Here is a 122,131-nt window from a genome sequence, read left to right on the forward strand (position 1 = left end):
GCATGCACGCTCGCTCTAGATAGATTACGGGATATTTTAACTAATTTGCGGTATAACTAGTCGATCACGAGTGGCTCAACAGGTAGATCTATAGATAAACTATATATTTTAGGAATTTGACCGACCGGGTTGACACTACAGCGTGAGAAATCGGGGGTGTGGCGTGAGAGCGTGAGATTTGGGTCAATTGCGTGAGAGTTGGCAGCCCTGAAAAAAAAAAATATATAGTATATATAGGCTATATATAATTTATTTATTACAGAACTGCTTTTGAAATTACGATTGGTAGCCTATTATTATACAGATGCAAAGTCGTTCTGTTGGGTACTATTTTGTGTGTAAAATGGAAATGCATGATAATTGTATTTTATTTATATAAGCAAAAAAACTGTATGGTGTAACAGAGTTTTAGAGCTAGACAAATCTAAATAAATATAAAACTTACAACAGACCAGGCTTGTGCGGGATTTGAACCCGCGTCATCTTGATGATGAACCGTAAGTTCTACCGCTCGGCTATGAATTTTCTCACTGAGAAATACCCGAACGTTTGTTTCTCACATGAGCGAGAAAACGTTTTGTCTTTAGCCTGTGAGTGTAGGCCTATACTTTAGCCTTTTACAGTTTTAAAAGATTATATCTTATCTGTATGACCAACAATTACGGAGTAGGCTATAAATGTTTGTTGTAGGCTTATTTGGAAATTACCATAACTTGTAGTATTTCATCCTTAGGCTACAGACATTAGCCCCACTTATGTTTTGCTAAATGTCCCTTTGCGCCACCTGGCGGTCGTTTCGCGAACGACTTTGAAATGCGACTGGTTTATTTTTACCGTGGTGGATGGCTAAAAATGGTATGTGGATGGCTAAAAGGTGACTAAAAATGTGCTTTTGGCTTTCATTTATATGTTGATTGTTTGTATATATATATATATATATATGTGTGTGTGTGTGTGTGTGTGTGTGTGTGTATAAATATTTATTTATTTATATATATATATATTGTCCTTGCATTCTTTCTTGTGTGACACCCCTGAATGAAAGGCTCATTAGTATGCAGTCTGCTCAGGTGAGAACTGCCTAATTATTCATGAGGGGGTTGGGTCGTTCACGCCCATCCGCATATTGCCTTTGCAAACAAAAAATGTTTTTCACAATTTAAAACAATCTATTGTTTTATGTGAATGATTAGGCAGAATGATTTTCAGATCAGTTTGAAGCAAAAACTCTAGGCAACAACATCCACTTGTCAAAAGTCTTGTGGACAGATATTTAGTATGTTATTTGTGGCCTTATATTAGAAACTTTAGTTTTTAGTTTTTTCAATAACCACGCATAAACAATATTCTCTCAAAAATACAAACATGTACATACATGTTGCTCACATATTATGGTAGCCCTGTGTGTGCTATATAGAGTGTAATTTCACCTGTGCCATTAATATGTTTATAAGCAACTGAAAAAAGCAGAAATGTCAGAGCATGCCAAAACATCTCAAGGACCCCGAAAACACCTCAGACCCCAGAGGGTTAACTGCTCCTTCATGCATCTGGTTATCTCCCTTAATCAGCAGCTGCTTCCTGGTCCCAGCCTTGGTGACTCATTGATGGGAGTTCTCCTTCGGTTCTGACGTTATACGGTTGCCATTAGTGGTGATACACGCAGCATGTTTCACCAGGTGAGACTCCTACCCAAAGACAAACCCCTGCTGGAATTATTTATTGGAGGAACATGCATAGGGAGGATCTGCCTGACGTCTACGAGTGGCAAGTGTTGCCTTTTAGGATGACCTGCAGTCCCTGCTGCGCTACCTTTGCTCTACAAACACATGTTGCAGCCAGCAGCCCAGAAATGAAGAAGTACTGCAGTCTATAGACAAAGCTTTTACGTAGACAATTGTCTACAAAGTCTTGCCACTGCTACAGAAGCTAAGCAACTGATCGACAAGATGAGACCTCTTCTAGCCTTAGGGGGCTTCGAAATAAGAGAGTGGGCTTCTAATGTACCTTCAGTCGTTCAGCATTTACAATCAACAGAGAGTTGAGAGAGCATTGAACTGTGGTTGAAACAGTATAATTTGGATCCTTTGGAACCAGCTCTGGTTTGATGTAGCGCTGTCTAGAGCAGTGTTTTGTCTGAGACCCCCCTTTTCCCAATAAAATATTTTAGGGCCCCCTTTCACATTCAATTGTATTATCGCTCTTGTAAGCTTGCAGCAAGGATGACAAAATATGTTGTTTTCAAACAAACGGTATTACTATAGCCAGATATGTTTATGCACAAATTATAGCCTATAATTTTGAAAATGCAATAAACAAAAACATCAGTTGGCCCTTTGTAATTTAAAAACGTAAGCCTAGGAGTAGCCTATAAATTGGCCCTATTTGAAATGCAAAAACAAAAATATTCACACTAGTATAGGTAAAAAAAAAAGAATATATACACTCACCGGCCACTTTATTAGGTACCCCATGCTAGTAACGGGTTGGACCCCCTTTTGCCTTCAGAACTGCCTCAATTCTTCGTGGCATAGATTCAACAAGGTGCTGGAAGCATTCCTCAGGGAGTTTGGTCCATATTGACATGATGGCATCACACAGTTGCCGCAGATTTGTCGGCTGCACATCCATGATGCGAATCTCCCGTTCCACCACATCCCAAAGATGCTCTATTGGGTTGAGATCTGGTGACTGTGGAGGCCATTTTAGTACAGTGAACTCATTGTCATGTTCAAGAAACCAATTTGAAATGATTAGAGCTTTGTGACATGGTGGAAGTAGCCATCAGAGGATGGGTACATGGTGGCCATAAAGGGATGGACATGGTCAGAAACAATGCTCAGGTAGGCCGTGGCATTTAAACGATGCCCAATTGGCACTAAGGGGCCGAAAGTGTGCCAGAAAAACATCCCCCACACCATTACACCACCACCACCAGCCTGCACAGTGGTAACAAGGCATGATGGTTCCATGTTCTCATTCTGTTTACGCCAAATTCTGACTCTAACATCTGAATGTCTCAACAGAAATCGAGACTCATCAGACCAGGCAACATTTTTCCAGTCTTCAACTGTTCAATTTTGGTGAGCTCTTGCAAATTGTAGCCTCTTTTTCCTATTTGTAGTGGAGATGAGTGGTACCCGGTGGAGTCTTCTGCTGTTGTAGCCCATCCGCCTCAAGGTTGTGCGTGTTGTGGCTTCACAAATGCTTTGCTGCATACCTCGGTTGTAACGAGTGGTTATTTCAGTCACTGTTGCCCTTCTATCAGCTCGAACCAGTCTGGCCATTCTCCTCTGACCTCTGGCATCAACAAGGCATTTCCGCCCACAGAACTGCCGCTCACTAGATGTTTTTTCTTTTTCGGACCATTCTCTGTAAACCCTAGAGATGGTTGTGCGTGAAAATCCCAGTAGATTAGCAGTTTCTGAAATACTCAGACCAGCCCTTCTTGCACCAACAATCATGCCACGTTCAAAGTCACTCAAATCACCTTTCTTCCCCATACTGATGCTCGGTTTGAACTGCAGGAGATTGTCTTGACCATGTCTACATGCCTAAATGCACTGAGTTGCCACCATGTGATTGGCTGCTTAGAAATTAAGTGTTAACGAGCAGTTGGACAGGTGTACCTAATAAAGTGGCCGGTGAGTGTATATATATATTAGTGCTGTCAAACGATTAAAACATTTAATCGCGATTAATCGCATTAATGTCATAGTTAACTCGCGATAAATCGCACACACAAAACAAGTGTGTGCGGCGTGCCTGTTGTTTTGTTTCCGGTCTAGCTAGATCCGCTTGCGCTTTCAAAACGTCCTCGCACGGCGCAAGCCATTGAAATGAATGGGTTTCATAGCGCAGCGCCGCGTCCTGTTGCAAAAGCATGTGAAAAAAACTACAAAGATTGCTTGGCCAAAAAGACCGTTAATTGGGCGATAAAAAAATTAACGCTGTTAAAATGGGTTTGCATTAACGCCGTTAATAACGCGTTTAACTGACAGCCCTAATATATATATATATATATATATACTGTATATATATATTATATATATATAAAATAACAATATATATTTACTAAATGACTGCTGTCTGGGGCCTCAAATACTTGCATGTTATTTGTGAGGTTTATCAATGTGAGGCTTTATCTTTTAAGCTTTTGGCGCTATTGCGAGCGATAATAAACTTGCGTTTATTAACAGAATAATGCGTCTTTCGGAAGAACATTGTAGCCCGAACTACTTCTCTCTGTGTACGTCTATGACGAGTCACGCAGGTACTGGGTGTAAAATAGTCCCAATGTAAACACTTATTAAAGGTGTACCATAGTGGTTCAGGATAAGACAAAAACACGGATTGGAAAATGGATTCATGATGAATTCGCTCATTATATAAATTTAGTAAATTTTGAACAGAAAAAAGTGAAGGACTTTTATTTAATGCTCATTGCTCAAAACTTTTCAAAATATGACGCGACCCCCCACAGAGCTCGCTGAGGCCCCCTTGTGGGGCACGACCCCCCTGTTGGGAACCGATGATCTAGAGCAGTGGTTCTCAATCCTGGTCCTGGGGACCCACAGCTCTGTACAGTTTGTATGTCTCCCTCATTTAACACACCTGAATCAGATCATCAGCGCTTTAGGAAAGATCTCTATGAACTGAACTGGCTGTGTCAGATAAAGGAGACATATAAAATGTGCAGAGTAGTGGGTCCCCAGGACCAGGATTGAGAACCACTGGTCTAGAGGATCAACTGGGCTACCAGCATCGTGCCATGGTAGAACACCCTCCAAAGATGAGACACATTTACAAGGTCTTGGTGAAACAATATGACTTCCTAGGGTTTATCATTCCCTTTACCACACGGGCCAAGATTCTTGTCCAGAAGCTTTGGGCCAAACCAAGGAATTCGCCTTTGACTAAGCCACACCCTAGAATGCAGATTGACCAATCACAGCGCAGCCAAGAACGAGCTCCCACAGAGGTCCGACACTTTTTCACAGCGCTCCATTGACTTTAACACAGGAGTCTCATATTTTTGGTCTCGGCAGGCTATTACCATAGTAGTTTTATCAAAAATATGGTTAAACGTTGTGCCTGGGGCATTTGTAACACAGATACGCGTTTCCCAGAGAGGTTGGAGGGGGGTGTCCGTTTTTTTTCCTTCCCAAAACCGAAGTCAAATCCTGACAAGTGTCGTCTTTGGATTAACGTTAAACTGTGTGGACGTCCTCACAGTCAGCTAAACCCCTCAACAAGCTCACTTGTGTGCTCTAAAGTAAATGTTGCTTTTAACCTTACTGTGAAGTTATACTAGTTAGACAGTGTTATGCTGTTATGATTTCGGTTCTCTACCCTAATTAATGAAGAATCAAGGTGCTAGCAAGCTTAGCGATAGTTTAGTTATCATGTAACGTTAACGTAAGTCAGGATTGTATGTTTTGAGTAGCGGCTGGATGTTAGCTAACTTTGTTATTCAAGATACAAACACCTAACGTTAATGTTACAGACACGCTGTGGTAGTTTTGAAGGTGACTAACGTACCGCCACCGTGTTGCCGCAGTCCAAAATTATTGTTTAAATTTCTTTTAAAAAATGACCAAATTTGAAAGGTGAGACTTTGTTTAATATCAAAAGTTACCGAAAGGTAACCTGGTCTGTCAGCCTGTTGTCAGTCTCCTCTCTGCTCCGCGATGTATTTTTCACTGCTTGGGAACATGGTGTGTGCGTGAGAGCGGCGTAGCTTGACGGACATAGCGACAGTAACTAAGGGGGGCGGGGCTTAGCCAAAGGTGAATTGGGATGATCCGAACCTTCTCACCGACTTGCTAGAGAAGTGGAAAATATGGGAGAAGGAGTTGCTTGACCTCAGCAAGATCAAGCTTAACAGATGCCACATCTCTTCCAACTTTGATGTGGAGCAGTGGCGATTTATTTAAGACTGCAAGGAAAGCTCGGCTTCCCCTGTAATGTAAAAAAAATTAATGGTCAAATATGTACTATTTTATTGACTAAAAATGCGTTAGAACAAGTTCTCGAAGACGAGTTAGTTTAGAATTAGCTACATATAGCAGGTCGGCTCACTCGATTTCCTTCTCATGCATTCCCATAGCGTCACAGTGCATTTCCCTGTTGAAGCCCAGCGTCCATTGACGTCAATGGGGCTGCTTTGAACAGTTTTTTTCAGTGCTTCGAAACTAGACGGTCATTGGATAAATTATGCGATTATGTCCCGCCCATGGACGCTCAGCGTCTCTGGGGGTGAGTGGAGGAGTGGGCTGGCCTGGACTCTGGGCTTCTGCGTGATGATTGGAGGGTCTGTCGAAAGACTCCATCTCCTTTTGATTGACAGCGATTTAGTACTATAAAAAGTCGCTGACACTGAAGCTATTCGAGCTCAGTCCCATCGCGGATTTTGCAAGTGTATTTGAAAGACAAACTGCTGCAACCTATTTCTTGGTATTTGCTTGGCGAAATTGCTAGCCAATTTCCATCAAACATTTCATAGTTTAACCTAATTCCCACATGTCCTCCGTCAATGTCAGGTGCCTTGTTACATGTGTGGGGCGTGGTGTTTGGATCCCGGCACATCTGTCTAGTTTGGTTTCGGTTTTGTGTCGGGATTCGGACATTCATGCTCCGCGTGTTTGTTTTCTGTTGTGAGCGCACAGGATGAGCTTTCACTAGTTATCGTGCGTCCTGTCGTGTGAGCATGCGGTTTCGAGTTCGCTCGGGCCGTACGCTCTTCTGTCCATGTGTGTTGTGTTTTGTGTAGCACGCGGTTCGTGTTTACATCGGTCACATGCTTTCATGTCATGTTTTGTCTTGTGCTGTGTAGCACACAGCTTGTGTTTTACACTAGCTGTGTGCTTTCATGTTGTCATGTTCTGTGTGAACATGTGGCTAATGAGTGTTCTCATTGTTCATCATGTCTCGTTTTGTGTGAGTACATGGCTTGTGATTTGTTTTACTGGCCATGTGCTTGTGTTTTTTGGCATGTTTGGTGTGAGCACATGGCTTTTCATGAGTTCCCTTGTGTCATGTGCTCTGCTGTCGATTGTCTAGCCTCTCCCATCTTGTTTCCTGGTTATTGGTTCATTTGCCCCACCTGTCCTCCCTCGTTACCTGCCTTTTTTGCTCCCTATTTATTCTCCTTTTGTTTGCAGACCTGTGCTGGTTCGTTGGCATTTGTATGTTATATGTACACGGTGTGTCTCCCTGCTGTCAGTTTTCCCCCTCTGGGTAGTTTTTGTTTGTATTTTGTTTTATTTTATTATTAAAATAAAGCCCATCAACTCTGCACCTAAGTCCTTGCTCTTTTCACCACCCTCACACCTGACAGTCGAGTTTAAAAAAAAAAAGAGCTTCCCTTCTTTGAAAGACAAGCAGCCGCCACTGATGTGGAGACATCAAAATTTAACTTGCATGTATTTAATGATGCATCAGAGGTAGGGGTGTAACGGTACATGTATTCGTATTGAACCGTTTCGGTTCGAGGCTTCCGGTTCGGTACGCATACAAACCGAACGATTCCTTGGACCATTTTTCTTGCCGACAAAATTCGCGCTGGCGCGATCACCACAACGTTGCGCAACATCAAATGGCAACCGTAATGAAAGCGGAACGAAACTGCGCTACTCATTATATTGTGCTTCACGGATCGTTTGACCAGCAACATCTGTGCAGCGCGAGCCGATCTCGATCAAGCGACACTGTTACAACACAGCGCTAAGAGATCCAGTAAAGAAAACATTTGAATTCGCCACTGAAGTAATAACATCGCTGCGAGATCTAGTGAGAAGCATTCACATTTCTCCGTTATTAACCGTAGATCTCTATTAGATCAAACAGCGCTGACGTGGAAACCAGGAGAAACATTGTGCCGTGAATGAACTAGTAATACTTTACGTCCACAGACCAGCAACATTCACCATGGATTTAATATAGTACAGGGCTCCAGACTAACTTTTTGCCTTGGTTGCACTGGTGCGCCTAACTTATTTATTTAGGTGCACCAGCACAAAATTTAGGTGCACTAAAATTTTTCCTCGTCTCGCGTCACCTTTAACGCCACAATTTCAAGGTCACCTTTTTATCACGCTCCATATACATTCATATATATTATGTAAATGCTTTTAAACAAGAATAATAATAATAAATTTTTTTTTGAAGCACAATTATACTGTATATAAAAATATAAATCTTTAAAAAAAATAAAACATTTAAAGTGCTGTTTTTACATTGTTCAAGTTAGGGCAGGGTATTGACACAAATTTCACAATTCGATTCAATATTGATTATTTTGGATATCAGGTACAATACATGGCAAATTTTCTCAAGGAAAACAAATCTCTTAACTAATGCTGTAAATTGGGAGTCAGTTATAGCCCACTATGCTTCATTAGCCTACTATAATATTGAAGGTACCTGATTTGTACACAAACACTTAAATTACACTTTTATTTATTTTTATAATAAAAGTTATATGAAATATAAACATTTAAATGGTGGCTGCATAAAAACTTGCCAGATTTTTTCAAACAACATGCATTAAATATTGAAAAACATAAAAAAAAATTATAATGAATATGCAATATGGTGCATATATTTGGCAAAATGCTCCTCCCTAGAGTTAATTTTTCTAGCTAGCTAACGAGTTTATGGTCACTGGATATGTTTTTTTTCTGAGGTAAATGTGACGTTACATTACATTGTTTACAAGCGTTTTACTGACGTCTTTCCACGGTTGAAACACTGATTGAGCGATTCCATGTGAAAGATACGGATTTCGATAAGTTGTACTCTATCTTTTAGCACACTTTCAGATGCTCGTTCATGTTTATTTGGCGCTGTAACTGGTATTATTAAGGCAGAAGAGGAGATCATGTGCGCTCCGCGCTGCTGCTTCTCTTGAGCTGAGCTGAGTCAGAGCGATCTCACGCCACAGCGTCAACAACACACTATTTATGTTTTTGAATTTCATAAGAAAATGGACCTAATTTGAAATCTGAGACTTTGTTTCATATCAATAGTAACAAAGCACAAAGATTATTGCGATTTATTGGATGGGATGCGCGCTACAATGTTCCATTCATTCATCAACTGAAAACAGCATAGCCCAACGGTTCGTAAAAATGAGAATCGATTAAAATCGAGAAATCAATATTTTTCACCTAGCCCTAGTTCAAGTAGCATACATTTTTAAAAGTTTCTTCGTCGTCTGTTTTCTTGCGTTTATTTAGCTGATGCTGCTGATTGCCGTAACTGATTCTCTGGTGCTCAGGTGACAGGTCGCAATTTATTTCAATCACACAGAACGGAGCATTTTAGTCCTACAGGAATATCTGAACCACAGCCAATCAGAGGCAAAGACCTGCCCAATCTCTATCTATGATTGGTTTAGACCACGATATGATCCAACCATGCGTGCAAGGAGAACAAAAGACGCGTTTGTTGAGAGGCAGCGGATGCAATCATGCGAGAACGTAGGTGCACTGGTGCGACCTAGGAAAAAAGTTTAGTCGCACCCTTACAAATTTTGGTCGCACTCTAGAGCCCTGTAGTAGGCTAACACTAACTGTAACCAGTTTGGCTGGAATAGTGAACTGCTTTCAAGTACTTCACACATCTTTTTCCAGCTCTTCAAAACTCAAATAATATATAAATAAATATATATATATATATATTTAAATGTTATTTTTAATGTGATGACCAAAACATTATTTGTTCATCCTTCAAAGATGACCCCCATTTATAAACCTGAAAGTTTCAAGATGTAGGAAAACTCAGTTATTTAAAAATATTTTTTCTTTTAACAAATAAGAAATTTCTCTGGCATTTCTTTCTTTTTGCTGTATCGAAAACGTACCGAACCGTGACTTTAAAACCGAGGTACGTACCGAACCGTGATTTTTGTGTACCGTTACACCCCTAATCAGAGGTGGCCTATGGATCAGTTGCTTACCTCCTTGTTCAGCATCACGGAGAGATTCATACCTCCTTTGTCATGGCCCGCTCTAGGGTAGCCCCCAAACGACAGCTGTCAATCCCACGTCTCAAACTCTGCGCAGCTCTGACCAGTGCCCAGCTCGCCAATTTCCTCAGCCAGGAACTGATTATGCCCATAGAGGAAGTGACATTATGGACTCACTCTATGACTGTGCTGACTTGGATGCAGTCCGAGTCTTGTCGGTATAAAGTTTTTGTTGGGACAAGAGTGGCAGAAATCCAAGAGTTGACAGCGCTTCACTCATGAAGGTATGTGGATTCCCCTAATAACCCAGCGGATGATATTACTAGAGGGAAGACACTTACAGAGCTGGCGAACCCAAGCAGGTGGAGTCAGGGTCCAAATTTCCTTTGTGAACCATCAGATCACTTGTCAGTCAAACCCTTGATAGAGGCCCAAGATGACACATCAGAGACGAGGAAAGTTGTTTTTTGTGGTCTAATTATGAATGATCAAGGTTCTGGCATTCCTGATACATCCCAGCACACTTCCTGGAAGGACTTGATTGATGCTGCTTACCAGTTTCTTCATGGGGTGGTTACCCAAGACATGAGCATGCAACACCACCCTGATTACCGGAGTGCGGAAACAATCATATTGAGTCGATGTCAGTAGGAGACTTTCTCAGAGGAACTTAAGGCCTTGAAGGCAGCAAAACCTGTGCCTGCATCCAGCAGTCTGAACACACTTGCACCAGAGTTGGATTGCACACTAGGTCTGATCCGTGTCAAACAGAGATCCACCCAGTGGTTTTACACCCGCACCATTAAGTGACTAATCTTCTCATAAAGCACTTTGATGAATGCCTTCTTCACCCAGGACCTGACAGGGTTTTCGCTGAACTCCTGGCTGACATACCTTTAGCTCGCCTGTGACTGTACCAACCGCCTTTTTTCTCAACTGGAGTTGACTGCTTTGAGCCCTTCCTTGTGAAGATTGGCCGTCGCGCTGAAAAGCGATGGGGAGTCATCTTCAAGTACTTGACGACCAGATGCATTCACCTCGACCTCCTCAACAGCATTGATACGGATGCAGTTTTGTTGGCACTCAGAGGCCTCCCATCCGAAATCCTCTCGGATCAGGGGACCAAGTTCCGTGGAGCTGAGACCGAGCTAAGGGAAGCCTTCAAAGTAATGGAACCTAAACTGCAAGAGTTATTGGCTAGTCATCAGATCAACTTTAAAATGAATCCTCCTGCCGCACCACATTTTGGAGGTGCATGGGAAAGGGAGATTAGATCAGTAAAGTCTGCCCTGCGGGTAGTTATCGGGAGCCAGTCGATTCCAGAGGAAGTACTACGTATAGTACTGATTGAAGAAGAGGGCATTCTCAACAGCAAGCAATTGGGATACGTCTCATCCGATGTTGCAGACATAGATCCGGTTACCCCTAACATGCTACTTATGGGGCGGCGAGATGCCTCACTTCCCCAGGTAATCTACACTCCCCAACCGCTATCCAAGCGCTGCTGGCAACATTCTCAGACCATTGTGGATCACTTCTGGTCATACTACATCGACATTACCTTCCAAGCCTCCAGACTCACCAGAAGTGGCAGCGAGAAACGCTAAAAATCTGACATAACTGAATTTGGCTGTTCAGCAACAGAAAGAAGACCAGTTTTATATATTTCTACCTATCAAACAAGGTTAGGATACTACTAACTGCTAACACAGTTATATATATATATATGTATATAAATATGTAACATTCTGCTCATCTGATATCTCTATAAACATTTAGTAGCCTATGCTTACAAGCATTGCAAAGATATTGATTCATTTATGTTGTAAAAAATAGTCATGTATTGCCATTTTAGAATTAGTATGAAATAAAAGAAAATGTCATTTGAATTATACATTTGCTGATTGTTTATATGAGGAGATTTCCTTTCACCGATTATACATTTTTGGTGATATATAGGTATACATGCAGGTCTTCTTTTTATAGCTATTTTTCAAGATAAAGGTAAATAGTTGACAAGGAAAATTTAGGCTGTAAAAAAAATTTAAAAGGACATTTATGAGTATAATCGGTTTTAGGGTAAAAATGTTGTATCGACATTACTAAAGTTAGTCTGTGCTTTCATCAAACATAAATTCTATAAACTCAAAAATAGTAAAGATTTTTTACTTATGGATCCAAGTTCAAATATCCTGCGTTTTGAGTTAACATAATGGTGCTGTAGAACTTTCTTAGTTTGTCTAATTTGTGTATCAGTTTGTTAAGAAACTTAAAAGGTTATGTAGAATTAACTCTACAAAAAAAGTTGTATACACACTTGAAATGAAAGAAACTTCACCCGAGAGAACACTAATCACTCTTGACTTAAATCATAACACAACTTTTACAACAAAATATAATCAAAAACATTATAGAGCTAAAATAAATCTTTTCATTCTGAATAACAAATGTGTCATCATACAGTAAATCCCTGTGCTTTGAAACAAAAATTATTCAAGTGCCTCACCAGTGATCAAACTTAGCATGTCAGTTTGTTAGTTAGACCCTCACCACCAAATGTGACATTGTACGTACTAGCTATTTAATATTTTAAGTAATAAAATATTTATTTTAATTTTTTTTTTTTTTTTTATGTATAGTCAACTTTTTTTTGAATTCGATAGTTTAATCAACATAAAAAAAAAAAACGTTTTTCTGAAGAAAAAAAAGGAATTTCAATATTTATTTGTTTTTACAATGTTTAAAAATGATGGAATACAATCTGTAGCTTACCTGGTGAAATATCTTTTCATTCAAAACATGTTATTATTAGGTATTCTTCAGTACATTTGTGAACACACTGAAACAGATTGCAGATTTTAATTATTTTAATCAATTATTCAAAAACATGTATTCTGAATTTGCATACAGTATATGTTACATAAACAATATGTATATTGTATTTTGTTATTAATTCTGAGAGATTTATAGATTTTAGTAAAGTCATGAAAAAAAATTGCACAATGACTATAGAGATGGTCAACACTCAGTTGATCACTGTCATAAAAACAGCAACAATAGAGTGCCGAAGTTACGACGTCACTCTGTAGGCCAAAACGCGGAAGTGAGTCAGCATTTTAGCACTCCCGGTTCCCTCTAAAGTCTATGGGATTTTTGAATGGGTTTTTGCTAAATCGCCTGAAATAAGGTCTGTGGTGAACAAAGCCTCTAAATATTTTCACGTTTTGATCTATGACATAGAACACACAGTTATAATCTGCTTGTGGTTTTTTAAACTTTATTGTGTCTGCTTGTGTTTTTTAAAAACTTTATATAGGCTTCAAAATGTATACATTTTGGATTAACTTGTAAAGATTATCTTGATAGACAAAACGTGTAAGGGTCACAACTCTTTGTTAAACACAGATCTTATTTTTTGCGATTTTCCAAAAGTCTATGGGGAAAATGCATAGCTTTTCCATCGAGGGAACCCATGCACCGCTAGCTTCCGAGTTGTGCTACAAAGTGACGTCATCACTTCGGCACTCTATAGTGACAAACAAATAATATAAAAAAGACAGACAATTTATATTCTTGCTTTCCCTAGAAATCGAACCTATGACCATGCATTGCTATCACATGCTACTGAGCCACAGGAAGGCCATTAAGACTGCTGGAAGACCAGTTCATCATACTCTTCATCTGTGGAAAAATACAAGTAATTTGTGTAATGCAGACATAGCTGTAATTGTGCAGCACAAAATGGCCAAATTTCACGCTAGAAATACAAGATGGTATTGTTTGTCGTCTAGCCGAATTACTGTGTTTTCCAGTTGGCCTACTGTAATCTTGCATTAAAAAAAACACAACAGTTAATTTACAAGAAATCTTTTGCAGACGTACCGATACCAGAGAACTCGTCCCTCACTTCGACATAACTAAGCCATCATGGACATTGATTTACAGCATTTGCATGGAAAGTCAAGGAAATAAGGAACAAAAAATAGATAATAAGACATCAATAATCTGACATGATACATATGTAATCAATCAGAGACTGGAATATTAAAGATAGAACCGTGCAAAACTCATTCGTTAGTTCGTTCGTTCGGTCATTCATTCATTCATTCATTTTTATTTATTTTTCACTGGCTTACCAGACAACACTTTGTATTTCACCAGTACCAGCTGTATCAGGTTTGGGCATTTCTAGAATATAAATTGGTAAGAGACAAAATTTGCTCAGAACAGAAGCAAAGAGAACAAAAACACCCTATGAAATTTGAAAAGTGGAGTTTAAAGGGTTAGTTCACCCAAAAATGAAAATGATGTCATTAATGACTCACCCTCATGTCATTCCAAGCCCGTAAGACCTCCATTCATCTTCGGAACACAGTTTAGATATTTTAGATTTAGTCCGGGAGTTTTCTGTCCCTCTATTGAAAATGTATGTACGGTATACTGTCCTTGTCCAGAAAGGAAATAAAGACATCATCAAAGTAGTCCAGGTGACATCAGTGGGTTAGTTAGAATTTTTTGAAGCATCGAAAATACATTTTGGTCCAAAAATAACAAAAACTACGACTTTATTCATCATTGTATTCTCTTCCGGTTTTGTTGTCAATCCGCGTTCAGTGACGCTGCTGACGTAAGACGTTATTGGACTACTTTGATGATGTCTTTATTTCCTTTCTGGACAAGGACAGTATACCATGTATACATTTTCAATGGAGGGACAGAAAACTCTCGGACTAAATTCAAAATATCTTAAACTGTGTTCCGAAGATGAACGGAGGTCTTACGGGCTTGGAACGACATGAGGGTGAGTCAATAAAGACATAATTTTCATTTTTGGGTGAACTAACCCTTTAACAGTTTTTAGTCCATTTGTTTAGCTTTGAGGTTATTGGTATGGTAGTGGACACCTACATGCTTACAAAATTAACTTTTATCAGATAAATAAATTGTTCATATTTTAGTATGCATCTCTTGTTTCTGTGGAACACAAAATCAGAAAAAAATGGTTTTGACCATACAATTAAATTCAATGGCATTCAATATTATTTGGATCCCAGTATTATTCTGATTCCAATCATCTTTCGCATTTCACAAGTAATTCAGGGGTGGAATAACATGAGGGTGAGTAAATTATGACAGAACTGTTATTCTTGGGCAAACTACCCCTTCAAAATATATACCATTGCCACCTACATTTATGTACAGAAAAATATAAGCAAAACTTTTAAGAATGACTATGGGAAGATTACTAAGCAACAGAAGTTAATTAATATTCATGAGCTCAGTTGTTATGTATAGGGACAGCGTACCCATTTACACCCCCTCTCCTCCCCCAACTAATTCTGTCACTACTGGTCCTGTCCCAATCTCCTGTTGTTAATAGAAAATAGTTTATCAAAGCAACAAGAACCATACAATGAATACCTTTGTAGAACATGCCATTTCCTTTAAGCTCTGTCTCATTCAATGATCTGTTGATTAGAAATGCATAAAAATGTTACTGAATATTGAATATATTTTAATTTAAAAAAAAAACTCAAACAGACCTTTCCTTGTGGAATCCAAGGCATCCTATTAGAAACAAAACGTTGTGAGTGTTGGGATTTAAACAGAATTTTTCAAGAAAGTGAAACGTGTCAATGTTTGCAGTTGAGGAGAAAGTGTCACAGTACCTCTTTTGCGGATCACTGCCCAAATTCCCAGAAACAGACTGAGGAACAACACTATGGTAGAGCACATTATTATGACAATAATGATTTTGTCGAAGCCGCTGCTAGACGCCACTGTCAAAGAAATCCCAGAAACACAAAAAAATATTTTATTGTAGGTTTGATTAAATGTTGCAATGTAATACTGTAGTTAACTACCCTTGTAAAATAATATAATTAATGCATAGTTACATGTAACTAATCCTAAACCAAACCCTAATCCCAACCCTATAGTAAGTGCATGTAGTTATTTAAATATTCTTGCAGGTAATATGATATTAATGAAATAAAAGGCCACTAGACTGTACTTAGAAAGTAGCCTACACACTATTGTCTATAAGGATTTTGCTTCTTAAAGGATTTGTTTTCCTAAAATGAAAAGTCTGTCATAATTTACTCACCTTCATGTCGTTCCGAATCAGTAAGACTTTCATTCATCTTCGGAACACAAATAAAGATATCTTTAATGCAATCTGAGTGATTTCTTTCCCTCCGTTGACAGCTACACAACTACCACTTTGACACTTCAAAAAGTTCATAAAGAGATGGTAAAACTAATCCAGATGAATAGAGCAGTTTAGTCCAAATTTTCTGAAGAGACTTGGTCGCTTTGTACGCTGAGCAGATTTAATTTAGGCTTTTATTCATTTAGAAACAATCATAAACTCAATGAGGTTCATTCTCGTGTGTTATGCAGCACGTTTGAGCTTCCACAAGACGTTTATCCTCGCGCTTCAAGCAGGTTCGGTTGAGCTTCTGTTTATGTTCACTGATCAATGTTTATATGTGAATAAAACCCTAAATTCAATCTATTCACCCTATAAAACACTTGAGTCTCTTCAGAAAATGTTGACTAAAACGCTCAATTCATATGGATTAGTAATACGATCTGTTTTTGAACTTCTTGAAGCGTCAGAGTGGTAGTTTGGTAGCTGTCAACGGAGGGACATAAATCCCTCAGATTTCATCAAAAAGATCTTAATTTTTGTTCTGAAGATGAATGAAAGTCTTGCAGGTTCGGAGCGACATGACGGAGAGTAATTAATGACAGAATTTTCATGTTTGGGTGAACCAACCCTTTAAGACTGTAACCTTTAATTATGATAAAATCATTATTATTTTTTAAATGATCTTTTGTTATGCTTTAAAGATTTATTTTCATCTGTTGGCTAACATACTAAATCACATGTAAAGTTATTGGCTATCATTTTAACTGTAATGTAAAGGGCTTTTACTCCTTTTCGCCTTTAATTACCCTCTGATTTTAGAGATAGGTTATGGGCAGTGTTAGGTGTTGGGATAGGGTTAGGACTGTTTTTGGACAGGATTGTTTTTCCAGGATCAACAAGTGATCCAGGAAGATGTCTTACTTGGCAAAGTTACGGCAACATTATGAGTAATATAAATGTTTGTCACTACATTCGGTAGAACATACTACTGCACTTAAGTGGGTAAAATAATCCTCTGAATATCAACTAATTGTATTTCATATAAATTTGAACTATAAAACATTTTCATTTATTTTTTAATTAACCTGAAATGTAGTCACTGAAAACATATTTTTGCATGGAACTATTCTTTTAAAGTACTGTACATTATTTATGTAATAACAACTCTTTTCAAAGGTATGCTAAATACAATAGTACTTCTTTTCACAAAGGTATATGCTCTCACTAAACTGAGTAAATCATAATATTAAGAATGCATGGCACCCCGAACAGCCAAACACATTAACCATACAAAAGTTTGGTTTTGTTCTTACCCTCCCATTCTTACCAACTATCTGAAAGTTGACTTTATTATTTCGATCAAGTCTCATTCCATGGTAAGGGAGAATGTTTAACAAAGCACAACTGTATGTTCCAGCATCTTCCATCCGGACCTCTCTGAGGGTGAATGTTGTCATCGTTTCTTTTGTGTCCCAAATATTGACTTGAATGGGCTTTTCATTTTTGATGAGAAAAGCCAAAATCATATTATTGGACAGGTTTTTGTTCATAGGATTGGATGTTGTACAGATAAACTCAGCATCCCTTCCCACTGCCACCTCAGACTGTAGCAAATGTATCTGTGAATTAAATAAAGATTCTGTAGAGAGAAAGGGAACACTTATGGTTAAATGTTTAGCATGGCCTTTAATGCATTCCAGGACAAAGGGTCTAAAGCAAAAAGAAAAACACAATTTCAAACATTTCTCTCTCATTAAAGGCAATTTTGTACAACAGTGAGTCTATTGTGGTTAATCTGCACAAGTGTGTTATTCAACATGTCTCATCTGTGCACAGGAACCAAACACACTCTCAAATGTAAGCAGAAGTGTCGTACATCTTACCGATCACATTTATGAAGACAATATTTTTACCATATCCCATCACTTTGGTTATTTCCAAGTGCTCTTCAGAAAACAGACAGCTGTAGTTGCCCGAATGGTCCATTTCTATTCTCTCTATTTTAAAGGTGATGTCTTGTCGAGTGGGTCCGTGTTTCATATCTATAGCTTTACCATCTTTACACAGATATACATAAACTGCCTTAGCCTCTGGTTTTGTAAAACCAAATGTACTGCAAGTAATCTCCAGTCTACCACCTTCTGGTACTTCTGTATTTCCACTGAAAATCTTGGCTTTTTGAAGCTGTTTGCCTGTGAAGGAAATAAGACGTTTGTTCATCCTAAAAAAAGTACAATATTACATTAACTGCAAAGGTGTTTATTCAGTGCACTATTAAAACTTACCTTGACTTTGAAGGATTAGATTCACTGAGATATCTAAGAAATAATAATAATAATTTATCATTAAAAAAGTTTAATTTATTTAATTTATTGAATATTTAAGATTTTGTAATTTCATTACTTACATGCAAGTAGAAACACACCAACCATGGCTGCTGATCAAGATTTCTTTGACTTTTCTTCTTTTACAAGATAACTGAGTTATTCTTAGCTTGCAGTCAATACGCGGTTGCAGTGTCACTGCACTTTGAACAGAATAGGCAGTGCTTGCACTAAAGTATCTATAGCAGTCATGCTGTGAAGGCGTTCTAAAGCCGGAAACATTGTCAAATAGCACTGAAAGGTGTATTTTAAATCTATTTTGAATCTACCTCACACCTGCTTTTCTTGATGGATATTCATTACTCCTCAACATACATTTCAAGATACTATATAGTTCACATCCTTCCAACCAAATTCAACTTCACTGCCTAGCACCCTGAGGTAAACACACACACACTCTCTCTCTCTCTCTCTCTCTCTCTCTCTCTCTCTCTCTCTCTCTCTCTCTCTCTCTCTCTCTCTCTCTCTCTCTCTCTCTCTCTCTCTCTCTCTCTCTCCCATACTGTATTTACACTGTAAAAAATCTCTTGTGTCTCATGTGTCTTTACCTGTGTAATCTCCTGTGTCCTCTCCAGCAATTCCTCCAGTGTTCATCCCCAGCATTCCTCTTCAGCGATCCTCTCCAGTGTCTGTGTCCTGTGCACTCCTCTACCTTGTGTTTGCCATTTACCTGTTTGTCTGCCTGCTGTTTAATAAACTCTTTCACCTACTCTTCTGTCTCCAGGTCCCGGTTTCGTAAAAATGGTTATAATGCCACTTAGAGGTAAAAAGCAGCAAATGCATGTTCTCTCATTGTGGAGGATGAGTAACATATGTATGTTCGCTTGGGCAGTTCTTGTTAATGATCAGATTCCAAAAGGTTTACTGATTCAAGAAGGTGGCATTCCAGGTCTTTTTGTACCAGTCGACTCTTTTGAGTTAGATCTAGAATAAATCTGTCTGTTCAAAATTGAGGTTGTCTCCCAAATAATAATAATAATAATAATAATAATTAAAAAGTTATGAGTATTTTGTAGCTTGACAAATACATTTCAATGTAGTGTAACACTGATGATTGATTGATTGATGATGCCAGTGAACCATTGGGAGTGCTGTAGATGATTATCTGTCTGGATGTGAAAGAAAGAGGTAGGGGGAAAAGTTCCTCATGCTTGCTAAACGGTTCACTTGATTGTTTGATTGTCCATTTTAAGTTGCAAGCCCTACTCTTAATTGTCAACTTGGATGGTACAGTAGCTTCACCAGTGCTGTTGCAGTACATGCAAAATTTTATGTACTGATTTGCATTTAGTACGCAATAATCTATATAAACATTCAGACATAGGCCCTCCAAAGGCAAAACTCACAAACTACAAAAGATCCACAATACAAAGCAATTTGATCCTTCCAGCCCTCCTAAAGCTTGAGTCTGAAGTCTAATGCCTGGAGAGGGGTTGGTTAGCAACACGTCTTAAGTCTTTCACCATGAAGTGACAATAGAAGCACTGGGGGAAGTGAGCATGGTGTGTGTTTTCATGTCAAGCAAAAGACGGGAATGAAGAGCAGGGAAGGGGGACACAGTGGCCCTTAATATATGCAGCACTATTGTGTGGAGTCAATGCAGCATGCTAAAATGGGGCAAGTGAGGGAGAAAAAACTGTAGAGAGAGAGAGGAGAAAGAAGACAAGGAGGGAAGCACATGCCATGAGGATATGAGTCTCGTGGACATTCTTCTTAACCAGGTTGCAGGCATGTTTCTGTCTCTTTCTTAGCTTAGGAGCACCTCCAGAAATATTCACAAAAACAAGAGTCTTAAAACTTGTTATTCAGCTTCTGTTATTCAAAAGACTGCACATAATGTGGTGAGGACACAAATTGCTAACAGTCTGTTTGTAAAACCACAACATGTGCACAAGGCATTTCTGATTGCTGATTGGAGTTTGAATCTGTCAAATGGTAAAATGCACGAAAATACAAGCTGAAAAAAGCCAGACTGAGACCACAAAAGGAAAGAAGCCAGCAGAGGTAAGAAAAAATCTCTTTTGTGATTACATAATATGTGTAATGGTATCAGCACTTTGTAAAAAACTTAGAAATGTATGGTTGCATTATGACAAAAATAAATTACAATTTAATCAGCAGTTGAAGACACAGAGCAGGTGGATGAAGCCACACCCAAATCTGTCAAGAAAAAAAATCATTTAATTGTATGGTTTTATGGTGAATGTTCTGCATGGTATTAATACTGTAATAATAATAATAATAAACTTGATTTTACATTAAAAGTTGCATCTACATTAAAAGTTGCATCTCAAAGCGCTTTACAAGAACATACAAATAAAATACATTCAAATAGGGAATTTTTTTTTTTTACCTAGATCAAAACATAAAAAATAAAAAAAAACATTAGGCAAGCCAGAAAAAAATAAGACCAAATATTTGGTTTCAATCTGTTAATCAAAATAAGATAGGCCTAAATAGATTTTTTTTTTTTTTTTTGCCGTTTAAATCCTTAAGAGTCAAATAAACTGCAATTGAAAATTTTATATGATATAATATTCCTGTGTCACAACTGCTTTTATTTATTTAAATAGGCCAAAGTTTTATGTTGGCAGCTATGGATAGCTAGATAGAGTTGTGTGTGTATGGTAAAACAGCTCACCACATCCTGTAGATATCAACTGCTTGTTTGAGCCTTATGGTAAGCTCTGTCTCATCATCCTTTGCAGGTGTGATGTATCTTTCTAAAAACAGTTCAGGTGTTTTGACCGGTGTGGAATGATATGTGAAGGGATGGACTCCTCCGCTTCGACCCACCTGTGTGCCCTGGTCCTGTTCATCTATATGCCAATTTGTCAAGCCTTTCTGCCCAACTTCTGGTCACGCGTACTTACGTTGTCCTGGGATTCATACACCCATCAGTACATGACAGAACAAGCTATACTCAACATCACAATGGAAACTCTGAGCAGAATGGTGGAACATCAACAAGATTTAAATAATGAGGAGCTGGTAGGTTTTATGTGCATATGCGATTCATTTTGCACTAGGTGACTAAATAATGCATGTCGTTAGCCATTGTCTGATAAATTGGTACATTTCACACGCCAGTGACTGAGTTATAGGATGAGAATAAGTTTAGCACAGATATTTTCACTGTGTGTTGTGAATGTATATTATATTCTTTCAACAAAAAAAATGGGGGGGGGGGGGGATTATATGTTATAAATTATTTCACACATTTAAGCAAATAATTTCGAGCGAATGCAATGTGATTAAAATCCATGAGCCCAGAAGTCTGTAAGTCATTATAAGTAGAATTAGTGTTCTAATTTTTTATTTTTTATTGAAAACAATTAACATCTCAAGCACCCACAATGTTGCTACATTTTAGTTCTAATCACTAAGTTATATCATAAAAAAATTATTGATTGCCTGATGTTTCTTTCAAATTATATCACGTAAGAATTTATCTTTGTAAATGTGTCATTTTGTAAAGAGGAGCAGATATGCCATATTACATGTTTGTCCGTGTGCGACAAAAGTCTTACTAGCCAATGACGATTTTATTGACTTTGTTTGCATGGAGTATTGCATATAGTTTCACTGATCTTTTTGTTCCAGTATACTGGGCTTGGTCGGGGGTTTTGGCATGCTGTGGGTGAGGTTGCAAGCGCTAACGTTGCCATGGATTTCCTGAGCGCCACGCGGTCTGATCCAGTGTACCACTTTGACTCTGAGATGGTAGAAGGAGCCACGCAGATGCTGCGAGAGTTCTGGGGCCAGACAGTGCTGCTGACCCAGGCTAAAGAGTACCAGGGGGCTAGATGTAGTCTGGGCCAGCTTTTTCACTCATTACAGGTTGGCTAACACATTCATGTAATGCCAACACTGTTTTTGATAAAGGTGAAGTGTGTACTTCTGGGCCACCAGTGTCACCAGTTGGAATTGTAAAAATATGTACTGTTTTCAAACAGGTTTCTAGGATATTCCCACCCCAATCTCATGCCATTGGTGGAGCTAATGTTGTGTCAGGAGTTTTGTTTTAGTGCCAAAGTCACAGTATTCACACCTTTCAGGGGAAATCTACCTATAATGGTTTCCTAATAATTATATATTTTGCTTGGATAGCCGAAAGTATTTTAACATAAAAGATTATGTCTGAACTATATCCTTGAGGGCAGTGATCCAACAATTATGCAATTGTGCTTCAGGCGAGTCAACCCAAGTTCAAGTCCCTGCTCATGGTCCCATTCCCCTCTCCTATCACTTACTATCTCTGTGTCAACTGTCCTATCGTAATAAAGATCAAAATTGTAACTTAAAAAAAAAGTTATTTAAAACACATAAAAGATTACGAGGCTCAAAATGTAAAACAAGATTCTTGTTTAATCAGAATATTGTTAGCAATACAAAATATATTAAGCAAACTCTGTGCCTATGTTTGTGTGTAGGACTTCTACAGTCATAGTAACTGGGTGGAGATGGGTCATCAAGAAGTGTATCTCCACCTTCTTCACCCAGAAGAGCCTTCAGTTCCTGTAGCCTCAGGTGAGTCCTTCGTAAAATCATGAAACAGTCAACTCTTCACCTTAAATATTTTATTGTAAATAAATAAATCGCTATTGTTTTTAGTGGACACACCTACCTGTGCACAATGCTACAGATTTAGCTGTTACAGCAATCTTCTGGAGGAAATGATTCGTCAGACAGAACCGTTACTGACTACTGGCTATTTCAGCACTTACCCTGTCAAACCGCCAGGTATACATCATCATGTAATTTGAGTGACTAAAACATGTCCTGGTCGCATTTAACCTCAAAAATTTAAATTAAGCCTATTTTTAGGATAATAAGATTTTTCATTGTGACATTATTTGCTTTTCAAAACCTTGCTACTGTAATGTTACTTTTAAGATTTTATTTATGTACTTATATTTATTTTTAATTTTTTTAATTTTTTAAAAAAAAAACTTTTTTGTAATGCCAACAACAAATAGATTACTGGAATGAATTAATATGCACAATTGGATCCCCTTATTTGTAAGTCAGTTTAGAGAACCATGTCTGCTGAATTAATAAAGGTAAACTGAGTTATGATTCATTCTGATGATTTAGTAAGTTACTTATAAGAAAAGCAACATGCATTGTCTTGCTATTTAAAGGCAAGTGCAGTCACGGTGGAATTCTGGACAGTAGTCGTCACCAAGGAGCTGAGGGCGGAATCAACAAAGACAGCACATCTCCGCTGTTCTCCCCTCATCACTTCCTCCATAAAGAAGCTGCCCATCTGGCTACCACAGCAACCCTTCGAGTGCTCCAAGACCTCCACAACGAGGTGGGGCCCAAAAGCTTCCTCAGGTCAGAGGTCACTTTAATTTAACTTGAATGCTTAAAGGGATCTATATATGAGGCAAGAGAGGAATTTCTGTATTACTTTAGACACCTCATGTGTGACACAATTCAATTCAATTTACATTTGTTTGTATAACAGCTTTACAGAAAACGCATGTGTCTACATTACAATTTAGAGTGATCTGTTATCAGGTGACTGTGTCCAAGTTACGTATTTCATAAATTTACATATACAAATCACGCAGTTATCTTACAATGTATTAATTTAAACAATGTGTTAATATAAGGCAAAAACAATGAGCTAATTGAAGAAATTAATCCATGTTGTGAACAAATGATTAGGATATATAGAAAAATTTAGCATTGGTGCATGTTGATTCAGAGTTTGCTTCATCTGAAGTCCTTGCAGCAGTTCTCGCGGCACGTCTCTTCACAGTTGTTGAGGCATCAGAAGTCTTTATAAGAGGCGCGATCCAAACTGGAGCTGGCATACTCTCTTGTTACCTCGGGATGGGCATCCTGAGATAAAACAGAAAAGCAAATGGAAAATAATTATCATAGCAGTTGTTCATAACTGTGAATGCTTAGCTTAGCTAAAGAGAAGCATCTTTAATCTAGATTTAAATTGGGAGAGTGATGTTGAAAGAGAGCCCTGACCATTATTATTATCAGGAAGGCTATTCCAGAGTTCATTAAATGTGAAAATGCTTTCCCTTCTTTAGTGGACTTAGATATCCTAAATACACAGGAGTTAAACCACTTAGGGCCTTAAAGTTCCGTAGCAATACTTTATAATTGATACAGACCTTAATAGGTAACCAGTAATACATTGCAGTAATCTAGTCTAGAGGTCATGCATTGCATGAACTAACTTGTCTGCAGAAACAGAAATCAGAAACAGATAGCATGTTCGTTAGCATAGTGATGTTTCTGAGATGGAAGAAGGCTGTTTTTGTAACAAGAAATATGATTCTATATGATTGAAATATGATGACACCTCTTTTTAATATTGAGTGCATGAGAGTGCATTGGTCTGTCTGTTAAGTTTTACTTTCCTGTTTCTAGTTTTGTGAAACAGAGTTGTCCAAAGATCCAAAACACAAGTAATGAATTCTGTGGAAACCTGTAGGCTTTTCAGTGTTCAGCAGCCCCCACCATTGGTCTTCGTCATTGACACCACCGGCAGCATGTTTGAGGAGATCACAGCCGCACGTCGCCGAACCCTCTCCATCATACAGGCTCGTGAAAAGAGCCAACGCACTACTCTGCCTGGCACCTTCATTCTGGTGCCTTTTCACGACCCTGGTTAGAGTGATATATTCTGCCTATTAAGCTCATTATAACACTGAACAAAACCCTAATCTGAGTTAGTAAACATTGTTGTGTCACTTCAACAATATGTGCCAATGGCATATGTAAAAGTTTGAAGAAAATTTTGATGTATTAATATTTAATTCTTTGTTGAGCACACTGATGATGAAGTCTGTTATATCTCAGGTTTCGGGCCAGTGAGGGAGACAGATGACCCTCATCAGTTCATGCAATACATGGAGGATCTGATGGCTCTTGGAGGTGGGGATGAACCAGAGATGTGTCTCTCTGCTCTTCAGGTAACCATAAAATTGAGATCTGACATTCTCTGACATTCTTAGAAAACACTGAACACAACTAAACACAATTATTTACAAGTGTGTCTCTATCTGTGTGTGTCTTATGTGTGTGAATGTGTCTGTGGATCAGTTGGCTCTGACCCATAGCCCTCCGCTGTCAGAGATATTTGTATTCACAGACGCCTCTCCTAAAGACCGTCATCTACAGAGAGCAGTCCAGGCTCTCATACAGGAGAAGCAAACAAAGGTAACTCACAAACACACAGACTGCATTAAAAGCAATATACAGTAAATGCTATAAATTATTCATTCAATAATGAAAAGTACAGTATTAATAGTTCAGGCTAAGTACAAATTTACTATCTATTCCTCCTACTTTGTGTGTTCTGTATTAAAGTGTTCTGTTGTTTTCTTAGCAGCATGCTAATGCCAAACTGTACTGTGTCTCATGGAAGGAAAGCTGTACAGTACATGTGATGCATATTCCAGATCAGTCATTTATGAAGTTCCATTTCAGCTAGGAAGCTGCCTTAGAAAGCAGTTGTCTATGTAGGAAACTATGTTCAGGACAGTATTTTCATCCATCTAATCAATACATGTGCTAGGTAAACTTCTTGCTCACTGAGGATCCAAGCTTCAGAGGAAGAGAAAGAGGGAAAAGAAAAAGAAAGAGAGAAACTTTATCTCCTGGTAGATTCTCTCTGTATTCCTCTCTTTCATCTATATCTGGAGGAATCACCATCTTCACGACAAACAAAGACATCCACAAAGTGTCAGCCATTGTAGAAGACACCACTACCTCCAGCAAGGTACAGTCAACTGGAAACACAAGAGGACCAAAAGACCATAATCTCTGCCGGTTTCAAGAATGTTATACAGTCTTGTCAGGATTCTGGATACAGGATTCTTCATAATCATGTTTCTTTCTCTGAATAGGTCACTCTGCTTCACGCAGAGAGTGAATCGGATTCATCAAACTCCTTCAGAGTGGACAAAGCTGTGACGAAAGTGATGCTGCACATCACTGGTCAGCTCACACATTGTGAGCTTGTCAGTCCCTTAGGTACTCATACTAATGCAGAGAACTAAAACAGTCAACCAAGCATAGACAACTATGCTCCCCTGAACATTACCTTAGTTCAGGGGAGCATAGTTGGGTCATCAGTGACATGCAGATAAGCCAATAACTTGCAGGTGTTTGATGACCAGATTAACTTCCTATACCAAGTCGCAAAGACCACACTGCCACACTCTGTTCTTAAAGGTTATTAAAATGACCGCCAAAAGTCAATTAACTGACTAAAATGAAGCTGGATAACTGTAAAACTCTCACTTGCAACGTTGCATGTGCTCAATGCTCAGTCTCAGGACTCCATTTGTAACTCCTCAAGTTCTACTCTGATTCGAACCGCCTTCTCAAGCAAGGGAGGTGGGCATGCTAACAAGGACCCTCAAAGAGTACAGACTCTGGTGTCAGTCACTAGTGCGCCTCTTGAGGCCAGAGCAGTGAGGTTTACTAGCGGAGCTCTTACTGCTGCCCTTCATTAAAATCACCCCCTGAACCTCATTCCCACCCAGGTCACGGCAGCAAAGTAACCCCTCCAGTTCTACTTTCACTCCTCTGAGCGGGATTCGAACAGGTGTCTACATATTCATGGGAGGCGGGCGTGCTAACAAGGACACTAAATTTCTCTAGCGTCAGTCGCTAATGTCCCACTTGAGTCCAGGGGAGTGTGTTTAATTTGTACAGCTCTTACTAGCTGGCCTCCGTTATACATGCGGCCTGAGACTGCCAAAGGAAGTGAACACCAGGGACTCAGCACATACAGATATACCAGAAACCATGCCGGATACAGTGCAAGCTGACTTCTAGGGCCCACTGCTGAATGATAGTCTGTGTTAGTCAAAACATGCATGTCAGGAGGTAGGGGGAACTCCAAAGACAAGTTTACAATAACCATACAAAAAGGGACCAATCTTTATGTTCACTGTACCTTCATTAAAACATCTAAAGACAGAAGTATGCATTGATGTATCCCTGCTGATGCACTCCGTCTTATAAAGAAAAACACTTAATTCTCTCTCTGCTTCACTCTGTATCACCTACAGTACATCTATGTACTATCTTGTACCTTTCCAAACACTTATGGAACTTCATATTTAGTTACAGTCTCCCGAGGATGATTCACTACAATCAAATTGTAGTATTCCTCATTTGTAAATTGCTCTGGATGATTTGTCTTATCTATCTTTCTCTCTCAGGTGCTCAACAATCTCTTCCTGGTACTGATGGTCCTCTAGCAATGCTAGACTCATCTAAGGGTCTATACAGAATAAGCCTGCTGCCTCCACTAGAGATAGGTATATGGCAGCTTTCAATCAAAGCCATTGGACCAACTACATTCAGTATCCTAGGTAAAGTCTTAACTTTATAGAATTAAGTGAGTAATACGACTAAGTAACAAAAAAGAGTAATGTGTTTAAGCCTTAAAACACATTTTTATTCAATTCTATTTGATGAATATGACAAAATGTGTTTTTCCACATTTTTAGAATTTTTCCAAATTGGCATTAACTGATGTTCTCTAGGTGACAGCAACTTGGACTTCCTGTACTATTTTGCAAAAGAATCTAATGAGACACATCCAGGACTAAGGAAACTTGAGGGCAGCCCTATAGCAGGTCTTTCTTATTGTTCCCTGAGCCATTTGTGTAATGCTGAATTAGGGCCCAAGCCCAAAGGGCGAAGGCCCTATTGTTTTCCTTAGGATTATTTATTATTATTATTATTATTATTATTATTATTATTATTATTATTATTATTATTTTTCTGCTACCTTTTGGACACTTTTGGAGGCCTTAACATGCTCAAAAACTCCTGAAACTTTGCACACATGTCAGAACCCGCGGCCATCAGGGCCGGGCTGAAGATGGTACCCGGGCGTGGCAGGGGGGCTCGACAGCGCCCCCTGGAACGGGGTCCGAAAACATGGTCCATAAATCAAACACGCTTGCATGTAATAATATGAAACTCGGTACACATGTAGATCTCCTCGTTTCATATATACTTCACACTCTTACTTTTTACCCCAGCCCAACAGGAAGTCGGCTATTTAGGGTTGTTGGTAAAACACACGCAATGGAATGTGAAATACTCCTCCTAGAGAATTCAAACAAACGGCACGAAACTCGGTCAGCATGAAGTCAAGACATTGAGGATGAAAGTTTGCGAGGGGATTTTTGATATCTCGAACGGTTTGGCCGTGGCGAGGAAACGAATTTATGGCGAGAAACAACAAACAAGAAGTGCGTTATAACTTCTGCATACATTAACTGATCTTGATGAAACTTCAGCAGTGTGATCGCTGTAAGAGGCCGATCACATGGATGTGACTATTGTGAGTCAAAGTTATAGCGCCACCAACTGGCAGCAGGAAGTGTGTCACTTTCTAAATGCTTTTGACAAAAGTGGGGGGGTTAGTTTTATCTACAGTAACAAAACTCGATATGTATATTGTACTCTTCGAGCCGGACAACTTTCTAATTTACCGTAATTAGCTACGACCAACAGGAAGTCAGATATTTTGGTTTGAATGTGGATTTCAGATTCTGAGTTTTTAGCTACTCCTCCTAAGTAGTTTATTTTATTCATGCCAAACTTTTTCAACATGATGAAAATACATTGAAGATGCTAAATTGTGAACAGATATTGAATATCTCAAACGGTTTTGCTATGGTTGAGGGATTCAAGTAATGTCAAAAAAAGAATCAGGGCATGTCTCATATCTTTCTAAAATGTAATTATACACCATTTATTTTTATATAAAATTATACAAATATTAGAACTAAACCCATTTTATTCCTTTTTTTCAATTTAAGAATTATTTTTAAGTTTAAAAACAGCCAGAATGGTTGTTTAGTCAAAAATAATAATAATCCAAATCATATATAGTGCTATACTGCCCTCTTGTGTTCAAAATCAGGTAGGCCTATTGAATTTATAAATATTTATATATTAGGGATGTTACTATGGGAATATTTTCCCACCGGTTAATCAACGTGTGATTGTGTAAACCAATTGTGTAAACCTCCCGCTGGGGGGTTTAAAAACACTAACTTGAAAGCGAAAGTATAATATGGACGTCCGCACAGACATTGAAATGGTGGCGCTCGAATGAATTCCTATGGAAGTAGAAATTAACTAAACGTTCGCTCTGTTCTGCTCGCTCGTCGCCATGGACGCGCACCATTATGAATGCCAGTGCAGCCGCATACTTTTTAGTGTCACTAAAATTAGTGCAATTTCGGGGGCCGATTGCTTGAATTGTGAGTTCAATAGTCTATTATTTTTCACGGAAAACACAACAATAAAAGAGTACAATGACAGATTCGCTTAAATAGGCGTTTTTACATAAAATAGCCTATTCCATCATCATCTTTTCAGTCAGCTCTTCACTCTCGTGATTAATGAAATTTGACTCCTGTTGCTGATATTTGCTGCAACTTTCGTTCAGCTCACAATTTAGTAAGCAAACACGTTTCAAATGTGTTTTTATTTTATTTTTGTGTATGTGTGTGTATATGTATGTATATATATAAATATAGCTTATGTTTCAAATATGAGTTAATTAACAATCGTTGGAAAGAATGATACTTTTAAACATAACACTAAACCGTCATTAGGTGTCGCCAGGCGACCGTCTTAATGAGCGAGTCATTGATTCATTCGTTTGAACGACTGAGTCATTCATGAATGAGATAGATGTTTATGGATTGATTGGTCATTGAATCTTTGAGTCAACCGATTCGTTCAAAATGCTGAATCATTCAGTAATGAGAACGCGTTGCTGTGAGATGCGCGATGGTTCTGCTGTGATCTTTGTTTAACTATTTTCGCTGCTGAAACAGAAAAAAAGTCAATATTGCATGTAAAATGTAAGTGATTTGACTTGTGTGTGTGTGTGTGTGTGATTGTGTGTGTGATTGTGTCTGTTACAGTGATAAGAGTTTAACCCTTGTTAAACTTTAGGCCTTGTCTTTTTGGATATATATCTTTTTATATTAAAAAATAGTCATACAACCCATATATTTTAAATGTATTGTTTGCTTTAAATTACATTAAGATTGTATGTTTGGTAATTGAACCTGAATGAATTTTAAATGAATGTGCTATATTTCAGATCATATATTTGTTTTCCTTAAAATTTGAACTAACACTAACTTTATTCTCATCTGAATGATAGATTATTTATTTCTGTAAAAAATAATAACACATTTGATTTTTCTTTTTTAATCAATGTAGAATGTGTAACTGAAAAAATAAACAGATTAGGGCTCTGTTTGATGACAAGAAATGAAAACCAATGCGATATGATGAATGTCCAAAAGATGGCTCCCACAGACTGTTTTTAAATAGGATTGTTTGATATTTTTTGCTTTTAAACTGTGTGTGTGTGTGTGTGTGTAAGAGATTTTGGTTGGGTGACAGTTGTAGTTTACAGTTTGACAAGAGTTTATAGCTTGACAAAAGCACAATGTTGTGTTTTATTGCAAGTGTACACAAATATAAGTAAACACTTTGCAGTTTGAATAATGTCCTGTATGAACAAAAGGACGGAGTATGTTTTTATGTCTACATTGTTCAATTACGCCACACACACACACACACACACAAACACACACACACACACACACACACACACACACACACACACACACACACACACACACACACACACACACACACACAAACACTATTTTTCTAATCAGATCAGGCAAGTAATATTCTGTCTTGTCTCTTAAAAAAACAATATATATATATTTATGTATATATATATATATATATATATATATATATATATATATATATGTGTGTGTGTGTGTGTGTGTGTTTGTGTGTGTATATATATAAATATAGCTGCGAGCAGCGATGAAAGGGCCAAAGCCGGCGGCACCGCCACCCCGGTTATAGCGCCACCAACTGGCAGCAGGAAGTCTGTCACTTTCAAAAAGCTTTGAAATCACCTGATTGCTTCAAACTTCACTACTATGATGTAAACACACGGCAGATGTAGACCTGGATGTAGACCTGACCTTTCAGAAGGTTGCTCTCGCATACTTTGTGGTTGATATGTGCCCTCAATGCACACTTTTGCAGAGCCCACACTGATACAAGCTCTACAGCACACTTCTTTTCGACAGTCAAAGCAGGGTTACGTTTTTGCACGTCGTGCACAATAACCCTAAAGGCACCAGGGTGGCGGTGCCACCGGCTTTATATATATATATATATATATATATATATATATATAAATATAGCTGCGAGCAGCGATGAAGGGCCAAAGCCGGTGGTACCGCCACCCCGGTGCCTTTAGGTAACTAAAGGCACCGGGGTTGCGGTGCCACCGGCTTGGGCCCGTAATCGCTGCTCGCAGCTATATTTTTCATTGTTGTTGATATCTATACGCTTCAAGTGATTATGTTCTTACCATCACATTTATTCTTAGGAGTCCCAGTGTTTTTAGTGGTTGCAGTGACAGGCCTCTCACCTAATGAGGAGGCCTCCTTCAGTCACGTGACTCTTTTGGGACCCAAAGGGGAGAGCCTGCAGAAGGTATTGCTGAACTCCTCATCTTCTTATTGGTCTGGAGAGGAGTTAGTGGGCTACATTGACTCAGTTCCGAGGATGCCATTCACCATGTGTCTCTCTGGAAAGGATGGATGGGGGAACCTGCTCGAAAGAGTTTCCACTGAGATGATTCAACCGACACACGTACAGATTCAGGTATTAGTGAATTTGAGAATAATGTGCTGGCAAAATGTATAATAGCAAAAATAAAAATTGCCCCTTGTCCCCAGGTGCTCTCTGCTCCACAACTTCTCCCAGGTCACAGCTCGACTGTGCTGTTTGAAATATTTAATCATGGACCCAAACGTCACTTCAGTCTTTCAGCAGAAGATGACCTTGGGTATCTCTCCCACCGAGACCAACAAAGGTGAGAGCGGAAGAAAGACAGAGCCAGCTAAATGACACAAATACTACAGGTTTTTACTAAAATAAGGTCTACCTAAATACTGAATGTTTATCAATGTTTATTAGTTTGGTTAAAGATGAATGTAATTTCATATTCCAGCCAGATATGTTAGATAAGTCCCTTACAATTGTTCTTTTTTTAGGCTAGTTGTCGGTATGGGGAGCTCTGTGAAGAGGGAGGTTGAGCTAAGGACCCCTCAAACTGCTCAGACAGGGAGGGCAATCACCTTGACTTTGACTGTTCATGCAGAAGACTCACCAGACTCAAACTATGCTGTGGTACACCTGATAGTGATACCGGAGGTAAGAACCATCACAATGTTTTATAATGAAGAAGGTTCCAGGTTCAAGTCCTGGCTGAGCCAGAAGTCATTTCTTTGGAGTTTTATTTTCTCCCAGTTTCTGTGTGGGTTTCTCCCAAAATCCAAAAACATGGATAAGAATTGGAGACACTATATAGTCCGTAGGGCTGAGTGAGAATGTGAATGTGTGTACCCTTTGATGGACTAGCTATCTGTTAATGGTGTTTCCCCGGCTTGTGACATTAGATGCTGGGTTAGGCTCCAGCAGTTTGTAGAATGGATGGAAGATTAATAAATGCTGTCCACATAATATCTTTAAGGGGAACTTATTCCATCCGATCACCAAAAATAACCAGTTGAGAAAAATAGTTGAGAAAAGTAAAGTTAGTTCTGATAACAGTTTTAGCAGCATTTGTTTGCAGATGTAACTTGAGATGATATTTTGACATCTAATACAATGACATTCATGCATATTTTAATGTGACTTAAGACTTACTTTTGTTGGTCTACTGTCTCATATGTGAACTAGCCTGTTATATTAAACATTGTTAATGTTTAAACATGGTCTTGTGACAATTCCAGGAGCCTGACAAAACTCCTCCGGCATGTTCTTCTCTGCAAGTGGAGTCCTCCTGCCCCTCTCTGTGCTCTCAGGGCAGCTGGAAAGTCTCACTGGTAGCAAAAGACAGAGGTCACTCTGGACTGGCATCCATACAGCTGGCACAAGGAGAAGGCACCCTCATTCTGTCTGAAGTGACTACAGAGAGACATGCACAACATTTCCCACAACTTCATGAAGAGACCATGCGAGGAGTCCATCTCCCTTTGCTACTGCCACAAAAGGACACCTCAGAAATCAGTAATCACCACCTTGGAACAGGAACTGAACATGGACATCAAAGTCTTGAGGCAGTCCAGTTAGTTAATGGGGATCATCCAGTGAACATTAGTGAATGGACTAAGGGGAAGCCTGTAATGATGCATTATTCCTCAGGCTGCTGTGCCCCTCAGGCAGAGCTAGTATTGTGGGATAGAGCGGGTAATATGATACGCTGTCATCTCATAGCCAGTCAGCAGAGGGCATTACGAGAAAACAACAGGGCTCACAGTGGGAAATTTACTTCACAGCTAGTTCTCATGTTGTGGGGTCACTCAGCATTGATTATTATCTATGATCCCAGATAAAATTTGCTTGATTTACTGTTTATTATGCAATTATATATGGACACAAAACATACTAGTTCCCTTTCGTCCTGGGAACTCCAACATGTCGTCGGGGAGTTCCCTGACGAATTGGGATCACGCTAGGGAGACCAATTGCCTTCGAGTGAATTAAAACGAGCCAATGAAAATTGGCATGCAAGATTTGCATTCAGTAAACATTGCGCAATGCTTTTAGCTTCGGAGCCGTCCGATTGTGTCCTCTCTGAGTGAGTGAGCTTTAAGAAATGTATTTTTCTTACGACTACGAGTCTGCTGTTTCGGGAGGGGATCTCTCTGTGTTGGTGAGATGGCGTTTCAGCGTCCGCGCGGTTTCCTGTCTGCCGGCTGCGTCTATATGCTGTTAATTCAAAAGCTGTTTTCACAGCTGGTAAACGTTTGAGTGCGCACAGCGGGCTTGCAGTTTCCCCGCTGTGTTGCCGCGTTGGGTCCCTGTGTGCTTCAGCACGATAGAGAGAGTACTTTCTTCCTGAAAGAGCAACACGAGTGAAGATCGCGTCCTTTTCAGGATGACGTTTCACTTGTGTGTTTCTGGATGCGATCGTTTCCTGTCCTTATTTGGCGGCCACGTTCATTGTTTCACATGCCTAATCAGTGTGTGAGACTACGTTCGTGGGTGGTTCATGTTCTCTCAGGAGTGCATGACCACGTCGGCACGTTGTCCGTCTCCCCTTTCTCGTAAAGGCTTGAGCCGCTCAGCGTGCCGTGTGCCGTCGAGCGCCGGCTGACAGCGCGGGTTGTCACGGCAACCCAGCGCGCGTCATTCGGCGCTCAAGATGCGCGGTCAAGATCAAGACTCGCGTGCCTCTATGAAGTGAGTCCCTTTGCTTATTTCCCGATCTAGTTTCTCTTCTGGTGCACCAGAAGAGGGCTGCTTTGGCGAATAACATTGGTGATCTGAGGGTTTCAGTGAGCACGAACCACTCATTCCTCTAGCGCATCGCAAACATGCTGAGACTGTGTTCGTGGGTGGTTTATGCTTTCTTATGAGAGCATGACCACGTCGGCACGTTGTTCGCCTGCCTGAAGGCTTGAGCGCCCAGCGTGCCATGTATCATTGAAGCGATGACCACGTTCACTATCTTGCATGCCTGGTTGACGGCCACGATTACGGTTTCACATGCCTAATCAGTGTGTTGAGACTGCGTTCGTGGGTGGTTCATGTTCTCTCAGGAGTGCATGACCACGTCAGCACGTTGTTCGTCTCCCCTTTCTCGTAAAGGCTGGAGCCGTTCAGCGTGCCGTATGCCGTCGAGGCTTTCGGATGGGTTTCTGGTCCTTCTCATGAGGGACCAGGCATTTCATTCGGTGCCCCAGGGAGGACAGATGTCGATCGCTACATCGGAGAGAGGGCTGTTATACTCTGAAAATGATGCTGAGTTCCTACTATAATGGGGTGTGCTCATGCTGAAGATTCAGACTTAACAGCCACACTTTCCTGGGCTGTTCTAAAGTGCCTGGATGTGTGTGAATAATTTTGGCAGTATGGAAGCATTTTGGTGCCAATATGGCAAGCCAAACATGCCTAAATCTGCAGAAGTTTTTCCTCTCTCACTACCACTGCACGTGCTTAGTTCTAACTCGGGGTTGAGCTGTGCTTAGTGACTGACCGTGATTAGTCACAGCGCTGGCCCTCGTTTAGATGATGTCCACACTGGTGGTCCAGAAGCACCTCAAAACCAGCCCGCTCGGAGTTTGTTTTCCCCCAGCAAAGGGAAGGGAAACAACCCTGAGAGGAGCGACCCAGAGTATGTGTCGATCTGCTCTTTGGGAGTGCGTGTCATCACCACTCCTTCCTCCGGGGGAGGGCCAGGTGGAGAATTTCGTTTCTGTTCCGCCGCTGGTTATCCTGTAATCAGCGGTACCCAAAGTTTGAGCAGTCCACTTCCTCTGAGTCGTTCACGGGCCCCAGTGCTCAGATGGCAGTGAGGGCTGCGGCCTTGTCACTCTCGTCTCTCGCTGGGTGAGGGGAAACCAGGACTCGATGCCCCCGGGCCTCGTTCCTCGTTTCCCCTCACGGTCGAGACTGGCAGTATAATAAGACCAGTTTCCTCCGTCCGAGAGGGTCAGAATGGCAGTGCGTGCCGCCCCCGAGCTGCACCACTCCCGTTCCCCTCTCCCCAGCTTGCAGATAGCAGTGACGCAGCCTCGGCTGCGTCGCTCCAGTCTGCAGCTGGGCCCGGAGGCGCAGAGACCAGGACACGAGGAGTCAGGGCCTCGTTCTTCGTCTCTCCCCCTCCCTTCGCCACCGGGCAGCCCGCAGCAGAAAGCCTACGAGCTCTCTCTGCCGTCTGCCCCACGGTGGACCGCCCAGACCCCGCTTCCAGTGGCTACATTGCCACTGGAGCCGGGTCCCGGCCTTCCACCTCGCTGCCCCTCCGCGGGTACGCCGGTGGTTCGGGTGGGCTTATTGGCTCGGTACCTGGAAGCCTGGCTAGCGCTTCCGGGTCCGTCTCGATGGCTCATCCGCACCATTCGGTTCGGCTATGCAATTCAGTTTGCACGCCGGCCTCCCAGGTTCAGGGGCATCCACTTCACCCGTGTGCGGTCAGTGGATGCCCCTGTCCTGCGGAAAGAGATCGATGTCCTGCTGGCGAAGGACGCGATCGAGCCGGTCCCTCCTGCCGAGATGAGGTCCGGGTTTTACAGCCCCTACTTCATTGTACCCAAGAAAGGCGGTGGGTTACGACCAATCCTGGACCTGCGAGTTTTGAATCGGGCCCTGCACAAACTCCCGTTCAAAATGCTCACGCAGAAGCGCATTTTCTAATGCATCCGTCCCCAGGATTGGTTTGCAGCGATCGACCTGAAGGACGCGTACTTTCACGTCTCGATTCTTCCTCGACACAGACCATTTCTACGGTTTGCTTTCGAGGGTCGAGCGTATCAGTACAAAGTCCTACCCTTCGAGCTGGCCCTGTCGCCCCGCGTCTTCATGAAAGTCGCGGAGGCGGCCATTGTTCCCATGAGAGAACAAGGCGTTCGCATTCTCAACTATCTCGACGACTGGCTCATTCTGGCTCACTCGCGAGATGTGTTGTGCGATCACAGGGACATGGTGCTCCAGCACCTCAGCCGGTTGGGGCTTCAGGTCAACTGGGACAAGAGCAAACTCTGCCCCATGCAGAGGATCTCTTATCTCGGTATGGAGTTGGACTCGGTCGCCCAGACCGCGCGCCTCACGGAGGAGCGCGTCCAGTCAGTGCTCACCTGCCTCAGGTCTTTTCGAGGCAGGACAGCGGTTCCATTGAAACAATTTCAGAGGCTCCTGGGGCATATGGCAGCCGCAGCCGCAGTAACGCCGCTCGGCCTGTGACATATGAGACCGCTCCAGCACTGGCTTCACGATCGAGTCCCGAGGTGGGCGTGGCAGAGCGGTACGTTCCGGGTCAAAGTAACCCCGCACTGTCGCCAAACCTTCTCCCCGTGGTCAGATCCTGCGTTTCTAAGGGCCGGAGTGCCCCTAGTCCAGGTTTCCAGGCATGCTGTGGTTTTCACAGATGCCTCTGCCATGGGGTGGGGGGCCACGTACAAAGGGCATGCAGTCTCGGGTCTGTGGACGGGGCCCCAGCTGCATTAGCATATCAACTGCCTAGAGTTGCAAGCAGTACGCTTGGCTTTGTGCCGCCTCAAGGGGCTTCTCAAAGACAAGCACGTACTGGCCCGTACGGACAGCACTGCGACCGTTGCGTACATCAACCGACAAGGTGGTCTACGCTCCCGCCGCATGTCGCGACTCGCCTCCCACCTTCTCCTATGGAGTCAGAAGCATCTGAGGTCGCTTCGCGCCACTCATGTTCCAGGGGAGCTCAACCGTGTGGCAGACAAGCTTTCACGGTTGCCTCCCCTGCCAGGAGAATGGCGACTCCATCCCCAGGCGGTTCAGCTGATCTGGAGTGTTTTCAGAGTCGCACGGGTAGACCTGTTTGCCTCTCCGGACACGACCCATTGCCAGTGGTTTTACTCCCTGTCCGAAGGGACCCTCGGCACGGACGCCCTGGCTCACAGCTGGCCCCGGGGCCTGCGCAAGTATGCGTTTCCCCCAGTGAGCCTTCTTGCACAGACACTGTGCAAGGTCAGGGAGGACGAGGAGCAGGTCCTGTTAGTGGCGCCGTATTGGCCCACCAGGACTTGGTTCACGGAACTCATGCTCCTCACGACAGCCCCTCCTTGGCCGATTCCTCTGAGGAAGGACCTCCTTTCTCAGAGACGGGGCACTCTATGGCACCCGCGTCCAGACCTCTGGAAACTCCATGTCTGGTCCCTGGACGGGCCGCGGAGGTTCTAGGTGATCTACCACAGGCAGTGGTAAACACCATCACTTCTGCTAGAGCCCCCTCTACGAGGCGCCTCTATGCATTGAAGTGGAACCTATTCGTCGAATGGTGTTCCTCCCACCAGGAGGACCCCCGAACTTGCCCGATCAGAGTCGTGCTTTCCTTTCTACAAGATGGGTTGGAGTGAAGGCTGTCTCCCTCCACCCTCAAAGTGTATGTTGCCGCAATAGCCGCACGTCACGATGTAGTAGAAGGTAAGTCCGTGGGGAAGCACGACCTGATCATCAAATTCCTCAAGGGTGCTAGGAGGTTAAATCCACCTCGTGTTTTGCACTCTGTACCCTCTTGGGACCTAGCTCTGGTACTGAGAGCTCTTCAAAGTCCTCCCTTTGAGCCCTTGCTGACAGTGGAGTTTAATATCCTGTCCATTAAGACAGCGCTCCTGTTGGCATTGGCCTCTTTTAAGAGGGTCGGGGATCTGCAGGCTTTTTCGGTCGACGAATCGTGCCTAGAGTTCGGGCCGGGCTTTTCTCGAGTGATATAGAGACCCCGGCTCGGATATGTGCCCAAGGTTCCTACCACTCCCTTCGTGGATCAGGTAGTGAGCCTGCAAGCGCTGCCCCAGGAGGAGGCAGACCCAGCTCTAGCTTTTCTCTGTCCAGTCCGCGCCCTGCGGGTTTACACTGACAGAACGCAAAGCTTCAGGACCTCAGATCAGCTCTTTGTCTGTTACGTAGGCCAGCAGAAGGGGAAGGCCGTCTCCAAGCAGAGGTTAGCTCACTGGTTAGTGGATGCTATAACCCAAGCGTATGAAGCTACGGGTGAGCCTTGTCCTCCCAGGTTGCATGCTCACTCTACGAGAGGTGTTGCCGCCTCCTGGGCGTTGGCTCAAGGCGCCTCGCTGACAGACATTTGTAGAGCTGCGGGCTGGGCGACACCGAACACGTTCGCTAGGTTCTATAGCCTACGTGTGGAACCTGTTTCCTCCCGAGTACTCGCTACGGCCAGTGGTGCGAGGGAATAGGTTGTGTCGGCTTGCTACGCCACTCCATGCCTCAGCCGGATACGCGCGTCTTTCGCTCCGTTGGCGCCCTACGTTGGTTAGCCTCGTGAGTTCCTCCATCACCCCTTCGGTGCCAGGCGTGGCGGACCGCCGGCGCCAGGTCTACTACCTCTTAGGGAGTTGTTGTGTAGACTGGGTGTTATCTCTAGTGGTCTCTGCAGTGACCCATTATGCCACGTGCAGTCCAGCCGTGTCTTCCCCTTGACAGACTCGTTCTGTCGTCCCTGTTGAGTACGCTCCCACTCCCCCTGGATGGGACTACCTCAGGGACTGCCATATGTTTCACTATCCCCCTGGGCTAGTACATATGTGTATTCCAGGCCTTCTTCAGGCTTCTGGCTTCCGCAGCGTTCCCTTCCCCTTTTTACGGGTTGGGCACGCTTTCCCAGTGTTATCCAATCCACTGTGTGGTTCTTGCGGAACAGCAGTGTGATTCCCTTGCTAGCTCCCGTAATTTGTGAAACTGCTTAGGGTAGCTTAGCTGGGCGCTGAAAGGGGCCAGCACCATGGCGTTTTGTTAGGGATCCCAATTCATCAGGGAACTCCCCGACGACACGTTGGAGTTCCCAGGACGAAAGGGAACGTCTCGGTTACGTATGTAACCCTCGTTCCCTGAGTACAGGGAACGGAGACGTGTCGTCCCTTCGCCATGTTGCTGTACCTTTGCGGAGGACTGGACACCGTTCGGCTCCTCAGCGAAAAGCATTGCGCAATGTTTACTTCCGCCTTTTATACCCGCGTTGGTAGGCGGGTCGCGGAATGCAAATCTTGCATGCCAATTTTCATTGGCTCGTTTTAATTCACTCGAAGGCAATTGGTCTCCCTAGCGTGATCCCAATTCGTCAGGGAACTCCCCGACGACACGTCTCCGTTCCCTGTACTCAGGGAACGAGGGTTACATACGTAACCGAGACGTTTTTAATACTAGTACACACGCCACATAAAATAAGAATTGTCACTCAGGGATGGTTTATTCTGGAAATTGTTAGGTCTTCACATGACATTTGTATTACTACTGTCAGGATTCTGAGCGGAACCAACATATCACACCAGTCCTCAGGTCTTTACACTGGCTCCCAGTTACATTTGGGATTGATTTTAAAGTATTATTACTGGTATATAAATCATTTAATGGGCTAGGACCTCAATATATTGCAGATATGCTCACTGAATATAAACCTAACAGATCACTCAGATCATTAGGATCACATCAGCTAGAAATACCAAGGGTTCACTCTAAGCACGGAGAGTCTGCTTTTAGCTATTATGCCAGCCGCAGCTGGAACCAGCTTCCAGAGGAGATCAGATGTGCTCCTACAGTAGTTACATTCAAATCAAGACTCAAAACACATCTGTTTAGCTATGCATTACTGAATGAGCACTGTGCCACTGTTCGTCCGACTGTTTTTACTGTACTTTATTTTATTTTTCATTCTAAACTGTTTTAATTATTCTTATTTGTTTTGATTATTTTAATTTCTTCTATATAAAGCACTTTGAATTACCATTGTGTATGAAATGTGCTATTTGAATATACTTGCCTTGCCTTGCCTTGCCTTGCCTTGCCTACTGTATGTCATTTTAGTACGAACAAAAACGTACAAGTAGGTCTAATTTAATGATTTCAAGTTTTCACAATTTATAACATGCCAAATGGAGTGGTGTGTGCAATCCACCTTTTATTTTAGCTGCAAAACAATTTTTACATATGGCATATGTTTGTTCTTACCCCCTTAGACATGATGAAACATAATGTGAAATGGCCCAGAGAGAGAAAAGAAAGACAATGCCACAATATTTTGGCTAGGAAATCCTATTGCAAATTCATTCCAAAACCAGGTAACTTTCAGGGTATGTAAGAAGTGATAGTTACTTATTCTCTGAATATAACCTGCTCCTGAGCTTATTTTTACTGGTTTATATCAGAGCTATACCCTTCTAAAAAAAATCCAGCATAAACCAGTTTTAATTCTATATTGGTCCAGGTTGGTTTATGCTAGTTAGAGCTGGAATAGTGCTGGCCTAGCTGTTTGAGCAAAGACATGCTGCTCTCAAGCACAACTGAGCTGGTGTATAACTTTTCCACCAGCACTCCAGCTTCCCATGCATAACATTATGCTGGTGACCAGCAATGCTGGATTTTTCAGCTGGGAATTTGAAGATTCCAATAAAAAAGCTGTTATAGCTATAGACAAAGTCACAGACAATTTAGCAAGAGGTAGTATTATGTCAGATTATGGCATTTCTATGGTATTCACAAACTGTGAGACAGTTGTAAAACTGCAGAAAGTGAATGGTTTATAAGGCACAAATCGTCCACACATGACCATAATGCTTCTTCTAATGGTAGAGCTGTGAAGGTTGGTATCTCCTCCTAAAATAAGAACATCTCTGGTGTTTATTCTTAGTGTCCACTCTGTCAAGAATGACATAGTGTGTTGACCATGAAATCTGAGTTTCGAACTCTGGGTTGACTGAACTAAGAAGTTTTTGGCAGCAATTACTCTGAATAAGCAATGTTTTGGTTAACCAACATGGAGTTCAGCAAGGCTATTCAATTCCGTTCATTAAGGGCCATGGCCTGTGCAGAGTTAAGTTCAATCAAATTAATCAAACACTTTTAAACAAACAATCAAACTAAACAAACCCTTTAATAATCAAGTAATCTTGAAGACCTTGATTAGTTGATTAGTTAAAACAGAATTGAAACTAAACTCTGATCTGCAGGTCATGGCCCCAGGATTGAATAGCCCTGGTTAATATGATGTAAACCGTGCTTTCTGGAATATCATCATGTGTACAGTGATCAAATCAACAGATGAGCCATGAAAATGTGTTAGTTCAACAGCACATTTCGTGATCGATCAGGCTAAATGACGTCCCACTCATTGTCATATGGGAGATTTCAGTCGGAAAAATAGAATATATAAAAAATAATATATAACATTTAAAGGACACTATGTAACTTTTGGCCCTCTAGTGGTTAAAAAACAAAACTGCATGTATTTTGTGGAAGAACATTGAACAGATGGATATGGTTCATGGCAACACATGGAAATCCGAAAAGTATGTCCTCTGAGCATGTACTGTAAGTGCAATATTTAATGCTGTCGTTTTGAATAATTGGAAACACTGATATTTTTAAATTAATTATGTTTCAGAAGTTGTTATTATGACGATTGCCAGTCTTATGGTCTAACATTGCATTTTGTTTTATATCTGATATTCTGGCCAAAGAGAGAGAGATTATCCTACTGCTCATAAAACATTCACTACTAGGATTAGGATGAATAATAGGATTTATTAGGATTACTTTTAGATGGAAAGGATCTCAAGCTGACTAGCTGAAGATGTTACTGTAGTTATACCCATTAAAAGACATGATACTTCCTTGAAAATAAATTCTGGCAAAGCGCTACAACAACCATGATGAAAGACACAATAGATAATGTTTTACAATTAACTCTGTTAGAGAGCTACATATGGTAATTCATTTGTTCAATAAAATTACTCGCCTGTTGAGTAATAAAAATGTCATCTCCACATCACTTCTACAACATTTTAAATCCCTCAGTTCTCCGAAAATCCAAGCCAATGTTGATTCTCGTTTTATTACAAGCTCTGTCACATTCTCTTATTCCAAGCAGATTATTCTGTTTGGCTTCTTTCTTTCTTTTTTTAAACAGGTGATGCCCCGGGGGTTTGAGATTTAGCATGCTCCATGTCAACCAGTCTTGCTCATTGTGACAACTAACCTATGCTATTCCAGCCCGTTCTCATCCCAAAGCGTAATATATTGACTCTTTTGACAAAGCGTCTATATCCAACGCACATGGCACCCTTTAGCGTCATATGAGACGCAGATATATGGCGCCTCCTAGTGGTCTAACCCTAACACTACCCCAGACCTAAACCTACCCAAAACCGAAGCGTGTTATATTGACGCTAAAGCAGGGGTCTCAAACTCAACTTAACTGGGGGCCGCTGGAGGTAGAGTCTGGGTCAGGCTGGGCCGCATCAAGTATTCCACAAAAAAATAGTATTCAAGTATTCAAAAAAGGAGCACAACTGATCCAATCTTCTCAATCTTTATTATTAATGTTTCTTCTGAACTGTTCCTCTGAATTTGAACATTTCTTTCTGTACATGATTGGTTCTTCATGAGCTGTCCTTCTGACAGTTGAAGTTCATTTTACAAACTTTCCTTTTCTTTTCCTTATAACACATCTTTGTGATACTTATATTTGCTCATGTCCTTTTTATTTTCTTTATACAACACATTAATGATATTGAATGTTTTTTTGTTTTTTTTTGGAAGGGACATTTCCTTTTATTATACTTAGAAAAACAATTATTGCTTTTGAAATACAAATATTTGCAGTCATGTCTGCCCGTCTTATTGAGTTCTTTTTACACATGTATAGTGTCTCAGGCAAATTACTGACTTTCCACAAATCAAAGCAAACCTTCTTATAAACCTGTTGGACACATATTAAAAGCTCAAAATGATTATTCTCACATTGTTTTAGAGCAGGGGTCTCCAACACGTCACTCGTGAGCTACCAGTAGCTCGTGGCCTGATTGGTGGTAGCTCACCAAGGGGCCGTTCACATATCGCGCTCACATATTTTGCGCGCTCATGTTCGTTATTTCAAATGTAGGCGCGCGGCAAGCGCGCTCATAATTGAAGCGACGCGCTCATTTTTTCCAGGCGCTGTATGTTTGTACTTCACGGTTGTCTATGACAACTATTGACAACAAACCTGTGCAACAAACCCACCATAAGCTGTCACGAGACTATCTATGGTAGCCCATAAAAAAATAAATAAAAAAAAAATAAAAACGCGGCACACGCAACGACGGGCCGCACTAATATTAAACTTTAATGTCAAGTAGGGGGCCAGCCCGCGGGCCGCGAGTTTGAGACCCCTGCGCTAAAGGGTGCCATGTGCGTTGGATATAGACGCTTTGTCAAAAGAGTCAATATATTACGCTTTGGGATGAGAATGCGTTGGCTATTCCCACAGCGTACACACATCAAGATAGTCAGAACAGCTTATCTCTATTTACGGATATGAAGAGACGAGCCCGTTCTCATCCCAAGGCGTCATAAACTGACGCTTTTGACATTTCATCTAAATCCAACGCACATGGCACCCTTTAGCGTCAATATGAGACGCAGATATATATGGGCCAGAAGGCGCCTCCTAGTGGTCTAACCCTAACCCTACCCCAGACCTAAACCTACCCATAACTATATTGACGCTAAAGGGTGCCATGTGCGTTGGATTTAGACGAAATGTCATAAGTGTCAGTTTATGATGCCTTGGGATGAGAATGCGTTGAGTGATATATACGCAATGTAACGAATTAACTCTATGGAATATTAATAATCAATAATATCTGGTTATAATTGATTATGAATATTTGGATCAGTTAATATAATTAACTTAATGTAGTAAAATTAATATTACAATCAACCCACCTTTTTGTCATGAACACTCAGCGTTAATTGTTTATCAATTGTAAGAAATATTCATTTCCGGGGAAGGGAAATGTCTTTCGAGCCTGTAGTCAAAATCTAAATCGTAAAGTAAACTTTGTTGCAAGCAGAGAATCAGAACCAAATACGTATTGTGCACAAGTTTTATTAACTAAATCACAAACATAACTAATCTAAACACATACATACATGCATGGGTAAAAGGGTGAGTGACAGAATGGAATCGGAAGCAAGAAATGGAACTATGGGAAAGATCCATCTAACTGTGAAAAGGACCATCAGCTTATCATTTTCAGAGCACCTTATTAAATTGATACCTGTGCAGTCGACACAATTCTTGAAGTTGTTGAAAATTAAAGTTGTTACTGGTTCCGTGAGTGTCAAATGTTGAAGTTGCAATCGTTTTCTTCTCCGTTGGATGAAGAAGATATGATGAACTTGCATGGTTAGTTCGACTCTGTTCTGGTTGAAGGTTTTCTCTCTCTCCATGAGCACATGGCTGGGAACATGTAGATTGTGACCTGCCAGTCCTGGGCCGAAGAGGCCACGAAGGCAACCAAGGAGTGAGGAAGTCGGAAGAGTAGATGGTTGCCCATTCAGTAATGGTAAAGTTGCAGTTTTCCTCTGAGTTAGATTGAAGAAAATACAGTCTGAATCTGTTGGGAGAGTGAAAGCATAACAGGATGTGGTCATACTCATAGCCTGCCCACGGACATCAACCCGAAGAAGCAGCAGTAAACGCCAGAAGCAAGAAAGAGAGTCACTGTGAATTGGTCTTTAATAAAGCCTGAGAAAGGCCCCATCTCTCCGGGTTTGGTTGACCAATGAGAAGGGTGGAGTTTCCAAGCGGGAAAATTCCTTTGTGGTTGATTTATGAATCTTTGTTTTAAGCATGCTCATTTGCATGTGCAGCTGGATTTGTTTCTGATGAAGAAACTAAGAAAGATTCTTGTAATACTATGTTGCACAGCTATCGACATATCATGTATACAATCCTTTCGATCTTCAAAGTACCAATTTATAGAGACCAAACATGGTATAGGTATCCATTGATTCATTGATTCAATGATTCCATTGAAATACACAGCATCAACAAAATAATAGTATTAAAAGACATTATAAAAGACAGTAAATCATTCGCAAAATGTTCTTCATGTTCATTTATAGATCAGTTTGTCTAAAATTAATGCAGCAAAGTCTGTATTAAAGGCTGTTACTGTCTTCCCCATCGTCTCTGTCTTGAACATGTGACCACATTTTTAACAGCAATAAAACCAACTTATCTGATCGTGGTCATGGTAACTAAGACCTTCTTGCCCTTTTGGGGGGATGGGACCACAGATCCCAGAGTGAGTTTAACTCTCTGGGGTCGGCGGTCTCGCCGGCGATACCAGCTCACTTTTTTCCTTATCAGTGCAAAAGAGACTCAAATTACTTTGTTGATTTTGATCTTACATATAAGTGTTATACATCATTCGATCCTGTTAAGTTTGTATTTTTTTTGTGGATACTCACAATAAAAACAAAATGTTGTGCTTTTCGCCAAATAAAGAAAAATAAACATGATGCGCGTTCTGCGTTCTCTCTGTCAGTGCAGTCCATTCTGAAACGCGTGCTAAGATTAACTGTAACTCCGCGATTACTTGTCATACAGGCACGAGAGATTTTTCTTTATGAAGCTTGAATTCTCTTCTTTTCAATGAAGTAATTTATATAAAAAACAAATATTCTCAGTTTATGTAATCTGTATGAAAAGAGAGTGATTTCAGTATTTTTTTCCCCAGCTCATTACACTTCATTACGCGTTAATGTGACACGCCCACGGAGGACGCGCGCTATTCAAACGCAAATGTTGAGGCAAGCCATGACAACGCCCACATCAGCCGTTCCACCGCGGCGGTAAAATGTGGGGTGTATTTTCTGCCTTTTACCGCTAAGAGGCGCTACAATCATAGACTCTGAAAAGTGTTCGTTTATTCTCTCTAATGCGTAATCTGCGGCTCATTCAGAGCGATTGAAAGCTGGTAGCAGATGAATTCAACAAGTGAAACGTAGTTAAAATAATTCATAATCACAATACTGAAATTAGGCTACTGAAATGAAATTGAATAAATAATGAAAACATAAAACATTGCAATAAAAACATTTAGGCTACATCAATGAGGCTTTACAAGAGCATAAGACATTAGTTTTGACAGCGTACAGATGGTAGCTCAGTGATCAACGCAATAACATGAGCTTCAAGGAGCTTCAAGCGACCCGAGATCGAATCTCAATGTAGCATACATGTTGTTAACCGATGTCGGCCGACAGCGTTTATATTTGACCACCTTGATGCTTAAATAGCTAACTGTTTACTTATTTAAAGTCAAGAGTTTTGTTTAATTATCATTACAACATATTTGCTACATTCCTGTAGAACCGCAGCCGCTGCACAAAGGACATAAACTGATGAAGGAAGATTGTCAGCCTATTGCATCAGAAAATGAAAATGAAGAAGCTCGTCTTTAGTCTGCTAAATTATTGTGTAATGTAAAAGAACACTAAAATTACTTAAGTTTGAAACCAAGTTCGAACATTTCAAGGTTTAAATAAAGTGTCGGGACAGTTTTTTAAAATTTAAAACAGGGTTGCATCGGGTTTAGAGTTTATTTCTTGTGCGATGCAAAATAAGAAACACTAGGCTAATCTTATTCTTGCGGCATTTTAAATTTGTATTGCCAAAGAAATGACCGCTATGTTAAACAATTAAAACAGTACAAAACGAAAATTGTCCAAAGAAACATAATTAAATTAAAAACATGCGTTTTTCTTTGCCTCTCTCGCGCTGAATTTCTTTTTAACAAGTCTATTTCTCCCTCGCTGCGCGCGCCGGCCGGGTCTCTCTCGAAATTAAGCATTTCAGGGACAGGGTAAAAACACATCAGCTGATAATACTGTATATGTCGCTGCGTTATCCGACACTCTCCATATGAAAGAGGAACATTAACACCTAGGCCTATTGTCCTGCGCGCACGATACAGCACTGAACTGTCCCTCCAACCCCCCACAGGCTATCGGAGTCTGAGGCTGACTTAACACAAAGAGAAGTCGCAATTCACACTTAAATCGCTATTCTAGACAGTGTTGATAATGAAGGAATTAAATGATTTAAGTTACATGTAGCCTAGTGATATTTCTGTCATAAAAGTTTATTACTAAATATTTCATTATTTCAATAATTGATGAAATAAAACTGGCTTGGGGCAGCTTTTTCCAAGCAAAACTAAATATAATCTGAAAAAACGCATGTTAATTTGTTGTCATGAACAAAATGTTCAACTCAATATTAAATTCTACAGGGATCTTTGGATCCTTACAACCAGGCATGCAATTTGTGAATTAAGTTTTTATTTTTATTTTTTATTATTCAAATAAATATCGAACCACGGTGCTGGTAATGCTGCTAAATTAAATAACATGTATAGAATAATTATGAACTTAAATGAAACAATATCGCAACATTCCGACAAATACATTATTTGATCTGTTTTTACATTTTAATTCAGGGCGATTTAGCCTACATTTAATTAGAGCGAGATTTTCACCCTTGTCTTGTCATTTTCTCATTGGGAAGCGCTTACATTACATGTTTGAGTAGATCCTCTGTACCTCTCGTTTTCATATGGATTACATAATCAGATAACATTTATTAGCCTGAATATTTAGACATTTAAAGGCTTTAGACATAGCCGATTTCTTATAGTGACTGAGCTGAAGTGGCTTTCGGTTCATTTTTGTGACGCGCAGTTCCCGGAGACAGAGACGACAGAGCCTACTTTTTGTTTTTGTCGTTAGCCTAATATGAATACAAGTTTACAGTTTTGAACGATGTAAGCTACTCTACTCTTATCTGTATGACCAAAAAATTACGGAGTCGCCTATTAAGTTATTTTAGCTGTAATAATGAGAAAAATAAATTAATCTAAATGAACGCGCCGACGCGTTTGTCGAACACTAACTCACCATGCCAGAATAAAACCCGACTTTAGAAAAATGCATAGGGCCACTCGGCGTACGTGGTGTGCCAAAACACTTAATTATAAACTTCAATATTTCATTCAAAATAATCTCAAAACGCTTTGGGAAATTTTAAAAGCCGTGCATGCATTAAGGCCACTGGAACTAATGAACAACTGAAACGCTGGTTTTGATTTTATTGTTTGTCGTTTAAACGTGCTTGTTGCATATCTCTATTTTATATTTGATATGGTCTATTGGTGAAGTAGCCTAGCATTGATTACTGTGGAGGGAGGGGTGTGGGGATTCAAATAATTCAGCAGAAGCAGGGATGTTTAGACCAGAAGGAAATCCCCGTCCCCCCTGGCAAATCACACTTTACTTAAAACCATGTTTTTAAAAACTCTAGGTTGTAGGGAATCAAAAAATAATAATAATAATAGGCCTAATAAAAAAAATAAAAAATAATATATATATATATATATATATATATATATATATATATATATATATATATATATATATATATATATATATATAGGCTAGCTATATATATAAAATTACTTTTTTACAGAACTGCTTTTGAAATTACGATTGGTAGCCTATTATTATACAGATGCAAAGTCGTTCTGTTGGATACTATTGTTCCTTAGTGTAAAATGGAAATGCATGGTAATTTTATTTTATAAATATAAGCAAAAACTGTATGGTGTAACAGAGTTTTAGAGCTAGACAAATCTCTCTGCATCAATAAATATAAAATTTACAGTAGACCATATTTGATCAGGATTTGAACCCGTGTCAACTTGATGATCGAACCGTAAGTTCTACCGCTCGGCTATGCATTTTCTCACTGAGAGTTGCCCAAACGTTTGTTTCTCACATGAGCGAGAAAACGTTTTCTCGTTAGCCAGAGAGTGTAGGCCTACTTTAGCCTACATGAATACAAGTAGACCTTTTACAGTTTTAAAAGACGATATCTTATCTGTATGACCAACAATTACGCAGTAAGTTCTTTTAGCTGTTATGAGAAAAATAAATTCAAATGAACGCGCCGCCGCGTTTGTCAAACTCTAATTCAACATGCCAGAATAAAGCCAGATTTTAGAATAATCAATAATGCATAGCCACTCGGCGTGGTGTGCCAAAATACCCTAATTATAAACTTCAATATTTCATTCAAAACCATCTCAAAACGCTTTTTGACGTTTTAAAAAGCCGTGAATGTATTAAGGCCACTGGAACCAGGATCGTAACTGAAACGCGCTGCATGTCTCAATACAGGAGCGCTGGTTCAGATTGTATTGTTTGTTGTTTAAACGTGCATGTTGCATATTTAAAAATATTTGTTTAAAAATAAATGTTTGTTGTAGGCTTATTTGCAAATTACCATAACTTGTAGAATTTCATCCTTACTGTTAATTGACATTAGCCCCACTTACGTTTTGATAAATGTCCCTTTGCGCCACCTGGCGGTCATTTCGCGAACGACTTTGAAATGCGACTGGTTTATTTTTATTGTATTGGTCTACTTTAAAAAATAAAACTTTATAAGACATTTATGGAAAAAGACTATTTTCTTTTCAAGATGTTTCCAACTGTAACTTTGAACCAATTCTGTAGAATGGCCCATATAGCATTTGACCAGGATTTGTTTCCAGGTATGACAAAAATGTGCTTTTGGCTTTCATTTATATTTTGATTGTATATATATATATATATATATATATATATATATATATATATATATATATATATATATATATATGTATATATGTATGTATGTATGTATGTATGTGTGTGTGTGTGTGTGTGTGTGCGTGTGTGTGTGTGTGTGTGTGTGTGCAATGACAATATATATATATATATATATATATATATATTATATATATATATATATTGTCCTTGCATTCTTTCTTGTGTGACACCCTGAAAGGCTCATTATTATGCAGGGTCACTGTCTGAGAACCACTTAATTATTCATGATAGGGGTTGGGCCGTTCCGCCCATCCGCATATTGCCTTGGCAAACAAAAAAATGTTTTTCACAATTTAAAATAATCTTTTGTTTTATATGAATGATTAGGAAGGATGATTTTCAGATCATTTTGAAGCAAAAACTCTAGGCGACAACGTCCATTAGTCAAAAATCTTGTGGACACATATTTAGTATGTTTTTTGTGTCCTTATTTCAAAAACTTTAGTTTTTAGTTTTTTCAATAACCACGCATAAACAATATTCTCTCAAAAATACAAACATGTACATACATGTTGCTCACAAATTATGGTAGTCCTGCTTGTGCTAAATAGAGTGTAATTTCACCTGTGCCATTAATATGTTTATAAGCAACTGAAAAAAACACAAATGTCAGAGCATGTCAAAACATCTCAAGGAGCCCAAAATACCTTGGACCCCAGAGGGTTAAAATATTATTTGTTAACTATAACAAATACTTGTGTCTGATTTGTCTTAGTCGTTACAGGTCTAAAATATACAGTAAACACTTAGTAGGCATACTATAGTGAATAAGGGTAAAACAAAAACATGTTTTGGAAGAAGGATTGATGATGTATTAAAATTAGGGCTGGGGTAAACGATTATTAATTAAACGATTAGTCTGTCGATTATTTTATCGATTAGTCGACTAATCTAACGACTAATTGAACGATTCTTTTTTGTAACATGGAAATTGCAGGAGTGCACATTCAATGCACAACAATTTTGATCTGGTTCTTACAGAGTATCTACACTGTAAAATGTTTGGTAGGCTACTCAAATGAGCCCTATCACACTTGGATGTGGTGCTCATTTTAATGTTTTCAGTGCTCATAAAAAACATCCGGACTGATTTTTCGGTTTTGTTGACGGGGGTGGGGTTTACATGCGCTTCATAAGGCACACACGCACATTTGCACACACACGCGCAAGGTCTCTCGCTCTCTCCCTCGCTGCGCGCGCTACACGGTTTGGAGCTTGCGAGCTCTAGATTCCGGGAGATTTTAACTAATTTGCGGTCATCAGGGAGCCGCTATCACTATGCGGGAGACTTGGGATGTCAACTCCATTTGACAAAGAGCGCAAATAACGACACCTTTACGTTTGGGACTAAATTTGAAGTATTCCCATACCTTCGATGATTTAGTGCGAGCTGGGTTTTTTTAGGACTTTTTCTTTTGTTGGGACTTGTGCATGGCTTTGTTGTGAATTCTGTGAAGAGGTTGCTGTTTCGTGCTCGATTCTGCAATGTTTCGGTCTCCCACGTGTGTGTGGCGAGCTGTACCGCCGGGAACGGTGCAAAAAAATAAATACATAAATAAATAAAGAAGCGTCGACAAAAAAATATGACGTCGACAAATTTTTGACGTCGAAGCGTCGAAGCGTCGACGTCATCGACGCGCCGCTACAGGCCTAATTAAAATGTTGTTAATTTTGAACCAAAAAACATTACATAGTGTACCTTTAAGATTAAACATGTAATAAATGGTTATTTGCATACAATAAGCAAATTAGCTCAAAGGGGAAATATAAATAATTAATCATAACTTGTTATGATTAATTATAAATATTTGGATCAGTTAATCGAATTAACTTGATGTAGCTAAATTAATATTACAATCAATTAATCAGTTTATCCTGCAAACACTTTTGATTGCTCATTGATTCTTAGAAAATGGTATTTTTTATGGCCACAGAAAAATATTTTTTCTTAGCATGTACAGCACTTAGAGCGTCACAAGATCAAAAATCGTTAAATTGACTTTGTTGTGAGCAGAGAATCAGAACCAAATACGTATTGTGCACACGTTTTATTAACTAAATAACAAACATAACTAATCTAAACACATACACACAATCATCCATACATGGGTAAAATGGTAAGTGACAGAATGAAACGGGAAATGAAACAGGGAATGAAACTATGAAAAAGATTCCTTTAACTATCAAAAGACCTATCAGTTTTCTTCTTTCTAAGCACCTCATTAAGAGGCGTCTACCGTTTATATTAAACTGCTTATTGTTAAACCGACCGTATTTTTAAACAGACAACAGACAATCACATCTGTAGCATATTTCAACCACCAAGGTGGATGCACTCCTCCAGGATTACCCCCGGTTCTTTGATGCATCAATTGGAGAGATCCACTGTGCTTGCCCCACTTGCTGCACGAGAGGCGAATATGCCTACTGAGGGAAGTACACACAGGTCTTTTATGCATTCAGGTGTGTTAGGCAGGTTTCCTACCTGTGATTGGACATGCGCTCCTGTCTGTCAAGCCCGACTTGGTGCAATTAGATGCTTCTGCAGAGATGAAGAATGGATGCCGTTCCCATAGGTGGATCTCTCCACTCGATGTTTCAGAGAAACAGTGTTACAAACAGTAATCTATTGTTATTCCTTGGTTAAACGTTAAATGGAAGCACTAGTTGGCTGCATGAATGTCTTCCTAGACTGAAGGCTGTAGGTTTTACATATGGATTAATCAAACCATGTGTTTAAAACTAGCCACTTTGCATTATTTCACTTAGTGACATTATTTTACTCATTTTAACCTACCCATTACATAAATTTATATTTTTTTATCATACTGATCTAGTAACTTTTCTGTCTTTGTTTCTAAAAGAATGTAACTGTGGTTGGCAGTTCAGCTGGGGAGGATCAGTCAATAAATAGCTTGACGCATTTGTATAAACTTTTAACTAACCAGAATTCTGAACATCAATCACCACTGCAGAATAGCCTGGACCTTCATATAAACGTGTGAAAACTGTGTGGAATGGACAGAATAGAAGGACGAATAGAGGAGAGAGGGTACTGGGGCAGTAAAGCAGAGTTTCTTCTGGCTGTGGCAGGGAATGTGGTTGGACTGGGTAATGTGTGGAGGTTTCCTTATCTCTGCTACAAGTATGGAGGAGGTATGAAACCAGCAGCGATCTAAATACATAATACACTCATGCACTTAGAATTCTTTCAGCTCTATTTAAATAATGTATTATTGTACTGGTGTGTTCTCAGGGGCGTTCCTGATACCCTACCTGGTGTTTGTTGTTACCTGTGGGGTGCCTCTGTTCCTACTAGAGACCGCAATGGGACAGTACACACGGGAAGGGGGTATCACATGTTGGCATCGCCTCTGTCCACTGGCTGAGGGTGAGAGTTGTGGAAACAAAACATCTCTTTATAAAAGATTTAAACATTTTTTAATTAAAATGCGCTAATCTTTTTGCATCCAAACACTTATAATTTCATGCAGTTGTATACACGTCACAGTGGCAAAGGCACCATGGTAACACTTTATTTTACAGTGTCATTGTTACATTAGCTTACTCCAGTAATATCGGTAAATTATGCATAATTACATCCAACTAACCCTAAACCAAGTACTATTCCTAACCCTAACCCTATAGTTAGTATAATTAATATTACTCAGACTTAAATGTATAATCATACATTTTTCATTAAATCAACAGATTTCTATTTTAGTTAAAGCTCCAGTCCGTAACTATTTTGGGTTAAATATTATCCAAAATAAATTTTTGAGCAAGTAAATAACCAGCCAGTGTTCAAAACTATCTGCTTGCCTTAGCTCGATTCAAAACGGTAAGCTTGTAATAATGTTTTTTACTCCAGTGGTACTGGTGGATTACTGCGGGAAATTCAAGCATGTCTTTGGGTCATTACGTCACATCTGTACACATAAAGAATATGTCCCAGCTAGTAGGCTATATTGCGTGTGAGAATGTTGGAGGTGGAGATATATAGACTTTTCTCACAGCACTTGCTATAATTAAACGTATTAATTTGATGGTGGATCCAGAAAGGTTCAAACGGCAATCACCAGTGACAACTAGAGATTCACCCGTTGTAAAATGCAAAAGACTTTGGACTGAGAGTTTGGAAAAAGAGACTGCAACCGGCCCATGCGAAAACAAGGATAATATCCGAAGGGCTTTAAATGTAGTCACGCAATGCTGATGTTGTTAACATGAACAATTTGAGAACAAAGTATAATTTGCTCGGTTTGACGTGATATGATAAGCGATCGTTAGATTTCATCAGCACGATTTACTGCAAAGATTTTTTTCCCTTAGTTGGTCAGAAGAACAAAAGTGGATGTTACTTGTTCAGATCAGATGACATTTTAGTGTGCAAATTCTTATGTTGGTCATACTTCCAAAAAGTAGAATCTGTGATTCTTAATGACAGTATCCACACCGCGCGGTGATTGACAGCTGCACATTCTCCTCAAAACATTGGATTCATCCGCGCTTTGCCGTGTCGAGGTGCAAGTCACGTAAAGTTGTTAATTCCGCGAATAACTGCTATTGCAGATTTTGAACAGAGATGGCGACAAAGAGGAAAAACGACTGCAGCTTTAAGTGAAGAATATGAACATATGATCCAGTAGAAAAAGACTTCAAAAGAAATCATCTGGTTTAATAAATAATCAGTAGAAAGAACCAAAACTCAAAGTGCATATAGTGTAAAAGCAACAGATATTACATTTGGATAAATCTTGGTAAATCATCCTTTAATTCTCTCATTAATTATCTCTTTTTGAGTCTCTTTTAGTCAGTGTTTCTGTTTGCTTTTTTCAGGTATTGGCTACGCAGGACAACTGATTCTTCTGTACAGCTGCATGTATTACATCGTCATTCTGGCCTGGGCGCTTTTCTACCTCTTCTTCTCTTTCAGTGCCCAACTGCCTTGGGCCAGCTGTGACAACACCTGGAACACAGGTGATAATCTAAAAATAATAAAAGTAAACTCAAAACTATAAACAATAAGTGCCATCTGCTGAATATGTTTTTTTTTTTCTGTCTTAGATGGCTGTGTAAATCTTGCTGCAAAGAATTTGACCATCAACCGGACATCTCCAATTAATTCAACACCTGCAGCTACTGAGTTCTGGGAGTAAATGAATACTAATTGTGATATTGAGTTTTGCGTGAACATTCTGCTTTAGCAAAAGTCTTTGTAATTAAGCAAACACATTTTTAACTATTAATTTGTTCAATAAAAACAAAGGAAAATGTTTGCGTCTCTCTTTACAGACACAGAGTGTTGGCTCTCTCTGGGGGTATTGAGGAGATTGGTAAGATCAACTGGGAGATTCTTCTGTGTCTCATTGCAATGTGGATCATATGTTATTTCTGTATCTGGAAAGGAGTCAAATCTACAGGCAAGGTGTGCAAGAATGTTACTTTATTTATCGATTACTTTCCATAAAGTCAATATTAGCCCTGGTTATTGTTAAGAAATTAGCATTTCGTCATATTGCTCACATTGGTTTCCTTTTAAAGGAGTAGTTCACTTTAAAAAAAACTTTTGCTGATAATTTACTCACCCCCATGTCATCCAAGATGTCCATGTCTTTCTTTCTTCAGTCGAAAAGAAATTAAGGTTTTTGATGAAAACATTCCAGGATTTTTCTCCATATACCGTAATTCCTCAAATAAAGGCCGGGGCCTTTATTTACCTGAACTGCAGATGGTAGCCGGCTTTTATTTGAAGCAGGCTTTTATTAGAGGCAGGCTTTTATTTCTAATTCGCGATCCCCGCCCGCCCGCCAGCCAAGTTTCCATGGTGACGCGTCATGCTTGGCACGTGTTCACCACAGCCAAAATAGCGCTATATGACAGATGTAGCTCTTTTATTTCTAAATATTAACAAACTTGCTTACCATGTCATCAACTATCTTCTATTCTGACTCTCAAATCCGTGTAAGTGAGTTTGTTTTGTCGTTTAAAACCCTTTATAAATGATCTTGATCTGTAACGTGAGATGGGCACCGCAGTTCGGAGATTCCTGTTGTATTTGTTAAGTTACAGCGCGTGAATTCTTCAGTTTCTCCCGAAATACATGAAAGTAAGTGGCCGGTGAACTGGGAGAAGAATAGAGTAAACTTTATAGTTACTTACACTGTGTATCTGATATGAATAAAACACGTCGCCAAATATATTTGAATGGATTGTTATTGCTGCTTCCATAGACACCATTGTGTATTTTACAAACTATAAATTTATTGTTTTGCTATAAATCATATCTATTTAAATGTCTGAAACCTAAAATAAACATGTGGTTAAAAACACTTAATAGTTGTGATATATGACAAGCGCTGAGCGCGTCCGTCTTTGAGTGTACATTTATTTAAAGTGTACCTATTCACACTATTTTTTCCCCGGCCTTAATTTGAGACCGGCCTTTATTTGTCCGCGTTGACCACGCCCCCGGCCACTATCAGAGGCCCGGCGTTTATTTGAATACCGGTCTTTATTTGAGGAATTACGGTAATGCACTTTACTGGGCACCAAACGGTCCAAGGTCCAAAAGACAGTTTCAGTGCAAACTGCAAACTGTTCAAAGGGCTTTAAACGATTCCAGACGATGAATAATGGTCTTATCAAGCGAAACGATCGGTCATTTAAAAAATAAATGACAAAGTTTAAGTTTTATAAGCTCAAATGCCCGCCTTGCTCTGTTCTGTGATGCACGTTCGTGACTCTCCTGTTCGAACTCGTTCATCAAAATGAACAAATCTTTTTTCGAGTCATTTGATTCATTTAACGACCGAAATGAACGAATTGACTCGGAAAAAGATTTGTTCATTTTGATGAACGAGTTCGAACAGGAGAGTTACACAGAACAGAGCAAGGCGAGCATGTGAGCTTATAAAACTTAAACTTTTTTTTTTTTTTTTTTTAATGAGCGATCGTTTCACTTGATAAGACCCTTATTCATCGTCTGGTGTCATTTAAAACCATTTGAACAGTTTGCAGTTTGCACTGAAACTGTCATTTGGACCTTGAACCGTTTGGTACCCAGTAAAGTGCATTATATGGAGAAAAATCCTAGAATGTTTTCATCAAAAACCTTAATTTCTTTTCGACTGAAGAAAGAAAGACATGGACATCTTGGATGACATGGGGGTGAGTAAATTATCAGCAAAAGTTTTTTTAAAAGTGAACTAATCCTTTAAGTGTATAGTAGGTGTGCAGGAGGGAACAAACATGTTTCAGCTGTGTGGCAGAAGGACAACAAACTTCATTGGTTATATCAATTGTTTCCTTTTTGGCATCAAATTTACATGTCCCTTTCTTGTATTGTGGCTGTACTGGAGGTGGTGTATTTCACAGCCACATTTCCTTATGTGATGCTACTGGTGTTGCTGATTCGTGGGTTGACTCTTCCTGGAGCTCTGCAGGGGGTTGTGTTTTACCTGTACCCCGAACCGGCCCGTCTCGCTGACCCACAGGTAATTAAACCAACTTCAATTACACTCTATTTAGCACAAACAGGGCTACCATAATATGTGAGCAACATGTATGTACATGTTTTCATTTTTGAGAGAATAATGTTTATGCATGGTTATTGAAAAAACTAAAAATCTAAGTTTCTGAAATAAGGCCACAAAACACACACTAAATATGTGTCCACAAGACTTTTGACTAATGAATGTTGTCGCCTAGAGTTTTTGCTTCAAAATGATCTGAAAATCATCCTGCCTAATCATTCACACAAAACAATACATTGATTTAAATTTCGTAAGACACTTTTTGTTTGGAAAGGCAATATGCGTGGGGGGCGTGATTCACACCTGAGAAGACAATGACCTGCATAATGACCCGTATAATGAGCTGCATAATGAGCCTTTCATTCAGGTCACTGAGCCACAAGAAAGAATGCACATGGTGACGCGTATCCGGTTTGCATGTCGCATGTGGAGTTGTGTGTACGTCGGAGGTTTTTTCTTTTCGATACAAATATATTATAAAGAACAAATCTCAAGACAAAAAAGCATTGCAGGAATGAATGATAATTTGGAGAAGATGCTTGATGAAAAAATTTGAAGTCTACATGTATCCTTGGACAAGAACTTTAATAGTAAATTTGACAGTTTCCGTGACTCGATGATAAAACTTGTAAAAGATAATCAAGATGACATAAAAATAGAAATTTAAAAAAAGGCCAGAGAAGTGCAGAACAGCCTAGACATGGAAATTGGAATTATGGCAGCTCGCATGGAACAGATTGAGCAAAATATCAAGAAAACAGCTGCAACAGATTACATCCCAGAAACCATAATAATGGTTTTTGGCCTGCCCTTCGAGGAAGGTGAACAGGTGATGGAGACAGTGTCCATTGGTGATGCAGACAATGATATACAGTGGGTTTCTCGGACCCACCATGCTCAAGATTCCATTTCTTTAGTACACTGGAACGTTAACGGATGGACTACAGGTAACTATAAATTAAGAACGGTTATTCTGAATATTTTAAATCCGTATATAATTTCGCTGAATGAGACGCATTTATTTGACGATAAAGGAATTGATTTGGAAGGTTATTCATGGTTTGGTTATAATCAAAGAAAACATGTTAAAGCAACACTATGGAACTTTTCAACCTTCATAATATATTTCCAAGACCCTTGTAATGGTACATCGACTTACAATAGGTTAAATGACACGTCTGCCATAGCCTGACGTGGTCTGTATCGCTTTTACTCGCACTATGTAACTTCGGGTTTCGGGTAGTAACTCAAGCACAAAAAGAACTACAAAACTCGACTGCTTTACGGCATACGTCACTTCCCCCACCACTTCCTCAAATTGTCTATGGCCATTGCAGACATCCCAAGTCTATAGCGTCTCCCTGATGCCCGCAAATTAGTTCAAATCTGCCAGAATCAAGAGCGTGAATGCAAGACAGAACATACTGCGCGCATAACATACATAGCGCGAGCACGGCAGAGAGGGAGAGAGCGAGAGACCTTGCGAGTGTGCCTCACGAAAGCTAGTCAACCCGCCACCCCCCCGTCAACAATCCAGTCACCAAGATATACCTCCCTGAAATGACTTCTTGCAGGTTGGGATGTCTGCCATTGTTGATTCCAAAGCCGGTGCTGGATAAACAGCGAGCGTGCGCGTGCGACAGTAGGCTGCGCTAGGCTAAATTATTTACAACAGCGGTAATGGACAATTCCGCTTCCAACCTGTAGGGCGACCGCTGAGGAAAAGTTACTTGGTGTTGCTGGAAAAGTTACACTTTAAAGCATGCACCCCGGCTCTGGCGGGGTTGGGTTTTGTGTTAAAAATAACCTGGTGAAATTATACAAAATTGATGTTGTAGACAAACAGGTGGATGGTATTCCATGTTTAAAATTTTTGCATTTGAAATCAGGTTATAGTTTTGTTGTTTTTACCTGTTACCTGCCACCCGAAACGTCAGTATGGGGAAAGGACGCCTCTTTTTTCTTTAATCATGTTTTGAGTCAGATCTATTTATGTTCAGAAGTTGAAGCAATTTTTGTTTGTGGAGATTTCAATAGTAGGATAGGTGCTTTTGATGACTACCTAAAAGAAGTTGATGCGATGCTCACTAGAGCCTTCTTAGATGGTTCCGTAAACAAACATGGAGAATCAATGATTGAATTCTTAAAAGAATCTAAGTTATGTATTGTTAATGGGAGGATATGTCCTCTAAGTGATAACTATACATCAGTATCTGTCAAGGGTAAAGCGGTGGTTGATTATATACTTGTTCCATATGACTGCTTACAAATATGTGACTCATTTGAAGTGTTAGCTCTAAATCAAGTAATGATTTGTAGACCATCAATGCCCTGATGATGGTCTTTTGACCGAAAGCTTGGTCTATTAAATTCGCTTTAAGGATTTGAGTGTGCGGACAGTTCATTTATTGAGATCTTTAGTCTTGTGTGTCTGGCACCTTGAAGATCGTGAGTGCGGTGTAACTCCTTCCAAATCAATTAATTAAAATGGCAAATTGTATGGATTTAATTGGAGAAAGAAGCAGAGTCCCAGATCATTCTTTACTGTGGTTACATTTTTTTAATAAAGACTGAGGCTCATTGTCATGTAGCTTATCAGGAGAGTTTACAAATCCCATCCATAAAAAGGAAAGTCAGCAGGATTTTACCGGCAAATTTTTTATACTCTAGTGTACAACAATCAACCCTTTTGAAAATGAAGGATGATATACAGTTATGTTCTAGAGAGCAAGAAAATTTTGATAACTGGTATGTTAGCCTTTGTAAATTGATTAAAGAAGATATAGAGTTTGAGATCAAAGCTGGAGACAACTATAACTTTACAAGAAAGCCATTAATTACGAAACCTTATTGGAACAAAGAATTAAAAGAATTGTGGCAATCTATGCGTAAACCAGAAAATATGTTTCTGAACTGCTCAAATAATTATATAGAAAATAATAAATCATTAGAAACCTTCAAGAATAATCAGAATAGGTTTGATAAAAGATACAAATTCTACAAAAGACGTTATCAAAGAGGACAGGTATTAAACTTGAAGAGAATCCAAACGTCTGACCCCAAGATATTTTGGGCAGAAATGAATAAATTAGGGCCAAGGCGTAGTTGGAAAATACCCATGGAAGTGCTGGGGTTCGATGATAATGTAATGACTGAGCTGTCTGATATAATCAATAGGTGGGAAAAAGATTTCAAAAGTCTCTTCTCTAGTGAGACTTTTGATTTTGATGGGGGTACTACGAGGACGTCAGAGGAAGAATGTAATAGAGGGCCACATTTTAAAAGGGGAATATTGGATAAATGAGGATCTTAATAAGAGTATTACAAAAGAAGTTCAAATGGACATTAATAAAGCTAAGTTGTGAAAAGCGAAGGGGGTTGAAAATATCCCAAATGAAATACTAAAATCGCCCAAACTATTCGATATTTTGTTTGATTTATTTAAATGGTGTTATGAATCCGGCAAAATACCATCTATGTGGCTTAAATCTATCATTAATCCGATACCAAAATCCAAAAATGAGGATCCGAGGGTGCCTTTGAATTATAGAGGGATTAGTTTAATGAGCACAGTTTATAAATTGTATTCTACAATACTTAATGAGAGGCTCATGTTGTACCTAGAGAAAGAAGAGCTTCTTGTTGAAGAACAAAATGGGTTTCGTAAGTCAAGATCATGTCTTGATCACATTTTTGTATTGTCTACAATTATAACTAAAAGAATAAGTGAAAATAAGCCTGCATATTTGTGCTTTATTGACTTTCAGAAAGCTTTTGATATGATCAATAGGGATCTGTTAGCATATAAACTTATTGAGTACGGGGTAAATGGAAAGTTTTATTGGGCTCTGAAGGCTGTTAATCACAAGCCCATAACATGTGTAAGATTAAATGAAGTTCACACAAACTGGTTCCCAACATCATCAGGGGTAAAACAGGGTGATGTTTTGTTCCCCACTTTATTTGCAATCTATATAAATGATTTGGCAAAGGAAATTAAATCATTGAATTGTGGAATTGTGTATTCTACTGTATGCAGATGACAGTTTTACTGTCACCCTCTGAAGATAATATGCAGCGGATGCTCTCCTATATTGATGATTGGGGTAATAAGTGGAGATTGTTTATTAATAGAAAGAAATCAGAAATAATTCATTTTAGAAAACATGAATCGCAGCATCTATGAGTTTAAAATTGGGTCACACAAGCTGAACTTTGCAGACTCATATAAATATCTAGGTTTCTATATTGATGAACATATGAATTTCAGAAAAGGTGTTATGGTTCTTGCTGATTCAGCACATAGAGCTTTGGGAGGAATTATTGATAAAAGCAAGAACCTGAAAGATATATCTAAACTTATATCTTATTCTAAACTGTTTCAAGCTTGTGTGTGCCTTACTTGATTATATTGTGGGGGTTAGAGGACTTAGAAACATATCTTATTGTGAATTAGTGCAAAATAGTGCCATAAGATATTTTCTGGGTATACACAAATATGCTCCAACATTGGCGATAGTGGGAGACATGGGATGGGAATCATGTGAGGCCCATTGGAAGATGGCCCGGTTATGGAATCGTTTATTAGATATGGACGCAAAGTAGGTTGACGAGGAAAATATTTCTCTGGAATAAACACAATCTTGGTCCTTGGTTTAAAGATATATGCAAACTGTTTTGTAAATATGGGTTTGGGGAGTTGTTTTCTAATTATGAAAAGCTGAATATTGGTTTGTTTAAAGAATCTGTGGTCGTTAAAGATAAAGAGCAGTGGGCTAACCATACAGTATATGGGCTAAGCTAAAATTGCATATTTTTGTGATGGTAAAACCAGAATATGGCACAGAGAATTATGTTGTGTTGTGGCTTTTCCTGTCCAACAAACATCATCACTGAGTAAGAAACACTCTGAGTCCAATTTAATAGTTTATAAAGTATTTATTCTCTTGCAAGAGAGATCCTCGTCACCAATACACATTCGCGAGTCAGTGAGGAGAGATAAAGAGATGCAGTGTCTTTTTTATATCTTGTGTCCTCCAAGGCCTTATTTCTGCCCTCCCCTCACAGGAGAGATATACTTTGTTTTTTCTATTTCTCCCTGTCCCTGAGAGGTAAATGCCCCCTTAACCCTTTAGGCTATAACGTACAAATGCACTCAAGATGACCCCTTGACCACCTGCTTTTCCTTACCTCCACTGACTCCCAACCACAGTAAATTATCACCCAAAGGCCCCCTCTCACTACATTCGTGAGAACAGATGAGGCCATCATTAGGAATCACTGAAATCAGAGTAATAATAGAAAAATTCCATAACAGTTGTATATAACTTGTCCAAAAGGCAAAGTTCTATGTGTGCTCAAGTGAGATCTGGTGTTTTACCTTTGAGTGTTGAAAAACAGGACGATATGTTAATTTAGAAGAGGAAAAACGAATCTGTCCCATGTGATGTTTGAATGATATAGAAAATGAGTTCCATTTTGTTTTCTACTGTCCATTTTATTGTGAACAGTGTGATTTTTTGTTTTGTAAGATAAAACCAGAGATTGATTTGGTAAATATGGATGATGCTCAAAGATTGAGATGGCTGTTCACATATGAAACATATAAATTAGCCAACTATCTTGAGAAAGCCTGGGAGAAGAGGAAAAAAGCTCTTTTTCGAGATGATTTGTAGATGAGGATTTGTTTGTATATGCTGTGTGTGTGTGTGTGTGTGTGTATACGTATTTATTTGTACTCATGTATTTCTCCGAATGATTTGTATATGCAACCAGAAGATGTTTGTAAATTAAGTTTGTGGGGTCTTGTGGGATGTGGGATAGGCCAAATGTTTGGCATGACACAGAAATAAAAAATTGAACTGAAGTGAACTATATATACATACAAAATTGGTACACAGTTGGAAACATCTCATATTTTTTTTTTTTTTTTACTTGTATTTTTGCTGAATAATGCCTACATTTGAACAAATACTATAATAACATCTTAGTTGATGACTTTATTTTTGACAAAACATAATATATATATTTAACATATGAGCAGAAATTGGCGAACAAAAGCTTATTTGATGTGGCAGTAGTCTATTTTACAGTAAAAACTTTATAATCTATCCAAAACTAGTCAACGAAATGTTGTCGTTCATATTTCGTCTGTAACATAGGCATATCGTTAACCCTCTGGGGTCTGAGGTGTTTTCAGGGTCCTTGAGATGTTTTGGCATGCTCTGACATTTCTGCTTTTTTCAGTTGCTTATAAACATATTAATGGCACAGGTTAAATTACACTCTATATAGCACACACAGGGCTACCATAATATGTGAACAACATGTTAATACATGTTTGTATTGTTGAGAGAATATTGTTTATGCGTGGTTATTGAAAAAACAAAAAAATAAAGTTTCTAATATAAGGCCACAAATAACATACTAAATATCTGTCCACAAGACTTTTGACTAGTGGATGTTGTCGCCTAGAGTTTTTGCTTCGAATTGATCTGAAAATCATTCTGCCTAATCATTCACATAAAACAATAGATTGTTTTAAATTGTGAAAAACATTTTTTTGTTTGCAAAGGCAATATGCGGATGGGCGGAACGGCCCAACCCCCTCATGAATAATTAGGCAGTTCTCACCTGAGCAGACTGCATACTAATGAGCCTTTCATTCAGTGGTGTCACACAAGAAAGAATGCAAGGACAATATATATATATAAATAAATAAATAAATATGTATACACACACACACACACACACATATATATATATATATATATATATATATATATATATACACACCGTTCAAAAGTTTGGGGTCAGTGGATAAATTATACTTTACTATATATTCACACAGAAAACAGCTGATTTACACTGGAATAATATTTAATACTATAACTGATTTTTGTTGTATTTTTAATCAAAGCGCAGCCATGGTTAGCAGAAGAGAATTCTTTTAAAAGTATTTAAAATCGTACTGACCCCAAACTTTTGAACGGTAGTGTGTATATATGTACAAACAATCAAAATATAAATGAAAGCCAAAAGCACATATTTTTTGTCACACCTTTTAGCCATCCACATACCATTTTTAGCCATCCACCGCGGTCAAAATAAACCAGTCGCATTTCAAAGTCGTTCGCGAAACGACCGCCAGGTGGCGCAAAGGGACATTTAGCAAAACGTAAGTGGGGCTAATGTCTGTAGCCTAAGGATGAAATACTACAAGTTATGGTAATTTCCAAATAAGCCTACAACAAACATTTATAGCCTACTCCGTAATTGTTGGTCATACAGATAAGATATAATCTTTTAAAACTGTAAAAGGCTAAAGTATAGGCCTACACTCACAGGCTAAATGAAAAAATCGCTCATGTGAGAAACAGACGTTTGGGTATTTCTCAGTGAGTAAATTCATAGCCGAGCGGTAGAACTTAGGGTTCATCATCAAGATGACACGGGTTCAAATCCCGCACAAACAAGGTCTGCTGTATATTTTATCTTTATTTAGATTTGTCTAGCTCTAAAACTCTGTTACACCATACAGTTTTTTTTGCTTATATTTATAAAATACAATTATCATGCATTTCCATTTTACACTAAGGAAAAAAAATAGTATCCAACAGAACGACTTTGCATCTGTATAATAATAGGCTACCAATCGTAATTTCAAAAGCAGTTATGTAAAAAAATTAATTATATATAGCCTATATATATATATATATATATATATATATACTATATATATACTATATATATATATATATTTTTTTTTTTTTTTTCAGGGCTGCCAACTCTCACGCAATTGACCCAAATCTCACGCTCTCACGCCACACCCCCGATTTCTCACGCTGAAGTGTCAACCCGGTCGGTCAAATTCCTAAAAGATATAGTTTATCTATAGATCTACCTGTTGAGCCACTTGTGATCGACTAGTTATACCGCAAATTAGTTAAAATATCCCGTAATCTATCTAGAGCGAGCGTGCATGCGAGACAGATATTGTGCTCCAAACCATGCGCGCGCATGGCAGAGAGGTCTGTTCCCTACAACCTAGAGTTTTTAAAAACATGGTTTTAAGTAAAGTGTGATTTGCCAGGGGGGACTAGGATTTCCTTCTGGTCTAAACATCCCTGCTTCTGCTGAATTATTTTAATCCCCCCCGTAATTTTTTGGTCATACAGATAAGAGTAGGCTTACATCGTTCAAAACTGTAAACTTGTATTCATATAGGCTAACGACAAAAACAGTATAGGCCTACAGAGGATCTACTCAAACATGCAATGTAAGCGCTTCCCAATGAGAAAATGACAAGACAAGGGTGAAAATCTCGCTCTATGTAGGCTAAATCGCCCTGAATTAAAATGTAAAAACAAATCAAATAATGTATTTGTCGAAATGTTGCGATATTGTTTCATTTAAGTTCATAATTATTCTATAAATGTTATTTAATTTAGCAGCATTACCACGAAGCACCGTGTTTCGATATTTAGTTGAATAATACAAAATAAAATAAAAACTTAATTCACAAATTGCATGCCTTGTAAGGATCCAAAGATCCCTGTCGAATTTAATATTGAGTTGAACATTTTGTTCATGACAACAAATTAACATGCGTTTTTTCAGATTATATTTAGTTTTGCTTGGAAAAAGCTGGCCCAAACCAGTTTTATTTCATCAATTATTGAAATAATGAAATATTTAGTAATAAACTTTTGTGACAGAAATATCACTAGGCTACATGTAACTTAAATCATTTAATTCCTTCATCATCAACACTGTCTAGAATAGCGATTTAAGTGTGAATTGCGACTTCTCTTTGTGTTAAGTCAGCCTCAGACTCCGATAGCCTGTGGGGGGTTGGAGGGACATTGCTGGACAAAGGTGTTAATGTTCCTCTTTCATATGGAGAGTGTCGGATAGCCAGCCTGATGAGCAGGCAAAATTATTGTAAGGATAAATCTGTGTCCAAATGTAGACCCCATATCTTATTAAATTATAAATATTGTAGTTTATTTATTGTAGCCTATTTAAAGTTTTTTTCACACAAAATTTCAATTGAAGTTATTGTAAGGTGAATTCAACAAGGCATGCTGTGTCTTTGAAGCAACAATTAAAGGTTAAATAATTTTTTCGTGATTTGTATGGCTGACACGCAGCGACATATAGACCATTTCAAGGACGTAAACAATAACAAACGCGTTGGAATGCTACTGCGCATGTCTGGCCCTGAATCGTTTCCGGTGGCGCCATTTTAGAACCACGGATCTGTGAAAACCATAGGTGAAAACAAGCGCGTACTTTTTAAGTCTAGCAAAAAGGCAAGTTAAAGTATTTCCAAGAAGTGAAAATAAATGATGATTAAAATAATTGATGACCCTTTTAAGACTTTGATGCGTAAACTTTTTACCTGAATAGTCTAACGGATCATCTGATTGCGTGTTGCGGCTGCTTGCGTGTACACGAGAGTCGAGAAATGCGATAAAAGCATATCGCAGTCTGGATGCTTACAATTAATTTCTTAGCGGAAAGGTTGGGAACATTTATTCGTACAATGTGGATGACACCTGTCTTGTTTGGTGCTGATGAAGCAAGTCAAAATAGCGTCAAAAACGTACTTATGGTTTGTCCGACGAGGTTACGAGTGGGCATTTCACTTGCATTGCTGGGTTTGTCAGTCTGTATATCTGCAAATATTCATATTTATCTGTACAGCGCTATTCAAAATACATATCGTTTTACAGCAGCTTTACAGAACATCCATGTATATGAATGCTAAATGTACGCTAGTAAACTAATCGCTATATGCCATTACTCATTTCATACGTTTCCAAGGGTGTGTGTTTAGTTAGGTGAAGTTGTTGCTGTGGAACGGTGTGCGAGGGTTTAAATGTCCTATCTGAGCCATTCATGTGGTCACAAATAAATAGAAGGTGAATGCAATTTAAAGCTGGCTGTCTTTATTTTCTAGTGCCCGTATTAGCCATTTAAGAGAAACATAGATACATGCAGATTAATAATTGTACAATTAAGAATAAAACACACAGAATACACTTTTTAGGTCCTTGAAGGTAAAATGTTCTTTTATGGTTTTCAAATAGTCACATACAGATTTGCTGTGTGTGTGTATGTATATAGGTGAAACTTGAAAAATTAGAATATCATGCAAAAGTTAATTTATTTCAGTAATTCAACTTAAAAGGTGAAACTAATATATTATATAGATTAATTACATGCAAAGTGAGATATTTCAAGCCTTTATTTGTTATAATTTTGATTATGGCTTATGAATTCAAAATTAGAATATTATGAAAATGTTTTCACAATATTATAGACACCTTTTAAGTTGAATTACTGAAATAAATTAACTTTTGCATGATATTCTAATGTTTTGAGTTTCATCTGTAGTAGTCAACATTTGAAGTGGATCAAAGAAGTTAATCAAAGTTGTCCTAAGACAAGAATGGGGTTTGTTCAATATTAATGTATAACTTTGATGAAAGGGTTAGGTCTCCTTCAAATGTTGACTACTGCATTTATTCATAAATACATAAACAAAAGAAACATCCTCTAAGTTTCAACAGCTTTTATTTTCAGCCAATTTCTTATTATGTGTAAATACTTGTATGAACAAAATGCTTCAACAACTGAGACAACAACATAAAACATTTCACAGAATGTTGTTTTTTTTTTTTTTTTTACAAACAGAAATGGAGTTATGAGTCTCTGAACAAAGGGGGTCAATATCAATCCTCAAGTTTTCCAAAACATCTGGGGCTTCATACAGTGTGTGCAGAATTATTAGGCAAGTTGATTTTCTGATCATATTTTTTTTATCAATTCCAAACCACATTAATCTTAATAACTACTATTCATTTTGTATTTAATCATTTACAAGTGATATATAATTGTTTATGAAGGCTGGAAATGAAAAACGCCTTATATTCAGGGTGTGCATAATTAGGCATGTTTTCTTTTACAGATAAAATAAGCCAAAAAAGAGAGGTAAAGAATCCTTAAAAATGACCCCCACTTAATAAGAATCACTAGCTGAAGTGTAGTAGAATACATGATCTTCCAGAATCTGACAGTAACTTTTGGGAGTTAATTTTTAGTCCATCTCTGCAAAACGGACTTCAGGGTAGGAGATGGACTAAAAATTAACTCCCAAAACTTACTGCCAGATTCTGGAAGATGAATTCTTCAAACAGTGGTACAAGAGGATGTGGTGCTGGTCCGTCAAGAGTCACTCTCGATCTGTCTGTCTATAGGGCCTATAAAAAAAAACAGTCTTCATGTATTTTACCAACTTCAGCTTGTGATTCTTATTAAGAGGGCATCATTTTTTAGGATTCTTTACCTACCCTAAGTCTCTGAGATCCTGATATCTTGCTCTTCTGGAGACTCCAGGTTGCAGTTCTGGAAAATGGCGGCGCTGGAGACTAAATAGTTCCTGATGGTTTCACGCTTAATTCTTCACGTTAATTATTTTACAGCTAACATGCGTCTTTTCTTCTCCACCTGTTTTCCTCTGACCCAATGAGCATTTCACTGTCCAATGGGTCAAGCCTTAACTGCAATTCCTAGTATTGCATCCTTCTCATGGGCATTTAATAATTTGTGACTTTTCAGTCTGAGTTAAATCTCTTTTTTTTTGGCTTATTTTATCTGTAAAAGAAAACATGCCTAATAATTATCCATTATTATCCACCTGAATATAAGGTGTTTTCATTTCCAGCCTTCATAAACAATTATATCACTTGTATATGATTAAATAAAAAATCAATAGTAGATATCAAGATTAATGTGGTTTGGAATTGGTAAAAATGTGTCTGGGAAAAAAAATATGATCAGAAAATCAACGTGTCTAATAATTCTGCACACACTGTATGGTCACATGTGGTTTGGCACTGCAGGACGATCAGCTGTCTTCCTGTAGCAGTGTTAAGCGTCTTAAATTACAGATGATGGCTTTCCTATTGAAGACAAAAGTAGAAACAATTATTTTACTTAATCTGGTTAATGCACAATATGTAAAAAAAAAATGCTATTATTGTGTAATACATCAGTAAATGTTGGAATTAACATTAGCCAAGCTTAATAAGTGATGACAAAATGTTTACCTTTACCTTTTGTAAACTACTGCAGTTAGCTGTTGCACACAATTCTGCAGTTGTCAACTGACTAGACAGCTTGACAACAAAAGTAAACTCCTAACTTACTTAATTACAGCCCACAGAACATTTAGAAGAAAAAAAAAGGAAATAAAAACTTGCCCCTTTTCACTACGCACGCGTCAAAATGCTAGGTGCATAATATGTAAACAATTACGGTCGGACCAACAGTGCTAGCTTAAATTATGCTGTATCATACTTAAACAGTTAAAGTAGAGAAATACAAATAATCCAATGAAAAAAAATAAGTATTTTACTTACCAGAATCGTGTACCAAATGTGTACACTGGATATTGTTGCTCAGTATCCATTCTTCTCACTGCTGCAATCCAGGAGCGAATTCATATCGAAAATCTAAACGCTTTGATTTCCGAGAGCAAGTTAGTTCCGGGCCTGAGAGAACATCCAACCACTGAACAACATGCTCCTAATTTTAATTTTGACATGTTTTATTCGCATGAATAAGAAAATTATCGCACAATTGCCGTATATAAAGAGTAAATAAAGCGCCTCCCGCTGTTTTTTCGAATGTGCGCGCTAACTAACCGGAAACTTCTGAGGGCCAAACACGTCACTTCCTTCCATCTACAAATAGCCGTTGAAATGGTCTATACAGTATTATCAGCTGTATGATGTGTTTTTACCCTGAAATGTTTAATTTCGAGAGAGAGACCCGCGCGCGCAGCGAGGGAGACTAAATAAACTTGTTAAAAAGAGATCCAGCGCGAGAGAGGCAAAGAGAAACGCATGTTTTTAATTTAATTATGTTCCTTTGGACAATTTTCGTTTTGTAGGCCTACTGTTTTAATTGTTTAATTTAGCTGTAATTTCTTTGGCAATACAAATTTAAAATGTCGCAAGAATAAGATTAGCCTAGTGTTTCTTATTTTGCATCGCAAAAGAAATAAACTCTAAACAAGATGCAACCCTGTTTTACATTAAACAATTTAAACCTTGAAATGTTCGAACTTGGTTTCAAACTTAAGTAATTTTAGTGTTCTTTTACATTACACAATAATTTAGCAGACTAAAGACGAGCTTCTTCATTTTCATTTTCTGATGCAATCGGCTGACAATCTTCCTTCATCAGTTTTTGTCGTTTGTGCAGCGGCTGCGGTTCTACAGGAATGTAGCAAATTTATGTTGTAATGATAATCAAACAAAACTCTTGACTTTAAATAAGTAAACAGATATAAACAGTTACCTATTTAAGCATCAAGGTGGGAAAATATAAACGTAGGACAACATCGGTTAACAACATGTATGCTACATTGAGATTCGATCTCGGGTCGAATGAAGTTCCTCGAAGCTCGTGTCGTTGCGTTGATCACTGAGCTGTCTTCTGTATGCTGTTAAAGTTGTAAAGCCTCATTCATGTAGCCTAAATGTTTTTATTGCAATGTTTTATGTTGAAATGTTTTCATTATTTATTCAATTACATTTCAGTAGCCTAATTTCAGTATTGTGATTATGAATTATTTTAACTACGTTTCACTTGTTGAATTCTTCTGCTACCAGCTTTCAATCGCTCTGAATCAGCGCGGTGCGGCAGCAGATTACGCATTAGAGAGAATAAACCGGAATAAACAAACACTTTTCAGAGTCTATGATTGTAGCGCCTCTTAGCGGTAAAAGGCAGCAAATACACCACACATTTTACCGCCGCGGTGGAACGGCTGATGTGGGCATTGTCATGGCTTGCCTCGACATTTGCGTTTGAATAGCGCGCGTCCTCCGTGGGCGTGTCAGATTAACGCGTAATGAAGTGTAATGAGCTGGGGAAAAAAATACTGACAGCACTCTCTTTTCATACAGATTGCATAAACTGAGAATATTTGTTTTTTATCTAAATTACTTCATTTAAAAGAAGAGAATTTAAGCTTCATAAAGAAAAACCTCTCGTGCCTGTGTGACAAGTAATCGCGGAGTTACAGTTAATCTTAGGACGCGTTTCAGAATGGACTTCACTGACAGAGAGAACGCAGAACTCGCATCATGTTTGTTTTTCTTTATTTGGTGAAAAGCACAACACTTTGTTTTTATTGTGAGTATCCACAAAAAAAAATAGAAACTTAACAGGATCTAATGATGTACAACACTTATATGTAAGATCAAAATTAACCGAGTATTTTGAGTCTCTTTTACACTGATAAGAAAAAAAGCGAGACAATCGCGCCGACGCGATAGCCGACCCCAGGGGGTTAAAACAGCCCAATCTCATGAAAGTGCATATCTATATAGATAGATATAGTACGAATTTAATTTCTCGTACCATTTATACGCCAAAAATAGTTTTTGCGTGCATATGATATGCAGTTTACGCGTGCATATGATACGCACTTTATGGCGTGTAATACACACGCACTCCACACCTCTAATCCTACCCAAGGGGTTTACAGTGCGTATCATTTGCACGCAAAAACTATTTTTGGCGTAGGCTATAAATGGTACGAGAAATTAAATTCATGCTATAGATACGCTCTTTCATGAGATCGTGTTGCTTTTATGATGTATTAGGGCATATAAATGTTAATTTGCAGTCTAATACATTGCTTATACAAAGACATTTTATTTCAACATATTTCAGTCGATTTTTACTCATCTCATTATACAGTAGCAATATAGTTTGGTAAAAGGTGTTCATTCATTCACACACAGACGGGATTCATATTTAAATTTATATTTAGTATATATTTATATTTATTCATATTTAGTAAACAACAGCACGCATCTGTGCCATTCATTCACACCAGCCCGTTCTCATCCCAAGGCGTCATAAATGTGACGCTTTTGACATTTCGTCGAAATCTTACGCACATGGCATCCTTTAGCGTCAATATGAGACGCAGAACCCAAGGCGTCATGCAGGTGACGCTTTTGACATTTCGTCTAAATCCGAAGCACATGGCATCCTTTAGCGTCAATATGAGACGCAGATCCCAAGGCGCCATAACCGCAACCCTACCCCAGACCTAAACCTACCCATAACAGTGCGTGTTAAATTGACGCTAAAGGATGCCATGTGCGTAAGATTTCGACGAAATGTCGTATGGCGTCACCTATATGACGCCAAAGGATGAGAATGTGTTGTTCACACACATACATGCGATTCATATTTAAACAGTCTTTTTCCATTTCGTGATTAGAACAAAGCACTTAATAATAAAAAAACGTACTATTAACAATCCTGAGAAGGATCCGTTGCTCCTCGAAAAAAAAAAAATCGAGCAAAACGCGCCGGCGCATTTGCCGACCCCATAGGGTTAAAAAATTTCCTGGCTCTTCCGAGCATTATAATGGCAGTGTATTGCTGTTTCTATTTTGAAGTCCATAAAAGTGCATCTATCCATCATAAAAGTGCTCCACTCAGCTCTGTGAGGTTAATAAAGGTCTTCTGAAGTGAAGAGATTGCGTTTGTGTAAGAAAAATATTCTTATTTAACACGTTACAAAGTAAAATTCTAGCTTCCGGCTAGAACCAAGATCGTCCCTTATTTTCCTTTGCTGAAGTTGGCAACCCTACCAAGAACAGAACAATATAATAGTCGAGAAATCTGGAAGCCCCCCTTCAGAGCGGCTTCTAGACGCTCCATGGCAAAAATAAATAAATACATTTTTTTTTTAAGTCCAGATGGTTGGTGGAGCAGAGGAGGACCTGGGTGAGGGATGGAGGGCCTGGGGGAGGGATGGAGGGGTAGACCTATGTGGTAGATGTAGCAAATTAGCTCTATGAAATATTAGTAATCAATCATAACTTGTTATAATTGATTATGAATATTTGGATCAGTTAATTGGGTTAACTTGATGTAGCTACATTAACATTACAACCAATTACTCGGTTCATCCCGTGAACACTCAATATTGGTTATTAATTAATTAATAGAAATGTACATTTCCGGGCCATGGGAAATGTCTTTCTTACTAAGTACTACTAAGAGCAAGTAGTCAAGATCTATGATTAGTGACTCCAGATATGAGTTTGAGACAGACAACTTTACGTGTGATATGAAAAAGACTTTATTAACTAGACTAAACATTTAAACTACTCTAACATACACATGCATACATACATACATGCATACAGTTTACCAAGGGAAAGAGAGCTGAAGCAGAATACAGGAAAGCAAGAAGTTATAGCATTGTTTGATGTTCAGCAGATCAACAGCCTGAGCAAACCATCAGTTTAGTTCTAACACGCCCTTCTTATAAAGGGGTAAGGATACTTAATGTATCAAATAATGAGACTAAGTTTGATACTTGCATGTCTCGTCCATTTGCATTAAACTGTCCTGATGCAATTTGTTGAGGCTCCAGTTGATCTTTGCTGATGTGGTCTTGATGGGAGAGAAGCAGTGGGAGTCAGAGGATATTTGGTGAATGGAAAGACAAGGCCGCAGCCTGGCGCAAGCTTGGGAGTACTTGAGGGACTTCTAGTTCAGCATCATCTTCACGTTAGGACTTCTAAGGAAGGACCGAGAGAGTAAGAGAGCCAGAGGCTAAGAGCGCAAGAGGCTAAGAGGACAAGGGGACAAGAGGACAAGAGAACAAGAGAACAAGAGAGAGCTGATCTTGATCAGTGATTTTTTAAACCGTGAAGATGTCACACCCTCTGGAGGTGCGTGAGCCAATAGGAAGCCATCCCTTTGGAGGGAGTTTTTTACGACCCTTTACGACCCTTTGTTTTCTAGCAGGTGAACGTGATTTCACCAAGGACCACATGTTCCTGGATCAACATCTTTGTTGATCCTGAAACAACTTTCCAATCAACCAATCCGATTTGAGGGACAAGTTTACAGTTTATGTCAAGTTTAGGTTTAGAACCAGGGTGAGGTACTTAAACATCAGTGTTATTCACCTATCATTACCCTCTGATTTTAGGGGAAAGTTATGGGTAGGGTTAGGTTTAGGGGTAGGGATTGGGTAAGGACTACATTTTGGGACAGAAATGTTGGTCCAGGAACATATCTTACTTGGCAAAATCAAGGTGATCTTTTCTAGCAGGGTATTTGAATGTTTAGTTTCATTGGGTGTTTACGAAAAGAATCTTCAAGATTCTTATAATACTAATGCGTCATAAAGTTAGCAAAATGTAATGTAAATTAACAAATGGGGGACGAAGATTGGATTTTATAGAGGCTAAACATGCTAGACATTTTGGTTAACCATAGTATGCAAGTCATGTCTCAAACCAAAATAGTTTAGAAGAGAGAATGAAGACATAGGCCAAACCACATAAAAGGAAAATTATGAGATGGAAAATTAGATACATGTTAATACATTTATCACATGGTTATATATATAGAATATATAGGATTAAAAGGGTTAATTTCTTCTTCTCAGCAAGAATTAGGAGACAATTCTCTGCACATTTTTTGGGGTCGTAAAACTGTGTTCTGTAACAGGACACCCAGTTCTGCCAGTATGTTGGGCTGATTTGGGGGAAGTCTCACAGACCTTTGTTGGGATAGTGAGTTGGCTGGATTATTCATTAAATATAATGAATCATTTGTGTGTGTCTGATTGGTCCAGACGCTACATAGAATTTGGTCTGGAAATTGAGGCGGAGCAAGGATCCTGTGCAGAGCCAGCAGAGTGGGGGGGCAGGGTGGAGCCAGGAACTGAGACTTCTTAGTACAACCCCAAATCAGAAAAAGTTGGTACATTTTGAAAAATGCAATAAAATCAAGAATCTGTGATTTGTTCATTCTATTTAACCTTTTATTAGCTGACAAAAGTATAAAGAAACATTTTCCAATGTTTTCACTGACCAACATAATTGTATTTTGTAAATATGAACAAATTTTGATTTTGATGGCTGCAACCAGTGTTGGTCAAGTTACTTGGATATAGTAATTAGTTACTGATTACTTCTCCAAGAAAGTAATCCAGTGTGATGAAGAGTCAGAGGCGTCCGAATCCATGTGCAATAACTTTAATGATGAACACAAACAGGCAGAAAACAGAGAAAGCACAGGGTAGAATATATACTGGGGCAGTCCAAACTCAGAGTGGTTACCAGGCAAGGGTCGAAGGCAGGCGGCAAACGTTCACAGAGTAATGGGGAAAACAGGCGAGAATCAAGGAACCAGGAATACGTAGAAATATAGGAGATTGCTCAGAGTTGCACGCCGTGGCAGTAACAAGACCTCACAGAGAACAAAGGGGAGCAAGGTCCAGATAAAGGGGAGCTGAGTGGGAACAGGTGGCTGAGATGATGGAGATGAGACCGGGATGGAAGGAGGTGATTAGTGAAGGGAGTGATGGGAAGTGAAGTCCTAGAACTCAGGAGAGAGTGATCTGGTGAGGCCAGGAGGAGGCGTCGTGGAGCGCATCGTGACAGAGCCCCCCCCCCCCCTGCGAGCGGCTCCCGAAGCGAGGACCTGAACGGCGACGGGGTCTTCCACGGGGTCTGGGAGCAGGACGATCAGGGTGATTCTGGTGGAAGGTGGTGAGAAGAGCCGGGTCAAGGATGTTTTGGGACCTTTCCCAGGAGCGCTCCTCCGGACCGCATCCCTCCCAGTCAATTAGGTACTGGAGGACCCCTCTATGGCGCCTGGAGTCCAGGATCTCTCGCACACGGTAAACCTCCTCGCCTCCGATGTCGATGGGGGGAGCATTCCTCGCCACGACCTCCTCCTGGTTATCCTCTCTCCTGGGTGCAGCAGCCGGTCTGAGAAGAGAGACATGAAAGGTGGGTGAGATGCGGTAAGTGGAAGGAAGTGCTAACCTGTAGGAGACAGGGGTGATCTGTCTCAGGATCCGGAAGGGACCAATGAAACGTGGAGATAACTTCTTGCAAGGGAGTCGGAGACGGAGATCACGAGTGGACAACCATGCCCATTGGCCCGGTCTGAAGATGGGGCCGTCTCTTCTGCGTCGGTCAGCCTGCTGCCTGAACTGACGTACCGCACGCTGGAGATGGACGTGGGCGGTGTTCCAGGTCTCCTCACTCCTCTGCAACCATGCGTCCACCGCAGGGAGATCCGTGGGCTCACCAGACCAGGGAAACAATGGAGGTTGGAACCCGAGCACGCACTGGAAGGGCGTGAGACCTGTTGACGGTTTGCGGAGAGAATTCTGGGCGTATTCTGCCCACACAAGGAAACAACTCCAGTCTTGTTGATTACGGTGGCAGTAAGTTCGGAGGAAGCGGATGAGGTCCTGGTTTAGCCTCTCCACCTGTCCGTTGGCCTGCGGGTGGTAACCAGAAGTGAGACTGACATTAATGTTCATTTTACTACAGAGAGCTCTCCATACCCGGGAGGTGAACTGGGATCCTCTATCTGAAACGATATCCTCCGGCAATCCATACAAACGGAAGACATGGTGAAGAAGAGCTTCAGCGGTTTGGAGTGCTGTGGGTAGACCAGCCAGGGGAACGAACCTGCATGCCTTGGAGAATCGGTCAACTACTGAGAGGATAGTAGTAAAACCCTGAGAGGAAGGCAGATCAGTGACGAAATCCACTGCAATATGGGACCATGGCCGTTGAGGGACGGGAAGTGGCTGAAGAAGTCCGGCCGGCCTTAAGTGGGAGGCCTTTGAGATGTTGCATGTAGGACACTGACGAATGAATTTGACTACGTCTGCATGAAGATTGGACCACCAGAAACGATTAGTGACTAGCAGAAGTGTGGCCGCAATCCCGGGGTGACCAGCGCTGGGAGTGCAATGTACCCACTGAAGAACACGAGTGCGGAGATCCTGTGGTACGAAGACTCGGTCAGGAGGACATTCCGGAGGGGTCGGATGATCCCCTTGTGTGGCAGAGATCTCAGTCATGATGTCCCACTGAACAGGGGCTACGATGAGGGTAGATGGCAAAATGTACTTGGGCTCGGGATGATCGGATTTACTGTCAAATTGGCGAGACAGGGCGTCGGCTTTGCCGTTCTTGGAACCTGGACGATACGTGATCTTAAAGTGGAACCTCGAGAAGTAGAGAGACCACCTGGCCTGACGTTTTGCTGACCTGATGTACTCGAGGTTGCGATGATCGGTGAGGACAGTAAAAGGCAGACGAGCACCCTCCAGCCAATGTCTCCATTCCTCGAAGGCGGCCTTCATGGCCAGAAGCTCCCTGTCACCCACATCGTAGTTGCGTTCAGCCGAAGTGAGCTTAAGAGAATGAAAGGCGCATGGAAACATCTTGGCTGGATTACCGTGTCGTCGGGACAGAATGGCGCCGATTCCTGAATTCGAAGCATCCACCTCCACGATGAACTCACGCTCGGGGTCCGGATGATGAAGGATGGGTGCCGTAGTGAACTTCACCTTGAGTCGTTCGAACGCGGAAGAGCATTCTGGAGACCACTTCAAATGTTGCCTCCCCCCCGTAGGAGGGATGTGAGAGGTGCCGCCGTGGTGCTGAAATTACGAATAAATCTACGATAGAAATTACCAAAGCCCAGGAAACGCTGCAATTCTTTCACGGTGGTGGGTCGAGGCCAATTGACTACTGCTCGGACCTTACTGTCGTCCATGATGACTCCTTCAGCACTGATGACATACCCCAGGAACGCAATTCAGGTCTGGTGGAACTCACACTTCTGGACCTTGGCATACAGCTGGTTGTCGATGAGGCGTTGAAGTACGGCTCGCACATCCCGGACGTGTGCTTCGAGGGTATCAGAGTAAATGAGGATGTCGTCAATGTAGACAATGACTCTCTGGTTCAGCATGTCCCGGAAGATCTCATTTACGAAGGCCTGAAAGACAGAAGGACTGTTAGAAAGCCCGAACGGCATAACCCGGTATTCGTAGTGCCCGGTGGTCGTAGAGAAGGCCGTCTTCCACTCGTCACCCTCTCGAATACGAACCAGGTTGTAGGCGTTCCGCAGGTCCAGTTTGGTGAAGAACTTGGCGGTGCGGAGCATCTCCAGTGCAGCGGGGACCAGAGGCAGAGGATAGCGGTACTTCACAGTGATCTCGTTTAGACTGCGATAGTCAATACAAGGACGGAGACCTCCATCCTTCTTCTTGACAAAGAAAAACCCAGCTGAGGCGGGAGAAGTGGAAGGAGTAATGAAGCCCTTAGCGAGTTGTTCTTCAATGTAAGACTTCATCGTGTCGGCCTCAGGTTGGGACAACGGATAGACTCTCCCACGGGGCGGGTTAGCTCCAGGAAGAAGTTCAATGGCGCAATCCCAAGGTCGATGTGGGGGAAGTTGAGAGGCCTCTCCTTCACTAAAGGCCAGAGCAAGATCATGGTATTCAGTGGGAACCCCCAACAGGTCAGGATTCTCGGAGCGGCTGGAAACAGTTTCAGGACCTAGGACAGCAGGTTGACAGTTTGTTAAACAAAAAGATGACCACTGAATTACCTTCCTCTCGGACCACGAAATGTAGGGGTTGTGCTTCTCCAGCCAGGGGAAACCGAGAATCACAGGGTGCAGCGGTGAATTTATGGTGAAAAGTTGGATGGTCTCCGAGTGCTGAGTGCCGACATTAAGGGTTAACTGTTGAGTGATATACTGTATCTTGCCTGATCCCAGGGGTCGTCCGTCTAATGCTGCCACTGACACCCGGGATTCACATGGTTTGAGAGAGAAATTATGAGTTTTAGCAAAAGTGAGGTCAATAAAATGTCCTGCTGCCCCCGAATCAATCAAAGCATTTACATTAACAATACCCTCATCTGAACAGAAAGATACCTCTAAAGTAAGAGAGTTGAGAGAACGAACACGGGAACTCACCGCAGCAGAATCTCTCGAGGTGGGTCTTACAGGACATGTTGACCTCATGTGACCAGTGCGGGCGCAGTAAAGACAGAGGTTGTTGCGCATTCTTCGCTCACGCTCCTCAGTGGATAAGCGCGTGAAGCCGATTTGCATAGGTTCAGGCTCAGAACTGACGGAAGGATTTACAACGACCCGGTGTTTGAGCGGGGAGCGCCGCGCTCGCATCAAATTATCAAGGCGAATGGTTAGATTTATCAGCTGACTGAGAGTTTTATCCTCATCCCGACAAGCCAGCTCTCCTTGTAAATCGGAATTCAGAGCCTTGCGGTAAAGCAGTTTCAGAGGATCCTCTTCCCAGCCTGTCTGTGCAGCGAGTGTGCGGAAGTTGAGGGTGTAATCCGCCGCGGAAGATCCTCCTTGATGAAGAGACAGTAACAGCTCGCCCGGTTCCTTTCCGCCGGCTGGATGCTCGAAAACCTCTCTGAATTGGGCAAGAAAGTCGTCATAAGAGGGGAAAGTAAGCTGACCACCTGCCCAAAGCGCTGTCGCCCACTCCAGTGCCTTCCCAGTCAGCAGCGAACAGATGAAAGAGACCCGGCTGTCGTCGTTTGAAAAGAGGTGGGATTGCTGGTTAATATACAGAGTGCTTTGCAGAAGAAAACCCTTGCATGTTGCTGACGAGCCGTCGTATTTGTCGGGTAATGATAAACGAGGATTATTGGAAGCTGGAATGTTACTCACACTGGAGGATGGTTGAACTGGAGGTGCAGTGGTTTGAGCAGCGTCGGCGGTTTGCGTCGTGAGGGACCGCATGGATCTCACCAGTTCTTCGGTAAGTGAAGTTAATTTCTCAAGCTGCTGTTGATGAACGACCAGTACGGAAGCTTGATTGGTGACTTCTGAGGCTAGACGATGCAAGGTTGCTGGATCCTGTATTGGTGAGGTCTTCTGTGATGAAGAGTCAGAGGCGTCCGAATCCATGTGACATAACTTTAATGATGAACACAAACAGGCAGAAAACAGAGAAAGCACAGGGTAGAATATATACTGGGGCAGTCCAAACTCAGAGTGGTTACCAGGCAAGGGTCGAAGGCAGGCGGCAAACGTTCACAGAGTAATGGGGAAAACAGGCGAGAATCAAGGAACCAGGAATACGTAGAAATATAGGAGATTGCTCAGAGTTGCACGCCGTGGCAGTAACAAGAACTCACAGAGAACAAAGGGGAGCAAGGTCCAGATAAAGGGGAGCTGAGTGGGAACAGGTGGCTGAGATGATGGAGATGAGACCGGGATGGAAGGAGGTGATTAGTGAAGGGAGTGATGGGAAGTGAAGTCCTAGAACTCAGGAGAGAGTGATCTGGTGAGGCCAGGAGGAGGCGTCGTGGAGCGCATCGTGACATCCAGTTACTTTACTGATTACTTATTTTCAAAAGTAATTAGTTACTTTACTAGTTACTTTACTAAGTTACTTTTCAAAAACATGATGCACGACCTGTATACCTTATAAAGCAATAGACCTTTCAGCCTAATTCTATTCTTTCTGCATATTCCATCATCTAAAATTTAATCAAATGAAACACTCTATTTTTTTTATTTTTTATTATTAGTTTCAATATTTTAACTTTATGCACATTGCATCAAGCAAAATTTTAATTAAATGCAACAGTCTCAGACTTGAAGAAAATTGTTGAACATTTAAACCTATTTTCTGCACATTCCACCATATTTTAATGAAATAAAGAAAGTCCTTCTTCTGTTAACTTATATTTCTGCATATTCCAGCATATAAAATAAATATATTTTTTGTAAAATCCTTCATTCAAATAGATGTAAATAAAATACAGCAATAAAATAATTAAAATGAAAGTCTCTCCTGACTGTATTCCAAATTATTAACACTTACGTCTTTTAACAGTAAAGTGCAGAGAGGAGTAAAAATGAGTTTACCAAAACAGCCATGTCATGTCAGTTGGGGGTTCAGGGTTTTTTTCAGTAAGTTTCACATTCCTGTGCCGGCTTGCTAGGTGCTTGCTCAGATTTGAGGTAGAATTGTGACATTCTCCAACGGGGGGTCCTGTTTCTAGATCAGGAGGTCTCTCGCTCGCTCTCCCTCTCTGCCGTGCGCACGCGCTACGCGGTCTCTGTCTCGCATGCACGCTCGCTCTAGATTCCGGGAGATTTTAACTAATTTGCGGTATAACTAGTTGATCACGAGTGGCTCAACAGGTAGATCTATAGATAAACTCATCTTTCAGGGATTTGACCGACCGGGTTGACACTTCAGCGTGAGAAATCGGGGGTGTGGCGTGTGAGACCAATCAAATGCATGTCTCTCTCCCGCGCTCCATGTTGTCTCTTGTTCAACACTACACATTTCGGTGTTTACCACTGACGTCGCGGCGCTCATACGTTATTGTCACTCACCCACGACTCATGGCACAAGACAGTCTCACGAAACAAAATGACGGTTAACTAACGCAGTAACGCAGCCTGCTTACAGGGAAGTAACAGTATTCTAATTACTGTTTTTGCAATTGTAATCCCTTACTTTACTCGTTACTTGAAAAAAGTAATTGGATTACAGTAACGCGTTACTTCTAACGCGTTACTGCCCATCAGTGGCTGCAACACACCCCAAAAAAGTTGGGACAGAGACCAAATAAAAGTGAAAAGATTATCCAAATTAGATTATCCAACTATTTTGAAACAGTCCACAATTAGCAGGTGAATTGGTAATAGTTGAGGGTATCATGTTTGGGTGTAAAATTGCTTCTCAGTCTTTTTAAGCAAAGATGGGTCATGGCTCATCACTTTGTCCCAAATATCTTGAGAGAATTGTCAAACAATTAAAAAATCACATTTCTCAATGCAAGATTGCAAAGCATTTATGCCTTTCATCATCTTCCATACATAATATTGTCACAAGATTCAGGGAATCCAGAGAAATCTCAGTCTGTGTTGGGTAAGGCAGTAGACCTCTGTTGAATGTGTGTGACCTTTGAGTCCTCAGATGGCATTGCACAAGATACCATCATGCTACTCTGTCAAATACAGCCACATGTGCTCAGGAGTAATTTGGAAAACCATTTTCACTGAACACAGTCTGATGCTGCATCAAGAAATGCCACTTGAATCTCTGTTATGCAAGGAGAAAGCTTTACATCAGTTCTATGTGGAGATGCCGGCGAGTTCTCTGGGCCTGAGCTCATCTCAGATGGTCTAGAAGAAAGTGGAAATGTTTGCTGTGGTCAGATGAATCCATGTTTCAGCTTGTTATGGGAGAAAATGGAATCGAGTTCTCAGTCCCAAAGACGAAAGGGACTAACCAGACTTTCACCAGCGACAGGTGCAAAAGTAAACATATGTCCTGGTATTGAGGTGCATCATTGCAACCGGTATGGGTAACTTGCATTATTGTGAAGGTACCATTGACATGGAGGCATATATTTGGATTGTACAGAGACATAAACTGCTATCAAGATGACATCTTTCCTGGGAAGCAAGACAATGCCAGGCCTCATTCTGCATGTGCTACAACTGAGTGGTTTCTAGACACTCTGCAGCATAGAAGGGATGTGCCTGCCTGTTTACTGCAGTCCAGATATGTCTCTTATGGAAAATGTATGACCCCAAGGAGAATCAGGCAATGATGACCACAGACTGTTGAGCGGCTGTCTTGTATCAGACAAGATTGGGCAAATATTCCACTAGCAAAACTCCAACAATTAGTATCCTCAACTCCCAAATGATTAAAGAGTGTAATTAAAAGGAAAGGTGATGTGACAAAGTGGTAAACATGTCTCTGTCCCAACTTTTTTGGGGTGTGTTGCAGCCATCAAAATCAAAATTTGTTCATATTTACAAAATACAACTACGTATGTTGGTCAGTGAAAACATTGGAAAACTTTTCTTTGTACTTTTGTCAGTTAAAAAAAAAAGGTTAAAAAGAATGAACAAATAACAGATTCTTGATTTTATTGAATTTTACAAAATGTCCCAACTGTTTCTGATTTGGGGTTGTAGACCTCCTTGGCCTTAACAGAGCAGACACTTGGCACAGTTCAGTAACAGCTTCCGTGGCTGTAACGAGCCGTCAGTCCGTGGAAGTGTGTGTAGTCCATACACACAAAATTGTGACTGTCATCACTGGTAAAGCCGAGGACAAGGGGAAGACCTCTGGGACCACCAGGTTTGGGAGCGCTAAGACCCCTGGGCTTGACAATGCTGAAACCAATGGCCACCAGACTTGGGACCACCGGGCTAGATAGTGCTAGGACCACTGGGCGAGAGAGCTCTGGGACCACCAGTCTTGAGAGCGCTGAGACTCATCCCATGCCAAGCTCCATGGCCATCGGAGCATGGAACGCAAAATGTTTAGGGGAACCTTGAGTGTTCACAGTGGGATCCTCCTCCACCTCTTCCACAGTGAAGGGGGATCTGCTAAGCAGAAGAGCACGCTCCACAAATTCACAAAATGTCCCTTGAGGACCAACACAGGAAAGTTGTGATCTGATAGGTTCATTCAGACCAGAACGATAAAATTAAATGAGTGAACTTTCCAGAAAGTGGGTATGGTAAGCCATGTTCAAAAACTTCAAGAGCACTCGCCCTGCAAAGGAGGATGAGACGAACCCCTGCTAGATCCATTTTTTGGTCAGTCATTCCAACGCATTCTCATCCCAAAGCGTAATATATTGACTCCTTTGACAAAGCGTCTATATCCAACGCACATGGCACCCTTTAGCGTCAATATAACACGCTTCGGTTTTGGGTAGGTTTAGGTCTGGGGTAGTGTTAGGGTTAGACCACTTGGAGGCGCCATATATCTGCGTCTCATATGACGCTAAAGAGTGCCATGTGCGTTGGATATAGACGCTTTGTCAAAAGAGTCAATATATTACGCTTTGGGATGAGAACGGGCTGGTCATTCTGTAACTCGGAGGAGCAGATGAGATAGCAGGCAGAGATATGGATCTAAATGCAAGGGTTGTTTATTAAACACAATAGCAAAACAAGAACCGGAAAACAAGGAACACAGGGAAAAGGGACATGAGACCATCTACATACATCGAACAATTGACCAAGAACAAGGGAAACGCAAGAGCTATATATACACAAGGGGTAACAAGCTTACTAGACACACCTGGAAACAATCAGGACTAATCAATGGGGACTACAAAAACTACAAAGATGGCACCAGGAGCAGGAAACAGGAACATAACAACATAAGAGTCCAGACATTACCAAGGGAACAAACCTCACCAGTATCCCACCTCAATAGCAGAAAAGGGTTTTAGGTTACACTTTATTTTACAGTATGTGTACTTACAGTGTAGGCTACTTGCCCAAGAAAGTACTGGTAATATATGGTAACTACATGGGTTAAGGTTAGGTTTAGGGGTAGGTGAAGGGTTAGTACATAGTTATAATCCAGTTACTGTAATTACTATAATAAGTACATAGTATTTGCATGCGAAACAGGACTGTCCAATAAAGTGTTACATAGTTTACAATACAACATGAACACAATAAGTTCATAAGTACATTGTACCTAACAATTGTTTTATGGAAGTTTATGGAAGTTAAAGACACCTAATTTAACATCACCAAAAAACACACATAAACATATTGGCCCTCATTTATCATTCTTGCGTAGAAACGGGCGTATATGTTGGCGTAAGTTTATGCTTACACTCCTCTCACCGCCTGATTTATGAAGCTGTGCGTACCTTTGAAATCCAGGTGTACGCAATACCTGCCCTTGATAAATCCCGCGGCTGAAAACGATCGTCATTAGAATAACACGCCCCTATATATTCAAGTCTCCGCTTCCCCCACGCCCTCATTTTACGCCATGGACACACGGAAGACGGCAAAGAAGAGAAACTTCTCTGACGTGGAGCCGAAATGACCTATCACAATGCAATATTTTACAGCACGTCTTTTGAATTAGCATTCAATTTCGAATCACGTTACATGTATTGGAGTGTACAATAGTGATGATGATGATGTGATGTGGAGTACCATTCATTCACATTAATAATTGCATGACAATTTGTAATATTCTTATTATTATTCGTATGATTTGTATTCTTATTGTTTTTTAGAAGAAGAATGTCATTATTATTATTTGTATTATTATTATTTAAAAGAAGATGAATGTATTTTTTATTATTTTGTCAGTCTGAATAATTTTTTGGTCATTGAAAGCCTTTCGTTACCGAACCCAGTCCGTGCGCACCTGCCGGGCCAAACCCTGAAACGTCAGGGTAAAGCGCACAGGCTCGCAACTGAAGGAATACATATGCTTACAAATCAAATGCTTTGGTAAAGTCACACAAATTAAACATTGAAGTCCATGTTGCACAAAAATAAACACTGAAGTTAATAATTACTATGTTGTTGTTTTTTGTTTTACAGTGGGTCGTAATATATCATATCTTTTAGTTTGTCAGTGCATTTTGTGGTGTTAGGAATTGTTTTTCTTCGCATTTCCGCTCTAACTCAAAACGTGCGTACACCACCTCCTGAGCTGCCGTAGGATTTGAGCGTGCCGTACGCCATCGTCCATATTGATAAATCTCAAAGTCACCGTGGTTTTGGGTGTACGCCAGGTGTACGCTGGAAATTTGGTGTACGCACTTGTAATAAACGAGGGCCACTATGTTATTTCTGTAACTATCTAATCTATTTTTAAAATAAAATTATTATATTGAAATTGAGGTTCTCTGTGTGTGTAGGTTTGGCTGGAAGCCGGAGCTCAGATCTTATTTTCCTACAGTGTGTCTGTTGGCACTCTCACTGTTTTTGGCAGCTACAATAAATATAACAACAACTGCTACAGGTTAGTATTAAGGCTTTCAATAAAATGACAGTACCAAAGAATAAGCAAATGAATAATTTAACAATTGAAGAATTAACTATTTGTTATGTTGTACACTATGAGCGAGATGTTTTTGAAATGTTATGATGTTATGATGCTCAGTCAGCAAATGGTAGACAATATGTGTTGTTATCTACATTTATCAGGGACTGCTTGTGGCTTTCACTTCTGAACAGCAGCACCAGTTTGGTGGCTGGCTTTGCAGTGTTCTCTGTTTTGGGATTCATGGCCCAAGAGCAGGGCGTCCCCATAGGAGACGTGGCAGAATCAGGTAATGCAGTATTTCATGAAAACACAGGAGGTATTATAAGACAATTGAAATGTTGCGAACCAAGACTATGTTAAAGTAATTACCAAGAACATGGAATGCTTAAAATAATATCTCTCTTTCTATGTCAGGTCCAGGACTAGCGTTCATAGCTTATCCACAGGCAGTAGCCATGATGCCTCTCCCTCAGTTGTGGGCTGTTTTTTTCTTCATCATGATTATTTTGCTGGGGATAGATACACAGGTGAGCTTAAACTAACACATACACAAGTTGTAATACCTTGAACTAAAAACTGCAAATGACTACAAACGTTTGTTTGAACTATTGAAAGAATAACAATAAATTGATTCATCAAACAAAAATAAATTTGAAATATAAATGTAGTGAACACTAATCTGCATTAGTGTAATTAATTTGTTTATTTGTAATTAAGAATATAATTGTGGCGAGGGGGGCGTGGTTTTGCGAAGTCTGTAGCGGGAGAGAAAGGAGGGAGCCGCGCGGTGAGAAAGTAGGAGACTCGGGACTCGTACACAACGTGTGAACTGAGAGCTGGTACAGCGGGAAGAGTGTTCAATCTAAGTGAATTGTGAGCTGAGTCAGTGGGAAGAGTGTTCTATGAACGTTGCTGTAGCCGAGGCTACGGTGAATGCGCATGTGGCGCAGCCTTTGTTTTCTTTTATATTTTGAGTTAATAAAAAGTACGAGTCCCAGCCACGCCGACCCTGTCTTCTTCCTTCCACCCACATTGAACCCTACCACACTGGTGCCGAAACCTGGGAAGGAAGAAGATCGCCGCCGCCATGCTGTCTCCGCCAGGCACGCCATTTGCGAACATCATTACATCGCTCGCCGGTCTTCACCGGGAACAACACCGAACCCTGCTGCCCGTTAAAGAGGAGCAAGGTCAACGCTTTGAGACGCTCCTCCGGGGCCCATCAAGAAGACCGCGAGCTGTTCCGGAGCTGGATAGACCGGGAGATTCGGGCCGTCCCCTCTCCAGCCACGGTCTCGGCCTCGCCCCTACCTCTCAACAAGATGGGCCTCCAGGACGATCCGGAGGTCTTCCTGGATCTGTTTGCCAATGCAGCTCATTCCCCTGCTGTCCGGAGAAGCGCAGGTGGCCGCACACCAGCTGCCAGTCCAGAATCTCCTGGTCTATGAAGACATCCTTCAGCGGGTCGGCCGGTCCCCAGAGCAACACCATCAGAGGTTCCGAACCCTGGGCCTCGAAGAGTCTGGCCGAAAGCTGTTACTGAAAATCGCGCAATGGGCCCAGTGCCACCGCCCGACGTCGCTGAGTCAGGCCATCCAGCTGGCGGAAGACCAGATGGTGGCGTGCCCCGGGGTCGGCGAACCCCTGCCATCGGCTGCTCTCTCTCTCTCTTCCCCCTCTCTAAACCTGTCCCCCCTCCTTGGTCTCGTGGGGGGGTTGTGCCCTGGCCGGCACTGAGGAGGAGAACGGGGACCCCAGCGAAGCCTGTTCCAGCGCCTAGGACCCCTTCCTGGGGGCCGGCTTCGACCTTCGGCCACTCCACCTTATCAGCCACGCCGCCGGTCTCTCCACGCCAATTACTCCAATCAGACACAGGTGTTCACTTGACCTACTTACTCACCGTTCGGCTCCCTCCTTTCTCTCCCGCTACAGACTTCGCAAAACCACGCTGCCCTCACGACAATAATAACATTTTATATTTATATTTATAGTTCCCCTTCAAGGGAACTCATGCTGTGTCGAGATTGATGCTCTGCGTGATTGCATTTTGAAGCACTTGTGAAATCAGTCCAATGGCATATAGGTGGGTGACTTCATGGCAGGAAGCTATAAAGCGCACCCAGACCAAACATTCTCAGCTTCTGTGCCTTCAGCAAGCGCTCTGTGTACAATTGTCTCTGTCTATTTATTGTTGTTTGTCCACAAGCATATTATATATTTACACAGGAGTATAATGGCGAGCAAACAGCATTTTTGATTGCGTGTTTGTCCCTGCCCTTGCCACATTATGAGTGGGGATACATGCGATTTATGTGTTGTTTGTTTGGGAGTGGAGCATGCACGTCAGCTCTAGTAAAAGGGGGCTGACAGTGTTCTTTCATAAATTCTCGACATGTAAAATATGCACTAGCTCCGCTTTTAGTTAGTTTTATCTCCGCTCCTGTTGGCTTTCTTCTCGAGAGGAGAAAGTCAATAAAGATTCTTTGGCTCGGATCTCGCGTTTGCCGAGGCTGCGCGTAGATTACGGGTCTGCAATAAAGATTCTGTGACTCTGTCTCGGGTCTTGCGTGCCCTGAGGCAGTGGGTAGATTACGGGTCTGCAATAAAGATTCTGTGACTCTGTCTCGGATCTTGCGCTTGCCGAGGCAGCGCGTAGAGTGGCTTGGATTTCGCGTTTGCCGAGGCTGTCACAATAACCACGGGGACCAGAATACTAATCAACAGACTTTATTTATACACAGAGCAAATCCAGGGCAGAAGAATAAATGTAGAAAACTCAGTAGATACTTGTAGACACATTAAACTTGAACTCAAGCACGAATTACTAAATGCTCTCATAGACAGTCCTTATGATATCACTCAGATGAGCATGGGATGTTCTAACTGACAGTCCACGGGATATCACTCACAGATGTACGGGGAATTCTCATACAGACAGTCCTTGAATTAACACTCACGTCAGTCACTGGAGATGAGCAGTCGATCCAGTATTCACGTTCATAGAAGACTGTCAGTCACTAGAGATGAGCAGTCGATCCAGTGCACACGTTCATCGAAGACTCTTGAATAAACAATCACGTAAGACATAGGAATCACCTCGAGCGTTGAGACGTAGAAACACTCCGAGGCACACTAACACTCGGATAGCCAACACGGGAATATCCCTTTTGAAATGACGATCTCTCACGTAGACACTGGAGTCATCCCGAGTGAGGGAACACAAAGCCACTCGCCGATAACCTCTGGAGCCAGTGTTTCAGAACACAGAAGTAGCACGTGGAAACAGAAACATGAAGTAACGTATAATACCCGGCAGTGAGACAATGGGAGTGAGGAGGTTATAAAGGATCAGCATAGCGAGATCATGAGGTGAAAGGGAACAGCTGCGGTGATGAGGGAAGTGAGTGCAGGTGCGGGGATCCAGGGGGAATGCTGGGAAATGTAGTGCGGGACAGGACCAGGGAAAGCCGTGACAGAGGCAGCGCATAGATTATGGGTCTGCAATAAGAATCTAGTGGCTCGGATCTCGCGTTTGCTGAGGCAGCGCGTAGAATATGGGTCTGTAATAAGAATCTAGTGGCTTGGATCTCACGTTTGCCGAGGCAACGTGTAGACTATGGGTCAGCAAAACATGCATAGGTGACTGAACAGACTGGAATTTCCCTTTCTCTTTTTTTTCCTATGATTGTGTGCAAACTAATTATCTGTGTTTGCAGACTATTTATGGGTTTTTTTGTGTTTGAGATTATAACATGAATGTTCAGCCAGTCATTCAGACCACGTATTCGTGTCTGCTTGTTTCTGGGCTGCATTTAATTTTGAGGAATTCAATTAAATATTTGTCTGGCTTTGGAAGTTAGATGTATGTATGAAAATGCTTTATTCAGCCTTTCATCCAGACCGAGCTTTTTGTCTTTTTGATTTTTGGCTGCACTTAATTTTGAGGAATGAAATGTTAAATACTCATCTGATTGTGATGTCTGTATTAATTCACCTTTTATCCAGAGCATTTTAACTTGTCTGGTTGATATGTGGCTGCATTTAACCCTCTGGGGTCTAAGGTGTTTTTGGGGTCCTTGAGATGTTTTGACATGCCCTGACATTTGTGCTTTTTTCAGTTGCTTATAAACATATTAATGGCACAGGTTTAATTACACTCTATTTAGCACAAACAGGGCTACCATAATATGTGAGCAACATGTATGTACATATTTGTATTTTTGAGAGAATATTGTTTATGCATGGTTATTGAAAAAACTAAAAATTAAAGTTTCTGAAATAAGGCAACAAAACACATATTGATTATTTTTTTCACAAGACTTTTGAAAATTGTATCACATAGCCTAGAATATTTGCTCCAAAACTATGTGAGAATCATCCTGACTACTAATTCAGATAAGTCAATAAAGTATTTTACATTTTTAATGACGTGTTTTGTGTCAGAAAGCTTTATGAGAAGGGGCATAATCTCTCATTAATATGTATGCATTTCACACCTGAGAAAGACAAACACCCTCCCATAATGGCCCTATTAGGTGTGCTATAAGGCCATATCATTATGAGGAGCCTTGCACAAAGAATGAGGAGATTTAAAAAAGAATGGCTTTTAGATTGTTTGGATTTATTTACAACACAACATAATCCAAAGATACACAACAAAGGACAAAAAAGCACATTAGTAAACACACTGATCTAAAGACAGAGGCTTGAACAGTCACACAACTTTGTGCCATTCCTGAAACATAGTAGCTACATACCTGTCATTTCCAAGGTGTTTGATTTTTCATTTTACCATGTTCATGTACAGAGACTGTTGAATGTTGAAGTCAGCAGGACTCATCAGTGGCATCTCGTCCCTGTAAAATAAAAAAAATTAACACCTTTGAACATGCTGATATCAAGAGAAACTATATGGCTGCACGACTTTGGGCATGCATTGTAGATTTTTCTGGTTAAAATTGTGATTTAATTATATATATATACACACACACACACACACACACACACACAGTGCTTAGAATAAGTGAACACACCCATGCTAAAGTTGACTACCCTTCACAATATAGACATGGTTTTATTTCAGTTAGCCTAACTGAACATTTATACATAAATAATATATTGTATTTAGACAGTATCACATATTTTACCGGAGGCTGATATATATTTTACTAAATCATTATATAACCTAAGCAGTTATTCGCAAACAAAATAAATGATGCATAAGGTAGTATTTTAGCATGATAATCAGTGTCATAAACTAATCTCAAAACTGAGTGAAATATATGTAGTAGGCTAATATCACATTTAAAAAGTTTACACGAGCGTATAGGCCTATGTATAGGGATATTGTGACTGAGGTAATCTTTCCTATGTCAAAAGCTAGCCAAAACTAGGCAAAATATAGTCTGAAAATTCATTTGAGCTCTATAATCAGAAAAGGATTTATATAACATTAAAGGGCACCTATTATGCCCCTTTTTACAAGATGTAATATTGGTCTCGGGTGTCCCCAGAATGTATTTGTGAAGTTTCAGCACAAAATACCCCACATGTAACGGGAATTTAACCCGTCTTGTAGGGGAAAATATATTAGTGCTGCCACGGAAGACTGAATAACGAAAAGATCTTAGTCCCCGCTTTCAGTGCTTTTAATCTCACTACACACTAAATGGGTGTATGTTATGTTCTACTTTATTGGGTACAGACCGACGAGAGTAGGCTTCAGCCTAAGTAATGTCACTGAAGTAAAAGTAAAATGGGTTAGACAGTCTAATATACCCCTCCCTCCTCTGGTCTAATAAAGTAGCTGAGATGCCCCTACTCCTTGACAGCTCTAAAACAAAACAAAAATACAAAGAAGTAAATATGAAATCAAACAGTATTTATTCTTTGTCTTTTTCTTCTTTCTTGTAATCAAATGTTCAATTCAGGGTTAATGACCACAAAATAAAAATAAATAAAAAATAAATAAATATTAAATGTATGGTCTTTGTGTTTTCTTTTAAACTCACTCTCAATCACTTTAAATGTAAAAGCTCTAATCTTTTTACTTGTACCAAGATAAACCTCACTCAAAAATAAAATACAAAACAAAAACCTTATATAAACACCACTTAGGATGAGTTCTTCGTTTCAAACGGACAGATTCAAATGATCAATAAATCACATTGAAAAAACAATAATATACACAATGCAATCTCACATATGGAAGAGCACTTACGTGAAATGTCCCTGAACTGTGCTCACTCAGTTCACCTTAGTTCACCTGTGATTCAACAGAATTCTCACAGTTCCTTGGATCAAAAATATATACAAAAAAAAATAATAGATAGAAAAATTGAGGGGAGTTGTCTCGACGTAGCGTGCGTTGAAATTCTCTTGAGGTTTCGTAGCAATATCACTCAAGCTCAATGAAATGTCCCACGAAAAAAAAATGAATGAATCAAAAATAAGTCAGAGATGAAATGTATCACAGGAGGGTAACAAAACTGAGATACCTCACAGAGATGTATCCACCTAAGATGTCGTTGGATGGCAGGGTAACACCAAGTGTTTTAGACTCAAATCTCCTCCGGAAACAACTATGTTCAGCACCAGCTGCGAACCGCAATTCCCATCTCACGTGCGACAACACGTGCAGAACACTTATGTATGTGCGCGTGACCAATACGGTTGAAACGTCCGTTTCAAGAGTGCTTCTCAAACAAAATGAAAGTCCAAAACTTAACAAAAATGTGAAAAATCTCTTAAATCGTCGTCAATCAAGCTAAACTTGTAATTTTAATGCACTCACAGTTCTCGTAGCCTTCACGGAACATTACTGCGTCACTCCAACAGTCCAATGCAATGCGGTTCACGGATCAAAATTCCCAAAAACTACGAAACAAGTGATACGGTTCACAAAAATCACATGATGTCGTCCTTTATCCGACCAAAGCCCAATCAACTTCTGTTTAAGTCCCTTTTTCGAACGAGCTTCTCGAACACGACACAACACTCACTTTTGTCTGATCCCCCCTCTCATACTCCGCGCTCTTCTCTTCACCAGCACACACTGAACTCCGAAAACCTGTCCACCCGCCAAAATAAAAGTCCGCCAAAAATAATTATTATTTCTAGATAATATATACCCGTTACATTCCCCCCTGCTAAACCCTGCCACTCCATCGACATCTCCAGCAGACTCATCTCTGAAACACAAAAAAACATATTAGGAATACATCACATGTACATGTATAACTCTTTCTCCTAAGACCTTAAAAGTTACAAAACTTTCTGGATCCTTATTTTAGAATGTAATCATTCCTGTATTTCACAGGCATTCTACCCTGGGTTTCCCTCTTCGAACGTCTAAGATTAGGTACCCCCCTAGTGTCAGCCTCCAAACTGTCAGAGCCTTCAGATTCCCCATCTTGACCTGTGTCTCCTCTCTCACTCCCAGCTACATTACCCTCCTCACATACCACTCCACCCTCGACTTCCCCAGGTAAACACGTGTTCGGTAAGTGTGTAGTATATGGAATGTAGACAATGTCTTGCGAATCTGAGTCTGACAATTCTTTTTCTCTTCTTGCATGTGTAACCTGCTTTGTGGGTGAGGGGAAAGTACAGTGTCTCAATTGATCTCTGTGAACGACCTTTGTGGAACCTCCCTGCTCAGGACGTACAGTAAAGACTGGTAAACCTGCATGATTTTGCTGCACTACCAAATACGGTACAGACTCCCACTTATCTTGGATTTTGTTACGTCCTCTAAACTTGTGGTTACGCAACAATACTCTGTCACCAGGTCTAATGAGCGCTCCTGAAGCCTTGCGGTCATAGACCCTCTTCCTTCTCCTGGAAGCTTCTTGAGCAGTTACCTTCGCCGTCTCCACTGCAGTTCTCAGGCGTTCATGATGATTCTTTACCCACTCATCAAGATCATCCGCCTCATCATCAGATAGGTCTTTTCCTCCTAGGACATCCATGGGCAGTCTTGCGTCCCGTCCAAACATTAAATAAAATGGGGAGTAACCGGTCGATGAATGAACGTGGCTATTGTAGGCCATCACAAGTTCAGGCAGGTGTGTTTTCCAATCCTTCTTCTTTTCCGCAGGTAACGTTCGCAGCATATCGTGCATCGTGCGATTGAACCTTTCGCACTGCGCATTCCCTTGCGGATGATAAGGACTGGTACGACTCTTGCTGATTCCATACAATTTACAAAGCTCCTTGATTACGTTTGCCTCGAAACATCTGCCTTGATCCGAGTGCAATCGGGCGGGACACCCATAGCAGACAAACCAGTGTCGTACGAGGGCTTTGGCGGTGGTAAGTGCTGTTTGATTTTTCGTTGGAACCCCCACAGTGAACCTTGTAAACATGTCTGTCAGCACTAGAACATTTTCATAACCCCCTGCTGATCTCTCAAGAATGGTGTAGTCCATGGCAAGAACTTCTAGAGGTGCAGTTACGTTGGTGCAAGTCATAGGAGCACGAATCTTAGGGAATACATCCTTAGCTAGGGTACATCTTCGACACTGGGTTACCCATGTTTGTACATCATTGGCCATTGTGGGCCAATAGTAACTCTGTCGCATCTGCTCTAATGTACTCCTGCTACCAAAATGTCCTCCATGTTCATGAACTCCCCCATACACTTTCTCTCGTAAAGACTCAGGCACTACCAACTGCCATATCTCCTCTCCGTCTCTTGGGTCCGTAATCACTCGGAACAGCACTTCATGTCTTAATTTCAAACGCTCCAACTGTCTAGCTAGCTTCTTTTGCTGGGTTTCCATATCCCGGAAACTACGTGTCATTATCCTCCTATTCTCGAATACAGCGTTGTACACAGGCGCTATACAAGGATCCTTCCTCTGTTGCTCTTTGATGGATGGCCAGCTATAACCATCAACACCCTTCCTTATGGCTGCTTGCCTGGCAACTCTGACAACAGACTTGTCAACCGCTTCTTCTCTACCTGGCCACAGGCATGCCCGTACCTCGTCTGATGTCAACCGAATGAAGTCTTTTCCATCGTCCTCCTCCTCAGGTTCCATTCCCCAGGGAATCCTAGAAAGAACGTCAGCATTGATGTTCTGTCTGCCGGGCTTGTAACACACCTCAAAGTTGAACTCCGCTAACTGTGCAGACCAACGCTGTTCCACTGCTCCGAGGTTGGCTGTCTCTAGGTAGCGAAGAGGGTTGTGGTCAGTAATAACCTGGAACTTTGCAAATATCAGGTATTCCTTAAATTTCTCAGTTACTGCCCACTTAAGGGCAAGTAACTCCAACTTGAAGGCACTGTAATACTTGTCATTTCTTTCAGATCCCTTTAGACCTCTGCTCGCGTAAGCAATAACACGTTCAACGCCCCCCTGCTTTTGACTGAGAATTGCTCCAAGTCCATTGAGGCTCCCATCCGTCGTGAGTATGAACGGACACTGGAAATCGGGGTAAGCCAGAATCGGAGGTGACATGAGACAACTCTTTAACTTGCTGAATGCGGATTGACACTCATCACTCCAGACAAACGCTTCTGCGGACTTGCCTTTGTTACCTTTTCCCACCAGGGCATGTAGAGGCTTTGCCAGCTGTGCGAATCTTGGAACAAATCGACGATAGTAACTCATAAATCCCAGCAGCTGTCTAACCTCCCTAACGTTCGTCGGTGAAGGCCACGCGTCCAAGCACTGAACCTTGTCCATGTCTACCTGAACTCCCTTTGACGAAATGATGTGTCCCAAGAACCGGACCTCTGGTCTCAGGAGGAAACATTTACTCGGTTTCAGCTTCAGTCCGTGCTGACGCAACCTTGAGAGCACAAGCTCTAACTTCTCACAATGGCTCTTGAAATCCACAGAGAACACAATAATATCGTCAAGATAGATCAAAAGAATATCAAAGGCCAGATCACCTAATGCTGCACTCATCAATCGCTGAAAGGTGGCCGGAGCGTTGCATAAACCAAACGGCATCCGTGTCCACTCAAACAGCCCGAACGGTGTTGTGACAGCAGTCTTCTCTCGATCTGATTCCTTTACTGCCACTTGAAAATAACCTGCCGTGAGATCTAGAGTTGAGAACAACTGTGCATTCCCCAAGGCATCCAAGGATTCCTCCACACGCGGAAGGGGGTAGGCATCCTTGAATGTGACTTGGTTGAGTCTCCTGTAGTCACAGCAGAAACGAACACCTCCGTCTTTTTTTATCACAATGACTGCAGGCGAGGCCCATGGACTGCGACTCTCGTTCAGTACCCCTTGACTGACAAGATCTTGCACATGTCTCTTAAACTCTTGAAAGACGTGAGGGGGAACTCGTCGATGGCGTTGTTTTATTGGCTGAGCATCTCCAGTAGGTATGCTATGCGTCACTGTTGTTGTGTATCCATAATCTGTGTCACTCTTGGAGAAAACATCACTGTAACGTGTCAGCAGAGCATTTAGCTCCTCCCGTTGCATCTCAGACAGTCCATCCTGATTCATCTGAACTTGAATTGACTGTTGTTCGGGCTGGATCTCACTCTTAATGCTGCACTGTACATGTCGTTTAACCCGCAACTCATCATCATCCTCTTCGAATTCCACCATTTGCTTTGGGACTACTTTTTGAGGCTTGGACACAACTGCAATCCTGGATCTCGGCATCAACCTGATGGTTTCTTGACAGAGATTTAACACTCGCACCGGAACTTTCCCTTTTTCTGGGCTTGCAAGCACATTGGCTACTAACAATCCTTTTGGAAGGGTAACAGAACCTGTGCACTCCACCAACACTTGATGCTTCACTTGATGAGGTATACTGCAGTGGCCTTCCACAATCTTCTCACTTAAGGGTGGGATTATCACAACTTGCTTCCCAGACACTTTAACAAATCCTATCCTGCCCTCTGAGCCCAAGAGTCTTTCATCTTTTTTCACCTTTGCTATCACTCTTCTGACATTAGCATCTGCACGTTGGTTCACTTTGCTTTCCTTATCCAAATCCTTTCCAGACAGCACAAGGTTTTTCAATTCACTAAGCACATTCATCCCCACAATTCCAGCCAATCCCTTCATCTCCTTCACATCGGGGTTCGAGTCTGTTAGCACGAAAACACACTTCCCTGGAAGCAGCTTTCCCATGCACTCTATGTCTGCCTGTAGACATCCAAGGACAGGAATGTCTAGTCCGTTTGCAGCAGTGAGGCGCACCCAGTTAGCAGAAGACAGATGTATTTCTTGTCCTCCGAAATGATGTTTAAAGTGAGACTCTGAGATGGTGGTAACCTCTGAACCTGTGTCCAACAAGCATTTGGTGGGCACCCCTGCTATTTTCACATCCACTGTTAAACAGTCTCCAAAAGCACTATCCCTTAGTGTTTCTGGTGCTATATCTGCATTCCAATCAGCTGTATGGCTCCGGATTACGGAAAGCCCACTGGTGCTTGCATTGTCACCCGACGAAGCTCCTCTTAACACCTCAGATACTTCGGCCATTGGTGATGACGCCGTGCCCCGGTTACCCAACTCCTTAAACTGTCTACAACGTCTACTGGTGTGACCTGGTTGACCACATGTGTAACAGATATATTGCCCTTCACTGTTTCTCAGAGGTTGTCTTCTCATAACATCAGGCTGTGGATCAACTCTCCCTTGACTATGGACAATTCTGTACAATTCTTCCTGCCGTGCAGCTATCTTCTCTATTGCCTCGTGCAACTTTTCTAATGTCAGTGAGGATGGATTGTCACCAGTCGCAACTGTAGTGTGAACTGCTACTCTCGCACGCACAGGGGTCTTCAGGTTACCTTCAGCTTGTGCTTCCTCTTCCTCAGACCATGTGATGGCGTCCTGCATCAACTGTGCAAAAGTCAAGCGTTGCTCTTCCTTGACCCTCCGTTTCATCTCTCTTCTTAGGAAATCATCCCTCAGTCCAAGGACTAACTGCTCTTTCAACACACTCTCTTCATCTGGAACTCGCCTAGGCTCTCTGCGTTTCACCTTGTGGAGCTTTTCTCGTAAATCGTAAGCATAGGCGCGTATGGTCTCACCAGGTGCTTGTCTTCGATCATAAAAGTCTTTCAACCTTGTGCCAATAGGTACCTTGTCTCCATAGGTTTCCTGGAGCAGCTGAAAGATGGACTCCACGCTGTTATCCACTTCTTCCATCATGAACTTCACAGTATCTTTAGCTTCCCCCTTTAAGTGCTGCTTTATCAGCTCCACCTGATCTTCTTCTGGCACCTTCATAACTCGAAAGGCTGATTTCATGGAGACAATCCACTCCTCCACACTTCCTTCTCCAGGTTTTGTGGTGCCAGTGAAATCAGTAAGTTTATGATCTCTTGGGATATAGATCGTTGCTGGGGGTGCACGAGTGGATGCTTGCTGCTCCATTACTGCTCTGGCCAGTGCCAGGGCTTCTCGCTGTTCTGTTCTGGCATGATCCAATGCCCCAGCTTGCTCCGTTAACCTCTTCTGCATTTCCGCGAACTCCTTCTTCAGTTCTTCCAGTTCCGCCATTTTTCTTCTTGCTCACAGACCTGGGACAGAATACTACAACAACAAAAATTAGGCTAAGTATGATCCTGTTCGTGACGCCACTTATGTAACGGGAATTTAACCCGTCTTGTAGGGGAAAATATATTAGTGCTGCCACGGAAGACTGAATAACGAAAAGATCTTAGTCCCCGCTTTCAGTGCTTTTAATCTCACTACACACTAAATGGGTGTATGTTATGTTCTACTTTATTGGGTACAGACCGACGAGAGTAGGCTTCAGCCTAAGTAATGTCACTGAAGTAAAAGTAAAATGGGTTAGACAGTCTAATATACCCCTCCCTCCTCTGGTCTAATAAAGTAGCTGAGATGCCCCTACTCCTTGACAGCTCTAAAACAAAACAAAAATACAAAGAAGTAAATATGAAATCAAACAGTATTTATTCTTTGTCTTTTTCTTCTTTCTTGTAATCAAATGTTCAATTCAGGGTTAATGACCACAAAATAAAAATAAATAAAAAATAAATAAATATTAAATGTATGGTCTTTGTGTTTTCTTTTAAACTCACTCTCAATCACTTTAAATGTAAAAGCTCTAATCTTTTTACTTGTACCAAGATAAACCTCACTCAAAAATAAAATACAAAACAAAAACCTTATATAAACACCACTTAGGATGAGTTCTTCGTTTCAAACGGACAGATTCAAATGATCAATAAATCACATTGAAAAAACAATAATATACACAATGCAATCTCACATATGGAAGAGCACTTACGTGAAATGTCCCTGAACTGTGCTCACTCAGTTCACCTTAGTTCACCTGTGATTCAACAGAATTCTCACAGTTCCTTGGATCAAAAATATATACAAAAAAAAATAATAGATAGAAAAATTGAGGGGAGTTGTCTCGACGTAGCGTGCGTTGAAATTCTCTTGAGGTTTCGTAGCAATATCACTCAAGCTCAATGAAATGTCCCACGAAAAAAAAATGAATGAATCAAAAATAAGTCAGAGATGAAATGTATCACAGGAGGGTAACAAAACTGAGATACCTCACAGAGATGTATCCACCTAAGATGTCGTTGGATGGCAGGGTAACACCAAGTGTTTTAGACTCAAATCTCCTCCGGAAACAACTATGTTCAGCACCAGCTGCGAACCGCAATTCCCATCTCACGTGCGACAACACGTGCAGAACACTTATGTATGTGCGCGTGACCAATACGGTTGAAACGTCCGTTTCAAGAGTGCTTCTCAAACAAAATGAAAGTCCAAAACTTAACAAAAATGTGAAAAATCTCTTAAATCGTCGTCAATCAAGCTAAACTTGTAATTTTAATGCACTCACAGTTCTCGTAGCCTTCACGGAACATTACTGCGTCACTCCAACAGTCCAATGCAATGCGGTTCACGGATCAAAATTCCCAAAAACTACGAAACAAGTGATACGGTTCACAAAAATCACATGATGTCGTCCTTTATCCGACCAAAGCCCAATCAACTTCTGTTTAAGTCCCTTTTTCGAACGAGCTTCTCGAACACGACACAACACTCACTTTTGTCTGATCCCCCCTCTCATACTCCGCGCTCTTCTCTTCACCAGCACACACTGAACTCCGAAAACCTGTCCACCCGCCAAAATAAAAGTCCGCCAAAAATAATTATTATTTCTAGATAATATATACCCGTTACACACAGTTAATTAATTATAACCATTTGAAAATGTCATTTTTGGGGCCCGTTTTAAAAAGAGCTGTTTTGGTGTGTACCACCTTAAATGTAAATGAGCTGCATATCCCCGCCCTGCCTTTGGATGAGGGCGTAACTTGCAGTCGGTCTAAGCAGAATGAGAGAGACCCGCTGTTTTGTATGTCATTCAGCCGTACATGTTTGAATCAGAATCAGACCCAGATGACGAAGAGACTCCGGCAGAATAAACACAAATGAGAATGGACCAGGACGTCTCGGAATGGTTCTTTGATACATGTATGTACTTATAGAGTTGTAATCGCGTCCCCTTTGCAATTATGGATGTGCTACACAGGCACACACAAACTGTGATAACGTTGGCGCAATTTTTTGAAACTACAAACACATACTGTGATAAAGTTTGCTACGTACAAGCGAAATTACATTTATGCGAGGGACCTGTTGCGTGCGTCATGTTTACATTACTTGTCATACAGGCGCTTATGTGGCAAATGTGAGAAGATGGCTACAGAACAAGAAAATATATGCAGTTTTTAATACAATATCTTAAATATATATATATATTTATAAACGTGTGGTTACACACTATACAAACCAGGCTTAAATTATATACACAGACATCCTACGACGACGACGACAACAACTTTAGACGCATTTGTTGTTGAATTGGCTGACATCGACTGAAATGACTATTTGCTCAAAAATCATAAAATACACTTAACGTTACTGGAGGTGACGTTGGATCGCAAACAGTAGACGACGATCCACACTTGAGGATTAACTTTGAAGCAAGACCTGCTTTGAATTGACCCTCGTTCACAAAACAGTCAGTCAGAAAATGATTCTCTCAAACATAAACTTATTTACGAAGGAAAGGTGTCCTCTTAAACTTCCAAAATACAATACATCCACTGTGTTTTCAGTGGCTATGATGTCGGAAGTGAGTGAAAACTACTATGTATGTCATTATTACATCCCATCCCACAACGGAACACTTATGTTTCTAGGAGACATCACCGGCTGTCGTTAAAACAATGGAGGATGGTGTACAGATCACAGAGGGAGGGGTCAACCACACTGTCAATCAAACCCCTTTCCCATGTTCTACGTCACAAAAAGCTGAATCTTAGAACAGCTCGTTCTGAGACCGTGCTTATGATTTATTGAGATTGTAAAAAAAACACTGGGTGGATTTTTATCATTCTAGGGTGGTTTTGCTCACACACTGCCAACACACATTTATGTTCAAACACCATGTAAAAGTGAATTTTGCATAATAGGTGCCCTTTAAACAACTTACTCCGAGCTTGTATCCTCGACGGGGTCAATTCGTTCTTCAAAATGCAGCCGTTGGTCGTCCGAGTTTCAAATTCCTGTGAGGAAAAGGTGAATCCTTCCCCGCTGTCCAGAATCATCTGAAGGAGTAGAGTGCCATTCTCAAAACGCGATGAACTATCAGTGAATCTGATAAAGAAACTTCGTGTTTTTATGCCATTGATCGCTGGGCGTGTGCGATGCATAACGTTAGATCACCTATTTACCATGTGAAAAGCTCTGGGGGCGTGGCGGCCTCGGCTCATTAAAGATAATGAAGGGAGAACAAAAAAACTGTACCTCTCCTTGGTTTCAAACGGATTACATAAACTGGAAATAATAAAAAAAAAAAAAAAAAATTACTTCATTTAAAAGAAGAGAATTTCAGCTTCATAAAGAGAAATCTCTCGTATCTCTGTGACAAGTATTGACTGAGTTACAGTTAATTTTTCGGACCCGTTTCAGAATGGACCTCACTGACAGAGAGAAGGCAAAACGTGCATCAGGTTTATTTTTCTTTATTTGACGAAAAGCACAACACTTTGTTTTTATGTGAGTACCCACAAAAAAATAGACATTTAACAGGATCTAATGATGTACAACACTTATATGTAAGATCAAAATCAACAGAGTAATTTGATTCTCTTTTGCACTGATAAAGAAAAAATCGAGCTCGTCACCCGACCCCAGAGGGTTAATTTGAGAAATTAATAAATATATACTCATCTGATCTTTGAGGAGTTATATGTCTGCATTAATATACTATTCAGCCTTTAATCCGGACTGTGTTTACTTGTCTGGTTGATCTTTGGCTGCATTTAATTCTGAGGAAATAAATGGTGAAATTCCCGGGGGGAAATGGTTAACACCTCCTTATAAGGTGCCCCTCTCCCTTCAGTGCCCTCAGGGGCCGTTTTGCCAACCCCACCAGCTCATGTGCTTTGGGGCGCAGCGGTCTCCAGTGAGATCTAATTTCAGTGTCTGACTCGCAGGAGGAGGGTTTAAGAATGGTCAGTTCGGTTGTTTCCTGTCGGTCATCCGTTTCAGGGCACCGGATTGACTTCTCAAACACGGCTAGAGACCAGTCTCGAGATGCAGGTTCCTTTAGCAGTCTCAGCCGAAATCATCTTGGGGTAAGTCAGATCTGAGGACCGTCATTATCTAAAAAAGGCTTCGACGAAGAGATCCTTAGACCAATGGCGCCAGACCTCTGAGGGCAGTCCCCTCTTGTGGAAGTGGTTATCACCTCATTATACGGTGCCCATTTCCCTTCGGTGCCATCAGGGGGCCATTCTGCCAACCCCGCCACCTAGTGTGCTTCGGGGTGGTCTCCAGTGAGCCCATATCTCAGTGTCCGCCCGGAAACTTAGCGGCGTTGGGATACTCGCCCCCTCTGAGGAGGGTCTCAGAGCAATCAGTTCGGCTGTTCCCTGCTGGTGTGCCACTTCAGGGCATCAAATTTTTACCTCTTTCACCTTTGTCGCCTTTGTCCTGTCCTGTCCACATTGGTAGGCCCCAAGCAGGCTCTGGTTATGGAACAAGTGGTAAAGGCTTTGCTTTAGTGTTCCTTCCCCCGACAGAGAGTCCGAGATTACAGCCAGTATTTTATCGTTCCTAAGAAGAATGCAGGGTTGCGTCCAATTCTAGATCTGTGTGCTGAGGCGAATCGTGACCCACTCATAGACTCAGGTCTCTCAACTGAGGTTGTTGAGGCCACACTCACTCTAAAACTCCACAAGGAAACTGTGCTGTCATCACTTGGATCCAGTTAACTGCCCGGTTGGTACAGTGCTGGAATTTCTGCAGGATCGATTCTCCGCAGGGTTATCCCCCTCCACTCTAAAGGTTTACGTGGTGGACTAGCTGCTTACCACGCATCTTTGGGTGATGTCTTTGGGGAGAAACCGTTGGTGTTTCCTCCGTGGTGCTTTTGACCAGTAGGAGTATGGCGGCTTGGTAAGCCTTATAATAGGGGTATCCCTACAAGAAGTGGCTGATCCTTTCCGCACACATTCATCAGGTTTACAACCTAGATTTGGGCTTTACCCCTGGGTCCCAGGTGATTCTGTCTTTGTTGTGCTCACCTGATTTTACACAAGACAAGCACTGGTCCCTATGGCAGCGTTGGTATGGTCGTTTCCATAGCGTCAATCTCGACGCAGTGCGAGTTCCCTTGAAAGGGAACTCCTCGGTTACGACTGTAACCTCGGTTTATAGCTTCCTTCCATGACGTCACCCACCTTTACCCATTCAACTGATTGCACAAGTGCTTCACGACGCAATCACGCAGAGCTTTCCTATAGAGTCAATCCCGACGCAGCGTCTCGTTCCCTCTTCAGGGAATTAGTATTATTAAAAAATTCACTATTTTCTTAATTTATGATTTAGGCAAATTTGGCCAAGTCAACCATATAGTTAAAGGAATAGTTCACTTAAAAATGAAAAATTTGTCATCATTTACTCACCCTCAAGTTGTTTGAAACCTGTATGAATTTCTTTCTTCTGCTGAACACAAAGGAAGATATTTTAAAGAATGTCGGTAACCAGACAGTTGATGTTGACTTCCATAGAATGTTTTTTCCTACTATGGAAGTCAATGGGGTACATGAACTGTTTGGTTATCGACATTCTTACAAATATCTTCTGTTGAGTTCAGCAGAAGAAAGAAATTCATAAAGGTTTGAAGCAACTTGAGGGTGAGTAAATGATGTCAGAATTTTCATTTATAAGTGAACTATTCCTTTAAGAACTTTATATAACCCAGTGTATTTTCAGCCTAGATACACCATATCTGTGGCATGCTGTCAGTTACCCCAGACAATAATTTTGACTTGTCTCTCTGCATACAAAAATACGTTTACATTAAAGACAAAAATGCATCCACAATGTCGCTGACCCTGAAAGTGAACTCTGACTTATTTTTTATTGAAAGACTTGGGGTGTAAAATATTGATGAAGTAAATGAATGTAGGTAAGTGCAAATATGTGCACACTATAGATTAAAAGTATTGACATGGAAAAACACAAGGTAAATGTTGGAGTTCATGAACTGCATACATTTTATTTAGAGTCATTTTCAGACTTGTGAAGTGTAAAGACAGCATCTGCAAATACATTGGGATATTTTGGTGTTGGAATAACAGCTTCCAGTGTGTTACAGGGATAGTGCACCCAACAATGAAAATACTGTCATCATTTCCTCACCCTCATCATACCAAACCTATATGACTTTCCCTTTGAAGTTTGCTTCAATGGAAGCTGTCATGACATCAGTGATAGACCTGTTCCCTGTGGTGCTGCGCAAAGCAGGACGACGAGAAATTTTACTCCTAGTCTTCTGTCTCACTTGCTTCTTTGGTCAGCTCATCATGGTTACAGAGGTAAGGAGAGTGTGTTTGTATGTGAGAGAGAATAAAATGAACTAAAGTTACCTTTTTGTTACCTATAATGGCCTAATGTTAAAGAGATAGATCACCCAAAAATGAAAATTAGGTCATCATATACTCACCCTCAAGCTGTTCTTAACCTGTATTCATCTCTTTCTTCTGCTGAAAAGTTTTTCCATTCACTGGAAGTCACTGGGGGCTTTCACACTGGGTAGTTATAGGAAGAAAATTCGTTTTTTTAAAAGTCAGTTATAGGAACTTCTCCTATAGGGCCATTTTCCTGGTTACATTCACACTGCCTGTAGGAACTCTGAAGTGACGTAAGCCGGCTGATCGTGATGTAATTTAAGAGCGCCATTCTAGCTGAGCAGTTTCGCTTGGTCCCTTCAAATTTGTGTTGGATTTCCTCCATAGCGTAAAGGTTATAGACTTCTCTGTTGGTTCATCTATCACTGTTTTCCATGTTCGTGGAGTAAACTGTGTGTTTACACTGCTTTTTGTAAATGCCAGTTGCCGGTGCTTTGTATGGCATGAGTTCGTCCAATCAACGTACTCTTGTGTCACTGGTAATTCCTATTGTGCTGGGTTAGACCCTACTCTGAATTGAATAACTAAAATGGTTCCCAGTTCCTGTGGTGCGAACATGCCAAAAAGGGGGTACTTCCTAATAGCTTAGATTCTCCCCTGGGTGAGCTGTAAACAGTCTGCCATGTTTGTTTCTGCACTAGAGCAGCTAGTGGTGACACAAGAATGTATCAGCTAAATATTTTGTTGTTGGCTGTAGGAATAAAGATTCATTAATTCATTCATTTGATCAAGAGATCATTTACTCCTGGTATCTGAGCAACTGCAGATGGCATGGGTTACATTTATTTTTGAATGGCATGTGCCCAAAAATAGGTAATACTTATATGTTTGTGCTAACCTTTCGTTTAACATTTATTATAATAAACTGCATTAGGCAAGTGTCATGGTATGACATAAATCAAATCTGACTATAGTAATTAAGCAAATTGATACCTGTCGCATATATTCTCTGGCTTTATAGGCATCCTATCACAGTTCCCACATGAGCATCTGTACAATTAATGAGTATGATGCAACATAATCCCCGACTCTGGTTCATGCAAGCAGGGCTGAACTCTATTATTTACAGAAGCAGCCATATTGGTGGTTTTGTTGTTGTTGTTGTTGCCAGAGTGTCTGAGGCACAAGCTGTAAAGGCGCAGCCCTCTTCTACAAAGGGGGTGGGGAGCAGCAGCTTATTGATCATATGATCCAATCAATTCCCAATGGACAACTTCACTGACACTTCAGACACATTCTGTGGACACCTGAGACTTATATTACATCTTGTAAAAAGGGACATAATAGGTCACCTTTAAGGATGTAGTGTTTGGTCCTCATCATTATATGACGGATTTAAAAGAGAACATGTATTTTATTGTAAATATTTTACTGTTACTTGACACATTTTTGAAAAGTTTTAGTTTAAAAGAAACATGTCTAAACTTCTAAAAAAATTCTAGAGCTGTAAAATTGAGGGCCGGTGCAAATTTATTTAATTAATCTGTGTTTTTTTTTGGTTTTTTTTACATCCACAATACCTTAATCTGGCCCTAGCTGTAATGTTTTATTGTGGCCTGCAGGGGGGGATGTATGTATTCCAGTTGTTTGACTACTATGCCTGTAATGGAGCCTGTGTTCTGTTCCTGTCTGTGTTTGAGTCTCTGGCCATGGGTTGGATCTTTGGTGAGTCATAACATAATAAAGTGCTAACATAATAAAGTCAACAGAATACAATGACAATGCTAGAAAGCCAGTAAAGCTAAATCCTCTACAATCCACAGGGGCTGAGAGAATGTTTGACATTATTGAAGACATGACAAAGTCACGCCCTAACTACATATTTATGCTGTGCTGGAAATACCTGACTCCTCTCGTGTCCCTGGTGAGTGTCTGAATTTCATACATTAGTTTGGGTTTGTCTTGTCTTAACGGATATTAATTTGTTGTGGATTCCTGAAGCATTCTCAACCATAAACACCTCAGTTGAATTCAGTTATTACTATCATTTTTCTTTTCCATCCTTTTTCACCATTTCTCTTTTTCCTCTGTCCATTCTCAGGTTTCTTTCATCTGTTCTATGGTGGAGTACCAGCCCCTGACTTTTAACCGCTGGTATGTGTACCCGGACTGGGCATACGCACTAGGTTGGTTACTGGCCCTGTCCTCCATTCTGCTGGTGCCTGGATGGGCGCTGGTTCGAATGTGTGCTGGGAAAGGGAGTCTGAAACAGGTGAGAATGAAAATATATTCCTTCCTGACATTTGAAAAGATAAACAAGCCTATGGGATCTCAGATGAGATCAAAACAGGGATGCAAATGTAAAACTAACTATTTAACCAATGTTAATCTATTGAAACTAACCAAGAGAATTTAATCTGCTTTTGAATTTCAGTACTACCTAACTGTTGTTTCCCTATATTTGTGTGTCTTGACAGCGTTGGTGTCACCTGTGTAGTTCTGATACAGAGCTTCCTCTCACCTCTAAACAACTAGCTGAAATGAAGGAAACTGCTTTCACTGCAGAGATGGAAGACTTAATCAGGAGGGACATAGAGGAACATGAAAATGGACTTTGAAAGAAAAATTATTGAATTTTGTAGTCAGTATTTTCATTGCTATTCTTGTGAATAAAAACCTGAAGAAACAAGGCCCAAAATGTATTTTTTCATCTCAAGAAACGGGTAACAGCTGTGCTCAACACACAGGTTAGAGTCAGAGGATATGTCTAAACCAAAAAGGTTGTTTCAGACAAACTTTGTATTTCTGCTCTCAATTCTTTAATTCACACTAACAAACTGGGAGGTACCGTTAACTTGCATAAGGGATTTGCAGCCCGGTGTAAACCAGTGGAGATGAGGAAGATTCAAAGCCAGCAAAAGGTGGATTGCCCACAAGTGGAACTTGCCAGGTGAATCAGTGCTGCAGTGGCAATAATGCAGTCATTACAGGACCATCGTGGCGAAAAGGGAACTTTCAATTTACCAGTCGATCTATGATCCGAACCCTCAGCTATGGTGATGAACTTTGGATAGTGACAAAAAGAACGAGATTACAGCTACAATCAGCAGACATTTCTTTTCTCCGCAGTGTCTAGGGTGAAGCTCGGGAATCCAAGAGGCACTCGGAGTAAACCCATAGCATTATTCCCATGGCAGGCGTTTGGTTTAGCTCACTCTGTATTGCTTGGTATTGTGCCTTTGGATCATGATAAAGTTTATTTTAGATCATTTTCCAAGGTTTGGTATGGATTTCATGCCTTTGAGGGAGGTTTTGTCTGGAAAAGAGGAGAAGACAACTTTTTTGCGATTGATCAGCTCAAGCAGATTATCTCTGATGAATATCCAGTACAAGGTTCAGGGCATCAAGTTCCCATTGTTTTGGGACATATATCATATCAAAGCTTTAGTGCTAAAAACAGTGTATGTCTAATGTGTTTAAGCTTCTCTCTTAAGTAGAGAATAAGACTACAAGACAACAAATGCCTATGTATTTGTGTCTTATGATAAATATATAGGCATTTTATTTTTATTTTAATAAACTATACTTACAACTATATTTCAGTTAGAATACACACAATGAATTATGTGCACATAAATGGTGCTGATTCATGTTTGGACCTCTGCAAAAGCAGTACCATTCCTCCGTGTATGCAGATGATATAGTTTGCGTAGCACACCCCCCTGGGAAACAGTTGGCTCAAAGAATGTATTCCCAGCCTGGAGTCTTCAAATTTTACATATACATTTTAAATATTGTTATTGAAACAAATTACTTTGTCATAAAGATACCTGAGGCTCACTCACATCAGGGGCCTGTACCATGATGGTAGTTGAACAAACTCAGGGTTGCAGGATTAGTTTAGAGTTGACAAAACCAAACCAATCCTGGTTGGACTTTCTCTGTCAACTCAGGCTTTGATCCTGAGTTTAGGAGTTTAGGTGTGACATCAGTAGCGAACAGCCAATCAAATGCTGAGAAAGAGTACAACTCATTCAAAACTCATTGAAATTCATTTCTCGCGAGAGAAGCAGCGCAATTCACTTATTAAATAAAAGTATTACAATATTAAGAATATAAACTAATTTACACAGCAAGAAAAAAATAGCTGTCTATGTAAGAGGACAACTAAAAGAAAAAGTCTCGCTACTGTATATCAGTGTAAGTAAAAGTTGTGAAGTTAGTTTATACAGTTGACAAAGGTATAGAGAGAATTGAACATTTAAGCTCACATGTAGTCATTTTATTGCTTCATCTATTGATTCTAAAGCGTATTTATATTAGGTCACCTTTATATATTTATTCATTTAAAATCTGCATAATAATAATTGAAGAAACTAAAATTGTACATGTGTGATCTATTAAGGGTATAATAATTACATAAATAATTTCTAAATCATACAAATTTATTATTCTAAATAAGCATTACTAAAAACCAGACGATTTTGTCTTTTAAATCATTTGCTATGTAGTGACCTTTAATTTGGAGTAGAAACAGGTGGAGTGACTTTATCGCGTCAGACATGTGTCACTTTGCTCACAGCTGATTGGTCCAAAAGTTCGATTTGCAACCTTTTTCCTGGAACATAACCTGCCCTGGACCAGGTTAGCCGTGGAGCGTAAGTTACTATGGCGATGAACACTGCTAAAGGCCAAACCACTTTCATTTCACCTAAACCGGCTTCATGGTATAGGCCCCTGAACTAATAAAGATTCAAACAACATATAATACTTCAGTTTTGTCAAACAATTAAAAGGTGTGTAATAAAATCACAACAATCAACATGTTTCGCCCATATGTTTACTACTAGTTACATCTGGGAAAATTAAAGTAATCTTAAAAAGCATTAATTGTCACATCCTATCCCATGATGTAAAGATGCAAACCCCATCTGACTAATCAAAATCAGGTTAAAAGTGTCTCATCTTACCCTGGTCTCAATTGAATCTTTTTCATTTTTAAGTTATCATTTTATTATTTTATTACTTTATTATTTGCAGGGCTGTTCTGTGTTGGGAGCTTTTACAACATTACATTTTTTTAACCCAAACAATTCTACACTTGCAGATGAACATACAAATAAATGTGGACAGAATGAGGAGTTACTGTATATGAGAGCACAGTGAAGTCAAGATTAAGTAAATCTGAACTCTTTTCCTGCCATTGATGGCTTGACATGAACACCCACTAAATACCCAGTTGTACTGTGGCTGCCGTCGCATCATCCAAGTGGATGCTGCACACTGGTGGTGGTTGAGGGTGTACAGTAGTACATATGAAAGCCCTATATAAATGCTTCATTCATTCGTTCACCCTCTCGCTTGACTAATGCTAGGGCTAGCAGAAGGGCAGTTTTTAGCAAAAGGGGCTGCAGCTCGGCTGACTGAAGTGGCTCGAAGGGTGGTCCCCTAAGGACCGTAGACAGGTCCCATGTTGGAAGAGTAAGGGGGTGAGGTGGGTTCACCGTTTATGCAGTGCCCCCTTAGCCCCTTGTCCAGCAGCTCCTGCAGGAAAGACAGCACCAGTGAAACGTCACAGGACAATGGGTTCATACCGTACTGTGCACCAGTTGGAGAAGACAGACCATTTAAGGGCGTCTAGTAGATGGGGCTGTAGCCTAAGAGATAGTTAATACCCTTGCATGGAGGCTTGTAGGCTCCCGTCAAGGGGCCAGACATGGATGGACCAGAACTCGGGTTGGGGGTGCCAAATCGTCCCCTTCGCCTGGGATAGGAGTTCCTTTCTCAGGGGAATTGGCCAGGTAGCTGCTCTGGGAGCCATGACTGGTTCCGTCAAAGAGGGGCCACCAGAAGGACTGCGCATCTGTCCTGCCTGATTCATTTGATGAATTGGAGCAGCGCGACCGGGGAAAGACATACAGACATACTCGTGGGCCAGTGTGTTCCTGTCCTTCGAGAATTAGATTTGGCAATGAGAGTTTTCTTCTGAGGCGAAGAGGTCGACCTCTGTCCTCCCGAAGATACTCCAGATCGTGTGAACCATCTGGGAATAGAGCACCTATTCCCCTTGGGACATATTGCCCCGGGACAGCATGTCTGCCCTCTGGTTTAGTTTGCCCGATACCTTCGCTGCTCTCAGCGAGCACAGGTTTCGCTGTGCCCATAAGAAGAGGCGTCTCACCAGTTTGTACAGAGGCCTCGATCTGAGTCCACCTCTGTGTTTTTATGTAGGACACCACTGCCATGTTGTCCGAACGGACTAAGACATGGTGCCCTTTCATGTCTGGTAGGAATATTTTGAGAGCCAGAAATACCGCCAGCATTTCTAGGTAGTTGATATGCCACTCTTTCTCCATGCTCAACCAGGAGCCGAATGTCGGCCTGCCTTTGCAGAGAGCTCCCCAACCCGTGTTGGAGGCATCTGTCGAGACCACGTTCCTTCTGGAGATCAACCCCAAGTCTGCGCCGGCCTGGTACAGATGAGGGAACTCGTCGTTGTGCGACTATTACAACGTCGTAGAAATTTGCTCTTTTTAAATTTGCTTTAAGCTCGCCAGATGGCCGCAGGGGAGATGCGCTGGGACGTCTAATCTGCTGCTGAGCTCGCTTACAGAGAGAAGTCTTCTTCTTCTGTCTTATCTCGGAGTCCAGCGAGGAGAAGATCTTTGCGCAAAAAAATTCTGGGGGGCCATAAAAGTTTTGTAAAAATTATCAAAAATGCTGGTGCTGGCTGGCAACTTTTTAAAAAAAATTCTGGTGGGAAAAGAGTTAAAAGGTGAATGAAATTTTTTATACTCCAAATGTGGTTGTGCGATCAGATACCCTTCTGTACCAGTGATTCGCATCAATCATTTGTTGCATCAATCATTATAAGCCAATCAGCATTTGAGTTATGCATGAATCAAGGTTGGTGTATGCCACCTGAATGTATGTCACTTTTGAATAAACATTTCTCAACAAAACTCAGTAGCTTTTGCACGCTCAAAATATGATCTGTTGCTCAAAAAATGGTCACAAGTATTATTCCACTGTTGCCACAATCACCCTTATCTGTTTCAGAGAAAACCTGAACATGCATTTAGCACCCACTCAGTGGATATTGTTACTTAAAACCCTTTTGATATCATGTCGCCACAGGCACTTTTTTTTCTTTTTTTTCATGAGACTTGTGTAAAAAAAATTGGGTTAATTGTGACCTGTAGTTAATATTTCCCTGGGTTAACTTTCCAAGACACTGTGTTCTTCTGTACATCATTTAAATTATAACTTCAGCTATTCCCATGTTTGCCCCCACAAAAAGCACAATAGTCTTAGCTGCTGACATACTGTACGAAGTTTTACAAACATTTTGTCAGTGTCACTCCATCCTTCAAAACATTTGTTCAGACTCAAAATAAGGTCACTGTGTTAATATCCACTGGTATAACCAGTGGTGGAAATGGCTGAAAATCCCTCTGCGGAGTAGATAAGGGAGGACTTTTTGTGGATGTGTGCATGTGTTGCAAATATTTCTAGATTCCTGTGTGCATTTTGTGGATCTGTTGCATGCATGTGTGGACGGTTATGACATTGTTTTGAAAGCTGAAAATGGAAGCTGACATTGCACAGCCAGACGCAGAATGTCCCCAAATGCTGACTTCACATTGTGACTACACAACCTTAAAGCATGTTTTTATAGGATAATGCAAATCCTAAAATGTTTCCAGTCAATAAATCTACTTGCTCAATACAGTTTTTACTCGTCTTTGGCACTTGGTGACTGTTCATTTTGGACCCTGAAGATGTTTATTGTCTTTTAGATTGGGCTAATGACATCGTAATTAAAAAGCTGCCCTAATTAAAATGTATTTTATTTATCTTTAGTAATCATAGTTTCAGTCAAAATACCATAGCTACAGTTAATGTCGACAGTTTGATCCTGCCATAGGTGACAAAGGCATTAATCTAGGCCAGAAATCCTTTTTCAAGGCCAGTGTGTCACAGTTGTGTTCTGTTTAGTTTGTTTTCATTGGACTTGTCTGCCTATCTTCATGTAATGTGTCATCATTATCAGTTCATCTGTATCACCTGTGTTTAGTTAATCATCATCATCATCATGTTTCACCTGTCTTCTGTCAATCAATGTTCATCTGTGTTTGAACTAAGTTCCCTTCTGTTGTCAGTCTTTATTCGTTCTCCGTTGTATTTAGTGTGTGTGTGTGTGTGTGTGATCAGGGCCACATTCAACAATCCCATTGACCTCCCTGACACCACCGGACTGAACTGGACACCGGACTGAACTGGACACCGTCCTCCGGTGTCTGGAGAGCGTCAGGCCTCGATCAGGAACACAGCAAGACCCAAGGCCTTTTCATGTCATGCCTGATCAGCTTCAGGTAATGCCCTCATCTTCAGCCAGGATGGCAGCCACCACACCGATACCTATTCCTGTCCCTGTTCCAGGGTCTTGTCCCGCCGAGACCACCCATCCAGAGTCTCGTCCTGCCGAGACCACTCGTCCAGAGTCTCATCCCGCAGAGCCCGAGCCAGAGACTGTTCACATCAGTCCTGCCGAGAGAGAGCTTCACATCAGTCCTGCCGAGCCTGAGTCTTCTGTCCCCAAGCCTGAATCGTCTCCCACCTCCTCCCATCTACCATCTACCACCTCTCAACCCTTCTTCCACCACTGCCTGTCAGCCCCTCAGCTCCTCAAACCACCTTCGAGAGGGGGAGTCGCCGTAGGTCTGCCAGCCTGCAGCTCCAGCCTGGTTGGTGGATCCCCGGTCTCCGCCTCCAACCTCCGCAACCAGGACTCTACCTCGGCCCGTCGATCCATCAGCACCACCTTGGCTCCTACCTCTCTCAGCTCCACCATGGCCCATCAGTTCACCAGTTCCGCCAGGCTCCCTCATCCCCCCGGACACACCTTGGTTGCTCGTCGACCTACCCTCACCTCTGGACTGCATTCCTCTGGCTACACCTCATCCCCCCGGCTCCGTTGGACTCCTCACTCCCGTCAGTCGGCCCCCGGAGTCGTCAGCCCTGCCTCCACAATGGCTCCTCCCTCATTCGTCTCCGCCTTGGCTGCCTGCACAGCCTGCTCCGCCCTGGTCCGTCCTACCTTCTGTCTACCCTCACCTGCTCTTCATCCTCCTCCTGAATCCCCTCCCTCCACAGTTGGTCTATCTACGGCGCGAGGATGCACCTACCGGAGGGAGTAATGTCACAGTTGTGTTCTGCTTAGACTTGTCTGCCTGTCTTCATGTAATGTGTCATCATTATCAGTTCATCTGTATCACCTGTGTTTAGTTAATCATCATCATCATCATGTTTCACCTGTCTTCTGTCAATCAATGTTCATCTGTGTTTGAACTAAGTTCCCTTCTGTTGTCAGTCTTTATTCGTTCTCCGTTGTATTTAGTGTGTGTGTGTGTGTGTGTGTGTGTGTGTGTGTGTGTGTGTGTGTGTGTGTGTGTGTGAACCTTCTGTCTGTCTGTATTAGTTTAAAGGGATAGTTCACTTTGAAATTAATTTTTGGTATGTTTTAGCTTACCTCAAGGGCATCCAAGATGTAGGTGTCTTTGTTTTCCGCAGTAGTTTCAATTTTGATATTTTTAGGTCAAACCGTTCTTGTCTGTCAGTCATATAATGCAGGTCTATGGTCACCGCCTCAAAGAGCATGCACAGAGAAGTCCAAATTAAACATGATTTAATGACTCGTAAATGTAAGTATACATTGATGGCCTAAGACACGAAACGAGCGGTTTGTGTGAGAAAACGAACAGTATTTATATCGGGGTTTTTTTTCTTGTAACCACAGCCACGTCCAAGTGATCTGAGGGCGTGGGCACTTCGGTCTGCGCCAGCGCCTGAAGTGATCTCTCGCGCGTGTACGTCACTCATTGTGAAAAAATTCAACGTTGTCTATAGTGTTGCTTTCGTCAACGAAAATTATGACTATATATCGTCGTCGACGAACCTTTATCACGTGACGAAAACGAGACGAGACGCAACGTAAATGCTGGTCATGTGACGATGACTTTAACTAAATGTATAATGCAATATTGTTGACGAATAAAAACGAGACTAAATGTGGTTTACAAAATAAAAACTATGCTAAAATGTCTCTTCATTTTCGTTGACCAAAATGAGACGAGACGAACTGTTATTTAACGTTATTTCGTCTCGTTTACTCGCATTATTATTATGCAGCATTTCTGTCTCCTGTGTCACTTCAGGGGCTGCATCAGATCGCTCTGCGCAGACGCAGGCGACTTCACATCCTCAAGCCCCACTCGTGGCATTATTTATAAGATGCAGCTGCGTGAGTTACGGCTGTTTCACACATACTCCGTGTGTAGTGCGTATGCGGTGCGTGTTGCGGTGTGTATGCAGCAGCACGCACTATTGTGCTTTCACGTGTGTTGCATTTGCAGTGCGTAACTGACGGCTGCACCACAATCACAACATTTATTCTCTATTTTTATTTCAAATCAATATTTTTTGCCTACATCCATTATGTCGCGTTGTTGAGGTACTGTGTAGATCTCTGCTCTGCTGTTATGCACGCACCGCTCCTTGCCAGACCGCATCCGCGCACGGTGTGAGCGCTCCAACCATAGGCTCTACATGGCCATGGGTGCGGGAAAAAACCACATTCGCACTGCAAACGGAGTATGTGTGAAACAGGCGTTAGCATAAACGACAACAAACAAAGTTAAGTCTGACACAGAGAAAGGGATTCGTCTTTGGGAGAAAAAGAAGAAATGACATTTGGAAAAACTTTCATTTCATGTGTGTAGACTACTTCTAACATGTTTGGTTGGTAAAATAAATATGTTGTAAATTCAAATCAGAGTGTCTTCCGTGTCTGGAATGGATGTATTCTTGAGTCTATAACGTAACAATAATATAATAAGATAACTATAAGAAGATAAGATTGTTTGAAATGGGTTTGGCTAAAAGAAAATTTTGGTTTCGTCTATACTACTAGGTACTTCTACTATATTGACTGGGTTAAATATGTAACCCAGTGACAATACAGGGTTAAAAGAATTAAAAAATGTATTAAAATAGCGTAATACACCTTTAGGGAAATTATCCAATCAGGAGTGATAGTTCCTCCCCCAGCTGAACATGATTGACAGGTCACGACGCAACTGCGTGATCCGGAGAGAACCTGCGCGTGTGTATGTGAGAAAGAGAGAGACGACGAACAAACTTGATGGTGACGAGAGAAAAGAGGAAATTAACAGATTTAAAGTTAACAGAGTGATAAAAGTGAGTGTATTAGCAAGCTAAAGAACCAACATTGAAGACAGGATAAGGAGGAGCAACCGGGAGTTTGGAAAAAAATCCCATTTTCCACCTCTATTTGTCTCGGTCAGGTCTTATGGACAGAGAGAGAACTACTTGGAAGATCCCTTTGTATCGATGGCGAGCCTCCCAATGTGATCTTGAAGAGACGCAGACCAACTCATCGAACACTTGGTAGGAACTGGTAGGAAAGTATCAGTCGCCTGAGCTGGTACACACACTTCATCCAAAAGTGCCAACTTTCTTCTTAAACAAGCAAACTGTCACAGAACTGGTGACACACACTTTAACAGATAACTATTGACAGTGGATTGACTAATTGACTATTGACTAAAGACAGACTTTAACGACTACAAAAGATAAAAAAAACAAAGACTCATTTATTTTCAAAGGGCCCAATTTTTTATTTTTCATGTATGCTATGTAATTGTGTTTCAATTGTTACTTGCAACGTAATGTGAGTAAAAGTTACTGGTTACAACTTACCTGGTCTGATACTTCCTTTTATGGGTACAGTTTATATCACTTAGCTCCTTCCGAACCTAGATTAGTGTTAGCTCATATTTAGAGGGTAGCACGGTTACATAAAACCTGGCGAGCCAGCCAGGAGCTTTGTGAGTAGACTGTTGCCATACAGGAAGGCCAGTTATAGCGCCACCTGCAGATACAATTTTGAATTGCATTTTTTTTTTGTACTAAAAGTGATTTTTATTTTAGGATTTAGTGTTACACCTGAAAAATGGAGATTGTGGAGACAGAAAATATCAAAGTACCAAACTCAGTCATAGTAAGTGGGTTATCCTATACCCCTGTAGATGAAGAGATTTTCGATTACTTAAAGCAATGTGGGTCAATCAGTAGGATCTTTAAGATTGAGAATCCTGAGTCTGAATACCACAAACAGGCCATCATTGAGTTTAAATCAGGTGCAGCACTGCAGTCACTTGAAACTACACTGCCACTAGACAGACCAAGTTCTGAGGACCCCAATGTCATTCACCATGTAAAAACACTAGCTAGTGTTTGCAGCAGCAGAGTAGGCACTGAAATCACTCACACCTTTCTGTCTGAGCTTAAAGGCATAGCCAGATTAAGTGATGTGTCATTTGAGGACATTTTACGAGGAGAGTTGACAAGGATTACAGAAACTATCAGAGCACAGGTCCCAGCAGAAGAAGCGGAGACAGTTCATTAGCCAACTCCTACTCCGCCAGTGAGTGAAAGAATAAAGCCCCTCTCACCTATGACCCAAGCTCAGCCTAGACCCACACCAGTTCAACTAGGACAACACCCAAATTTCGCTGAGACTCCTGCGGGAAAAACTGTTGGTAAAACACCGTCTTACACTGAGCCAACAGCTACATTCACTCCATCCGTTATGAGGGACTCCATGCCTAGCTTTACCTTATCTCCTGATCATCTCACCACACCTGAAATCCAGCGGGTAGTGGTCGAACACATTGTGAAAAGCACAGGAAATTGCATCTCAATTGCATTCACCTGCCAAATTGAGGATTTTCTCAGGCAGAGTCCCTTGCCCCAACTATGAGGTGGATTATGAAACCTGGGGAACCAGTGTTGATTTCTACTTGACTGATTCCACTGTTTCTCATTCACAGTTGGTTAGAAGAATTATGGATAGCCTTTTACCCCCTGCTGCTAATGTGGTGAAGCCTTTAGATCGTCATGCAACTCTGCGAGATTACCTGAGTTTGCTTGACTCTGCATATGCAACTGTAGAAGATGGTGATGAGTTATTTGCTAAATTTCTTAACACACATCAGAATTCAGGCGAGAAACCGTCTACCTACCTTCGTAGACTGAAGTCATCTTTGAGTGCTGTTGTGAAAAGGAAGGCTGTAAGTGCCAGTGATGCAGACAGACAGCTTCTCAAACAGTTCTGTAGAGGGTGTTGGGACAACACATTGATTGCAACTCTCCAGCTGAAACAGAGACAAAATAACCCACCAACCTTCTCAGAGTTTTTGCTGTTGTTGCGGACTGAAGAGGATAAGCAAGCAGCCAAGGAGAGTCGAATGAAGCAGCACCTCGGATTCACAAAAACAAAAGCCCAGGCTAATGCACAAGCTGCATGTGTCGAAGGAATCACTAATTATGACACAAAGATCCAAGATAACATTATACCTTCAACCATGAAACAGATTCAAAAACAGATAGCTGACCTCCAAGCTCAGATTGCGGCCTTCACAGTTTCCAAGGGAGAGAAAGCAGTGAAAACCAAAGTGTCTAATGCTCAGAAGGCTAAACAAAAAGAGAACCAGCCTATGTCTCAGAAGCAGTCCTCAGCTCAGTTTGTGACCACTAGGAGACCCCGGCCCTGGTACTGTTTTAAATGTGGGGAAGATGGTCACATAGTTAGCAGCTGCAGTAACCCTGCTAATCCTATGCTGGTTGACGCTAAAAGAAAAGAGCTAAAAGAAAAGCAACAGGCTTGGGATGAGAAGACTGCATCCAGCAACCCCTCCACTTTAAACTAGAAGCGGTTCCTGTCGAAGGACGATCAGGAACTGAAGAACAGAAAAGTCCTCAAGAAAAGCTTAACACCAAAGCAATATTGAAAGATCAGACCGTAAAACAAACCAGAAGTGTTCCAAAAGGACTGGTTGGAGGAAAGAGCACAGCTAATGTTAAAGTCGATGGAGTCGGGTGTAACTGCTTACTCGATACAGGCTCGCAGGTTACCACCATATCCCAGTCGTTCTGCAATGATCATCTGTCAGAGTACATAATCAAACCTGTGACTGACATATTAGAGGTTGAAGGAGCTAACGGCGAACCTGTTCCTTATGCTGGATATGTGGAGATGAGCCTGAAGTTTCCTAAAGAGTTTATCGCCTCAGAACCTGAAGTAGAAACTCTAGCTTTGATAGTACCGGACACTCGCTCAAACAGCAGTATACCAGTACTCATTGGGACGAACACTCTGGACCCTCTTTATGAGGAATACTGTGATGACAACACTCTCAGACCTACCACATTATGTGGCTATGCCCAAGTTCTCAAAACCCTGCAGCTACGACACCAGCAACGCTTCTGTGGTAGACTTGGACTTGTAAAACTCAGGGGCAGTACACCTGCCACAATACCTGCTGGTGAGAAGGTCATACTGCAGGGATTTGCTGGTGAAAAAAATGTTACCAGTGAGCCATGGGTGCTGCTTGAGCCCCCATCTATGTCATCCTTACCTGGCGGAATCTTCACAGACTGTTGTCTTATCACCATGCCAACTCAACATCCTTACAAGGTACCTGTAATATTGAGAAACGAAACCGATCATGATATAACACTACCAACTAACTTTATCATTGCTGAGCTAACAGTAGCTCAAGAAATCTTGCAAGATACTCATCCTAACCAAAAACCTACTCACCCAGATAAAGAATCATCTCCTTCCGATAATCTGCGAGATGCAGCCAGCTCCTCTGGTCAACTAGAGACAAAAGCAGAAGAAAAGCTGAAGCTTGACTTTGGCGATTCACCACTTTCTGAGGAATGGAAGACAAGAATAACCGAGAGGCTGAATGACTACTCTGATGTTTTCGCTCATCATGATCTTGACTTCGGTCATACAACAAAAGTCAAACATCACATTCGTCTGAAGGATGAAACGCCATTCAAACAGCGACCCCGGCCTATACATCCACAAGATTATGAAGCAGTGCAACGCCATCTCAAAACACTTCTCGATGCTGGAGTTATCAGGGAATCTGAGTCCCCTTTTTCATCACCAATTGTAGTTGTCAAAAAGAAGAATGGTGATATCAGACTGTGTGTAGACTACAGGAAACTAAACCTCCAAACTATCAAGGACGCATATGCCCTACCTAATTTGGAGGAGTCGTTTTCTGCACTTAGTGGGTCTCAATGGTTTTCTGTAATGGATCTAAAATCTGGATACTACCAGATCGAGATGGAGGAAAGTGACAAACAAAAAACAGCCTTTGTCTGCCCTTTAGGGTTTTGGGAATGGAATTGCATGCCACAAGGGATAACGAATGCACCTTCCACATTCCAGCGATTGATGGAAAAGTGCATAGGTGATATGCATTTGAGGGAAGTGCTCGTTTTCCTTGATGATTTGATTGTTTTTTCCACGTCTTTGGAAAAACATGATACACGACTGATCAGTGTCTTGAATCGATTAAGAGAAAGTGGCCTTAAGCTATCACCAGAAAAGTGCTGTTTCAAACATCAGTACGCTACTTAGGGCACATTGTATCAAGGAACGGAGTCGAAACTGATCCAGAAAAGGTTAACCCTCTGGGGTCTAAGGTGTTTTTGGGGTCCTTGAGATGTTTTGACATACTCTGACATTTGTGCTTTTTTCAGTTGCTTATAAACAAATTACTGGCAAAGGTGTAATTACACTCTATTCAGCACAAACAGGGCTACCATAATATGTTATCAACATGTATGTACATGTTTGTATTTTTGAGAGAATATTGTTTATGCGTGGTTATTGAAAAAACTAAAACTTAAAGTATTTGAAATAAGGCCACAAAACGCATACTAAATATGTGTCCACAAGACTTTTTACTAATGGATGTTGTCGCCTAGAGTTTTTTCTTCAAAATGATCTGAAAATCATCCTGCCTTATCATTCACATAAAACAATAGATTGGTTTAAATTTAAAAATGACACTTTTTGTTTGGAAAGGCAATATGCGCAGGGGTGTGACCTGCTGTGATTCACACCTGAGAAGACAATGGGCCCGCATAATGAGCGCATAATGGTGCTGCATACTAATGACCCTTTCATTCAGGTGTGTCACTGAGCCACAAGAATGCAATGACAATATATATATATATATATATATATATATATATATAAAAGCGAAAAGCACAACACTTTGTTTTTATTGTGAGGTTCCACAAAAAAAATACAAACTTAACAGGATCGAATGATGTACAACACTTATATGTAAGATCAAAATCAACAGAGTAATTTGAGTCTCTTTTGCACTGATAAGGAAAAAAGTGAGTTGGTATCGCCGGCGAGACCGCCGACCCCAGAGGGTTAAAGCACTCAAGACCTGGCCGAGACCTCAGAC

The 122,131-nt window shown here is 40.8% G+C and overlaps 2 protein-coding genes across 2 annotated transcripts; both read left to right on the forward strand.

Moving 5' to 3' along the window:
* The first annotated feature begins 21,188 nt into the window (after positions 1-21,188).
* Positions 21,189-33,987, forward strand: vwa7 (von Willebrand factor A domain containing 7). The gene is made up of 16 exons (XM_056242993.1): positions 21,189-21,499; positions 22,112-22,348; positions 22,942-23,038; positions 23,123-23,251; positions 23,653-23,848; positions 24,972-25,147; positions 25,340-25,452; positions 25,583-25,699; positions 26,058-26,261; positions 26,389-26,515; positions 27,715-27,867; positions 28,042-28,134; positions 31,959-32,236; positions 32,311-32,447; positions 32,629-32,788; positions 33,370-33,987. The coding sequence occupies exons 1-16, from the start codon at positions 21,266-21,268 to the stop codon at positions 33,970-33,972; spliced, it is 3,054 nt and encodes a 1,017-aa protein (XP_056098968.1). The 5' UTR covers positions 21,189-21,265; the 3' UTR covers positions 33,973-33,987.
* A 19,580-nt stretch (positions 33,988-53,567) lies between these two features.
* On the forward strand, positions 53,568-108,454 carry LOC130077688 (sodium- and chloride-dependent GABA transporter 2-like). Its single transcript, XM_056243002.1, has 14 exons — positions 53,568-53,764; positions 53,865-53,999; positions 55,448-55,588; positions 55,676-55,763; positions 55,904-56,036; positions 57,970-58,104; positions 86,730-86,833; positions 87,019-87,143; positions 87,272-87,384; positions 105,594-105,731; positions 107,387-107,489; positions 107,588-107,688; positions 107,866-108,036; positions 108,242-108,454. The coding sequence occupies exons 1-14, from the start codon at positions 53,626-53,628 to the stop codon at positions 108,380-108,382; spliced, it is 1,767 nt and encodes a 588-aa protein (XP_056098977.1). The 5' UTR covers positions 53,568-53,625; the 3' UTR covers positions 108,383-108,454.
* The last annotated feature ends 13,677 nt before the right edge of the window (positions 108,455-122,131 follow it).

Source organism: Rhinichthys klamathensis, unplaced genomic scaffold, assembly GCF_029890125.1.
Source record: "Rhinichthys klamathensis goyatoka isolate OS25496 unplaced genomic scaffold, OSU_Roscu_1.1 h1tg000024l_1, whole genome shotgun sequence".
NCBI classification, from domain to species: Eukaryota; Metazoa; Chordata; class Actinopteri; order Cypriniformes; family Leuciscidae; genus Rhinichthys; species Rhinichthys klamathensis.

What these genes read in the sequence shown, in the direction of transcription:
- vwa7 (XM_056242993.1), top strand. Translation starts at nt 21,266, where the DNA reads ATGATATGTGAAGGGATGGACTCCTCCGCTTCGACCCACCTGTGTGCC. An exon ending in GGGCCCAAAAGCTTCCTCAG is followed by an intron (nt 23,849 to 24,971) that starts GTCAGAGGTCAC and finishes GGAAACCTGTAG; the next exon opens with GCTTTTCAGTGTTCAGCAGC. An exon ending in TCCCACCGAGACCAACAAAG is followed by an intron (nt 32,448 to 32,628) that starts GTGAGAGCGGAA and finishes TTCTTTTTTTAG; the next exon opens with GCTAGTTGTCGGTATGGGGA.
- LOC130077688 (XM_056243002.1), top strand. Translation starts at nt 53,626, where the DNA reads ATGGACAGAATAGAAGGACGAATAGAGGAGAGAGGGTACTGGGGCAGT. An exon ending in TGACAACACCTGGAACACAG is followed by an intron (nt 55,589 to 55,675) that starts GTGATAATCTAA and finishes TTTCTGTCTTAG; the next exon opens with ATGGCTGTGTAAATCTTGCT. An exon ending in GGCCATGGGTTGGATCTTTG is followed by an intron (nt 107,490 to 107,587) that starts GTGAGTCATAAC and finishes TACAATCCACAG; the next exon opens with GGGCTGAGAGAATGTTTGAC.